The sequence below is a fragment of the Urocitellus parryii genome, unplaced genomic scaffold (assembly GCF_045843805.1).
Source record: "Urocitellus parryii isolate mUroPar1 unplaced genomic scaffold, mUroPar1.hap1 Scaffold_37, whole genome shotgun sequence".
In the NCBI taxonomy this organism is placed as follows: domain Eukaryota; kingdom Metazoa; phylum Chordata; class Mammalia; order Rodentia; family Sciuridae; genus Urocitellus; species Urocitellus parryii.
Window position 1 is genome coordinate 3,103,070 of NW_027553327.1, and position 144,179 is coordinate 3,247,248.

The 144,179-nt window shown below is 38.0% G+C and overlaps 4 non-coding genes and 2 pseudogenes across 4 annotated transcripts; 5 read left to right on the forward strand and 1 right to left on the reverse strand.

Annotated features, from left to right (window-relative positions):
- The first annotated feature begins 39,900 nt into the window (after window positions 1-39,900).
- LOC144252213 (U6atac minor spliceosomal RNA) lies at window positions 39,901-40,025 on the forward strand. The gene has a single exon (XR_013342928.1). It is a non-coding gene; the product is annotated as a U6atac minor spliceosomal RNA (small nuclear RNA).
- A 6,442-nt stretch (window positions 40,026-46,467) lies between these two features.
- LOC144252222 (U6 spliceosomal RNA) lies at window positions 46,468-46,574 on the reverse strand. The gene has a single exon (XR_013342935.1). It is a non-coding gene; the product is annotated as a U6 spliceosomal RNA (small nuclear RNA).
- A 3,828-nt stretch (window positions 46,575-50,402) lies between these two features.
- Window positions 50,403-51,843, forward strand: LOC144252116 (zinc finger protein 385B pseudogene; annotated as a pseudogene).
- Window positions 51,844-73,621: 21,778 nt separating this feature from the next.
- On the forward strand, window positions 73,622-73,693 carry Trnaa-agc (transfer RNA alanine (anticodon AGC)). The gene has a single exon. It is a non-coding gene; the product is annotated as a tRNA-Ala (tRNA).
- A 4,276-nt stretch (window positions 73,694-77,969) lies between these two features.
- Window positions 77,970-79,196, forward strand: LOC144252125 (stearoyl-CoA desaturase pseudogene; annotated as a pseudogene).
- A 46,677-nt stretch (window positions 79,197-125,873) lies between these two features.
- On the forward strand, window positions 125,874-125,978 carry LOC144252211 (U6 spliceosomal RNA). The gene has a single exon (XR_013342927.1). It is a non-coding gene; the product is annotated as a U6 spliceosomal RNA (small nuclear RNA).
- The last annotated feature ends 18,201 nt before the right edge of the window (window positions 125,979-144,179 follow it).

Genomic DNA, 144,179 nt, shown 5'->3' on the forward strand with positions numbered 1-144,179 from the left:
CACTGTATGGTTTATAACAGTTTCTTAAAGAAAGTGTCATTACTCCTTGGGAGTGAAAATTTTATGACTAGATTTAATTGGTTTAAGATATTTAGCCATGGGCTGGGGTGGTGGCTCAGCAGCACAGCACTTGCCTAGAACTATCTTCCAGAGAGATGTACATTAGTCAGTGCCCTTGCCTAGAAGGTGGGAAGCCCTGGGTTTGATCCTCAGCACAATCAATCAATCAATCAATGTATTGTGTCCAACTACAACTAAAAAATAAATATTAAAAAAAACACACACATTCAACTTAAAAAAAAAGAAAAAAAATATTTAGCCACTCTGGTGGGAGACACCTGTAATTCTAGCTGCTTGGGCGGCTAAGGCAGGAGAATGGCAATTTCAAGGTCAGCCTGAGTAACTTAATGAGACTCTGTCTTGAAATTTTTTTTTTTTAATGTCTGGGATGTAGCTCCATGGGAGAGTGCTTTACTACCACGTATGAGACCTGGGTTCAATCTTCAGTGCTGTATGGAGGAAAAAAGAGAAAGAAAAAGGAATATTTTAGGGCAAAAGAGGTCTCACAGAACACTTTAGATTGCATCGAGGACTCTCGAAATACAGCAAAATTACCTTCATGCTTTATTCCTTTCCCTCTGGGGAACTCTTTAAAAATGCTAAAAGCTAAAATATGTATGAACCTACAGCAAGAAACTGGAGGATGGAAGCCATCAGAGGATGATAGATAATAACATGTCTCTGTAATTCAGAGAACAGATGCAGCTGTGATTGATGCCACAGAGAGAGGAAGCTGCCCCAGGAACTGGCACAATAGGGACTGGGATAGAAACCTGACACAGCTGCCCAGCAGCTCCCTCCGAAACTTCCTTGGCACTCTTGGGAGGCAAAAATGAGGGAGTGTGGGAAAAAGCTGAAAGCCATAAGGAATAGAGGGAAAGTCAAATGGTTCTCATTGCTAGAAATGTTCAGCCCCTGCTGGCTGACGAACAGTTGGGCGAGACAGAAGAGAGGGAAACCTTGAAAATCTGGTGAAGCTTGCACAAAAAGAGCTCTGTCATTCCAACCAGATCAAAATCTTCAGAGATCCAGCCCAATAATTCAGACTAACTGCAAAGCATCAGTGGCAGGGGCCGGGAGGAATCTTCCAGATAGATGTAGATTAGTCAGTGCACAACAGTGCTCATGTACACTTTGAGCAAGAGCAGCCTAAACACCTTGTAAGTGTAGCCCATCATCCAAGAAGAGAAAATGTTAGAGAAGATGGTTGGAGTGCTTAGGAGTCTAATTCATATTTTGTGAAACTCAAACCTTAGGTGGCAGATAATTTTACTCTCAGACAAAAGGCTGTAACCATGTAGAACCTGCCTATTGAGTGAATGTTCTCAGCTCAAAGGACCTGTGAATCCAACAAACAAATATGGGCACACCAGCACACCTACCAGGTACAAGTTCTCAGCAGCTTGTGGAGATAAAGAATCAAGTGAGGTTTGATTTCAGTGTGCTTCAGTAGAGGAGGGATGATACCATTGCCCCTATGTAATGCAAGGCCACATGGGACCACAATGCCTTAAGAGAGGAAGGAGGTGACAGTTCATAAGGGAGATGAAACATTTTCAGCTGGGTTAAGGTATTGAAGTGCTAGGGTTGCCAGATAAAGCACAGGACACAAGTTAGATTTTAATTTCAAAGCAAACACGGTATTTCTTTGTGTGCAAGTATATACCTGACAACCACAGGGACTTAGTTTTGAAGGTAGGTGAGATAGGAATTGTCATGGAGATTAGAACCAAGAATGGGAAATAAGGTGGTTCTGTTTTGTTTTGTTTTGTTTGTTTGGTGGGAGGTTGAACTCAGGATCTCACACATACTTGGCAGTATTCTATCACTGAGCTACATCCCCAGCCATTTAAAAGCTTAGTTTATATCTGTTGAAATGTGAAAACACATAGGTAGTCTCAATTCTGATGTAGCTTTCCAACTAAAGGGGGACAGAAAAACACAATAAGAAACTTATAAAGAAGCATAAAGGTAGCAGAGAATCACTGTGTATGCAAAACCTATTCACTTCTGCCAAACCACTGGCAGTCGCAGTGGCCATAGGATTGAAGTCAACAGCAGCGATAACAGAGGAAGGGGGAAACTCAACAATGATCTTGGAGACAAGAAAGAAGGTAGAGCCTCTGGTCCCTAGACGTCCAGAATAGTCAAATCCCTGATCACTTCCCCCCTTCAGACCACAGCTCCTCAAAAGATAATCACCACAGCCTAGCACCCTGAAGATCAGCTCCTCCAAAGTCATTGCCCAACCTAGCAGATGCACTGCAGAGGTGACCAAGAGACCAAGTGCAAGGACAGCATGCATTCTGAGCAGAAAGGGATTATGAATTAGAACAAAAATCAGGAAAACATGCCTTTGTATACCACCTGCAGAAGTCAGGCAGTGTTGGGACTTTCTTAAAATCAAGGGATGCTCCAAATTCTGGTGATGCCCTCCTCCCAATATCAGAAGAAGCCTACACAAAAGCATCACCTACAAACTCACTCAGTTAGGGTCCCTGTCAATCTGTCTCCCATATAATGTATTGTCCATCAAGAAAGATACATGTGTCCATAGATATGAATTGATGGGTTGATTTAAGGTAGGAGACTACTAGAAAAGGTGTACCTGACAGACTTGCACTAAGCAATTACTGTGTCACTAAGACCCTTTATCACTTAACTAATATAGCAAGTGAATTCCTGGTGCTTTTTGAATGTACAGGTCACCAAACTGCTACAAAAGAGAAAGGAAAATAACAAGTGTAGCTAGAATTCCATTTCTGATGTGGCGGTGACTGCGTGCCTCTGGCTTTTTGGTTTTCTATTTCCTAGTGACATGCAAGACATTATTTTTTTGTTATTATTGTCTGTCACTGTCTTTCAGGTGCTTGTGACACTTCACCAACATTGCTAGAAAGAAAGAAAAAGAGATAAAGGAAGGAAGGGAATGAGGGAAAGGAATAGAGGGAAAAATGGAGGGAAGGAGAGGAAAGGGTACAGAAAAAAAGGAAAGGAAAAGGGGGAATAAAACCTAAGAAATAATTTAACCAATATCAGCTGTTACAGTGAAAAATGGAGGAATGGAAAAATTAATTTAGAAAAAATACAGAACCCTTGCACTATGAGATTTGCTGAGTCCCTTATTCATTTTTTTTCCATGAAAATAATGATTTTTTGGAACAACTTACATGTTCTCTGCCCCCATGAGGGCTATGAACTCAAATAACAAATTGTTCAACAAATAATTCCTAAGTGTCTCCTCTGTGCCAGACCCAGGGCAAGCCATGGAGAAGACAGAGGTAAATAAAATGCCAACCTTGCTCCTCTGGAGCTTCCCAGCTAGAACAGGCATTCCCATTCAGAATCTGCATTCTCCTTGAGGATGAAGCCAGGGCTATGGGTTTTCCTTTCAGGACATACACGTGACAAATTCAAAATGGATTTGATATGATTCATGAAATCTCCAACTCAGAACTTCTTTCTAATCAGACGTTTGAAAGACAATTAGGTATAGTTAAAATGTCACTTGTCCTAATTAACTAAAGGTTACCAACCAATGAGCTGGCAGGATATAACAATTTTTCCTGACAGAAATGTAACCTCCATTTCTTCAGGCCTCATGAACTTATAGGCATAGATGATACCACTCATGCAGAAATAATTCACCCTTCATTGGCTCCCATTCTCACCTACTACAAAGGTCAAACCATCCTTCTACTTCTATCTTGGAATGCCCAAAGGCATCTCAGAATCAGAAGACAATCCAAGAAGCACACTTCTTGCCACATGGTTCTCCTCCATGCTCCCTCCACTTGACATCCACTAATCAAACTTGACTTTTATATCACTGGTACCACCCCTATCTTGTGATATGCATAGCTTCCCAAAGATGCCAATCCTTGAGGTCCAGAATAGCTCTGACAGCCCCCAGCGGGATTGTCTCTCACTTAAATCACACACTATGTGCGTCCCAGGTCTCATAGAGTCCTCAGGGAGACAAGTTTTTCAGTTCCTGACTGCAGCTAGGCATTTCTGAACCCAAAGACCAACATAGCTCAAGTTCAAACTGGAGTCCTTGATGAAAACCCTGCTGAATTCTGGACTCCTGTAAAAAAGCCAGTAAACATAAATGTAGTTCATTTATTCTTTAAAAAATGCAGAACACCTATTTACATATTGGATAGTGGGAATATATTGATAATTTTTTTAAAAGACACACTCCTTATGCTTATGAAACTGATAAGCCCAACAGACAAATATATAGTTACTGAGACAGTGTGATGAAAAACAAAAACAAACAAAAAAACCCCACACTGATGGAGAGATCTTCATAAGCACACCTAGACACAAAAAACAGCCAACAGTCTCCAGTTGTGGAGTTTATGACAATGTTCTATTGTCCCTTTATGTGTTTACTAGTGCAAAGGCCATGAGTTGAGATAAAACATGGTACAGGTAATTCTTATAACTCAACAGTCCTACGGACGGCAGCACACTGTACTTTTTCCTTTTAATGATAAGTCACAGACTACTGCCAGGTCATTAAAGAAGACTGGAAACTGCATTTAAGCTACTTAACTTGAAGGATTTTGCTGCCATGAGTATGTGAGCTCTGAAGTGTTAAGTGTTTCCATTTTGATGCTGTCTGCAAATTTGATAATGCTCATAATTGCATTATCTAGGTTAGAGATTTTTTAAAAAAGTATTAATCCAGTGTTATCAACTGACAATGTTAACCCAAGTGGATAGATATTCAGTCAATTCTATCATAAAATCATTCCTTATTGATGTTAATGTCATGTGAAATGAAATAAAATGCACTAAAATCTAAATACATTTTTTCTGTATTGCCTTTTCCATTGGCACTCTGCCCAAAGGAAACGAAAGTCTCTGGACATGAATAGCTCTTCACAGAATAACTGGATGACCATGCTGTATTCTCAGGTATTCCCTGTATTTTCCAACTAAAGTTTTTATTCCTTTATGACCCCACATCAGAGACACTTTTCCTGGGGACTTTTCTGTGTCACACTCACCATGAATTGAATTATTAGAGGCTGTTCACATTTAACATTACTGTGGTTTGGGTTTCATTTTCCTGAGATTTTATGTAAACAAACTTTTGAAAGTATTCCCCATGAGGTCTTGGATTCAATCCCCAGCACAAAAAAAAAAAAAAAAAAGAAAGAAAGAAAGAAAAGGAAAGGAAAGAAACACATCCCAATTACTTCAATTAAAATTTCAAAGAATATTTTCCAATGGATTATGTGGGCCACAACATGTATAACCTAATAACATCCTATCTTTGTCATTGTGCAACCTATATTAATTTAATAGCCTGTCCTATAATGTGCCGGGCAAATGGAAAATCAATTCATGTGTTCTTTAGATGCTAATTATTAATGCATTTATTAGACTAAGTTATATCAATTCAGATTTTCACTGGATGCTCTCACTGATCTGGAAAACCTGAGTTTTAAGAATTCATTGATTTCTTGCTATTTTTCCAGATATTTGATATCATCCAACAACTTCTTGTCTAAATAAATATTACTTTAAGCAATTCCCAAGTAGGCTACAAGATATTACCAAGCATTTCAGTATTGTGATATGTAAGTATCGCATACATAATGTAATACATAACTAAGGAAACTGACTGTGTTAGGAAAATAATAAATATAATTGGTACTTTATTAAATTACATATTGTCACAGTGGGTACTGTATTCTGTCCTCCAAAGGCAAAAGCAGCCAAATCTCAGAAATAAGAATCTAAACACACACAGGTACCTACACAACCCTGCATTTAAAAGAGCCAGATATCAGTCAGGCATGGTGGTGCACACCTATAATCTCAGCAGCGTGGGAGGCTGAGGCAGGAAGATTGCAGGTTTAAAGCCAGCCTCAGCAAAAGCAAGGTGCTCAGCAACTCAGTGAGACCCTGTCTTTAAATAAAATACAAAATAGGGCTGGGGATGTGGCTCAGTGATAGAGTGCCCCTGAGGTCAATCCCTGGTACCCAAAAAAGAAAAAAAACAAAGAGCTAGATATCTACGTTTAGGAGAGGAAATTCTACAGCAGCAGAATTAGAACTTCCCAGTGCAGCTCAACTCCCTGTTCTAGTCCATGTTCACTACAAGAAAATGGATTTACAAATCCCAGGAGGAACTGGCTCTGAAAATTCTTGTATCTCCTTCACAAGAATTTTCAAAGCACATAGAATAGACAGTGATCTTTTTCATGCTAACTTCCTTGTATACCTAGCAAATTAGTATGAATCCTTAACATTTCAGCTCAATTTCCAACTCTTTGGCAATATTTTCAGTGTCCTTGCACAGCAAAAAAAATGACATTTTACAAACATTTTACTTGAGTTCCTATTGTACTCATATATACTTCCCTAAGTACACTTTAGTGACTGTATTGGATTGTTTATAAATCACCCTCCCCACTGTTTTGTGAGCCCATTAGGAGTATGAATTGCATTCATGTCTTATCAACTTCAATCTCCAATGTCTAGCACAATACCTGGCATGGAACAGACAGGCATTCAATAAGTATTTGTTAAATTTTTAAAATAATTAAATTAAATTAAAATTGATGATAGACTCATTTCTCATCTCTGCCAGAGAAATTGGATAAAATTGATCCAATACTTTCACACTTGACTTCATTAAGTCAGTCTGTACTTCCATTTTATAGTTCTCAATTATTTTTGAATACTTTACTTGACATTACTTTGACCTAATCATGTATATTTTTATGGAAGTGATTACCTCTCATCTGTATGGATGAATAAAGTGAAATGAAGGAAGGAGGAACGTATCCTCATTGGGCAAAAAGAGTGCAAACTGCGGCTCCAAATCATGGTTCGAACACTGCTGCCTGAATATTCATAGGCAGATCATTTCCGCTCACTGAACTTCAGTTTTCTGATTTGTGAGTTAAGGATAAAATGCCTCCCCCTGCATACGGTTATGGGAGTCGGCTGTTATACACAAAGCCTTAACAGGGCACATGGTACACAGAGGGTACCATAAAACATAGCACTGTAAAGTATTAATAAGTCAAAGTACTTTCTAAGCTAAAGCACTATATAAATGTTAGTTACAGCATTATGCTCTCTTGACATTTCATAGCTAGATTTATTATAATACATAGAAAAGGACCTAGGAGGCCGGGTGTGGTTTGCACACCTGTAATCCAGCAGCTCAGGAGGCTTGAGGCAGGAGGATTTTGAGTTCAAAATCAGCCTCAGCAACTTAGTGAGGCCCTAAACAACTCAGTGAGATCCTGTCTCTAAGTAAAATACAAAAAAGGGCTAGGGAAGTGCCTCCGTGGTTAAGTGCCCCTGAGTTCAATCCCTGGTACAAAAAGAAAAAAGAAAAGCACCTAGTAGAAAGCCACAGTGAAGCCCAATGCTAGCCATAGTAACTTAAAAAAAGGAAAAACAGGGCTGGGGCTATAGCTCAGCGCCTGCCTCACACATGTGAGGCACTGGGTTCGATCCTCAGCACCACATAGAAAAAAATAAATAAAGATATTGGGCCCATATTCAACTAAAAAATTTTAAAAAAAGAAAAACAGAAAAGAAGTACAATGTGCTTATTCTTTATGGATGAAAAAAAAAAAGCTTCCCTTTTCCAGCCAAGTGAGTCCTGTTATGACTTCTGTTCATTTTTATATCCATAGATGTCCTAAGGAATTGCCTGATTCTTTGTATTTGTACAACAACCATCACTTGCAAGGGTATGACTTCAGTTATGACCACCATACATCTTCTCTGGGCCTGCTCTTTCCACTCCCCATCCCCCATTCTCTCTGAGGTTCCTATAACAAAATACCATAAACTGTATATCTTAGAATCAACAAAATTTATCTGAAAGTTCTTGAGGATATAAAGTCAAAGATCAATGCACCAACAGATTTGTTGACCAGTGAGGACACATCTTCTCATATATGGTACCTTCACTGTGTCTTGCATGGTGAAAGGCACTAGCTACTTCTCTAGGTTCTCTGTTACAAGGATATTAATTCCATTCATAAGGCCTCATAATTTAATCACCATCACAAAGGCCCATCTTTTAATTTTTTTCTCATTGAGGATTAGGTCTCAACATGGAATTGGGGGATGGACAGAAAACATTCAAACCATGGCAACCTCCAAAGGGAGAGACAGAGACAAAAAACAACTGAAATGGGAAGTTGGATCAGTACACCTTGCTACATAAATAGCCAAACCCATCTCTAGCCAAATGGCCAGAAAAGGATCAGGCATCCTGATGGAAGTGAGACCAGAAACTGGAAATGCATTCCAGAAAAGTGTTATTTTTAAATTTTTCATCTCTGCTTGCCTCATTGATTCATTTGTTTTTAATTTTCTAAGAACTATTTTTCCTGTTTCTCAATTCAGTCTATAACTCACACATTTCCAATGATCCTCCATTTTTACATGGTCTTCCATTCTAGCCACACATAGAAGTTAATTGAATTGGTCATGAATTCTGTTCTCTTCAATTCTGGTAGGGAGAGGATGAGAGAGCATAACATGTGGTAGTGTGTCACTATGACAAAATACTTAAAGGAGAAATAGTTTATTTGGGGCTCACAGTTTCATGGTTTAGTCCATGGTCAGTTGACTACATAGATTTGGGCCCAAGATGAGATAGAATATCATGGTGGAAGGGCATGGCAAAGCAAAGCTGCTCAGCTGATGATGGGCAGGAAGTAGTAAGAAAGAGAGACCTCAAGGAGTCAGGAACCAGATAGAGTCCAAGGCCACACCCCCAGTGTTCTACTTCCTCCAGTCATACCCCATCTGCTGACAGTTATCACCTAGTAATCCATTCAAACTATTAATACATCAAATGAATTAATCCAGTGATGGGATCACAGTTCTCATAATTGGTTCACCTCTGAACATTCTTGCATTGTTTAACACATGAGCTTTGGGTGGAGGGATGGAAGATACCTAATAGCTAAACCATAACAGGAGGTTAATCCAATCCCTGTGGATGAATAGGCAATTCTTGGGCATAAAGATGATTACACAGGTAATCAGGTGTGCCTACAAGTATCCAGATTTGCACAAATTAATGTATTTGAGAGTCCAAAGCATACAGTAATACACGAATTAATTAAATCAAGTCTTGCAGATTTTAATAATTCTAACTACCATTGCTTCCCCCTGACCAAAGGCTGTTCAGGTTTTAAATAGTCAGTAAAGTTGCAAGATAGACATCATTTGTCTTTATTCTACTTAGAATTCCCTCTGTCTGCTGTTACATTGCCTTGCTAACTATACGTCTAATCTTTGGAGAAAGACTGTTTAATAGAATTAGGCCTGCATCTGAGTTCTGATTCCATGACCTTGGGCAAGTCTCTTTACTCCTCAAACTTCTAGATTCACATTTGTAATATGAGGAAGTCATGTCTACTCTCCCTGCTCTCAGGATTAAAAGGATATTGTCCACAAATAAATGCTATAAACATTTTGAAAACTATAAAGCATTTTTTGAATTGTAATAATCACTGTGGTTAAGGGCTCTGACCCTGAGAACCATCCAAACTGAGATTAGATCCTGCCCTACCTCTTATTAGGATGTCATTTGAGCAAGTTACTTCACCCCTTTGCATTTCAATTTCTTATCAATAAATTTAACATAAAATACTAAGTGATAGGTTATTATGAAGATTTAATTTGATAATGTAAATAAAGTACTCTATATAATACCTAACATTCAAATATTCTTAATATAAAATATCGATATCTATTGAGGTTACAGATTAAAACTTTGGGTTCTATGCAAATCTAACTTAAACATTCAGTTTAGATTTGTAATCCATTCAAACTATTAATACATCAAATGAATTAATCCAGTGATGGGAATCACAGTTCTCAGTTCCCTCTTTCTTTTTTTGAAAGGCAATTGTGGGTTTTCTTTTTTCAAGTAGGACACAATTCACTTTAATTTAAATATACACTAATACCAAATCAGGGCTGAAGATGTTCTTTAGTTGAGTGTTACTCTGGTACATTGGAATTTTTAATTTTTATTTTTTTATTGAAGCATTTAAATTATATATTGTAGTGGGATTCATGACACCATATCAGTCTCCCAAATAATGCAGTGTGTAACTTTTCAAAGTGTTGGGAGGGGGCAATACTCGGGATTTAACTCAAGGGCACTCTACTACTTAGCTACACTCTCAGCCTTTTTGCTTTTTATTTTGAAACAGGATCTCACTAAGTTGCTAAGGCTGGCCTTGAACTTGTGATCCTCCTGCCTCAGTCTCCCAAGTCACTGGGATTACAGGTATACACTGCCTCGCCTGTCTCTCAGTTACCTCTTTTACTAGAAAATGATTGTGGTATTTGCTCTGACTCTAAAGAAGACTGTTTCCTCATATCCACATGTGCTTATTAAGTTTTATGAATTTAATATTTTAATCCTAACATATATTACTTTCCCTTTTTAAAAAAATATTATTCTGACTGTGTAGTTCTATCAACAATCTTGAATTTTAAAATATATATTGTGAGAATTTAACACTCCAGCCTTATATTTCCCCACATCCCTGGCAGGCTTGCCTTTTCATTAACTGAAACATACACTCTTAAATCCATATTCTGTGCCTTTCAAAGAGACAGATAGATAATATCATTTTAACTTAATATATTTACATAACTCAATTTAATGTTAATGTGATGTTTAGGAGCATCAGGTAACATATAAATCTAAATAACAATATGTTTAACTTGTAGTGTACCTAGCCTAGGGGCAGATCTTGCTGGACAACCTTCACACCTGGTAGGAAAGACCCAGTATTAAAGCAAATATTTGAAGCAGAAGAAAGTCTTGAAGTCATAGCTTCAAGTCTCACCATGAAGGTGGTTCCCTCGCTTAAAGCTTGCTCTGCCTGGAGGAGCTGGGAAACCTAGGAGACTAGACCTGGCAGGGTGTGCTTCCCCACCCAATGCGTCTTAGCCAGGAAATCAAGAGAATGGAAAATGGACATGAAGGGCAGGAATCCCAGAAAGTTTTCTTCCAGATCTAAATTACACCCATCGTGTACAGTCTATCTCAGGAAGCAAAGGAGAACAGCTTTGCTAAGGAAGAGAGCTCTTCGTGGCCTTTGCATCAAACGTAGGGATCTGTGCAGAGCGACACCTAGTGGTCTCCAGAATTCTTTAGAAGCAAGAGTGGCTAAGAAGGTGAGTGTGTTTGAGCATTTGTAAAGGAGTCCTTTTTCTTCCTACTTATTCATAAGCTGTGAGCAAGCTGAGTTGTTAACTGGTTTTGATTCCAATACAGCATCACTCTGGCTGCATATACACTCATTGTTAAATCACAGAGAGAATTAATATTTAATACTTGAGCAGCCGGTACAAGTCACTGAGTGGAAAGAAACAGTGATTCTTATAGTTGAGAGAAATTGTTTTTTTTTTTTTTCCAAATCTAGAATATTAAAGCCACAGTGTGAAACAAAAGCACTGTATCCAACCCAATAGATTTCAAAGAACCAATAGCTTTTGTAGATGGATTCTTCCAGATTCATGTCAGAATTCAATTCCAAGAATCCTCACTGGGCCTTTTACCCTTCCTTGCAGTGGACCTATCTAGTTACTCATCTCTACTCCTGGTACAGGGGAAGTTGGAGGCTAAGACATTTATAATGTACTGAGGAAATTATAGCTTACCCTCTGGATCTGTTGTGGTCCAAGAACCATTTACAACTCATTTGTGATGCTTCAGGATATTTGTACTTCCTCTTGCAATATATTGTGTTCTAAAGTGGGCTCTGTAAGTTAGAATTTAGCTTCCTAAGACCTGAGTAGACAAGGACTTCTTAAGTAACATGAAAAATAAAAATGGTGAGGCTACCCCTCTAGAATCTATCAAATTTAAACCTTCTTATAAATATCATTTTGATGCTCACAGAATTAGAATATGATAAATATGACTGAGATTGATTACCAAAACAGGTAGTGAGAGTAGAACCTGGAAAATAATAACTAGAGGAAAAATTTGATTGAAGAATTTCAAATAGCTCCCATTCTAGTAGAAATCTGGGAGAACTGGATTTCCCAATTGGAAAAACTGAAGTTTAACTGGCCCAACATTTGCAGGACCTAGGCTATTTTTCACCTAGGACCTGGGATCTCTTCATTATATTCTGTAGCTGATTTTAAAACTTCAGGCCATAGTAGGCAAAAATCATATTTCCTATCACAGAATTGAATGGTATATCCTGATAATTTGCAAATGTGCTTTTCTTTGCCATCTCTACAGGCAAGACTCTCATCTTGTACTTAGAATACAGTTCTGCTGACCCATTAGCTTAGTAGTTGTTCAATCTCAAATGTTAGTTTCCTTCTTGATATACATCACATCTGTTCAACCAAAAGAACAAGCAAACTTTAGGCCTACTTCTCTCTCGACTTGCTAAAGTTTTGTGGGTTTTGTCAAATTGAAGTAAAATCTGTTAAAATTACAACATACAATTTTGCCCTGTATAAAACTTTCAGTTCTATAATCAGTCAGTTATAACCTACATTGCATTAGCTCAATAAATATTTCCTTTTGGTGGGAGGAAGGTACTGGGGATTGAACCCAGGTGTGCTTTACCACCAAATTTGATCTTCATCCCAGTTTTGTTTTGTTTTGACACAGGTTCTCCCTAAGTTGCTAAGGTTGGCTTTGAACTTGTGATCCTTCTGACGCAACCTCCTGAGCCAATGGGATTACAGACATGTGTCACCATGCCCAGCAGATTTCCCATTTTTAAAATGAATATAAAACCTATCTCTTGCCATATGATTAAGGATATGGCTATTAGTATGTTAGTAAAATGTTTTAAAAGTTATCTTAAAAATCTTTTTTTAAGAAATAATTTCAAATAAGGTAAAATAAGGACATGTAAGACCTTCCCTTTAATCAATATATAGTGCTTGGTTTGGGGGCTTGAGGTTTTGTTTTTTCTCTTTTTAATGACCTGAATACATGTTTCCCCATCCTCAGAAACCAAAATAAAATAATAAAGATAAGCATCTTCTCATGTAGCTTTTTCAGTCTGTTGTCATGCATTTTGTGATTGTTTCAGGTAATAACATTGTTAACAGACTGTCAGCCTTACTTCTTACACCAAAAATAACAGTCAAACAGGTAGTAGCCTAGGGTATCATTTCTGAAAGATATCCTCAGCACAAACATTCACAGGATAAAGGTTAAAAACCAATAAAACAAAGTAAGAGATTCAAGTACTTAGGTGAACATTTTATAATTCTTAGCTTGTCCAAGGTAATATATTGTATTTGTGTTTTACCAATATGTCCTATATGGGCATTGGAGGATACCTGTTATAAAATATCTCTAGCCTAATAATATAATGGCAATGATTAAGTATCAAAATTTTAGTGTTTAGATTATCATTGTTCAGTAGACAGGAATGAATCTGAAACTACTTCTAGTGGAGAGTTTAGGCCCAGCCTAGGGGTGCCACCTGTCTTCACCTTTTCATGCAGGGCTCCAGGGAAGTTATCAGGGAGGAATGGTGTTTTATTCTGAGTATGTGTCCTTCTCAGTTTCTTTGCTTTTTTGAGACAGGAGAAGCCCTATCCCCAGCTCTGCTCAGTGGAAGAATGCTCACCATCCTTCACTAACAATATGCACAAAAGATTCTACCTGGTGCTATTCCCATCAGAGATGAGTACTTTTATCTCAAAGTCACTCAATATTTTTCAAAAGTTGAATTCAGGTTCATAATACTTACAGAAAATCTTTGGTAGGTCTTCTAGGTTTTTGGCCACATCTTGAATCAAAAAGGTAAGTTAAGAAAAGTGAAACGATAAACACAGAAAATTACTGCCCAAGAAAAGGCATTAGTTAAAAATATAAATCAAAATTTAAAAAATTAGATATTCCTAGAATTGTTTTCCTAGAAAAGTTTGATGTATCTGTACTTTTTTGAGATAAAACCATGGAAGATAAATATATGTATTATCAGAATATATGAATATATGAATATATGAATATAAATTTTCATGAGAGTGTGTATGAGTGTGCCTGTGTATTTGTGTGTGGAGAAATATATCTATTCTTCCATTTACAGGTAAAAAGTTTAAAAAAATCTTGGTGTGTCTGGAAGATGTCAGACCCTAGAAGACATGTATTCTTGTTTCCATTGACATAAATTCACTTCTTTAGGAATATTATACTCAAGGTCCCAAGACAACATGGAAAACATGCAAGTTCAAACAGCCTTCTAGGTTTCTGGACCATTGAGGTAATACTTTCCTCCATTATCCCTTGATGGTGCAGTACAATTTTCCACATAACATAAAGGGGATATAATTCTGTCTTCCACTCCACCCACCTCCCTGATCCTCTGCTCCAACATGTCTAACTCAAACAGAAAGTTGCCTGGTGCTTCTCAGGCAGCTTGTATACCAATTGCCTAACTGTCTCTCAGGTGTTTGTTGGGGAGACACCAAAGGCAGAACAGATTGTTTAGAAGAGCCTTTGTGGTGGGGCAAAAGCACCTGCACATGATCTCTGTGCATATGTGTCTAGGGACACCCACTGCCTGATGTTTTCTCCCTTAAGAATTCCCAAATCACAGGTCCCCAAAACGTGAAACAAAACCTGACAGAACTGAATATAAGACAGATAATTCTACAAGAATATTTCGAAACTTCAATACTTCACTTCCAATAAGGGAAAGAACAACATAACAGAAGATCGACATGCAAATAGAGGACACAAATAACATTATATATCAACCATATTTTAAACTGACAGTGATAGCAATGCCATCCCATAGTAGCAGCAAACATTTTCTTCTGAAGTGCACATAGGACAGTCCAGGGCAGACTATGTGAAGGGATATAAAATAAAACTTACAATTAAAAAAAATAAAAGAAAATACAAAGTATATTCTCTGAAGACAATGAAATGAAATTAGGTAAGTCAAAACAAGAATAAATATGTGTAATAATAAATAAATAAGTCCCAAATATGTGGAATGACCAATGTGTCACAGAAAAAAATGGAAGAAGAAACCTTTCAATCAACCTTACAGAAGCAAACAAAAGAAAATTATAAGAAAATATGAAAAACTATTACATGCCAACAAAGTAGATAAAAATCTAATTAAAATCTTATCTAGATAAAATGGACAAATTCCTAGAAAGATATAACCTACCAAAGTTGAATCAAGAAGTAAAATATCTGAACAATGTATACCAAAGTAAAGAGATTATATCAGTGATAAGAAATATTTTTTTTAATCTTCCCAAGATGAGGTGGCTTCACTGGTGAACTCTATCAAGTATGTAAAGAAGAATGAATAACCAGGAGTGGTGGCACACACTTGTAATCCTAGCTACTCATCAGGCTGAAACAGGTAAATCACAAGTTGAAGGACAGTCTAGGCAACTGAATTTCCCCTAAATAAAAGGAGGACAGTAAAACACAACATCCTTAAATGTTCCTTTCTGTTTCCCAAAACCTAGCCACGCTAAGGGATGAGATCAAGCCCGGGTTGGAAACTCCAGATACATTTTATCTTGAAGGCCACCGGCTTTCTCTTATGTACTCTAGAAACTAGGGCAAGTTAGTGTTTTCTGTCTAAAACTACTTTCTTGCATATATGCCAGGACCATTGCTCCTGGGAATGCTGGTCATTCAAGCAAAGTAAGCAAACATGCTGATGATGTCACTGCTTCTGCAGCCTAACATAAAAAAAAAAACTATCTCAAAGTGAGGACAGGCACAGAACTGAGGGCATTTTGGAAATGATGCATGTCACTCATCTAACCAGCCACTACTGGACAGAACACTGTGAGGGCCTGAGGTTCTCTCTGACTATCAAAATTGAAATCTTCTTGGAGCAGTCCTGATCTCTTTTAAGCTTTTCTCAATAAACCATACATCTCCCATGCTGTCTTCAGGCACTTTCTTTGGTCTGTTGGCTACCTAACCCATTTCCCTGGCACAACTAGGCTATGGACTGCATAGAAAATTAGTAAGACTCTATCTCAAAATAAAATAAAAGTGCTGGGGATTTAGCTCACTGGTAGAGTAATTGCCTAGCATGTGTGAGGCACTGGGTTCAATCCCCAGTACTCCAAAATAAGAAGAAGGAGGAGAATGAGGAGGAGGAAAAGGAAGAGAAGGATGAGGAGTGGGTGGGGGGAGGAGGACCAATTCCTCACAAAACTTTCAACAATTTAGCAGAGAATATTTCTTAATTTATTCTCTGAGGCCAGTATTACCTTGATTCCAAAATAGACAAAGACATTACAAGAAAGGAAAACTTTGGATTACCCCTTATAGAAACAAATACAAAATTCTTCAATAAAATGTTAGCAAGGGCTGGGATTATGGCTCAGAGATAGAGTGCTCACCTACCATGGGTTCAATCCTCAGCACAACATAAAACTAAAATAAAGATATTGCATCCACCTATAACATATATATATATATATATATATATATATATATATATATATAAAACATATAAAATGCTAGCAAACCAAATACAGAGATATATATTTTTAAAAACAAAACAAACAACAACAACAACAAAAAAAAAACACCATGACCCAGTGAGATTTGTCCCAGGAATGTAAGATTGGTTCAATATATAAAAACCAATTATGTAATATGCCATAGTAACAGAATATATAATAAAAACAACACAATCACTAGACACAGAAAAAGAATTTGACAAAATCCACCACAATTTTATAAACAAAAATACTCAACAAATTAGGAATTCAGGGAACTTCTTCAACCAGATAAACAGCATCTATGGAAAACCCACAGCTAACATTGTACTTAATAGAAGAGGGTGGCTTAAATTTTCTTAATTAAGACAAATATGTCCATTCTATGTACTTTTATTGAACATCCTACTGGTTAGGGAAATCAGAAAAGAAAAGGAAATAATAATCATCCATAGTAAAATTCAAAACCTAGCCAAGCTAAGGGATGCCATGATTTTATATATAGAAAATCCTAAGAAATTCACTAAAAATAGATCCTATTAAAACTAATAAACAAATTCAGCAAAACTGAAGAATGTCAGATCAACATACAATGTCAATTGTATTTTTATATACTACTTTTAATGGATGATCTGAAAATAAAATTTCAAAAATCCCATTTTAATAGTACCAAAAGGAATAAAATATCTAGGGATAGTTTTTTTTAAAAAAAATAAATTTAAAAATATATTCTGAAAATTATAAAATATCATTGAAATAAATGAAGATTCAAATAAGTAGAAAGACATCCCATGAGTTGAAATGTTAATATTTTTAAGACAAAATTGATCTCTAAATTGATCTACAGATTAATGGAATCCCTATCAAGATTCCAGCTGATTGATAATATATATTGCAGAAATTGACAATCTCATATGAAGTATAGATGGAAATGTAAGAGACTCAGAATAACCAAAAGAATATGAAAAAGAACATTGTTGGATAGCTTAAATTTCCTGACTTCAAAGCTTATTGTGAAGCTACAGAAATCAAAAGTGAGATGCTGTTGTAAGAATAGACATAAAGAAATTATAAATCATAAACAAATCCAGAGTCCAGAAATAAACCCTACATTTATGGCCAGTTTATTTTGAGATATCAACTGAAAATAGGGAAATCCATAGAGATGGAAAAATGGATTAGAGTTATCCGGGATTAGAAAGAGAGAGGTTTCTCTTTGAGTGATTAAAATATTGTGGAATGTATAGTGGTAATAATTGTACAACTTTGTGAATATACTAATACTACTGAATTGCACACATTTTTTAAAAGGATGAATGGGTGGATATTCTGAATCATTCTCATATTTCTGGGCACTTATCAAAGTTTACCCTATTATATAATTATTTCTAAACATATATGTTCTCACCATACAGGTTGCATGAAGATTGAGGATATGAATTACATATCACTCGCCATTGTGTCAAGCAAAATATTTGTACCTTGAACCCTGTTGAATTAATTGGTATCCCCAACATTTCGGGTTTTCCATCACCTTGTGTTTGTCTAAAAGCCTTGAGATGACTTGAGTAGACTCCAGAAACCACAGATCCAGCATCGCCCACACAACTTCTTTGAGATTTGCAGCAGTTACTTGCCAAATAATTAGAACCAAGAGCTTGTTTATGTCAATGCTGATTTTAATCCATTCCTTGTCTGAAGAGTTACTTTGCTGGAGTGTTTTTTCATCAGGAGTTCAGTCATCCAATTTTCTCTAGTGGTCCTCTTCCAGTCTCCCAGGTCCCTCCTGACCAACAATCCAGTCTCTATACTTTCCTATCCTTCTTCCTCCTCCATCTCTCCTGTCCTTCTAACATCCCCTCAATTTGGAACTCTGTATCCAACAGTGAATATTTAACCTTTTTTTATTGTACTGGTCTAGTGCCAGGCTGACGGTTACCTCTATCTTCTGCTTCAGTACTCATTCATCCAGTCAGTCCGTCAGTCAGTCAGTCAGTCAATAAATTCATAGCAAGTAACTAGAATGTAACTCATGCTGTTCAAGTTGCCCTGTTGCCTTGATTACCTTTTATGTTTATTCATGATGTGGAAATTGAGTGTTTATTTTCTTATACAACCAAATGGATTTATGTCACATAGATAATAATGTTAGAGGAATTTGGTGTTTGTAATGTTCTAATACCTAGTGATAAACCAGCAGACTCACTGATTAATAATTTCCATATTTGAAGGATCTCAAAAAATGAATCAACTCTTTTCATCTACTATAGGCATCAGTATTTTAATCAATTCCAATTTCAAATCCATCTTGCAATTTAAGCAAATTGCCATCTGTTGCCTGGGTTGTACTGGTTATGGCTTCAGTGTTACTGTAACCTTCACAGCTTAAGTAAAAAAAAAGAAAAATGAATAAGAAAAAATGTTGAGCATTAACATCTCGTTTGTATATGCATTCATACTGTATAATTACTGGCAGCTCTCCAGAAAATGTGGCCTAGTTTCTAGAAACCTCTTCAGTCTGTGATATTAAAAGATGCACAACAATTTAATAAACTCAATAATTTGATCATCTGCACCTATGTTTTTTTTTTCCTTTTTAATAGTGCAACAAAACCCTTCAGTCCCATTTGAAGAAGGTCCCAGGAAAAACTGGTGAACTTCACAATGAGGCTGAGATCATTGGTCCCAGGGATCCCTGGATGTTCCTGGATGGCAGCCTGAGCAATGAAGGATAGGGTGGGCAGAAACCCCAGGTCTGGCCTGACAGATCCTGTTTCAGAGACAGTTTCTGAGCACAGTGCTTGCACAGGCCTGCCCCTTTCTCTCACTTCTCATATTTTGTAGGTGCTGCCTGCAGAGAAAAGGAACAAAACAAAACAATTTAAATCAAGTCTTGTTTGGTCTTCATGGACAGCTGCCCACCTTCCTAAGCTGCCTCTCAGACTGTGTGTTTGATCTGTCAGAACTGGCCTTTCTCCACAGATTCAGACCTCTCTCTAGTAACTGACTGCCTACACCTGAAGTTTCAAATGTTTTTAAATCTTGTAGACAACTCAGGTTATTGTAGGGCTGGAAGCACCCTCAGAACCTCATTACTTTAAATTTAGTCCATGGACCTGCAGTATCAGTGTCTCAGAAACTTGCAGAAATGCCAATTGTTAGATGCTGTTCCAGACCTTGACCAAATAATCATCTTGGGGGCTGTATTTTTCAAAGCCTCCAGGTGATTCTGATACTAAGTAAAGTTTGAGAAACCCTGGCATGTCTGTTATCTGGTGCCACTCTCCATACCCTGACCTTGGCCTAAAGCCTTTCCCCACCCCCCTCCCACATCCTGTGTCTTAGATTTCTGTTCAATGGTTTCTTATCCCTTCCGCTTTGTTTTTCCTAGATTAGGTTCCGGATTCCAACCTTTACTGACTGCTCTACACTGAAGTCCATATTGGTACCTCATTCCTGCATTTACCCTCTCTTCTTTTTCAGTCTCTTACCTGCTGCCTATAAAAGCCAACTTTAAGCTTCATTATCAACCTACTTCCTGCCCACAGCTCCTGACCTGATTGCAGAGGGTGAAATCTACACATGAAAGCCACCAGGGCATAGTGCCACTAACACAGGTCTCCTAAGTGCTCTCTGTCATCTGTCTTTCCCCTTGCTGTCCCACTTCCACATGGCTCCCACTTGCTTCCCTAAAGAACAAAATTGATATCGCCCTCTGCCTAAAATTTCCTGCGGATTTTTAGTTTTCTGCAGGATCGAATCCAAACTCCTCAGCATAACATCCAAAGCCCTCCACAGGCTGTAGCTACTTTCATTGTTATTGCTCCCCTCACCCCAGCATCACCCCTCTGTCAATTCACTTTTCAGGCTCATCTAGCCATTCACTTGTCAGACCTCAGTCCCTTTGTGCTTGCTATTTCCTCTGGCTAGATTGCTCCTCTCCTTACTTTTTCCCTGGGAAAATGTCTACTACTCAAGACTCAATTGAACTGCCATCTCCTTGGTAAGACCCTTGCCACCTCCTCCAGGCTCAATTATATGCACTGTCCTCTGGACACCTCAATCACAACTCTAAATTCATTACTTGTGATATTGTGTTTGAATTCACAGTTCACACATTGTCTTCTCACACTGGAAGCTGTTCTTGGCCAGAGGTAGTGTCTGGTCTTAATTGAGATACCCAGAGCCCAGCACAGTGAGGGACACATTGTAGAAACTCAATAAATACCATCAAATGAATATTCAGATTTTAAGAACTATGCCTCAAGGAATATTGTTGTAGGTCAAGTCACTTTATCACTGTAATAGGAAGCTTTATAAAAGTGCATGAAGTAAACCCCTTTATAAATCAGAGAGCCATTTTGCAAACAAAAGAACTACTCTGTAATATAAAATAATCAATTCCAATTTCTCTGTAACAGTATTTTCACATCTATGATTATCCTAATATGGAAGCATGCTTATTATTTTTCTAAGAGTGTCTGCAATCTCCAGTATCTTTCTAACTCAGGAAGTTTCTTGTTTCTTTTGAGTACTTCAGAGTTTGTTGTATTCCAAGTTGTGATAGGATAGGGTTTCTTAGAAAAAGACAAAAGAATGGTGTGCAGGTTGTGAATTCATGATTATATAATTTTTTAAAATTTAAAATACCTTATAAGGCTTAATTTTTAATATATGTAATAAATTTTATAGGTCTATGAAGAGAGAAACATAACAATTAAAAAATTGTTACTTAAAATATGAATATGATATTTTCACATCCAATTTCACTTGAGCCACCTAGCAAGCTTAAGGTTTTTATTTGAGAGAAAAAAATAGTCATTTGACTAGTTTTGCCCTCTGGGACTATGCAGTGTACAAACTGTACCATCATTTTTTTTTTCTTTTTTTAAGAGAGAAGAGAGAGAAAGAATTTTTTTAATATTTATTTTTCAGTTTTTGGTGGACACAACGTCTTTATTTTATTTTTTTGTGGTGCTGAGGATTGAACCCAGTGCCCTGCTCATGCCAGGCAAGCATGTTACCGCTTGAGCTACATCCCCAGCCCTGTACCACCATTCTTGATGGCCTTGATGCAAGGGATCTATATTTTAATATAGACAATTCTCTCCTAGCACTCAACTGGGCCTCTCCTAGACCAGTAATTGAACTGAGCCTTGCTTTAAACCAGTTAAATAGACTCTGTGGGTGGACACACATATCAGCTTTCCCAAATCTATGGGTCATTTTCTGTGGGCATAATGATTGTAGGAAGATGATGCTCCTCAGTTGGCAGAACACACAGACCATATGCTTCCTACACTGTACTGGCCAGTCCCTGAAACAAAGACTCATCTTATGTCCTGCACCATTATTTAATGCGCTGGATTTTTTCCTGTTGCTAAAAAGAATTGTTTATAGCCATTTTATCCTTGAACCTAATTATGTTTAACATAGAAACACAAAGTATTTTTGACATTTCTGTTGTTGTTGTTGTTGTTTTTGAGTACCAGGAATTGAACTCTGGGGCACTCAGCCATTAGGCCACATCCCTAGTCCTATTTTATATTTTATTAGAGACAGTGTCTCACTGAGTTGCTTAGCACCTCTCTTTTGCTAAGGCTGGCTTTGAACTCACAATCCTCCTGCCTCAGCCTCCCCAACCACTGGGATTACAGTATTTTTGAAGTTTTAATATGGCATTTTTCAGGAATGCAAGTATCCAATAAGTAGAAGACTACTCTTTTTTAAAATTCAGAATTATACAATGAGTTCTTGAAAGTAGGTCTTTTCCATTTTAGAAATGTGTGTGTATCACTTGAAGCAATGCTACTTAAGTCACCCTCATAACACACCTGCATTAATCTGTATTTGTAGCTGTTAAATTCATAGGAGATACTATGCATAGGTGCAAGCATATATCTACTGTATGCTACTTCTATGTCTAATGTAATTGTATCTAAGCACTTAAATATTGAAATACATAAAATTTTATAAGTGTTTTCTTTTAATTATCCTTGTATTTTAGTTAGAGAATTATATTAATTTTTAAAAATGTATTTATGTAGGTTAACTATGAAATATATCTAAAGAAAATAAAGAAAGCCGTACAAAATATTTTTTCTTAATGAACTTCGGTCATCCAGTGATCTATTTTTCCATCACAATTTCTTCATTCATTGGTTCCTATGCTTAACCTCATCATCACCAGTAACTATAGCTCCTCTATAATCTCAGTTTCAGGCATACTCTTCTCTGCTCATGTCTCTCTATTCTGACAGTTCACTGCTCTGAGTTTTCCTTTGCATCAGCAATTCATTAAGACTTCCAACACATTGACTTTGCCCCTTCCTCACTAAGTCTGGCTCCCCTGTATTCTTCATCATCCCTCTTCTTCTACCACCACCCCAATGTCCTCCTGTCTCCTAGGCTTGTTCTCAGCCTAGTGCTTGGTATTAGCTGTTCCCCCTGCCAGAAATACTCTGACCTCATACTCAATGGCTCACTTCTGCTCATTCCTATTTCAGCTTAAAGATTACCTATTCAAAAAAATGCTCTCTCCTGACCCCTTCTAACATAGCCATTCAGTCTATCTGGGATGACCCTAACACTCTTCATTTTAATTCCATGTAAAGTATTTAGTACCAATAAGATTGTTTTCTTTGCTGATTTATGCTCCAATCATTTCAGTATAAGCTCTATAAAAGCAGAGGCCTTGTCTGCCTTGTTCATTGAGAAACTCTACCTGACACCAGACTGGTTACACAATGGCTATCTGAAAAGGTAGAATGGAAATGTTATATGTATAAACAGTGGAGTTTTATTCAGCCTTTATGAATGAAATTGTGTCATTTGCAGAAAAATGGATGGAACTTGAAAACATTATGTTAAGTGACACAAGCCAAACTCAGAAAGCAAATGTTCCTGTGTTTTCTATCATATGTGGAAAGAGGAAAAGAAAATGAGGAGATCTCATGAAAATAGAAGAATTGAGGGAGATCAGTATAGGAGCATACTAGAGGAAAGGAGGAAGGAGAATGATATTGACTGAAATATATTGAGAAATACTGGGGAATTATATTGGCCAAATTATGTTGTTATGTTGTCTGCATGTATGAGTATATAACATTGAATCTCACCATTATGTGTAATTCTAAAGCACCAATAAAAATATGGAACAAAGGGGTAGTGAGGCTGGAGTTGTAGCTCAATTGTAGGCAAGCACTCTATGCTTGCCTAGCATGTGTGAGGCACTGGGTTTGATTCTCAGCACCACATATAAATAAATAACAATAAAGACCCATCAACTCATCTCTCTCTCTCTCTCTCTCTCTCTCTCTCTCTCTCTCTCTCTCTCTCTCCTCTCTCTCTCTCATCTATATAGACAGACAGACAGAGAGAGAGAGATAAAAGGGTTGGTGTGGCTGGGGTTGTAGCTTAGTGATGGAGCACTCACTTAGCATGTGTAATACACTGTTTAGTTCTCAGCATCACATATAAACAAATAAATAAAATAAAGGCCCATCAAAAACTAAAAAAAGTATTTAAAAAAAAGGGGCTAGCAGGGTGTCATTCATTGGTGGATACTTGCCCAGCATATGAAAGACCTTGGGTTCAATTCCCAGTACTGAAAAAACAAAGAAAAAAATAAAACAATAATCACAACAACACAAAGCTGGATACCAAATTAAATATGCAACATTAGTTCATTTTCTCATTTTTGTTTATATGAATATATATCCCATTAAAAATCTAAAGAATATTTTTTATTGTTGCTGATCTATGGCTTCTGATTCTTCCATGATGAATATGTATTATCTATGTATTGAAAAAGCCATAAAATCATTATTTTAAAAACAAATGCTGAATATTATTTATCTTGGAATAAAACCATGTAGTCACTTTCTAAAATATTCATTATTCCCAAATAGATTTTATATGATATTTGGGATCTTAACGGAGTTATAAAATTAACCAACTTTTCAAAGCATTTGCAGATTCATGCACACGGACAAATCTGTCACATTTTTTTGGTCTTTATTCCAACCCCCACTTATCACTTCAGGCCAATTTGTATCATTTCCCTGGCCTTCTCAACATTTGTGACATTTTCAATTCCATCTGCAGATTTAATTTATGTGCTGTGTATTCACATTTCCAAAGCACTAATAACTGGAGATATAAACTGGATGTAGTGATCCCTGCTGCTCCACCTTGATACCTCCCACAACTGGACAGCTCCTTCTGCTTTACATAGTTTTCAAGCCAGGCTGATTGAAACTGATTTTGCAAGTAAAATTCACTCAGACATTGCATCAAATGATTTATGAAATCCATGCAGCCGTGTGGTGTCCCATTAATCACAGACACTACAATAATTTATTTGTGTGCAGCAGTCCTTATAAATCAAATAAAATGAATTCCACAAGCACATATTCAGCTTTTGCAATAAGGTACATGGTATTATTCAGGGCACCATCCACATAATGCAATGTTAGCAGACTTGCAGATTCCTGAGCTTGGTCAAGCAACTAAAAATATGCTTTCATTTACTAATGCATGCCAAAGCTAAAGGGATTACTGCCTGTTCATACACTGAGTGAGTGAATTTCTTTAGGGGTCAGGTCTCAAATTTTTTAATGAAAACTGATGTAAATAAACAGAACAAATGAGGTACAAAAATAAGATCAGTATGAAGATTTTGTTAACAAACAGTCCAGAATTATACCTTCAAATATTGAGCACTTGAATGTCTTCACCATTTGGAGAGCTTCTTTCCATCATATTATAAAACAATTTTGTAAATTCTCATTTGAGACTGATCCACGTTTCACACAAAGAAAGCTTGTCTTCCTACATGGCAAGTCCACTTCATTTGTGAATATGTTTCATGTCTTAAAAACAGTTCAAAATTATTGCAGTCTGTGCCAATGTAAATCATATGTGTGTGAACATTTTTTCCAGAATTTTATTTATATATGATATTTTTTGTATAGTGATAGGATATAAAGTTAAGTATAAATATAAATAAAATGAGATTCTACCATGATTATTATCATATCATTCCTTTTTAAAAAAATCAACAATGCATCATGAATATCTTTACAGATACAATAAAAATTTGTGGTATCTGAGCTGGGAGTCAGGGCACACACCTATAATCCCAGTGGCTCAGGAGGCTGAAGAAGGAGGATCCTGAGTCCAAAGCCAGCCTCAGTAAAGGTGAGGCATGAAGCAACTCAGTGAGATTCTGTATCTAATTAAAATACAAACAACAAACAAAAAATAGGGCTAAGGATGTGGCTCAGTGGTCAAGTGCCCCTGAGTTCAATCTCCAGAACCATCCGCCCCACAAAATTATGATATCTGGATCAGGAATACATCCTGCTAAAACTTCATATATGTTGCCAAACTTCTTTCCAGAAAAAAAGGAACTGTGTTGTAGTACTATCAATAATTCATGAAAGTCCTTGTTGCCTCCAGCCTTGCCAGTCCTGGATATTGCCAGTCATTAAGGTTTTTGTGAATCTAATAGATGAAAATTGTTTTCTCACTATAATTTGCATGTCTTTGACTATATTTGCTTAAACTATTTTTGTATGTTTATTTGTCATTTTTATTTCTTATTTGGGGAATTAATTGATTTTGTATATTTCCATGAGGGACAATATTCATCAATTTTTTTGATTGAAGGAACTATTTTTATACTAAGCTAATGGTGTTTTAAAATCAAAACCAGGCTAGGAATCTAACAAGTCTAATTTTCTAGTATATTTATAATTGGATCAAAGGGCAGTACCAAAAATATTTTGGGGAAATGACAATATTCTTAGGAAATGGGTATATATATATTGTCTCAAGGTAACAGCATTATTACTTTGAAAAACAACACTATCTATAATTTTCTATTTGTTTAAATAAAACATTATAATTCTTTATGTTTGATGGAAAGCTTGTGCTCTGAAATCAGATACCCTATCTCCAAATTCTGACTCTCCGATTGATAACCTATAACCTGATCTAAGACAAGTTGCTTAACTGATTTGTGCCTAGTTTTCCTCATCTATAAAACCAAGATAATGGTCCCTGTTATGTAGAATTGTTTGGGGATTAAACAAGAGAATGTACATAAAGTCTGGGAACAATATACATAATCAACAAATAATAGTTACCATTAATTTCATTAACTGTAATAATATCTGGATTCATGGCCTGCTGAAACCTAAACCACCAATTTTATTTTTACACACACACACACACACACACACACACACACACACACACACACATATATATATATATATATATATATATATATATATATATAGTAGATGGACACAATACCTTTACTTATTTATCTTTTTTTCATATAATGCTGACAATCGAACTCAAAGCCTCATGCATGCTAGGTGAGTGATCTACCACTGAGCCACAACCCTAGCCCCAAGTTTTACTTCCTGAAAGCATTTTTAATGTGTGTTTCACTGCATCATTGGCAAATAAACTGCTCTGATGATATGCTTAGAGTCTCAAACTTTATTTTAGTAACTAAAAAAAAATAAAGCTTAGAATGAGAAACAAGGAACTCTCCCTTTAATCCTTTGATGGCTTCAGAATGTAACAATGTCAGAATAAAGATGTAAAATCTTCACACAGATCTGGACACTGACATGTACAGTTTCTGCCTCATCTAAGCAGGATTTAGCCTAGTAGTAAGATCAGGATGAGCTGGATGTTGGGGAGTTAAGAAAGACCTGTAAGCCCAGTTAGCCAGTAAGACTTGGGCGTACTCCTAGTTCTAAACAGGTAAATGGCCACCACCCTGATCAGCAACTAGGGACGCGGAAACACAGTGAAACCTAGCAGAGACATTTTGATGTGGAATATGATAAGCATTCCAGACTCCACGACCAACAAGCTGCTCCTGGATGGAAAGCAACATAGTGTCAACATGAAGTCACCAGAACCTTGACCTGATCTTGACTCAGGCACATTGCCTATGGCCCTTTGGAATAATTAAATCATTTCTCTGAGCCAGTTTCTCTTCTGTAAAAAAATATGTCTCATCATAACTTATGATGAGATTACTGAGGATTAAAAGAGATATCAAAAACATTTAACATATACTCAGGCTCATGTGTTCAATTAATGATTTCTAGAAAGCAGAGGAGACACTATGTTTAAGAACTAAACTGCATGGGTGCTGATGAAGCATTACAGATGGCTGACCAAAGAGGACAATTAAAAGTGACCCCCCACCCCCCAATGAACAGGAAAGTTGGACCAACCAATAAGAAGAGATGCAGCCCTGAACACCCTATTGGTACATATTGCTTCTTAAAGAAGAGAAAGGAGTTTCTCATATTGAATAAAGATCCCAGAGTTGGGAGTTTGGAGCAAATATTCAATAGAGCTCCATCTAGCAAGCCACATACACTCTGAAATCAGACAGAGGGAAAGAACTCAAAACTGCCTGGCACTGGTGTAGCCTTCTGGCCCTGGGTGCTCCTAGGCTAGCAGCGGTGGCCACTGTGCTGGCGGGCGCTCTGAACGCGGCGATTCTCCCATTTCTCTGGGTGCGCCCGGAACCAAGGCAAGCAGAGAAGCAGCGCCGAGCAGTAGCGCGTCAGGCTGCTGGAGGAAGAGGAGAAGGAGGGAAAAGATGAGGAGGAGGCGTGCAAGGGAGGAAGGGCCTGGCCGCCCAGGTGGGAGGAGGAGGAGGAGGGGGAGGGGGCCAGCCAGGCCAAGAGGGGTGTGGGGGCAGTCAATTAGGGGAGCGCTGCTGGGGGGGCGAGGTCTGGGGGATGAGGTAGGATGGGGGATAGGGCAGCCGGAGCAGCTGAGGCTCCAGCCATAAACAAGCACCTGGAGGAGCCCTGCAGGAGTGAGGTGAGCTGGGCGCACAGAGTAGACCCGTGGACCTTCTGCAGCGCCACCGCGCCCACTCCGCGGCTCAGGCTGCGCAGCCGCTGCTGGCGGGCCAACTAGGAAGAGAAGACCGAGGAGGCGCCGCCAGCCCCGCCTGGAGCTCAGCGCGGCCACCGCAGCGGCCAGAAGTTTGGGTTGAACCAGAGCTGCCGGGAGGACACTTCCCCCCCCCATAAGATAAGAAAGAAATTTCAAGAAAGGCAGATGAGGCCAGGAGTGGTGGCTAATGCCTGTGATCCCAGTGACTCTGAAGGCTGATTTAGGAGGATCACAAGTTCAAAGCCAGCCTCAGAAATTAAGTGAGGCCCTACACATCTTAGTAAGACCCTGTCTCAAAATGAAAACAAAACAAAAAGGAGGCTGGGGATGTGGTTCCGTGGTTAAGCACCCCTGGGTTCAATCCCCAGTACCAAAAAAAAAAAAAAATGCAGATTATAACATCTAAAGAAACAGTACATAAATGAGGAAAGAAAAGGGTCCGGAAGAGATTATTAGAGACCTTCTTCAGAGGATTTTCTTGGGTTGGTAAAAGCCAGATTGTAGAAGATCAGGGGGGTGAATGAGAAAGTAAATGAAGTGGAAACATCTAGGCTGGGAAAGGAAGGAGCAAGACAGAGGAGGCATGTGGGTAGATAAAAGGGTCTAAGAGACTTTGGGAGCTTTAGATAAGAAAGAATTGAACATTTTTCTTATATTGAGGAGAATAGTCTAACTAGACATCCCTGTCTAGTTATATACTAGACTATTCAACCTCCCAGTTGAAGACATATGAGATATGATTGAAATCCTTGAAGAATCCCTGGGAAGTCAACTAGGCTGGGAACAGTGGGATCACATGAAGAAAGATGAATCAACTTGGGAAAGAAACTGGGCATTAGATAAAGTGGAAACATTAAGGGAAGAGGTAAAGGTACTTTATTTGTGATTGAGCTTTCTCTGACTTTGAAATTTGAGGCAGACTCATTGGGCAGACTACCTGTGAAAGCTGAAAGTTTGTAATCCTTGCTGAGTTGAATAGAGGAGGGACTCCCCAAAAATCCCTGTTGTCTGTGGCACACAACTCTCAGGTACTGAGCTTATATTTGGTTTAAGGGCACTAAACTCTATCAATATTGTTTAATTCAAGTATTTTTTAACTGTGGGAGAATAATTCAACTTAAACATTTAAGACATCTGTTGCTTAAATACCTGTTGGAATGAAATGTGACCATTTCCCAAGATTGTTAATATTCTTATTTGTTACACAGCCCTCTATGTTAATATTAATTGCAAAATACTTTGTTTTCATATGTATGTTTTCTCAGCTTTTAATAATATACGTTTATCCTTTAAAATTAAAATTAATTCAACTTATTTGATTCAATTCATAATAGCTGATTGGTGTTGAGGTGCTGAGTGTAAGGCCAGGAGGTTTATGATTTAAAAAATGATCATACATTTAGAAAATTTGAAACTGATTTTGTTTTCATTAGGACCAAATGAAATTGCTGATAGCTCATCATTTTTCCCCTCCAAAAATGTTAACTTCACATAGTTTAACCTAGAATATGTGTTATCTTTATTAGGAAATAAATACCTAATATTTTCCAAGTAAAAAATAACTATCCATCAGTTTAGAGAAGTTAATACACAAAATTCTAGTAAGGCATAGAATTATATACTAAGAAAGACATTTGGCATTATTTAGGCATTTACTTGTAATTCCGTTTGAAGGAATTTCTTAAAGGTATTTATTGTGATATTTTATATGCCATTTTCAATTTTCTGCTGAAAATTTCACCAAAATTATTTTTTATCTAAGATGAAGATCAAATGGAAAAATAGTCCTGTCCAGTATTAGGAGAAGGACTTTACAGTTGTGGCCTCATTCCTGGAAAATCTCTTATGTTTGCAACTATGGAACTATTGATGTTCATTTTAGTTCAGCATATGCCACATCTGAGTACCAAGATGTCAGACTCTCCAAGTCACATAGCCACTAAAACCCGGCTGTCAGAAGAAAGTGCTCCTCTGGTGTCAGCCACAGTCACTATTCCCTCTGATTTACAGTCCCTTTGTTCACCTGCTGGTACAGTATTGATCAGTATTTCAAAATGCATTATAAGCAGTAATGAAAGTGATCTTGCCTTGAATTTTAAACACTTATAATTTATTTTTCTCTTAAATCTCAAGTGTGAAATGAGAGGTCAGTCTTTTAAAAAGATTTATGTACTTTTAAGATCCTATAAAGATTAAAGATTCAAAAAATGAAAGACCTAAGCTGACTTTTCAGATATGTTTCAAACAAGACAGAACTGCAGACTGGGAAGATAGTAAGGTAGAATTACAAAGCTCATTATTTTCTAATCTGGTTTACATTCATGAGCAACATTGAAAAGCTAAAGAATTTCAGAGGAGAGTGATAGCCATCTCTAAGGAGTATCTAAAGAAATCATGACTAGTAAATATAATAGATATTGAAAAACTGTTGTATGGAAGCAAACTTTCCTTGTTTTGCTGGAAAGTAAAAATAATTATTAGTAAACATACTGGTAAATTTCAGTATAACCAAGGGACAATTTTTTGATTCTTACAGTTACCCTACATGTGTAAAAAGAATGACTTTCTCTCCTTGGAGTTTTGTAGGAAGCTACCTATAAGAATAGTGAAGGGATTCTTTTGTTAAGTGTGTGGTTGATTTTTTTTTTTAGTTGTAGTTGGACACAATATCTTTATTTTATTTATTTTTATGTGGCGCTGAGGGTGAAACCCAGCACCTCGAACATGCTCAACCACTGAACCACAACCCCAGGCCCCCCCACCCCCACCACCATGGTTGAATTTTTATCCACAAATTCTGGGATTCTATAATTTCTTCTTTGCTTACCTCAGTAGTCTTCTCATTTTCCTGGCTTGATTAGGCTGCCTTTAGTACACTGAAGTTTAATTATATATTTTAGAATTACTAATAAGATTCACCAGGTAACTTAGATGCTTCTCAATGTATATGGTAGTTTTCTCTTTCTGTTTTTCTATCTTCTTTTTCATTTTAATTATGAAGGGCATGGACTACTAAATAGGTGAAATATTAGCAGTAACAAAATGGCTGGGTTGGAAAAAGAAAATATCAGTTCTCTCTTCTCTAAAATAAATGGCAATTTCTTATGTTCTTTTTCAAACATTGAATTATAGTAAAAGTAATGTAGCAAATTTTATATAAAAACAAAGAAAATAAATAATATGAAACCATAGTCAGCCAGGCATGGTGGCATGCACTCTAGTCCCAGCTATTCCAAAGGCTGAGGCAGAAGGATCACTTTAGCCTAGGAATGTGGGGCCAGCCAGAGAAACAAAGTGAGACCCTGTCTAAAGGAAGAGGGGAAAAAAAGACAAACATAATTAATTGTAAAAAAAATAAGGAATGGAAACTTCTACAGTGGCATTGAGTAGTTATGAGGTAATCTGATTTGTTTTTATTTTAGGATGTATGACAATCCTGCCTACAATTCTGTTCTTAATTGCAAGAATATTAAAAGACACAGCAATAAAGTCTGCAGACAATCAGGTTCCTCTACCAGTCAGTGCAGCTCTTCAAGGGATTAAAAGTATCGTGACGCTTTCAATGGCCAAAACTGACAGCTCTAATTCATAGCACTCTTGCATGTATCCTGGAATATTCACGACCAGGTAACCTGTCAGAGTTTTTTAAAACCTTTGATCTGTTCAGATATCTATCTGTTCCCTAATTAATTAATTATTTAAGTATTCTAATCAGAAAATTGCTGTATAACATTGAATTAACTCAGAGAGGTGCATTAGTCACATTTTTTGGATTTGAAGTTTCAATAACTCTGTCTGAATCATTGACTTTATATATCTTTGTCTTAGAACTTTCATATATACTGGAAAGTTTAAAAAAAAGATATGATATATACCCAGAATTGACATGTGTTAGTATAATTGATATAAAATTGGAAAGAAGTTCAAGTATCTGTCACTATTGCAGTGTACCCTAAATGGAACCATAAACTTGGTATTGATATATTTTATTCCAGAAATTTCCCTATTATAAATTATATTTTCTATGTTAATATGTATCAATTATTCTAACAAATATACTTAGTTTATATATATGTATATATTCATTATATAGAAAGTAAGATAAGTAACCATGAATGATATATATTTTTGTACTATTTAATTTACATAAGTAATGTTATAATATCCCATTCTACTTTTTTTCCCTCTGTAATTAATTTTTGGTTCTATTAATGTAGATAAATAAAACCTTCATTCATTCTTAACTCCTATGTAGCTTTACATCACATTTATTTGTTCAATTATTCATTCCTGTCAATGGATATTTTTGCTGTTTTTAGTTTCTCCCAAATAAAAACGTTGCTTTAGCAAACATGGATTGATTTTGCATGTGTGCTGTGAGAAATTTTCTAGGGTATATATCTATAAGTGGAATTGATGGCATATATTAACTTCCATTTTATCAGACATCGCCAAATTGTTCTCCAAAGTAGCCAAGTGAATTATCACTCACATCAGCAGCATAAGATGATCTTTGTTTCCCCATATCCTGACCAATACTTGGTATTATTTGGTTTCCAAATTTTGTTATATGATGGCTAATATGTCCTATCATGTTGCTTTAATTGTTACTTCTCATTTTCCTAATGAATATAAGTATTTTTCATGTTTGTGTTTCATTTGGAGGGAAATCCTTAGTCATGTTTTTGTCCATTTTCTTCTGTGTTTGGCTTTTTCTCTCAAGTTTTTTCTTTTTTGGCTATAAAGAAAATGTAGAAGAACTAAAAAAAAGAATAATAAGGAAAGATTTGTCCTGTTGCCTAATACAAAAATTCCACATAATTTAAAAATGTTTAGTAGCCCAGGAATCAGTGGATGGGACAGTAGAACAGAAGAGATTTCTATAGAAGACACATGTATTTTAAGCAAATAAACAATAAATATCATTTATTTATGATTCTTCAAATGGGTGTACCAATTAACTGTTTGAGAAATAAATTCTCATTATCCCTTCATCTTATATCATGATTTAAAATAAACATGAGATAAATTTAAATGGTAATATCAAATGTTTAAAATAAGAAAACAAAGAAAATACAGATGAGCTTTTTTTGGCAGAATGGCAAAAGACTAACTATAAGTCAGTGAGAGATACTGCAGAGGAAATATACATATACATAGACTGATATATTGGCCTATGTAGACATCAAAGCATCTTACATTGAAAAGTATCTGAAAAACTAATAATAATATCTATGCCACTGTTTATTCTATTAACAAATAAAGAGGTCTTATAAGAGAATTAATAACCAATAGAAGAAAGAACAAAGGAAAGAAGGCACATTAGGTAAAAGTGGTGGTGCACGCCTGTAATCCCAATGACTAGAGAGGCTAACACAGGATTGCCAGTTTGAGACCAGCTTCAGTGACTTAGTGAGGCCCCGAACAGCTTAGTGAGACCCTGTCTCAGATTTTAAAATAAAAAGGACTGGGGATGTGGCTCAGTGATAAAGTAGGTTAAATTCCCGATACCAATTAAAAAAAGTAAAAAGAAAGAAAATGCATACTTGGGGCTATATGTTGCTCAGTGGTAGAACAATTGATTAGCATGCATGAGGCACTAAATTTAATCCATAGTACCACACACAGAGAATGCATACTCTTTGGCCTTGTTAATTAAAAAATTAAATTCAAAATTATTTATCATCAATACATTTATTTTACAATAATAAAATGTGTTATAAATATATTTGTCAGTGGGAAAAATTATTCATGATGATATATTAGTTTGAATTATATGTCCATTTTATCTGTTATATATCATATTTTTAAGAAAACATATATATAATTAACTTAGACCAGAAGAAATTAAGTCAAAACCTAGAAATTAAACCTAAACTGTCACTGGATGGTAGAATTACAAGTTTTATTTTCTTATTTTATTTTCCATATGCTTTTTATATTTTGAATAATGTACAGATATTTAGAATGTGATTTTTTTAAAAAAAATCATGTATAAGGGAAAAACTTTAGTTATATTAATGTAACTGAAATTATTTTAGCTTTATAAAGTGTTAATATTTTGCATCTTAACATAGATTTTAACAAACTTAAAAAGATTAAATGCCTCATATATGAATGTATGTGCAGATTGATAGATAAATAGAAATATCAGGAAGAAGAAATGCTTAAGAATTTGTTATAAGTAGTTTAGTTTTAATTTTGTTGAGCATATCTAGAATATATATATACACAAACACACACACACACACACATATATATATATATATATATATATATATATATATATATATATATATATATAATGTAGTTGGACACAATACCCTTATTTTATTTTATTTTTAAGTGGTGCTGAGGATCAAATCCAGTGCCTCGCATGTGCTAGACACTCTATCACTAAGCCCCAGCCCTAGCCCTACAATATCTTTATTTTTTATTTTATTTTTTCTATGTTGTGCTGAAGATTGAACCCAGTGCCTCACACATGTGAGGCAGGCACTCTACCACTGAGCTGCAGCACGAACCCTAAATTGTCAATTAAAAAAAAATTTTTTTAGTTGTAGAGGGATACAATGCCTTTATTTATTTATTTTTTTAAGTTTAATTTTATACGGTGCTGAGGGTCAAACCCAGTGCCTCACATGTGCTAGGCAAATACTGTACCACTGAACCACAACCCCAGACCTAAATTGTCAACATTAACAGAAAGTGTTTGCTATTTTATCAAGCTGGTTCATTATATGAAGTGAATTTGAAGGTCTGATAATACAATTAACTTGCCTAAGATATTCTGTCCAGAGCTGAACTCACAGGAGGTATACTTATGAATGAAGGATCAAAGCCATGGGAATATTGATATAGTATAAGGCTAGCAATTCCCTTAATCCTTTTTTTAAAGATAGAGAGAGAAAGGAGAGAGAGACAGAGAGAGAGAGAGAGAGAGAGAGAGAGAGAGAGAGAGAGAGAGAGAGAATTTTTTAATATTTATTTTTTGTTTTCGGCAGACACAGCACCTTGGTTTTATGTGGTGCTGAGGATGGAACCCGGGCCGTAAGCATGCCAGGCGAGTGCGCTACAGTTTGAGCCATATCCCCAGCCCCCTTATTTCTTGCTTAAGAAAAAAATATATAATGAAGAATTTCCATTTGGAAACGCTACTTCTTTACTCTAAGAGCTGAGATATTTTATTTTGAAATATGTGTATGCGTATTTATGTGGACATACATACACATGTACATAAATCCCATCAAGAATGCTGCAAAACTTTTTTTTCACTTTTAATCCTTTGATTTTTGAAATAAATTTCAAACTGAATTTTTTTTTAGAGAGAGAGAGAGAGAGAGAATTTTAATATATATTTTTTAAATTTTAGGTGGACCCAACATCTTTGTTTGTATGTGGTGCTGAGGATCGAACCCGGGCTGCACACATGCCAGGCGAGTGTGCTACTGCTTGGGCCACATCCCCAGCCAGTCAAACTTAATTTCAAGTGTAGAAAACACCAATATACCCTCCTCCTAGATTCACCAGTTAACATTTTGCCTCAAGGATTTATTATTATCCACATAACCCTTATACCTTTATTTTTTTAAAAAAAAATTTAGTTATACACTGATACAATATCTTTATTTTGTTTATTTATTTTTATGCAGTGCTAAGGATAAAACTCAGTGACTTACATGTGGGAGGCCAGTATTCTGCCACTAAGCAACAACCTCAGCTTCTGTACCTTTATTATTAATTTTGCTGAACCATTTGAAAATATGTTGAAGTCATCATGACTCTTTAAATACTTCACAGATTTCCTAAGAACAAGAACATTCCTTACATGATAATAGAAGAATTATAAAATTTAGGCAATTTAACATTGATAAAATGCTGTTATTATTCATATGCATATTTTAAATGTCCTAATCATGACTTTTATAAAACTTTTTCTTTTCCTTAGTTGTCATATTTCTTTAGTTTTCTTTAATCTGGGATAGTTCCTCAGGCTTAATCTTTTGTGACATTAATGTTTTTTTGTTTGTTTGTTTTTAAGTTGTAGTTGGACACAATACCTTCGTTTTTTATTTATTTATCCACTTGTTTTTTATGTAGTGCTGAGGTTTTTTATGTAGTGCTGAGGTAGGCGAGCACTCTACTGCTGAGCCACAATCCCAGCCCCATGACATTAATATTTTTGAAGAGTGCAGGCCATCTACTTTTGTAGAATGTTTCAGAATTTTGAGTTATCTATTTTTTTCTTTACTTTTATGCATTTTTGGAAAAATACTATATAAATATTGTTATGTCTTCTCAGAGCATTATATAAGAAAGCATATAATGTTGCTTTGTCTCATTATTGGGAATCTTAACTTTAATGACTTCGTTAAGATCGTGTATCTGCCTTGTTTCTCCACTATACAGTTGTCATTTCTCCCTTTTACAACTAACAAGGAATCAATGGGGAGATATTTTGAAACTACCTTAATTGTTTGCTGTCTATATAACTTGCACACAGTGGTTTTAGTATCCATTTTGCCTGAATTATTTATAATTACATGTTTCAAAATGGTAACATTTTAATTTATTTTCTTGATAAACTTTGATTAATGTTAGGAGCAGGAGAGAGTTGTTGAAGATTAAATTTCCAAAAGTTTTGGAAATGGCACTTTTTTTCCATTTTTCATTTTCAGAAGATTCTGTGTCCACACCTGATGAAGTTAGCATGCTGACAGCAATTGCACTCTTCCTGTGGTCTGCTGTAGTGAAATAATAGGAGTTCAGTCATTACAGAATGGCTGCATGAACACATTTAAAAATGCATTAAATTCATGTGACCCATGGGTAAGTTACACCTAAGCAAACATTCCACTTTATCAGGAGAATATCTGGTTGATTCACTAAAATGTGTTATATATAAGGAAAACCTAAATATTTACAGTAAGAGTTTTAAATGGAAAAACTAGAAAATATCACTGGGTTTAACTATAAAAGAAACACATTTGTATGTTTACTTAAATATGCAGAAATTCTCTAATATCTTTGATTAGTTCTTGGCCATATTAGGAGAGATTTTCAGGGTTTCCAATATTTATTTAAATGATACTCACTACATTAATGGATAAATTTATTATTACATGTTTTAATAAGCCTATTCAAAACTTGTTTTTTTAGAAAACATGTTTTATTATTTTACAGTGGTGAAGTCTTAAGTTATGATTATCAAATCTTCTGTGTATCAGGAAAAATAAAACAACTTAGGAACATTCCTGGCTCCCTAGCTCCCTGAATCAGGGTCTTCAGAGTTGTGACTCAGGAATCTGTATTTTTAAAATGCTCCCCAGGTATTTCTGATGTCAGTGAAGTTTGGCAATTTGTATTCTACAAATTGCTGAAACAATTTTATTCCACTATTTTCCCCCAATACTTACAACTTTTCTTCCTTTCCTTCTTCCTTTTTTAAAAAATAATTATTCATATGAAGTTTTTTCTAATCTAAAAGCCAGTGAGACTTTATTTTCTATGGCTACAAAACTTAAATTGGTATAAAGAATTATTTTGAGAGATTCCGATTTTTTTGAGAGGTTTATTCAGTTAGCTTATTGAAAGAAAGTTCCATTACTCTCTTTCATTTCTCTTATATGGAAAATAACATTTATATTTTCATTGTGCTGTATTACATACATATTAAGATGTAATGTGATTGTAGAGCAGATAAGAACTATCATGTGTTAATTGATTGAATGATCTCCTTACATAGGTTCAAGCCAAATGTTACCAGCTTCTCCTCTCAGTCTTCCAGCATTCCAACCATGCCCTTTCAACTCCCTACATCCATTCATTAGCCCCCATAGTGGTTGAAAAGCTAAAAGCTGTTGAAAGAAACAGACCAGCCAGTAACAATGAACTTTTGGATGTTCAAGAGGGAATTAAAGTTCTTGAAACATTGGTTGCTCTTGGTGAAAAACAGAACAGTAAGTATTTTTAATAAAAAGCCATTACTCCAAAATGAAGATCTGTATTAGACATAAATCTTATTTGATATTGGACATAGGCATTTTCAACAGTAAGTTTACTAAGGAGCAATTACTGTCTGAAAGCATAATATATTTGCTTATGTTAGTAACATAATGCATTGAATTGATTATTATTATTTTTTTTTATTGGTCATTCATAACATTACATAGTTCTTAATACATCATATAACACGGTAGATTCACGTGGATTATGAACTCCCGCTTTTACCCCGTATACAAATTGCTGTATCACATCAGTTTCCCTTCCATTGATTGACATATTGCCTTTCTAGTGTCTGATGTATTCTGCTGTCTGTCCTATTCTCTACTATCCCCCCTCTGAATTGATTATTTTTATGAGCAGAAATTCTAAATGAATTACTGATGACATTTCAACATACTGAGTTTTAAATTTTCTGGGAATATATCCTTTAAGACTGAGGAAAAAGACATATGTCCATTAGATTTTTAAAAAATTTTTTTAGATGTAGTTGGACACAATATCTTTATTTTATTTGTTTATTTTTATGTGGTGCTGAGGATCGAACCTAGTGCTTCGTACTTGCTAGGCAAGCGCTCTACCAGTTTCAGTTGAGTTGACTCAACTGAAAATTATTTTAACTATTAAAGGCAGTAAGATCAGTGCTGGGATTACACAATGAATTAGATTTAGAACTCATCTTTATGAAGTTCACAGTAGTAAAATAAAAATACACATAAAATTATATTGATTTTTCTAACATGCCATACTGTCAGTGATAAATTTTCTACCAAAATAACCTATATATTAATTTATTACTAATTTCAACTAAATTTATCAATTTCTCTAAAACAGTTGTCTCTAACTTTCTCAATTTTGACACTCCTTCCATGCATATATTAGTAATTGCCTCTTTTTCTTTCTCCCCATAATCTGTGAATCATTAATCATCAGATCAAATGAATTTGTCTTTTACATTCATCTGTTCATTTTTCTCTTCTGCTATCATAGTTCTAGACTATAGATTTTTAGAAGGGAGTTATTGCAATGGACTTCCTTTCTTTTCATTTTTTCTTTCTTCTCCTTTTCTTTCCCTCTTTTCCTCTGTTCAGGGCTTTGTGGACCTTGTACATGCTAAAGCTTTTGCTTTTTCACTGAGTATCAACTCCAGTCCTGCAATAGATTTTCAAAAACCTCTACTACCTTTCCAGTTTCCTGTGAAAAATTTTTAAGAGAAAGAGTATTTGCAAATGAGATAATTAAGAAAAAGTTGAGGGCTGGGGTTGCGGCTCAGTGATAGAGCACTTGCCTAGTGCATGTGAGGCTTCAATTCTCAGCACCACATAAAAATAAATAAATACATAAATAAAGATATTGTGTCCATCTACAACCAAAAATTTTTTAAAAAGCAATTGAGTGATAGTGTTGAATGACAGGATAAAAGGTTATAACTCCCTTGACAAGGATGGAAGAGACATTGGGCCAGACAGTAGGCATTAGATTAAGACATTGCCACTTTCTTCTATGACATCTAACCATTATTTTTTCAGAAAAATAGAAGGGACTTTGGAAGAGTAGAAGTGTGCTTTGCAGGTAGGGGGACACATTGGGGAGGAAGGAGGCAAGGGGAAGGGGAAGAACTGGGGAATGTAGTTAACCAAATTATTCTAGGGACATTTATGAATATATCACAGTGCGTTCCAATTTATATGTAACTATAATGCATCAAGTGAAAAATAAGACCATAGAAGGAAGACCAATAGAAAAGAGGAAGGGAACCAGAGAGAAAGCAAACGAAAGGGAAGAGGTAAGGAGTATTAGGATTGAAATGGAGAAAACTATGTTACTTCTTTTATGAATATGTCAGAATGAACTCTCCTTTTATGTATAACTATAATGCACTGAAAAACAAACTTTAAAAAATCAAGGATAAAACAAATTCAAGAATTGAAAATTCATGCAGTGGCTCCGGAGGCTGAGACAGGAGAATTGCAAATTCAAAGAAGCCTGAGCAACTTAGTGAGACTATGCTTCAAAATAAAAAATATAAAAAGGGCTGGGGATATGCTCAGTGGTTAAGTGCCCTTGGGTTCAATCTGTAGTACCAAAAGAAAGGAAAAAGAAAATTTACCCTTTTGGAATCATATCACTCAATATAAAGGTAAGTCTAAAAATGTTGCTGTCAAATTAATATATTTATTCATTTATTTGATGGTACCCTCCTAATGAATGTTCTATTCATTAATAAGATTCATTTGCCTGTGTGTGTGTGTGTGTGTGTGTGTGTGTATGTATTTGTGTGGTACTGACATTGAACAGGGCCTTAAGCACACTAGACAAGCATTCTACCACTGAGCTACACCTGCACTGTGTTTAGCCTTAGATTCTAATTTTTTAAAAAGCCAGCTACTTATTCTACCTTTTAAAAGCCTTGGTATAATAAAAAACATTTGTAATCTGAATAAAGCTGTCCAAGGCTATAAAATGACTTCACATATTATAAAATTCCTCTATTTAAAGTGTACAATTCAGTTGTTTTATTATAATCACAGGATAGTACAACTCTCACTATAGTCAATTTTGAACATTTTAATTACTCCCAAAAGAAACTCCATATTTTTTACCTGTCATCTCACAATTTTCCATTTCCCATCAGCCTTAGGCAACTGCTAATCTACTTTCTGTCTCTATAAATTTTCTACAGTGGTATTTCATATAAATGAAATCATATAATATGTGGTCTTTTGTGACTGTTTTTTTATCTGTGCAAAATATTTCAAGGCTCATCCATGTTGTAGTGTGAATCAGTAATCCATTCCTTTTTATGGCTGAATAATATTCCATTGTATATATGCCACATTTTATCATCAACTGATATATTTTATGAGTTGAAGGACATTTGGTTACTTTCACTTTTTGCCTGTTATGAATATGATGTTCTGAATAATTATGTACCAGTTATTGTGTGTGTGTGTGTGTATGTGTGTGTATATATATTTGTATACTTATATATACATATTTTTTTTGTTGTTTTGGGTACTGGAGATTGAATCCAGTGGTGCTTAACTACTTAGCCATATCCCCAGCCTTTTATATGTTTTATTTTGAAGCAGCATCTCACTAAGTCCTCAGGGCCTCACTAAATTGCTGAGGTTGGTCTTGAAATTTCTATCCTCCTGCCTCAGCCTCCTGAGTCACTAGGATTACAGGTGCACACCACCATGCCCAGCTGGATACATGTTTTAATCTTTTGAGTATATCCCTAGGAGTGGAAGTGCTGACTCAAATAGTAACTTTATATTTAACTTTTTAAGGCACTGCAAGACTGTCTTCTAGTCTCATTTTTTTGCACACATGCATGTATACACATATCTCCTTTTCAGTCATCTATTTATATATTTATTTCTGCCTTGGCTATTTTTTGCTGTTCTTGGTATCTCTCAAACTTTTTCCATCATTACCCTTTTCAGGGTAGACTGCATCATATCTTAGTAATGTCTCTCTTCCCCTCCTCCCTGCCTCTCTCCTTTTCTTTCTCTCTCTCTCTGTTAGTACATCTTTATTCTTTCTCTAAATATTTTTAAGCCATTGATAACTTAAATTCTAATTATCTACAATCAACTATCAAAGGAAATTCTTTTTGATGCTTTGTATTTATTAATATTTCCCCAGCCCATGAGATTTTTACAACCCCAAAAATCATATCTATTTAGATTATAAACATCCAGTGTCATATAGCTAAAAGAAGAAGCAGCATTATAGCCAGTGAATTCTGAAGCATGATCTAAGTAGTTTAAATAGCATAAGCAATAAAGTATCTTCTGTTTGCTTTCCAAGTTCTCATTAATCAATATTATAAGTTTGGCTTCTCAATTTATCTAGAGAAAAATAAGCTCTGAAGTCAGGTGTTCCTGTTCTGAATAGATTCTACTAGTCACAGGGATAAAATACAGGACCACATCTACAAAATGAGTGGAAAATTTACTAGGTATTTTTTTTTTTTTTTAGAGAGAGAGAGAGAGAGAGAGAGAGAGAGAGAGAATTTTTAATATTTATTTTTTAGTTCTCGGCGGACACAACATCTTTGTTGGTATGTGGTGCTGAGGATCGAACCCGGGCCGCACGTATGCCAGGTGAGCGCGCTACCGCTTGAGCCACATCCCCAGCCCCATAGGTATTTTTTCTTTGATCTTTTATGTATCTAAAAAGTACATCTGTCTTCATAGTTATCTGCTTATTTTTATCAAGAGTGAATCTTTGAATAATCCTTTAATATTGGCAAATAATAATAATATTAAGTTTGATAAATAGTCTTTACATGTGTGTAAAATTTTTGTTACAGTATGACAGCATAAAACATCAAATATTTCATGCAGGCACAGAAATTATAAAGTATTCCAGATCATGGGGCTTGGGATGTGACTTAGTGGTAGAGAGCTTTCCTAGCACATGTGAGGCACTGGGTTTGATCCTCAGCCACATAAAATAAATAAATAAATGAAGTTGCAAAAGAAATATTGCAGATCATTAACTATCAATAAAAGCTGCCATTTCTTGGCTGGGGCTATTGCTCAGTGGTAGAGCACTTGCCTAGCAAGCATGAGGCCCTGAGTTCAATCCTAAGCACTACATAAAAATAAATAAGATAAAAGCTTCCATTTCTGTTGAATGCCAGACTTGTGTTAGACACTTTATATTCATTATGTCTTCCGTTCAAACAATACTGAATGATGGATATAATTAGCCAATTTCCAAAACATTTAATTTATGAAATAACTATTTAATTATATGCATTACTATTCCTCACATTTGGGGGGGGGTGGGTATCAGGGATTGAAGTCAGGGATGTTTAACCACTGAACCGCACCCCCACCTCTTTAAATAATTATTTTAATTTTTTTTTTATTTTGAGACAGTGTGTCACTAAATTTCTGAGGCTGACCTTGAACTTGCAGTCCTCCTGCCTCAGCCTCCAGAGTCAGTGGGATTACCAAACTATGCCACCATAACCAGCTACACATTTTCTTCATTCTTAATTGGAATTTTTATGTTTGTGTAAGAAATGACTAAAGTATAGCTATAAATAAATTTCTTTCCTTAATACTTTCCATCAGATGGGTTATTTTAAAAACCTGATTTAGTCATTATAAGTTCATCTCTAGTTCTTTCTTATACAGCTCACAGAATTTTACTTAAGTAAGAATTTTATATATCAATCATAACTATCCCAGGTTTTTATAAAATTTATCCTAAGCAAGCATGTGATAATCATGTCTACCAGTGACAAGTTACAACTACTCTTTCTTTCCCATTTACTCTATTCTTTTCCCAAAGAGGAATTTGTTTACACCCTTTGTCTGATATCCACAATTCTCTGTCTCTGTCATTGGAACTCATGGCTTTCTACCTCAGTATGTTCTCATACCTATAATGTCTTTTTCCCTACCCCACTACTGTCAATTCTAGTCAAAGAATCCATAAAATTTAAGTGGACTTCTTCGAGTATTCTAACTTCCATTATTGATACTTTCTTCCTTTCTTTTTCCTTTGTTTTTGACTATTTTCTTTACCTCTTTCTTCATTTCAAATTATTTCAAGTTAGAGAGAAAAATGGCTTTTGTTTTGTTTGTGAAAAAAAGGGCTTTAATCTTTTTGTTGGTTGGTTGGTTGGTTGGTTGGTACTGGGGATTGAATCCAGGGGTTTTTACCACTGAGCTGTATTGTCAGCCCTTTTTATTTTTAATTTTGAGTCAGGGTCTTGTTAAGTTGCTGAGTATTTTTGCTGAGGTTGCTGAGGCAACCTTGAACTGGGGATCTACTTGCTTCAGCCTCTGGAGTTGCTGGGATTACAGAATAGTGCTACTATGCCCAGCAAGGGCTTTAATCTTGTCCAATGAGCATATAAAGAGACTCAGAGGAAAAAGGAAAGTCAATTTTATATCTTGTTATGAATTAATTTATTTCAATCATTAAGTTTACATTCAGCAAAATTTTGGAAAAATTCCCAGAACCCACCAACCAGAACAAATGTTAATATTTGACTTTATTTATTTCCATAGTTGCAATCATCCTACGTAGTGGATGTTGTATCTTGCTTTCCTCTATTTATTTTATAAGCATTTCCCCCATACTACTACTCTGAAAATATAAGAGGGATTTAGCAATGACATTTTGATGGCTGGCTACTTAATGTTGGATGTGCCATTATCAATATCCTGTACATGTACACTTTGTTTCCAGTTTTTACATTTCAATAAGTAATGTTGCATTTGACTTTTAAAAAGTCAAACTTTGTGTATTATTTTTTTAGGATAGATTTCCTAAAAGGGTTATAAAAATATGACCGTTTTCTAGTCCTACCAGGGACAAAAAAAAAAAAAAAACAGACTTGAATTTTGATAGATTGTTGAATCTTTAGAATGTAATTTTTTTTGAATAAACAGATTTGAAAATGATGAAACTGGGTCACTCTTTTCCAAACTCCAAGAAAATAATATAAAGGAGACCTTTTACATTGCCATATATTTTGATATAACGCAGTGTTATATTTTTTTAATGGCATTTTAGTTGAGCAGCAAGTAGAAAAGTTAATGAGTTTGGCCTGTTTTTAGTGAATACTAAATTTTTGATAGTACTGTTTTAAATACTGTGAACCCCAGTGTGTATACATAGGAGGTGGAGAAGGGTAGAGAATGTCAAGGACAATGACAAACTGATGTTCATTTAAGCCAAGTGATTTAGAGGAACTCAGGTTTTAAAAGAACCATGTGATCATTAATTTTTAGGTAGGAGGTCCAGGATAGCCCACCTGCATAAACAGGTCAGTATGTCACTGTAATTTGGAAAACACTTAAAAATGAGTTTCCTGGGGCTGGGGTTGTGGCTCAGAGGTAGAGAGCTTGCCTGGCATATGTGAGGCTCTGGGTTCCATCCTCAGCACCACATAAAGTAAAATGAAGACATTGTGTCCACCTATAACTAAAAAATAAATATTAAAAAAGTTTCCTAAACTGTAAAATAAAAATGGAGCTGGGTGTGGTGGCTCACACCTGTAATCCCAGTGGATCTGGAAGCTGAGGCAGGAGGATTGTGAGTTCAAAGTCAACTCAGCAACTTAGTGAGACTCTAAGTAACTCAGTAAGACACTATCTCAAAATAAAAAGTGCTGGCCTAGTGGTTAAGAGCCTCTAGGTTCAATCCCTAGTAAGCCACCCGCTCCTCAAATGGATTGCCTTATGACAGTGCTTTTATTCACACTGGACACATGAATAAGGAGAACTTGTATTCCGCTTTATCAAAAAATTTTGTGATATGATTCTCCAAGGCTGTCTTTTATTCATTCATTGGACAAATCATGTATGACAGATGTTGGGAATATAGTGGTCAAACAAAAAATCTATCATAATAGCCTTACATTCTGGCAGGAGATGGAATAAAACAATCACAGATGGTAGTAAAAAGGAAGGAATGGTATGAAATATGGCATGCAAGAGGACAAAATGTTCTTTTTAAAGGTTATCAGGAGCCCTTAAGATTTACTTTTTTGTTGTCATCTTTTTTTTTTTATAGCAGACATTGAAACCTGGGTTGCTTTACCACTGAGCCACATCCTCAGCCATTTTTTATATTTTATTTAGATACAGGGTCTTGCTCAGTTATTTAGTACCTTGCTAAGTTGAAATTGCTGACTTTGAACTCGTGATCCTACTGCCTCAGCCTCCTGAGCTGCTGGGATTACATGTATGTGCCACCATACCCAGCCACATTTACATCTTAAATAACCTGTTAGTTGTCTCAGAAACTCCTCAAACTTGGTTAATTTAAGATTGAACTCTTCATCTCCTTACCTAAAACCTGCTTCTGTGACCATGATCTCCCACTCAACAGCTAAATTCTCATTTTGCTTAAGACATAAGCATATCATCACTTACAATTCCGGCCTTCTCACTCACTGTGCTTAATATATCACCAGATCTCAATAAATTTTTTAAAAACATGGAATGCTTCACAAATTCACATGTCATTCTTGCACTTGGGCTATGCTAATCTTCTCTGTGTGACTCCAATTTTAGTGTATATGCCGCCGAAGTGGGCACAAGTCTCAATATCTTACCAAATCCTTCCATGTGTCTTTATTATTACTGTTACTACCCTACTCCAGTTCCCCATGCTCATTTGCAGTAAAGATGATTCTTGACTTAACAATGTTTCATCTTAAACTTTTTTGACTTTATGATGGTACAAGCAAGAGTGCTACACATTCAGTAAGCACCATACTTCAAATTTTGCATTTTAGTCTTTTCCCAGGTGAGGAATAGCCATAGGATAGTCTCTCTCCATGTTGGGTAGTGGCTGTGAACTGCTGCTCCTGGTCAGCTTCAGTTGAGCCTCGTGCTACTAAGAGGAAACACAACCATGTCTCTACAGTGTACCCTGTTGCTAAGCTAGGATGTTCCGTGGGTTAGGTATATTCATATATTTCTGACTTATGATGTTTTCAATTTAAGATGATTTTATCAGGATAAAACTCCCATCATAGGTGAAGAAGTAAAAATATAGCTGTGGATGGTAGGCTCAGCCTGGGTAGGAATCCAGCTATGTCACAACTTGTATAACACTGGTAAGTCACTTGTTTTTTTTTTTTGCCTCAGTTTCTGTTTCTGCAAAATAAGAACAATAATACTGTTTATCTCATAGAGTAGCTCTGGATTTGCTGTTTTCTACACACAAAATCAAATGACATATATTAAAATTTGACACCTTACTAAAAACCCTTCAGCTGGTTACCTTAGATAAAGACCAACTCCTCAACACAATTCTCAAGGTCCTACATAACCTGGCCCCTGCCTTCTGGTATCTATGGCCATGTGGTAGTATCCTTAGATGTCCAATAAAGATCGAATTTACCTTATGGGGACATTGTAAAGTTTGAATTAAAACACATGAAATGCTCTTCTTAGTATATGTTCAATAAATATTAACTATAAAATAATTGTTATTACTTTTTGGGTCAGCAATATTGGGTTTCTTTCATCATACTTTTCTTCCTCTGAGTATTTGAACTCTGCTTTAAAACTCCATTCTGCCCTCTTCCTTTTTAAAAAAAAATAAGGAAGAATTAATTTTTAATTAATATTGCAGCATTAATTTGGTTATTGCCAAATACTAAGAACCATTTTATTTAAATTGTCTTCTTTTCCCTAGTAAATTTATATGTATTGGCTAAATTTGAATGCAGTCAGCTTATTGGTCATATTAAACATTATGAGTTCATGGGAAAGTCTGGATTAGCTGGTTCAAACCAGTCCTACTCTCCTACTCTTGTTATTTTATTTCCTGCTGCTGAGGGGAAATCTGGAAAAGGAGATAACATAGATAATGGTAGAATTTTCCATTTTAGAGAACAAGAACAAGTACTATAATTAACAGATATTGAACAATAATAGTACCCTATGGAGAGCCTGCAGAATAGAGTTGTAGTACATTCAAAATATATTAAATGCTGTTTTAAAAAAATCTAAGAAAAGCATGTGTCTTCAAAAACTTAAACAGACATTAACTTCATTTTTCTTTGTTTTCTGGCACAAAGTCCAGATATTTTTCCCCTGTCAGGTTTGTAAAAAAAATAATGTGCAAAAGTATATCACCTTTTAATTCTTTTGAGAAGCAGTCTAACAGGAGTTTGGGGAGGTGGTGCTGTTCTGAATAATTTACACCTAAACGAAGATTGAGTGTCTTCTGCTGAGAAAGTGGCTATACCTAGAAGCCAGTGTATTTCAGTTGCATTCTTGGCAGGAATAGCCAGTGTTCAAAAATGTTCTTACACGCACACACACACACACACACACACACACACACACAGAGTTATTTTTAGAGAATGAAGGTTATATAATTGTTTGAAATTCAGTTCTTAGCTTAGAAATGGGGAGACTTTAGTTATTTAAAAAAACAATATTTGTTGAGTAGAATTTTCATTCACTGGAAATTTTAAAAGGGAAAAGGGGTAGAGAAACAAGAGATGGAGTTGAAGGGGAGAAAACCAGAATGTGGTTTTGTATGTGGTTTTGAATATGTCAAAACCCAGTCTTTGCTTAGAAAAATAGAATTTGATCACCATTAATATTCCAAGAGAAGTCTTGCTACAGTTTCAGAACTGTGTAATCAATTTGGTCTCTCCTGTGTTATTTAAATTTATTAAAGTAATCCTGATTTGGGATTTGAAGTATTTATTTGTCAGATTATCAATTATGATAAAATTAGTTTTAATTTAAAATTAAATTTAATTTTCATAAACTTATTAAACATAATTAATAAAATAATTTTAAAATTAGGCAGCTCCTTAACCTCAACCATACTCATCCAAGAGAAAATAATAATAGTAATAATAACAACAACTAACAGAGGCTATTTTCCCATCATATCACAAGCCTATGATGTAGATTTAGTTCTTGGACTCAAAGAGAGTTTCAAATGATAAATTTCCTTCATTTCTAACTTATTATTGGCTGTTTTCCCAACCAAGCCATTAGCAGACTTCAGATCTAGGCAGTAGGTTTGGCTGGAGTCTAAGGGAAGTCAGACGCAGATGCAGGTAAGCAGTCAGGAGAAGGGAGAGAGATTGCCAAGAAGCCAGATGGTAGCAGAGGAGCCTAAGCAATGGGTTATCACTTGTTCTTCCCCAAAATTCTCTTCACCCTTGGGGCGACCTCTCTCTTAGCTCCAGCTGTTCCCCTTTTTTTCTTGCTCAGAAATTTGAAAGAACTGTCAAGTTCAATTTGAAGTTTTTCTTTGGGTAAATTCTCAAATACTCAAATAACTGGTCATTTAAAATCACTTGAGGAAATGAGCCCTCTCCCCGCCCACGAGGGTTTCAGGTCCAAGCAAGGCTACGATGCCTCGGCTCTCCGGGCCTTCCCGGCTCAGCCAAAAACGCCCAGGCTGCTCCGGGTGGTCAGCGAGCAGAGAGCTGGTCAAAGAGAAAAAACAAATAGTTGGTCTGCTCATCTCCAAGAAGAGAGTTTCACTCTGGTTTACCTAATACATGAAACATCCGCCCTCTGCGCGGCTTGGCATCCGGGTTTGGGGACCTCTGTCATCGCCAAGCATTTCTTCAAGGACCTGAGCCCCGAAGCTGCGCCCCGGGTGGGACCCCTGGTCCGCCGGCGCCTGCTGTCCCTAGCTGTGCGCGTGCGCCTGGCAAGGTCGGATTTAAGGCAGCGCTGCTGCGGGAGGCTCTGCAGTGTCAACCATCCCCGAACAGTCCCGCCTCATCGCTTTAGTGTGTGTGCCTTGCAAGTTTCTCCTTGGTCAACCGTCACCACCATTGGCGCGCGGGAGTGGCGTTGGAGCGTCTAAACCCTGGGATCCTCGGCCAGACGAGGGAGCCCGGCGGGCGGCTGGTGCGGGCAGGGCGCGCCCTGTGGGCTCGGGGCACACGCAGCTCACCTGGGCGAGGCCGGGCGCGCAGGCGCTCAGCGCCGGGGCCGCGGCCGGGCGTCTGAGCCCCACGCCCGAAAGAGTTGGACAGTTCCGGGGCCGCGCTGCACCCAGCTGTCGCCGTCGCCACCGCCGCCGCTGTCGCCACCGCCGCCGCTGTCGCGGTAGCCACCGTCCAGGGCTGCAGCAGATCGCAGGAGAGCGTCTGCTCAGAGCTTCAGTGCAGCCCTGGCGAGACCGCTGCAACCGCAGGAGCGCGAGCAACAGCTTCCAGGCTGGAGGAGCCACTGCCCTAGGCGCCTGCGGCCGGCGCGCCGAGATGGTCTACGTTTCAAGTTCATCGAAGATTAAATTGATGTTTATGGGCTGATCTGGAAACCTAAAAGCAATTTGTTTTTCTAAATCTATAAGAAAATATGCACAATTTCCCATCAACCGACTTAAAAAAGGGGTTTTAGAACACAACCCAATGTATGAAGTACCATCTTGAAGATGGAATTATGAATATGGCAGCTTTTCTACGGGGCTTTGAAGAAAGGGGGATTAAGACCGACAGGCCTGAGGACCAGTTAAGTAAAGAGAAAAAGAAAATTCTGTTCTCCTTCTGTGAGGTGTGCAACATCCAGCTGTACTCTGCAGCCCAGGCCCAGGTCCATTACAACGGCAAATCCCATCGCAAGCGAGTGAAGCAGCTGAGCGATGGGCAGCCCCCGCTTCCAGCCCAGAGCTCCGGGACACTGCTGGCCAGCCCCAGCCCCAACACCAGCACAGGCAGTACATGCCATACTACTACCCTTCCTGCTCTTATGCGCACTACTACTCTGATGATGCAGCCTTCACTGGATATCAAACCATTTATGTCTTTTCCAGTGGAAGGTAGTTCGGCTGTTGGGCTCTTTCCAAATTTTAACACAATGGATCCTGTGCAAAAGGCAGTCATTAACCACACATTTGGAGTATCCATTCCCCCAAAGAAGAAACAAGTTATTTCTTGTAATGTCTGTCAGCTTTAACTCAGATAGCCAGGCCGAGGCCCACTACAAAGGAAGTAAACATGCCAAGAAGGTCAAAGCACTAGAGGCAACGAAAAATAAACCCAAAATGGTTTCTTCCAAGGACAGCACAAAGGCTAATCCCAGCTGCTCCATCACTCCAATCACAGGCAACAGCTCTGACAAATCAGAAGATAAAGGAAAGCTGAAAGCCAATAGTTCCAGTCAGCCATCATGCTCTGAAAGTGGCTCATTTCTCCTCAAATCTGGCACAACTGCCCTGCCACCTGGGACAGCCACTTCGCCCTCCAAAAGCACAAATGGAGCACCAGGGTCTGTTGCTGAATCCGAAGAAGAGAAAGCCAAAAAATTGCTTTATTGTTCACTATGCAAAGTGGCTGTGAACTCCCTGTCACAGCTAGAGGCACACAACACAGGATCTAAACACAAGACCATGGTTGAGGCTCGTAATGGAGCTGGTCCAATTAAGTCCTATCCTAGACCTAGATCAAGATTAAAGATGCAGAATGGCAATAAGGGGTCAGGACTACAGAACAAGACATTTCATTGTGAAATCTGTGATGTTCATGTTAACTCAGAAATTCAACTCAAACAGCACATTTCTAGCCGGAGGCATAAAGACCTAGTTGCAGGGAAGCCACTGAAGCTGAAATACAGCCCTTACAACAAACTCCAGTGGAGCCCAAGCATTTTAACAGCAAAACTTGCATTCCAGAAAGATATGATGAAACCTTTGGCCCCAGCCTTCCTGTCCTCATCCCTGGCAGCAGCAGCGGCTGTGTCCTCTGCACTGTCACTGCCACCCCAGCGATCTGCCTCGCTCTTCCAGGCTCCAGCCATCCCTCCAGCTCTCCTGAGGCCAGGGCATGGGCCCATCTGTGCCACTCCAGCCTCCATCCTGTTTGCCCCATACTGACATATGCAAGTCCCAAGACCAACCAGGCCAGTAGGAAAGTCGAGAAGCCAAGCCAAAAGGATTTCAGTAACTTGAGCATTTTGTGTTACAGTAAGTATCCCACCTACCCACAAAATGCAGCCTACCACCTGAAACCCCAGCTTCAGTGAAAAACAAATCACTAGATTCAAGAGTGCTTTTATGGACCGATCAAATCATTTTGGAATGTGAGCAGCACAGGTTCCCTCTTCCCTCCCCAACTCGACGCCATTTAATTGGTGTATCTGAGAAATCTGGGTGCTTGAAAATGTACAGTCAGAAAGTAAAGAAAAAGAAAACCAGTCTCTGTTTTCCCATGGGTATAATCTGGCTTAGAACAATATGGAATATTTTCCTGACAGACTTGAAAACTAGGATCTTCCTCAGATGTCTGTAAATAGCTCTGGAATCCAACCGGGCATATTCTAGTGTGGAAGAAAAATAGAACACAAGTGCTTACTTGTGAATACCATCTTACCAAAGGATCACATTTTCTTTTTGGTGTACTCTCATCGACAGGGATTGTGTACTGTTTTAGACCCAAGTACTGTTGTATCCTGTGTAGTACTAGATTGTATCTCTTGTCTGAATTCAACATCTTTAGTTGCTGTGTAAATGTTAGGAAGCAAAATAGCTTTGAATTTCTTGTTAAGAGAACAAAAGATAATGTATTTTCTTTATTTCATATTTTATTTGGAGATATTTAAACAAAATAGAAAGCCATATAACATAGCTATAATTACTACCTGTTTGCTATTTTTGTCTAACTTATTTTGTAGCTTCCTCACTGGTTTGAGTTGCTAAGCAAATATACACAAACACAAAAAGAGCTTCCTAAATTGCACATTTTGGCACCTCCTGTGCATTCTGCAAGAAGACAATGAATCCATGTATTTCTACATAATTATCTTCATTTTTAACTTGTTTTCATTTGTAATGATGCTACATAATTTTGTGGCTCCCTAATGCAATAATGTACAGAAGATATAAAATTTATAATTGAACAATTTGTCTTTCTGTTCACTGAATATGTTGCAGGTCATGCTCCCATGCCCCCCTTTCAAAGTTGGTATCAACAAGACTAGAATATTTGTGATATCAGGGGCAAGAAGTATCATAAAACAATAAAATAGTGAACTCTTTTAGAGTATCTATATCTGCAATCTGTAAATGGTAAAATGTCTGTGTATTTTTTAAATGTACCTTTTCAATAAAAGCATCAAAAATTAAAAAAATGAATAAAATAAAATCACTTGAAAAAAAGATAACCACTCATTTTAATGAAACACACACATACACACACACACACATAAAAGCAGACGTATTGTCATTTTATAGAACTATAATGCTCATCCCACAACACATACACATATATAAAAAAGTAGAAAATATTCCTATTATCAAAATAAACTTTTAGTATTTTACATTTTTCACTTTAATCTGGTTTTAACTCTGTGTTCTTAGGGAACACTATTTTTATATTATTTAGACTTCATTATAAAGGAAAAGACTAGGAAATCTACCACACTATGAGGTCTTAAATGTTAGTCTTAGGCATTAATTTTGTTTTGTTTATAAGATTATTTTAACTCTACTAAATTAAAATTCTGAATAGGGGAAGAGGGATGAGAAAGTAAAAAGAACAATAACCGAACCCCTCATATTTATCAGGGCCTGTTTTTTGTTTTTAATTTTTAGACAAATTGCTTAGGCAATTTTGAGACAAATTTGTTAAACTCTCCAGGCTGACCTCAAACTTTGTAATCCTCCTGCCTCAGCCTCAGAAGTAGCTGGGATTACAGGAATGTGCCACCTTGCCCAGCTCAAAGCCTGCTTTTTATATGTATCATTTTAGTCAATATTCTGAATTGTATTAAAATATAGCCATTATTAGTATTTACCATATGCTAGGCACTATGCAAAGGGATTTACATTTCACCTCTCATATAATCTCACTGTTACTTTGTAGTGTAACTGATATTACCATATTAAAAACAAAATAATCAAGTATGAAAAAAATCTCATTTGCTCAAGGTTTCCAAATCTGGAAAATTAAGTAGAGAGTAAAATAAAGTTTAACTTTGACTAATTACAAATGCTATGTCATTTTTGGCATTAACTTTTAAAGGATATTTCCCTGGAATTCAAGAGACATTTTTGCTGTTATAACTGAGAATGTACATTGAGAGGAAGCTTCTGGGATGCCTATAATGTTGTATGTCATGATTTGAATAGTGGTTATATGGATATGTTGAATTTGTCAAAGTTCATTGGCTTTTTCTATATATATGTTATATTCAATAAAATACTTTTAGTAATTCATAATTAATATAGAAAATGTGAAAAACAGAAAAGCACAAAGTGGGGCAGGGGAAACACCAGTAAGTTCACTACTAAAAATGAATAATTTTAGAAGTTGATTCATTTAGGAGGAAATTTGGGAATGCATGTATCTTATTATCTTAAAGCAATTTGAGGCAAAAGAAATACAAGGGAAGTTCTCCTATTTACAAATATTTTTTGTTACTAAAAAGAAATATAACCATATATGAAAAATTTTTGAACAAGTGAAAATTGCTCCATAATCCCATTTCTACTATAACCACTTTTAATATTTTGGTAAATTGAATGATATTCTCATGACATAAATCATCAACATTATCTTGAGTATAAATAAATTCTTGAAAAGGAAAAAAAAAGGTAATAAAGTTAAACCACGAATCAAAACAGTGCTTTTTGTATATATATGGTAGTCCAGGTTATCTCAATTTAATTACGTTTCATAGTCTGTTATGAATTGAGTTGAAAGATGAATCAGCACACGTCTACATTAGAGAAAAACAGCTAATATTCAAACCTGTAAGATTACTTAAACCTCTCAGATAAAAAAAAAAGTGGTTATTGAATAATTGTCTCCTTGGTACTCTGGTAGATCAAAGGAGAAGAGTCAACCTGTTAATTAACAAAAAATCCCTGAATTAGCAGGCAGGAAATCTATGTGCTACTTTTGGCTTCGGCACTCAGAATCTCATTGTGGACAAGAATCAATTTCTTTGGACTTTTGTTATTTGAGTTGTAAATGAAAAAACTGGGTTGTATCTCAAAGGACACTTAGCATCCAACATAATTTATGACACAGGGAATACACCAGGCCTTGATCAACTTCTTATTGTACTAAAGGATGAATTCACAAAACAGAAACATTCAATAACAGAGAAGCTAGAGCTTGCCATCTTTATTTGCAACTAGACCAGATACAATGTGTTTCCTGTTCTTTGCACAAGTATCCATGGGAAGAGGGGGAGGCCAGAGAGGAGAAGGAGAGGATGTCCTTCCCTTACATATCACTCATCACCCTATATTTTTACGTCCCCCCCCCCCGCCGTGGACATTAGTTCTGATATCCCAAAAGATCATCCTATGTAACAGAGGATTACAAGTAACTTTTTAGGTTGAAGAAATCAGTGCCCAATAATTTCATTTTCAATTCTAAGTGTTTTTCCTTCCTTTGTCCCTTCGTTGTAGTGAGTTTTTTTTAGTAATATAATAATATCAAGGTATTCAGAAAAGAAAAACATTTACAAAACGTTCATTTAAAAGGAATGGACTTGGGTGTGCCTTTAGTAGATTGATAGTGTTGCTAGTATGCAAGTAAAATGTGGAAGAAACTGGGAACCTGACAAGTGAGAAAGGAGAGGTCCCTAGATACCCAAGGGAGATCTGGTCTGCAGCAGAAAGGGACTTTGTTCTTTCACATAGTGTAGTTTTTTTTTTTTATTAATTGTTTTAATTAGCTATGTATGACAGTAGGGTGCATTTTGACATATTGAACACATATGGAGGATAACTTCTCATTCCTTTGGCTGTATATGGTGCTGAGTCACACCAGTAGTGTAATCATACGTTTATATAGGGTAATAATAATGTCAGTGTAGTTTCAAGGCATTGTGTGTGTGTGTGTGTGTGTATAAAATCTCAATCTCTGATGATAGGAACTCTGAACTGTGTCATCTATCTTACAGCTCCAGGGCGCGGGATATAACTGACAAATCAAAATATCTGCTCTAATGAATTGAGCAAAAATCTCGGGGAGTGGGGGATGATAGGAAAAATGAGACCGAAAAAACATAGCATCTGTTACTTGATATCTGAAACATTTACAGGATTCACTGCAGGATTACTACAAAGGGAAATGTACTTCAGATGAAAGAGTTTTTCTGGAGACCTCAACAAACTAGAAATGGGAACAAGCCCCAGGAAGCCGCTGTGTTGTCTCAGGGAAGAGATGATCAGAGTTTCCTGTAAATGAAAACTCATCAGGCAACAGGTTTGAGCCCCTCGGGTAAAAAGGCAAGCGCCACGGCGACCCTGAGTGGGCGAGTAGAAGGTCTTGGAGGAGAGGACGGAGTGCGGCCGGTGGGAGGACCAACGTCCTGCAGGTGGACAGTACAGCTTGCTTTGAGCTTTTTTATTTTTAAAAACAAAATGATCAGGAAGCTCTAAACGATGTACAACTCGGGCTGATATGTTAGCGTGATACTTCCCTGTGTGAGTGTGCGTACAACTGGGAGCGCCGACCATGAACTTCCGCAGCTTCTGCCCCCGGGCGGGCGCGGGGCACAGCTCCGCCTAGCCCATAGGTGAAGGAAATCCGCGCTGGGCGCTTCCAAGGGCCCTAGATGGACATCCGCGGGCGCCGGGCACAGCGCCGCCTAGCCCAGACCTAGAAGAAACCCGCTCCGGGCGCTTCCAAGGCCCCTCGGTGGAGATGGGGCAGAGCAGGACCGCGGCCACGCCCAGCCCAGGCGCAGCCTGCAGGCCTCCCGCGCCCCGCCCCGCGACTACATTTCCCAGCAGGCGCTGGGCTGCGGCGCAGCCGCAGTTGACCCACTTTCGGCCAGTCACGGGCTAGGCTGGCCCTGCGCCCAAGCGACTGCTCCCTGCTGACTGGGGTGTGGGTCGGGAGCTGCGGAGGGAGTGGGAGGTGCTGCTGGCTGCCTCCGTTGCCTCAGCTGCTGGGCGCCTGGGCAGCTCCCTGGGTTTCTGCGGCCGCCATGGCCAAGCAAGGCAGGTCCTTGCGTCTTCTTCAGTAACAACCACCCAGGCGGGCGCCGGCGGTGCTAAGGGGTTCCGGCCTCTGGCGGAGGCTGCTGCAGCCGGCGACGAGTCCCTCCCACAGTCCTCTCGCGTCCCTTCCCCCTTGGCTCGCGCCCATCCCACCCAGAACCTCATCCCCTTCTTCCCTTCACCTTTGCCTTTCGCTAACCCCACTTCTTCCACCCGGGTTCTCACTCCAGCTCTGGATGTGTTGTTGACCCTCCCCGCGCCTTTTCCTCTGCTGCTTCCCACTCTTAACTCCCAGTCTCATTTCCACTCTCCTGCCATGCTACATCTTAGGGCGTCCCTTTTACTTTACTAATTGGGCTGACAGTAGTTTTGAGAGACACTGAGCAAAACATGCTGTCCTACCGTGTCCCATCCTAGGTCTGGACACGTTATCTGCCAAAGGTATTGATAGTTGATTTCTCTTTCTGCAAGGAAAGTGATCCAAGAAGACAGCCCAAGTTGTGTCCCTGGGGCCTTGGCTTTCAGTGAGAGACTGATGTTGGGCAATAGTGTTAGAAATATCAACTCCCTTTTTTTGTATGTGAATGTCTTTTTTTCTGGCTTTTTCTTCTCTTTTCACCGCTCCTGTGTTTCGTTTAGTTTCATGGATTTTGAATGAAGGACCTAGGTAATTGTGGTCCAGTCTTGGTTTGCAGATGGTTCCAGTTCTCAGAATCTAAAACTTGCCAAGAGTTAATTTTATGTTCCATGTTTTGTGAGATTGGCATGTATTTTTAAAGGAGCTAAAGAGGCTTCAGTATTAATTACTTGCCTTACATAATCTGCCAGATAAAATATATCCAGAGGTGAGCTATCGTGGGCTCTGAGAAGAATGAAAGTGAGTTGATACTTTACAGGCCATTCTGAGTTGGTAAGCTGGTTTTCAGTGCTGGTTCTTAAAAGTTATAAAGCACACACTTAATTTCAGAAGGAACTTAAAGAACTGTTATTGGTTGTGCCTGTTTAAGGGGCTAATCCTATATGCTTAGGAAATTTGAGTACAGTTTTTGTTTGTAAAGTACTTGAAGTTAAAATGCTATCCAGTTTACCCCCCCACCTCTTTTTGTAACATGTATTTTCTTTGGCAGAGAGAGAAGATAAAATCTGTTAAGTAGAATCATGTGCTAAAACAGACTGCTTTTGTGGAGAAGTGGTTCTGGAAAGACCAACAAGGCAAGATTATAGTAGACAGGGTTATCAATAAGGACTGTGCTTGCTGCTAGCTCTGTGACCTTGAGGAAATCCTTTAACCTCTCTGGGCTTCACTTTCATCATTTATATTCATGACATGTTTACTGAATACCCACCATGTGTGTCTAGGTTATGGGATTAACAAAAATGACAGAGCTTCTGCCCTTGTGGAGTTTATGTTTTAGTCTGAAGGCAAATAATCAGCAAGTGCAGCTGTGTAAGAATAATGGTTTACAGTGGTAACAGCTGTGGGGAAAAACAAGTCAGGGTAGAGGAATAAAGTGTGATGGGGCAGCTGTTGTAGATGGGATCATTAGGGAAGATCTCTCATGGAGATGATGGATGAACAGGTTGAATGAATGTGAAAGTTGTCCATGGTGTCTATGATTTCTTCTAAGTCTGTATTTCTACAGTTGTATGTTTATATTCTTTGGTGACTTTCATTTCTACTGTTATGGTGCTCTAATATAGTCTATTTGAAATTTGTAAGTTTTCTTAGAATGAGTCTGATCATGTCTATATAGTACCCAACAAGTTTGAATGCTTATACATTTTTACCTTTATTAGTAATGCATTGTGTAAATGAGCTTGTGGATTTCAGGCTTCAAGAAAGAGTTAAAGGCAGGGCTTAACATTAATGTGTGCATTTGCAGGATATGATTTTTTATATAGCTGCTTATATTTTAATTTCTGATTTAGGAATTGTAAAATAAGTCATGCTAATTTGGTCAAAAACAAACAAGAACTCAATACTATAAGTAGGAGTTTGGGAATTTCTAATCCATCCTGTCCTGTTCACCCTCTCCCTCAGGTTTAAACTTTTTGATTTTCCTGTGTTGTCAATCTTTACTTTTTGACACAGACACACACATGAACACTTTAAACTTAAGGTAGGTTTCTCATTCATGCTCATCATATTAAGAACAATACATTTTTACAGTGTCTTGATTCGTGCTAAAATTAAGTTCCCATAGAGAAACTTAAAAACTGTCATATTTTCTGAACCTAAGTATTAAAGGGGAAGAGGGTTTGCAGTATTCTGTGATCTTTGTCTCCCTTATTAGTGAAATTGGAAATTTAAAAAAAAAACAACATTTTTTTTTGCATCAGATCATCATTAAATTCAAACATTTCACTTCCTTTTTCTTCTTCACCATTAGAAATATTCCTAGTAAAACAATAGGAAATAAAATAGTTAAATGAATTTTGATGAAATATGGATCATTTTAAAATTTCTTCTCATGTTATTAACACCAACAAAGATTTAAGATTCTGTCTCTTTCAAGTTGACAAGGCAGAGTTTTCAAAGGCAATCCAAGGTCCCAACTACCTGGCCTGCCTCTGCCACATTCTGATTTTGAGAGTAAGGAAACAGCTATATTGTACCAAAAACTTTTGTCATTTATTTACCCAGGCACATTTTAATAGACTGTCTATTAACTTTTGGCAATGTTCTCCCACTCTAAGAGAATAGGCTATTTGTGGGAGAAAAAAGAATAATCAAGGTATTACTGAGCTTTACATGTGTGAAAGGAATTGGAGAAGGAATACTAATAGGATTTGAGAATATTTTCTGTATGTGAGACATTGTGCTAAAAACCCCAAAGAAACATGTAGTCTAGTTAGTATAATAGAAAATAAACAATATGTAGAAGAATCAGAGTTTCTAATTTGCTAGGAAGGTTAATATTCTTAGAATAGCATAAGAGGGAAGAATTGAAAGTGAAGGAAATGAGAGCTGGAGGAAAATGCTTTGAGTTAAAGAGAACCCAAAGGTCAGTATTTGAAATTTTCTAACTATTAGGAAAGCAAATATATGAAATACAAAAATTAGTGGCCCTAGCTGGGAGCAGTGGCACAGTGCTCACCACCCCAGCAGATTGGGAGGTTGAGGCAGGAGGATCACAGGTTCAAAAACAGCCTCAGCAACTTGGATCCAGTCTCAAAATAAAATGTAAAAAGGAGTCTGGTGATGTGGCCCAGTGATTAAGTGCCCCTGGGTTTAATTCCTGGTCCTTCCCCATAACCCATGCCCTTGATTTTTGGGGATTACTAGGGTTTGAACCCAGAGGTGATTTACCACTGAGCTGCATCCTCAGCATCCCTCCTTTTTTTGTTGTTAATTTTTAAATTGAAACAGGGTTTCTTTAAATTGCTGAGGCTGACCTCGAACTTATGATTCTCCTGCCTCAGCCTCCCAAGTCACTGGAATTATAAGTGTGCACCACTCACTGTTCCTGGCTTGGCCCTAGATTTTGATGATTATATGTGGTAGAATTGGAAGAGGCTTGGATATTTACCAGAAAGTGCTAGAATTGTATGTAGTTGGTTATAAGATTGTGCAGGGCATGTGGTGTGGAGGTTGTATGCTGGAGTATTCATGAATCTGGGTTTTGTCAGTAATAATTTATATTTTCATTCAGCATATATTTCTTAAGTACCTACCTCATGCTGTATCCCATTTGAGGTACCAGAAAACATACAACAATGAAGAGAATGAAGAGATCTTGCTCTAATCAAGTTTAAATTGGGAGCAGACAGTGATAAATACATACATAACAGATTGGAAGGTGATAAATGCCCTGTTGGGATAAGGGGGATGTGTAATACTTGAGAGGGGAAGAAAGCTTTTACTGATAAGATGCCATTTGAGTTAAAACCTGAAAATGTAATAACCTAAATTGAAGCTGTGTAAGCAGGGGAAGCAGCCAGGAGAAGGGGGAATGCTTGGAATGTTTGGGGAATAACAAAGAGGCAGATGTGGCAAGAGTAGAGAAAGCTGATGGAAAAAATAATGTCATAGAAGTACTGAGTCTTGCCTATTATACCTCAGCAAGATGGGCAGCCATTGTAATGTTTTAATCAGAGAGCAGAGGTAATGGCTGTCTTTAAAAAGATCCCTTTGCCAAAATGAGAATAGATGTGGAAGGGTAGAAGAAGCAGGAAGACTAGTTAGGAGGCTGAGTTAATTCAGGCTATAAATGAGTGAGGGTGGCAGGGATATATGAATGTATTTTTTGTTATGTCATCAAAGTATAATGGATTCTGAACAGCTTTGAAGATAGAACCAGCAAGATGTACTAGGCGTTGGATGTAAAATTTGAGAAAAAGGGGAGTCAAAAATGATTGAAACATCTTTTGATGAAGTGGCTTCATAAAACTGTGGAGAAGACTTTCTAAGCATTTAAGTGGAAAAAAGTAAGCACTTAAAATGATGTTTATTTTTGTTATTATGATAATATATAAAATATTGTGAAAGGCACAGTGGTATAGATCTTTGTTTAATTCCATGCTCTACAATTTACTGTTGTATATCATGCCTTTAATACATATTTGCCCAAATGACCTTCCAGAGCCTTGATTTCTTGTGTGTAAAGTGAGGATAATTAATTGCCTTGTGAGACTTAAATGAGTTATTTTAAAGTATCTGGTACAGGTGTGGTACATAACACAAATAAGTGCTGAATAAATAAATAGCAGCAAATGCACTGTGTTAAGTTTTACTCTATTTCTTTTATCCCCAGAGAAAAGTATGATCTTCAGTCATGAATTCTTTCAAAGCTAGAGTATGTATGTGCCATCCTGGGTCCATGCAGTCTAGTATTCTGGTTCTGACCCTTGCACTAAGGACATTTTAATAGGAATGATGATCTTGAGTATCTGCTTCAAAATAGTTATATACTTTGAAAGTAACTGCTCTCTTTGATAACCCCCAGGCATCTGCTATCTTGGAATTCATATGAGCTCTTCTGAATATAATTATATAAAGTTTGCATTATACCTTGGGTAACATTGTACACACTTACTACTCTATGCAACTAATCCTCAATTTCAATTGGTCCTTTAACTTACTCCTTTATTTTTGGAAAGGGTAAACCCCATGATGGTATGGTATAATTTTGTGAGCAGGTTCATTTTTCATTCTATTCATAGCCTTGATAATTTCACAAGCTTTAATTACGAGGTTTTACTCTTTTAAAACATATCTTGTTATTTGTTATTTAAGTTTTAACATTTCTCAAACCTTGCTGAAGTCTTAGAATAATGTGTGGAACTTTAAAAGTTACCTATTCCCTGGGCTTCACCCCAGACCAATCAATAATATTTATCAGAATTTTTGGAAATGTGGTCCCTGGCATTACTGGGTTTTGTTGTTGTTGTTTGTTTGTTCATGTTTTAAAGCTCCCTTATAGTTATAATATGCAAGGTTTAGAACAAGTGCTTTAGTTATTGCTTTTTGTTTTTACATATACAAAACACACAGTATATATTTTAAAAAGTTTGGCAGTTTCAACACTTGTGTTAGTTTTCCATATATGGATAGCTTTATAGAATTTGGGATATGATTTCTTTTTTATTTCCATTGTTCTTTCTGATGATAGCTAGCATTTTATTTTTAGGCAGTAGAATATTATAATTTGAATCACCTCCCACTGACTGAAGTATATAATGACAATGTAATCTTTGAGCTGGAACTAACTTTGAAAATAACCCTTACTTTAGGTATAGGTAAAGTGAGGCCAGAGAGAGAGATTAAATGATCAAGAATGAAATAGTTTTCTATAAGCTCTGTCACTTAAGTTTCCAGATGTCTTTTTTTCTTTTTGGTATTGGGGATTGAACCTACGGGCGCTTAACCACTGAGCAACATCCCTAGCCCCACCACCCCCTTTTTAATGTTTTATTTAGAGACAGGGCCTCACTGAGTTGCTTATGACCTTGCTAAGTTGCTGAGGCTGGTTTTGACTCCAGATCCTCCTGCTTCAGCCTCCAGAGCTGTTGAAATTACAGGTGTGTACCATAATGCCCAGATCCAACTACTCTTTTAAAATGTCTTTTCAGATACTACTTCTTTTTTTTTTTTTTTTTTAAGAATTTCTTCTTTAGTTGTAGATGGACACAACCTTTATTTTGTTTATTTTTTAATGTGGTGCTGAGTATTGAACCCAGTGCCTCATGCATGCTAGGTGAACGCTCTACCACTGAGACAACCCCAGTCCCACTATCTTTCTTTTTATTGTTGATTTTATTTTATTTATATTTTGGTTCTGGGGTTCAAACTCAAGCCATTAGACATGCTAAACACACACTTACCACTAAGGCACACCCTAGCCCTAATATCTCCTTCATTCCTAAAACTTTCAGAAGTAATCAGAGCCACACTAGCGCTACTTTTTATTATTATGATTTTTATTTGTTCTCCTTAGTTGTATGTGACAGAATGCATTTTACTTATTTTATTTAATATATCAGACACAAATATTTTATTGTGTTTTGCCACTTTCTTATTTTATATTTCATATTTTCTTTGTCTTTAGTGTTTTGTAGTTTTATTGATTTGTCAGAGTATGGATTCCTTTTTATTTTGTTTGGGACTTTATTAGGTTTCTTAAATCTTTAGGTTGGCATTTCTTTAATTTTGCCTAAGTCTCATAATTTCTTTAAATATGTCACCCATTGCACTTTCTTCTCTTTTTGAAAAAAGCTTTAATTATATGTATAATGTAGGTCCTCTCCTTTCTCTAGTCAATATTTTCCATCTTTTTATCTCTGAATTTCTTTCTTTCCTATTTTTTTGAGCCTGGATTTCACTGAGTTGCTAAAGATGGCCTCAAACTTGCAATCTTCTCCTCATTTCCCAAGTAGCTGGGATTACTTGTGTGTGCCACCATGCATATCATCTCTGTTTTATTCTGGGTAATTTATTCTCATTTATCTTATAGTTCATTTTCTCATGTCTTAATTCTAATCCTTTAATCCTTTTAAGTTTTGGTTTTGTTGACATTCACCTTGGTTCTTTTTTCAATCAAATCTGCTGGGTATTTTTTCTCCCCCTCCAAATAACATTCTGTTTGTAGTAGATATTTTCAGAATGATCTTTTATTCTTTAAACTTAGTAGTTATTTCATAATTACTGTCTCTGTAGTTCTTACACTTGAGATATTAGAGGAGCCTTTGAATGGACTCTTGTTTTCTAGTTCTTGCTCATGATGACTTGACTTATTCTTTTATATTCCTGGTTTATTTTTGTGTTCTACTCACTGTCCTTTAGAAAGTATAAGACTAATATGAGCTCTGAGATAGAGGTGTCTTCTTCAGGAGGGTTTTGTTTTTGCTTCTTGTGGATGTCTGGAGGCATTATCAAAATTCAAAGCTACTTTAAAGTGAATTAATTGCTAAGATTTTTTTGAACATCCAGCTGATATAAATTATGATTATAAATACATCTGAGTGTCACTACACTTATGCCATTTTTGCTTTGAGTTTGTTCTTTAGTGTCTTAGCTTAGTGTGAACCGTGTTACCTCTCAGACTCTTCTATTTTGGATTGTCTGGGTCTTTGATTTTTTTCCCTTGGGTCTTACATGGCTGTCCAAACTAAAGTTCAAGTTTTTTCTGATTGTTCAATACCCAAAAGGGGAAAAAATGGCTTTTATTCCATGTACTTACCTGGATTCCCAAGTCTTGTCAAATTTTGACCATGACATTCTTTGTTATCTTGTCAGCTTTGTGTTTCTTTTAAGAAGATTGTAAAAATATTTTGTACAGAATTTATAGCTGTTTTCAATAGGAGAGTTGCTGTAGGGCACCATTACTGGAAACTGAATTTTTTATGTTACTTTCCAAATCTAACAAATAAGAATGACTCTAGTAATTATCTTAGGAACAATACTACTGATGGCAAACAGTTCTTTTTTTCCCAATGGATTTAAATTCCAAGTAGACTTGTAGACTTTGCTTTTGCCACTTAAAAATGTGTCATCATCCCATTGTTTCCTAGATTCCAATAATTCTCATGACAACTCAATAATCATTTTTTATCATTGTTTTCCTGTATATAATGTGTCTTTTTCCCTCCCTCTGGATGAATTTTGAGCAGTATATCATTATGTCGGTAAATGTGTTTTTCTTTTATATGTATTCTGATAATTTTTGTTTTGTCATTTATTCACTAAAAGTTGGAATATTTTGACCAATACTTCTTTAAGTGATTTTTTTATACCTCTTTTTCTCTCTCTTTTTTCTTTAAGACTCCAGTTATATATATGCTACACCATTTGATGCTATCCTACAGGTCACTGAAATTTGTTCATTCCCCCCTCCCCCATTTTCTGTGCTTCTGAAACTCTTTCAATAATTTTACTGACATACCTTGAAGTATATTCACTTGTGTCCAATCTGTGTTGATACTAGTCAATAAATTTGTAATTTCAAATGTACTTTTCAGATCTAGAATTCCCATGTAATTCTTTCAATTTCACATTTTCACCTTGTCTACCATTATATTTACATGCTTATTTAACATATTTATCAGAATATATTTTTACAGTCCTTGTCTGCTAACTCCAAGATCTGATTGTCTCTCACCCCTTTCATATTGTTGTTATTGACTGCCTCCCCAACCCCCACCTGTTACCCTACTCCTGTCTCTGAATGACATTTCCCTATGTTATTCATTTGTATAGCATTGTTAAAAATTGTATTTTGAACATTATGGATAATACATTTTAGAAACTCTTGATTCTGTTATCTTCCTGTGAAAATATCGCTTGTGTTTTTTCAAACAATTAAGTTATTGATGGATCAAATATCTCTTGAAAAGGTTTTGTTATGTTTTATTTTTAAGTTTTGTCAGGGTCATCTATATAGGTTTTGCTAACAATCTTATGGTGGTTTTCTTCTTTCTTTTTTAAAAAAAATATTTTTAGTTGTAGATGGACACAATACCTTTATTTATTTATATGTGGTGCTAAGGATCAAACCCAATGCCTCATATGTGCTAGGCAAGCACTCTACCACTGAGCCACAACCACAGCCCTATGGTGGTTTTCTTAATCCTGGAAAGTGTTTTTTATTCTAAGTCATACCCTTTCTGTAGACTCAGTGAAAAACCTGAGATATTTGCCAAGCCTATCTAATTCAGCAGGACATGGGATTCAAATTCTGTCTCACCAACAGTGGATATCTGCAGAAATCTCTCCTTGACTTTTTAAGTCTTCCTGTTGATGTTTTTTTCCCCTGAGGATTCTCAGAATCTCATTCCATACAATCAAGTTTGAACATGTGCCAAAAATTTGAAGGGACTCTATAGATTTGGGGTTTCCCCTACTATGACTCTCTTAATCAAACATAGGTTCTATGCTATCACCCAAACTCTTTCTTTGAAAATTCTTTGCCTTGGATAGAGCATATGGAAGACTAGCCTTTCCAGAAGTTGAGTGCCATTGCTCTTTTTCATGTGCCAGAAGAGGAGGATTTTGAGATGGCCTAATAATATTGTCAGGTAATAATCATCTTGATAACATACATGAAGTTTTGTCCCCTGGTTTGGACATGGAAAGTGAGGTTCTTTATAGAGGTTCATTGCTTTTCTTATTGCCTATGAGCCTTCAACAGCCACAGGTTCACCCAAGAAAACAACTGAGAAGTGCCCTAGGGTATGGGATGGAGGGAAACTCCTAGTGCTTTACTGTCCAGGACTTGAATTCTAGCTACTTGAAGTAATTTTCCAGGTAGAAGAGGAATGTACATGGAAAGGAGAGGTATTTGGGTAGATATGTTGATTTACCCTAACTCTTGATGTTTGGGGCTATCATTTTACTTAGGCTTCTTCTTCCTTTTCTTTTTCTTTTAGTTGTAGATGAACACAATGCCTTTATTTTATGTGGTGCTGAGGATCGAACCCAGTGCCTCACCCATGATAGGCAAATATGCTCTACCACTCAGCCCAAACCTCAGTTCTTACTTATTATGTTCTTCTAAATATAGAGGCCACACTCTGTCTCTGAATATCACCTGTTGCCCAATACCATTAACTTTTCAGAAGGTATCCTAATACTGCCACTATGAATGAAAGAGTAGGAACCCTACCAGACTTAAATATTTTTTAAAAATGGTATTAAACAAAATTCATGGAATTAATTTCAGTTTCATAATAAGGTAAGGACACTGACCATTCAGTGAGGCTCAGCCACCCACTTCCTAAAAATGAATTCTGTTTGAGCTGCTTAGATTTAGTATGTGGTAACAGAGCCCTTTGATACCTACATCTATTAATCATACCTTCAGTCACAAGAATCACATGATTGAAATTTATTGTATGTGTGCAAAGGGCGTTTTGCTCAGTGAAATTCAAAAGCAAGTACTTCCTATGAAACAGTTATTTACTGAGATCCTTGAGCTATTAGTGTCAAGGTGAAATAGAGTGGTCACCAGTATATCTAGTGAATTTTTGATAAGTAAATTAAGCTATTTCCAGGCAGTAAAATTTGTGTCCCTTTTAAAGGTAGATTTGATTTGCCATTCTTGAGGTTTATCCAAGAATAGGATGATGATTAGTAACTGAAGGTTTTCAACACATGTGCTCAAATAAAAATCTTCCAATTGCTATTATTTTGTGAGCCACTAACAGGATAATTCAACATAGTATATTTCTTTCTATCTCTAATCATTTATTTATTCAACATTTACCAAGTTCTGCCTGTATTACAATCCAGGCCCTGAGGATAGACAGGGACTCAAGGAATTCACAGGTACTCAGAAATCCTTAGAGCAAGTGGCACATGCCTAATAGAATTGTCTTCAAGGTCTTGTGGAAACTCAAAGAGGAGATGACGAGTAGATAAAGAAGGATGAGCCAGAGTGTTCCGGGCTGAATTTTGGAAGAAGGACATTCTGTGAGAGGGGATGCACCTGTAGGACACAGGCAAAACAGATGCTCCCCATGACTGCGCCAAGGGCACAGCAGGATGGGGTGGGAGAAGTCTGGGTAGTGAAGAGAAGCACCTTAGGACTGCTATGACACACCCAGAAGTTTGGATGTCCTGCAAACAGTGGGAAGCACTAGAAGATCTTAAGTGGGATTTAAGCAGCATAATGCTTACAGATTCCTCTGGGAAGAGTGGGGAGAAAGCACTAAAGGAAATAATACTAAAACAAGGAACAAATCAGGAATTTGTACAGTTTACCACAGAAGAAATGATGGTAGGATTATCTATCCATTGAAAAGAAATAAAGAACTGGTCCATGCTACAACAGGGATAAACCTCAAAAATGTTATGCTAAATGAAATTCACAAGGGTCACATATTGTATGATTCCATTTGTATGAAACTTACAGAATTAGTAAATCTATAGAGTTGATTGTAACCAGAAGGAACAGAAAAAGTGGAATGGCAAAAGTTGTGGGGTTTCTTTCTGGAGTGATAAACATGTTGATTCGGGGGGGGGGGTAGATACACAACTCTGTGAACATAGTAAAAGCCATTGAGTTGCACACTTAAAAGAAGTAGATTTTATAATATGTGAATTATACCTCAATAAGGAGTATTTTTTTAAGAAAAAGGAGAATGATGAAGCCAGATCAAGAGATGCACCAATGCTGATTACAACCTGGCCATTTGTGTGGATGGGCCTACCACAAATCAGGACAGGGAGTCAGAAGGATTACAAGCTTCTTTCTGCATGTTTGGTTTGAGACGTCTACAAAGTTGTATTAGTCGCCTCAGACTGCCATAACAAAAGGTCATCAATTAGGTGACTTAAACTACAATATTTTTTTCTTATGATTCTGGAGACTCTAAAGTTTAATGTCAAGGTACCTGCAGATTTGGTTCCTGGGGAGGGTCTTCTTCATGGCTTATAGATGGTTGCCTTCTCTCTGTTCTCACATGGTAAACACAGAGATTTCTGGTCTTTCTTCCTCTATATAAGGACACTAATCCCATCATGAAGACCCCACCCTTGTAACCTCATCTTAACCTATTTGCCTCCCAAAGGCCCATCTTTGCATGCCTAGTCTCCACTGGGGACTAGGATTTCAACATATTGATTGTGGGGTAACAAAAATATTCAGTCCTTAACAGCAGTATCACGATGATATAAATAATAGCTAAGGGAACTTATAAGAGGGTCTAGAGATAAGAATTTGAAAGAGTTCATCATATACTTAGTATTAAAACTATGAATGTGAATAAAACAAACTGAGGAGGAAGAGGGAGGAGAAGCAACAGTTGGGGCTAGACCACTAGGAAGGCCAGAGCCTCAGGAGCAGACAGAAGAGCCACCTGAGGAGGGTGAAGGAAGCTGCTGGCAGGAAGCAGAGATCAATAGAGAGCATAAACCCACCCAGTCTATCCAGGTCACGGGACTGATTTGAAGTCACTGAGAATACAATTTTGCTAAATCAGGGAATTTGGTGTTCAAGTGGGCCAATCCTGGACTGTGCACAATGACAGGACCCTCTAGCTGGACACTGAGCCCTGGTTTGGGGGCTTTCAAGCAATGCAGAGGACTCTGGCTCACCTGCCCCATGGCTGGCAACTTCATTTTACCCCAAGTGCCATTTCATTTTGCTAATGAAGTGTTTATGTTCAGCTTTCATCAGAATTAGGATTCATTTAGTTCAAGTGCTTTGTAATTAATATCTTATGTTAATTAAACATTTTATACATTAATATATCCCACAAATGTGCTGGGGATTGAATTCAGGGCCTTGTACATTCCAGGCAAGCACTCTACCCACTGAGCTATATCCCCATCCCATTATTTGTATTCTTGATTACTGGCATTCTATTTGGAGTGAGATGAACTCTCAGTGTAGTTTTGATGTACATTTCCCTGATTGCTAAAGAGATTGAACTTTTTTTATATATTTGTTGGCCATTTGCCTTTCTTCTTTTGAGAAATATTTACTTAGGTCATTTGTCCATTTATTGATTGGGGTTTTTTTGGTGTTAATTTTTTGTGTTCATTAATATTCTGGCTATTAATCCTTTGTCAGAAGAGTAGCTAGCAAGGATAATAGGTTTCAGATCTAAAGATATAGAGGTTATTATGTTAAGTATCTATCAATTCTTATTTTTTTAATGTTTTTTATCAACAAGAAGAAATGTAAATTCAGAAAGAAGGTACAGGGAAAAAAGGACACAATGACAAACCTGGACCTAATAAAATATGCTTGTGTATTAAATCTAAGAATCTTTTTGAATAAGAATTATAACACTTTAGTTTGTATTGCAAAAGGGTAATATTAAAATTATTAACAAAAACTATGGGACATGAGGTCAGAGTTAAAGAGGCCCAGGATTCTCATCAGGTTAAGAGGAGCGTACAAGTAAAAAATAACTTAAATTTTTTATAGCTGCGCACGAAAGGACAACACTAAAAGTTCAGAAGCATAATATGTAAATTCTGAAAATAACAGAGAGGGAGGAGGGAACATAGAACAGGTGGTTATTCTATCAGAAGATAGAAAACTAAATAACCAATGTGATACTGCAATCTGTACATGTGGAAAAATAAGAATTCATACCCCATTTGAATAAAATGTATGATAGGTCAAGATCATTGTAATGTTTTGAGCAACTAATAAATTTTTTTAAAAAAAATCAATAAATAAAGTTAGGAATAGTACATAAAAACAAGTAATGAACTTAAATAAAACCAGCAATGTTCGTAATCCTAATAAATATAAATAAATTAATAAAATGGAGAGATTTGTGAGTTAGAATTTTTTTTAAAAATTCAGTTGAATGTTATTTCAAGATTCACAATAAACATAAGGACAAAGAAAAGGCTGACTATTAAGGCCCTGTGTGTTAGACTGGATTACTATTGGTCCCAATTTTTCATTCCCCTCCGATTCACACTCTTGCCATAGCCTCTTCCAGACTAGTGTAGATTCTTGCTTCTTGGCGTTGGACTTAATCATGGGACTTCCTTTGGCTAGAAATGACAGTGTGCCAGTTCTGAGCATCCCCACGTGTTTTCCATTGTCCTCTTGCTGCTTTGCCTTTGCCATGAGCACTTCTCTTATAAAGTTGCTGTCCCAGTAGCACCAACACCAGAATACACCCTTGTAGAAGAGAGATTCCCCTGCCAACCCACAGGACCACAGCAAGAAGCAGAGCTGTCTGGCCCAGCCCAGCTTAGATCAGCAGAGCCCAGCTGATCAGTGTTCTGTGAATCAATCTTTTATTTTAGTCTCCATGTGCTTATTTGGCATAATAGGGAGATATAAGGCCTATAGTCTCCTGCCTACCATTTTGAACCCTGGTTTTGTACAAGGTGCTTTTGTATTTTCATACCCTGCCAGCTCAGCAGCCCTCGGGAATGCTACAATCTGCAGGATGGCCTCCAGTTCTCCATATCCTCATTTAGGTCTTAATCCCTTTTATGCTATTTAAATCACAGTGACTTCTCTGCATTTATTTTTTGTCAGATTGGCCTAGAATTTTGTGGGTGCTGTCCAATACTTGATACAGTGTTTTCTGGCTCATTGGTTGCAGGGAAGTACTTGGGAGTAGTGATCTTTTCAACTTTTAAAAAATAACATAAGGAAGAAATCCACCATTTCCTTTCCTCTGCTGAGTTTACCTTTAGCTCCTAATATGAGTGGCTCCTATTTATTATTTAATCAAAATTGTACCTCTTTTTCTTTTTTCTGGCATGCTAGAGATTAAACCCAGGATGCTTTATCACTGAGGTTCATCCCCAGCCCTTTTTATTTTTCATTCTGAGACACGGTCTCACTAAGTTGCTGAGGCTGGCCCCAAACTTGCCATCTTTTTGCCTGAGCCGCCTCAGTCAGTGGGATTACAGGCATGCACCACTGTGCCTGGTGCCTCTGATGTATTCTTAACAACATCTTCCTTGTAGTTTTGAGAGCTTTTTTGGGATACCTATCCTCCACCTATTTATAAGTTGTCTATGGTCCCCATTTGGCTCCTTCAATTTTTGGAAAGCTATGTTTTTCCTGTAATAACCTCTTTGCTTCTGATAGATAATAGTGATGTAACAAGAAGGCTGTGCTATGGCTTCCAGAGAAAGTCACAAAAGTTAGATGGGCTTCTCTCAGGCATGAGATATAGCGCCATTGGTTGTGAGCTCAATGTTAATTGATAATTTGGTACATTCAGCAATAGGAGAGGAGATTTGCTGATTGGTATGTGAGTGTGCTTCAGAAAGTGCTTAAGTAACATCTACCATGTGTGGCGAAGCTGTGGAAAAGATGGAAAAGAAACTCAGGAATTCATGAGGTGACAACTGACTAAAAAGCAAATCACCAAACAAAGCCTAATGGACAGCACTGTTATGAGACTGAAAGCCAAAGACATTTACACATTATCCAAGGTCAAGAAAAGTATTAAACCCTTCTCACCTAATGTTGTATTATTAAAAAAATAGATATCATTAATTTTTAAGAAATATTAACTTTCAGTATCTTCAAAGACAAACACATGTAAAATAGGTAATGTGTTGATCTGTTGATGATACTACTATGACCAGAGGTACACAGGAACGGATCCCTGTGTTTCTTTTAGGTAACACGTCAGTGTCCCCTACCAGCCAGTGCTTGTGGTGGCTGAAAAACATGACCACAAGGAATAACAAGACTTTCGGGGTGTAATGATGCATGCCTGTAATCTCAGCCACTCAGAAGGCTGAAGCAGGAGGATCGCAAGTTCAAAGCCAGCCTCAATGGCAAAAAGCGCCCATGGATGCCATCCCCAGTACCACGAAACAAAACAAAAACAAAGTAACAAGATGGTATAGAACACAGGAAAGAGTGAGCAGTTCATTTTGGCATTTTGACTAGAATATATATAGGATATCTTGGAAAAGAAGAAGAGGGGAGAGAGAGAAAAAGAGGAGTATCACCATAAGTTAGAACCAAGTCATGGAGGCTTTGAAAGCCAAAATATGAAGCCAAACAATGGGAGTACATGAGTCTGGGTTTTGTTACTATAAAGAAATTGTTTGAGGACTGGGGTTGTGGCTCAGCCGTAGAGCGTTTGCCTAGCATGTGTAAGACCTTGGGTTCGATCTTCATCACCACATAAAAATAATTAAGTAGAATTAAGGTACTGTGTCCAACTATAACTAAAAAAATAAATATTAAAAAAGAAAGGTTTGAGCCTCCATCCATCACTGGATTGCTTTGTAAGAGTGTAAGTGTGTGACTACCTCCTCAGATAAGGACATTTGATGCTCAGCTAAGAGGTCCAAAATTCCCCATTTCCTGATTGCTTTGCTGTTTTTACTTGTTTCCATTTAATCCTCACCATGGGACTTAGTTTTCATCTGGTGGGGAGTTGCCCCAAGGCCTTACCTTGGTTGAACTTATTTTAAATTTCCTGTCTTCCCTGAAAGTGGCTTTCTATCTCCCCACCCCAGCTTTACATCACCTGCCATTTTGATTAGCACAGCTTATGGAAATAACTCAGATCACCTTGAGATACCTAAGAAGATTAGAAAAGAGGGAAGAAGGAAGGGTGGGAAAAGAAGCAGAGAATGTCTCCTTTCTCTTAGATCCTGGTGACTGGTTCCCTGGTGACTGCATTGTCTATCCCCAAGAACTCAGTAGGGATCTACTGTCAGGCACCTTTGCTGCCCAAAGCAACTTCTCATTGATCTACTTCTGGGGATCTTGGAAAAGATGCTTTGAAAGTCTCCTCCCTGGTTGGGAGTGTAGCTCAGTGGTAAAGCTCTTGCCTAGCATGCAGGAGGCCCTGAGTTCAATCCCCAGTACCATCAAATTTTTTAAAAAAAGGTCTCCATGCCCACACTTGAGGACTTAGTAACATATAGCCCAAAATAGCGTCATAATATGCAAGTCCTCTTTCAAAAATTGTTAAGAATCCCAAATGGTGGTAGCAAAGCAGTAAACCAACCCCCATCTGACTACATGGATTGCACACTCATACAGTGGGTCACAGTTCTGAAAAAACCTCTCTCCATCCCCTGTTGTAAGGGTCCGGCGAAACGTTGGAGTAAGAGACCACAAGAGACTGTCTTATGCAATAGCAGAAGGGTAGGTTTATTTGGAGACCAGCATGCTGGGGCCCGAGCTCTCTATAGCAAAGAGAGAGAGAGAGAGCCCTGAGAACAGCTTGAGTAGAGCTTATATACTTTCCCTGGAGAGGGCAGCGAGAGAAGTTACATTTTGTAGTTTGGCAGTTGGGGACAGCTCATTCTGGGAACAAGATTAGCAGACAGTCCACAGTTAGGGACAGCACATTCTGGGAACAAGATTAGCAAACAGTTCTTAAGATTTCAACAGTGTTTTGTTAAACATATAGAGAAACGGGGTGACAAGTACCTATTTTATTAACCTTTCCCCTGTGAAGGATCCTGGTCTCTGTCTTCCCATCACTCTGCCCACAGTGGAACATTTTATGAACACAGTTTAAGGCTTTGAAGCAGCTTCTCTTTGTATATAAAAGAATTAAGTATTATTTTTACCTTTCTTGACAGTAATAACTTTTGAGCTAATTTTTTAATTTTTTTTTTGTTCTACCTCTTCAATGACAACCCTGCTAACCAGTTTAACCTCAAAACTCACATGAATTCTCGAGACCTGAAGACAGCTATTGAGAAAATTACCCAGAGAGGAGGGCTTTCTAATGTAGGTGTGTGACCCCACTTCAGATAATTCTATCTTGTTGCCATGGTTCTCTTTCTATGTGGTTGTCTTCTAACATTCTATATTAAAGTAGGAAAAAAAAGAATCCATCAAGAAATGACTCATGTAACATCTGTGTCTTTTCTAAAGTATTATAATGAGTTCAGGTGGCAAGAATTGTCAAAATATGTGTGTCATCTAGTTCCAGCTTGCTTGGTTCCTCGGGATGCCAACATTCTTCAGGACAAGCAGGACTGCTGTTGTGACTATTTCCTGGTTGGACTCCAAGTTGCCAAGATTGAACATTAAATCTCACCACCAATTCCATCAGAAAGCAGTTCAGTGCTCCTTGGGAGTCTTGTTCCAATCAGCTACTGTTGCAACAATGACTTTGCAAACAGAGTCTTGTCCTCTATTTCAAGATGAATCTTTTGTGATGTTTGAGCCTTTGGAGGAGGTAACAGATGTTCAAGATGTAATCCTCACTGGAGCATTTTATCATTTCACCCAGAGGTGACGGGGCATTAGGAAACATCAGTTTCACATTTTCACACTAACCGTGCTCAGGCTGTCAAAGAACCCATACCAATGTGTAATTAATGTATAAATGTTAGCCTTATTTGGGGGGACACAAGGGGGGATGATTATATGCTTCTCAGGGAACCTGTTCATACCATCAAAGTCCAAAGGACTGGAGATGTGGGCCACATTTGCTTGGCATGGAGAATCTATGTGCAGTGTGTAGAACTATCTTATCCTTGAGGGAGTTACAATAAATCCGATTAATTATTTTCCTCCCCCAACCCTGAGAGAACATTTTGTAGCCATCAAACATAAGAATCAAGTAAATGCAGAGCCTGTCACTTTTGAACAATGTTAAATAAACACTAAGCTGCTGTTCTCCATGCCCCAAATTCCAAAGCATCTTCATTACAAACATGATAAAGTTGATTTCTGACTTGTTCTCCACTTAAGCCTTCCATGAGCAAAATTTTACTGGAGAAAAACTTCAGAAGACAACTAACTTCCCTGAGGAGATCAGAAAGGTGTTTCAACCTAATCAGTATACCATTTTCAGTGTAGCACAGGTTTGAATTCTGCCTCTGATTCAGGGTTTGGGTTCAGAGGACAGAACACAACCAGCTGGTTCAGGTATAAAGTGATTTATTTCAGAGCATTAAACATTATGAGAATTATAGAAAGGACTGAAGAAGCAGAATTTGGGAGCTTCTTTTGGAAACAGGGCTTCCAAAGGAGCTGCTACCTCTTCCAAGATCTAGAAACAACTTTCTGAATTCTGCCACCATAACCTCTTCAGGAAACTGCTTCAGCAGGAAGACTACAATTAGGCAGCTTCTTCTACAGCTGCCACTCCAGAACCAAGTCCTCCCTGACCCATTCTTACCCACAAAAGGGCTAATCTGCACCCTCTCTCCTAACACCATTAAAGCTAGCAACCAACACAAACATGTCTGTCAATGGTGCTCCAAGATAAGTCAAATACTCTACAGATTCTCATCAGCATAAACTGCTGAAAGAAAAGTACAGCCCCTGCCTGCTGTCATCTTCTAAATCTCATGTAAATACATCAATTTGTGAAAGTAAAAGAAAGCTGAAAATCTAGATGCAAGAGAGTATGGACATTGTAGTTTTCAGACATCCAGCATCTGGTTTCAAGACCCACTACAAGCCCCGCACAATGGTGTATGCCTGTAATCCATCAGGTCTGGAGGCTGAGGCAGGAGGATTGCAAGTTCAAAGCCAGCCTCAGCAATTTAGCAAAGCCCTAAGCAATTCAGTGAGAACCTGTCTCTGAATAAAATATTTTTTAAAAAATGGCTCACGATATGACTCATTGGTTAAGTGCCCCTGAGTTCAATCCCTAGTACCAGAAGAAGAAGAAGAAGAAGAAGAAGAAGAAGAAGAGGAGGAGGAGGAGGAGGAGGAGGAGGAGGAGGAGGAGGAGGAGAGGGAGGGAGGCAGGCAGGGAGGGAGGGAGGGAAGGAAGGAAGGAAGGAAGGAAGGAAGGAAGCAACAACAACAATAAAAATCCACTGCAAGGTGGGTGGAATGTGCATCAAGCACTGGTTCACTGTGGGCTCAACTAGACTCAAGATTAGGTGGGGTCAAAGTGAACTTTTGGCTCCCTTATGGTGCCTAATATTGAGCCAGAAAGGACTACTGGAAGTTTTGGGACTTGATGGAAATTATCCCTTGGCCATGGAAGCAGTTTTCAGCAGCCAATGTTTTCCCTTAGCAACCAGGTTCAGTGCAGACAGTTCACAGGGGTTCACTAAGACACTTCTCCAGGACTTTAGATGTAACCATTTGATACTTTCATTTGACAGGTAAATATTATACTGCCCAAACCAGAGAAGCATTGAGTGTAATAATATTTACTTAAAGAAGGTGGTTGTTAGCTGTTATTAGGGATTCATTTGAGAATCTCCAAAAATAATATGTATGGCCTTGCTACCCAGATAGTACTCATACACAAGATCCTGTGTATAATTTCAGAGGATGCATGGGTATACATACACATCTCTCTCACACACACATACACACACACACTGGTTCCACACAACCCAGAAAGGGAGCCTTGTTATCCCAATTTGCCCAAGGGAACTTGGGATTTTAGCACTGATACTGGGAAATTGCTGGGAAAGTAGGATAGTTTGTCATCTAGTTGACTCTGAAAATGTCCTGAGACCCTGCACATGGGAGAAAGGCATCTCAAGGTTTCACAAAGCCTCATGATTGTTGCACTCAGCTGAAGCAGATCATTGGCCTGGAAGTCTAGACCCAGAGACCATTAGGGACGACCCAGGGCCACACAGCCAGTGGTTGGCACAGACAGGGCTAGAACACAGTCTCTCAGTTCCTGGTATAGCTCTTCCCTGGACAGCCAAACTTGGGCCCCTGGCTTGGAACTGGCGGAAAGACCACTGACCACAGAATACAGCCCTGCAGGCCCAGCAGTCCCAGGATTTAGGAAGCCCAGAGAAGGCTACTGTCACCCCAGTTCAACTCCCCTGATCCTGTGCTCTAGGACACAATTTGAGGCAGCTTAGAGATTTAGAGTGAGTCTGACCCAAGCAAATAAGAGTCCCTTTATTTCTATGAGAGTCTTTCCCTGCTACTTGCTGGTCTCTATAACTTTTTTCAAGGCAATTAGAAATTAAAGGCTTAAAATGAAACTAAGGGAGTGATGTGACAGCTGCATTGTGAATGTGCCCCAGTGCCACTAAACTGTACACTCACAAATGCCACTGAATTGTACACTTAAAACTAAAGTGGGAGTTCTGAGTGCACGTACTAGATCGCGGCTCATAAGCCGGGTTAGTCCATCGTCTGGCCTCTGCAGATCGAATTCCGCTCGGCAGTCTCGGCCCTGGGAACGTATCCCAGCATCACCGAGGCAAGATGCCGGCCCACATGCTTCAGCTCTCCAACTCCTACACCACCACCACCACCATCAGAGCGCCTCCCAAGGGGAGCCCGCAGAATGAAGGAGAGAAGTTGGAAAACCCCCCTCTCTACTCCGAAGAAGACATCCACCCTGAAATGAAAGATGACATATATGACCCCAGCTACCAGGATGCAGAGGGCCCCAGGCCCAAGTTTGAGTTTGTCTGGAGAAACATCATCCTCATGTGTCTGCTGCACCTGGGAGCCCTGTATGGGATCATACTGGTTCCCACCTGCAAGTTCTACACTTGGCTCTGGGCCTATGTGTACTATTTAATCAGTGGCCTGGGCATCACAGCAGGAGCTCATCGCCTGTGGAGCCACCGAACTTACAAAGCGTGGCTGCCCCTCTGGCTCTTCCTGATCTTTGCCAACACCATGGCGTTCCAGAATGATGTTTATGAATGGGCCCCAGATCACCGCGCCCACCACAAGTTCTCAGAAACAGATGCCGACCCTCACAACTCCCGCAGCGGCTTCTTCTTCTCTCACGTGGGTTGGCTGCTTGTGCGCAAACACCCAGCTGTCAAAGAGAAGGGGGCGACGCTGAACCTATCTGACCTAAAAGCTGAGAAGCTGGTGATGTTCCAGAGGAGGTACTACAAGCCCGCTGTCCTGTTGATATGCTTCATCCTGCCCACACTGGTGCCCTGGTTCTATTGGGGTGAAACTTTTCTAAACAGCTTGTGTGTTGCCACTTTCCTGCGATATGCTGTAGTGCTCAATGCCACCTGGGCAGCTGGTGAACAGTGCTGCCCACCTGTATGGATACCGCCCCTATGACAAGAACATTAACTCCCGGGAGAATATTCTGGTTTCCCTGGGAGTTGTGGGTGAGGGTTTCCACAACTACCACCACACCTTCCCCTATGACTACTCTGCCAGTGAGTACCGCTGGCACATCAACTTTACCATGTTCTTCATCGACTGCATGGCTGCCCTTGGCCTGGCTTATGACAGGAAGAAAGTATCCAAGACTGCCGTACTGGCCAGGATTAAGAGAACTGGAGATGGAAGCCACAAGAGTGCCTGAGTTTGGGGTTGTCCAGGTTCCTTTCCTAAAGCCATCTGGGCAGAGGTTTAATGTTCTGTTTATTAACTACTGAGTAATGCTTCCCAGATGCTAAAGACGATGACCTTAACCCATTCTAGTACAGTATTCTTGTAAATGCGCAAGGATTGAAAGGCAACAAGTCCCCTCTTTGAAGCTAGGCTGATTTTTTTTTCTCTTCTATTCCCATTGTCCTTTGCCTTGCTTGGTTCCTATCACCTTCCTTTCTCTAATCCCTCATTGCCTCCCAGGCAAGCATCTGATCAGCCATAAGTTGGTGTCCATTGTAAAAACCCAAAGGTCTTTTCTAGAGCCTAAAAGTAAAGATCTTTGCCACAGTTAACTCTCTTTTCTTGATCTCTCCTGAGCTTCCAGATTGATGGCTCTAGCTAGATATGCAACAAAATCTTCTCAAAAGTGCCCATTAACTGTCATCCTACGCTTTGCCAGATGGAAGGTGAAAATAACTTTGTCACAGAGTTTGCAAAGCAGGTTATTCATCAGGGGAGAGTGAGCATGCAGGGTATGATTTGTAAGTAAGGATGTGGTTGAGGTGGGAAAGCTTTTTGTAGTCAGACCCAGCTGCCTACTTAGCAGAGACCTAGAGTCTCTCTACTCAGTATGCGTCCTTTCTTTCCTGATTGGTAGAGTAGCCATGAAGGTTGGCAATTAAATTACCACAGCACATCTCAATGTCTCAATATAGTTTAGACTGAGGATAAATGGGAAGCATTTCATCCTTAGAAAACGTGGTCTCTGCTGGGGAAGGACGTTTCCCCCTCTATAACAAGGACATTTTCTTATTTCATACACAAACAAGTTGTCAGGTTAACCATGTCCAGAAGTGATGGATACAGCAACAGTTAATAGAATTTTGAGGATTCTGTGAGCTTCTCATTCAACTTCTTTCATCTTTCTGCTGTGCTATCTTCAGGATTTTGGTCACTGTCCTTGTAATGATAGGATGGCTGTGGCATTTCCAAACATCCAACAATGGAAAGATTTTAGCAGGTGAACTTGGGTCAAATTATAGACATAATTTGTATTGCAGCATGAAAATATTCACTGGGAGTATTTCATTCTGAAAAAGAAATACTAAAGTAGCTTGAAGGACAAGAGGAACCTATTGGTTTACCCATTCCTCCCACTGCTGGGCAGGAGATGGACATTTTGAGGGGCAGGGTCTGTAGGCAGCTCCTGAAAGATTACTTTCCAAAGGAAGAACTCTGACAGCACATTGTCAGAGGGTTCAGAAGCTGCTGAGTGATTTGTTGGGTGTTCTGGTGAACTAAGTTAGAGAGTAGGTTCATTCATTACAGTTTTTCCTTACATAGAATAAAACCTAGGTTTCCTCCCCCATTATTGTGCCCCTTCATGCATTCCTTTTTCTGTGACCATCCAGACAACACTGGCAGGGCTGCCTGTGGCAGGGTTTGGGTATAGCGATCTTTTAACCATCTTGTTTCCTGGCTCTACTCCATCTGTCATTTTTACTGGTTCTCTTATACTTTGAAGACACAGCCTCCTATGTGTCTTCAGGGCAGTGAGGACTTCCTATCCAGGCAACACCCTATTCTGCAGACACATTCCTCATGGGAACTGAACTGAAGTGGCCTCCAGATCCTCTTCACTTCCACCCTATGTGCCTCTGCCACACTGATAACTTAAGAAAACCCTCTCAAAACTTTCCTGGCTCACACAGGCTCCCTTTCCAAAAAGCTAAGCCAAATGCCCAAGTTGTGCCAGTGAGCTGACCATGGAGGAAAGCAGGGTTTGTTGATAATCTCCTTCCTAGGACAGAAGAGAGCATGCTCAGTGTGATTCTTGCAGGAAGAGGAGGTCACCTGGTTCTCACTTTGAAAGGAGGCCCTGACCAGGAGCCAGAGTCTGCTGCAAAGCTTTGGCTTAAATGTGAGATCTGAGATGGCATGAATTTTGCTGAAAAGAGTGTGTGTTTAGCAAACTTAACTGACATCCCCTACCACACAGCCAGGCAAACAATAGGATAGAAGTCTGTGGGGGGAAAAACAGAATGTCAATAGTTTAAAGACTATGGGCCTTTCCTGCCCTATACCTCCGTCATCGATGTGGAAGCCTGGCTTTGCTCTTACCAGGATTAACAGTGTACAATGCCAAATGCTTTGTCCATTGTTGAGGCCTGATGTTGGGAGGAAGCAGGAACTTTCTTCCTGTGTCAATTGAGTTGAGGCTAAAGGGACCAGCCTGCACTAAGGCAGCCTTGCTTTGAACTGTTCATTAAAGCAGAAAAGAATCTTATGGAAGATCACTATAGATCATATCTGCTGACCTGTGTGCCTACCCACAAATATGTCTCTTGGGTTGTTTTTTTTCTCTGCAGGTCATCAGGTAGATATAACCCTCAATTTTTTCTCATTCTCTTTTAATTCTGTCCCACGAATCTGATCTGTTCCATGTCCCTACACAAGTGAGGATGGAGACCTTGGACTGAGGGTGCAGGATATGTGTGTGGGGGGGTAGTGGTAGATTGACTCAGTAAAGATTCTAAAGCTCAATGACACATTAAAAGAAACTCTGATCAAGAGTGAATTTGTAATGGTTAATGCTGACAATTTATTCAGGTGCCTTACCTCTTTTCTAATCCATGTTACACGTGAGCCTCCCTTGCTCCCTCTTGAGTCCCTTAACACCTGAGAGCCTGCAGCAGTGCAGATGTAAAAACTGGCCCACTTGGAGGATTATCAATACATCGATTTAAAGGATTCCCTTCTGGGCTTCATTTTGTAAACTTCTTAGAGCTGTTTTTATTAATCACGTTTGATGGAGGGTAGAAATAATTTGAACATTTTATTTATACCTTTATTAATTAAAAGGTTACAGTGTTTAAAATGGAAGTTTTAACAGTCTGCAATATCCCAAGTGTGTTCTCTGTAAATGTAACAGAAGTGGGTTGATGTGAAAAGAAGGCAAGGTAGCTATGCTATACTGGTTGTGAAGGTCAGGGCCTCCTACCAGTATGCCACTGACCATGTGACTCCTAAAGCAGACTTATGGTGACAATAAAGAATCCACTCCTAAGATAAGGACATTAATCCATGAGGGTAGAACACTCCTGACCTAATCACCTCTTGAAATGGTTCCACCTCAATGCTGTTGCTTTGGAGATGAAGTGTCCATCCTATGAATTCAGACCACAGCACTGGACAAGTCATAATGTGCCTCAGTATTCCTTCTCTTAAAATGGGGTAATAAAACTGACCTACCTCAATGGACAGGTTTGAGGCATGAGTAATGCTTCTACTAAAGCATTTTGGCATTAGCAGAGGAATTTTCAAAACCTGCATGTTTTTATTATAGCAGTATCCACCATGGACTTGACATGTACCATGTACTGGATGATGTTAGACTACATCCTCCTCTTGAGAGATTGAATGAATGCAGTTGATAAATGTTGGATAATTAGCCAGACAAAATTTTGAGAATGTATACTCATTGCTATGAAAATATATGCAGGATACCTTTTCCCTTCCTTGGGTAAGATTTTTCCTTATGTGAAATAGTAATTATTTGTAACCTAAGAATTTTTTTTGGAATAATTTTCATTAATATCAATTTTGAAGCTAGTTGTTTTGATCTGAGGTTGTGTTTGTTCTAATAAAATTGATGTGAATCTGGAAAAAAAAACTAAAGTGGTACAAAAAATAGAACAGTCAAACTGCGAGGGAATGAGTGTGTTTTTCTGGACCTTTTTGTGCTGCTGTGATCTGTTTCTGAATTTACCACTGGCATAATCCCTTAAAGCATGAGTCTTTTTCTTCTAGGCTGGGCCATCTTCTTTGTGACCAAGACCGTCTTTTCCAAAGCCAATGGAAACAGAGGTGGTGCTCCTAATGTGGCTGTAGTGATGGTGGATGGTTGGCCTACAGACAAAGTGGAGGAGGCTTCAAGGCTTGCAAGAGAACCAGGAATCAACATTTTCTTCATCACTGTAGAAGCTGCTGTGTAAAATGAGAAGCACTATGTGATAGAGCCTAACTTTGCCAACAAGGTTTTTAATTGCCAGAGACTCACCCACAGTGAAGCTCCCCTGTACTCTGAAAAGCTGAAATTCCAGGAAGATTGTTTTCTTGGGCTTTCAAAAGTGTATGAATCTCACATCTAGGTAGCGGTGTCTCCAATGAAGGAACTTCAAATTACTCTCTCAAAGAAAAGTCTCACACCCACCCAAGGCCAGCAGCTTGGGAACAGAAGGCAGGAGCAGTGTTCCAAAGGTCTCATGTGGAGGCTCTTCCTTGTTCCTCCCACAGCATGAGGGACCTTGACCAGGCAGTCCAGGAAAGCTTCATATATACACATGAGCATGCACATGTATGTACACACACACACACACACACACATGTACTTTCACACAAACATGCTACAAATTAATCAATCTGATAAACAAGAGAAGGGAGGTGTTGCGACATTTCAGGCAGGTCATGTTTCCAATGCTACTTCTGGGTTCTTCTGAGATGTCTGGCTAGACCTGAGGCAGGACAGATTGGATAGTTGGCCTCCAGTTCCAGTCTACTAAACCACCTTTGGTGTTTTCCAGTGGCTGTCCACGTAAACCTTCCTTCAAATGCAAAGCTTCAACTGAAGGACAGAGAAAGAGAGAAGAAAGGATGGAGGGAGGGAGGAACAGAGCCAGCAAGCTTGGACAGCTTGTCTTTCATTTTATTATTTTTTTCGTACTGGGGTTTGATTCTAGGGGTGCTCTACCAGTGAGCTACATCCTCAGGTCTATTTATTTATTTATTTATTTATTTATTTATTTATTTATTTATTTATATTTGAGACAGAATCTTGCTAAGTTGCAGAAGCTGGCCTTGAACTTGGAATCCCTGCCTCTGTCTCCTGAGTTGCTGGGATCTCAGGCCTGTGCCATCACGCCTGGCAAAATCTTGTCCGTGATGCTCCTCCAACTTTATTATTATATGTTTTTGGAGCTAATAAGGCCAGACTTCCTGCAGCATAGCAGGCTGCTGACTTATTCTTGCTCCATGAAATCCTCTTCATTGGCTTCCTGGCCCTATGCAGCTGTTATTTCACTTGCTCTTTTCTTTTCTTCCATTATATACCCTGAACATGGACCTTTTCAGGACTTAGATCCTGTTCATCCATCTTCTCTCACAATCTTCTCTTCCTCCAGTCTTCCCAAGGCCACAGCTTCAGTTCTCATCTCCTGAGCTGTACAGTCTTCTCTGTCCAGATGAAAGACTCTCTCCCAGTACCTCCATACTATAGATTGAGCCCTAGGGTGCTCTACCACTGAGCTATATATCCCAGCCCTTTTTATTTTTAGACAGTCTCTTACTGTTGCTCCTGCCTCAGACTCCAAAGTCATTGTGATTGTAGGCATGTGCCATCACACCTGGTGACCTTTCCCTTTTTGGAAGCCCTGTCAGAACCTGAAGTCCTACATGCAGCAAGCCAAGTTCATCATCATCTTTCCCACCTAAAATGTCTCCTTCTCGGGACTTTGCATGAACAGCCCCATCCATCCCAGAATTCCACATCAGCTCCCAAACTGCATCCCTTTTCTCTTTGTTCTTTCTCTTGCCCAGTGACATCTCCCCACTTCAAGTCAGTATTTAACATCTTCCCTGCCTTTCTCCTGGGTCTCCTGTGTAGAGATTTAACAGTGAAGCCCTACTCATGCTTATAAAGAGTTCTTCCAACTTTGGGGCTCTTGCTCCAAACCCTTCACTGTTTCTCTTTGTTCTTGAGGCCTTCAAAAGCATGGTCCCAACCCTGCTTCTGGCCCTGCTGCTGTGACACCACAAAGGCCCTGTGCTCAGGCCAATGGCCACCTGTCCCTGGCCACCACTCTCTGCTGCTGGAATCTCACACAGGCTGTCTGATAGGGATACTGCCTCTCCATCCAGAAGATCAGCTTCCTACCAGCACTCAACCTCTTGTGCTGCCTCATCCATAGAAAGTTTTGTAACCTGCTTTATTTAGGTTTTTACAAATCAAAGAAAACATGTATTTTTCCTGGAATGTTTAAGCCATTACTAGTTTCAAAATAATTTTTTAATTATACAGATTCATCCGTAGTCATGAGGTCAGACATGTTCTGTGACCCGAAAAGGAAGGGACGGGAAGAAATGTTCCACCTAGGGCTGGGGATGTAGCTCAAGCAGTAGTGCGCTTGCCTGGCATGTGTGCGGCCCGGGTTCGATCCTCAGCACCACATACCAACAAAGATGTTGTGTCCGCCGAGAACTAGAAAATAAATATTAAAAATTCTCTCTCTCTCTCACTCTCTCACTCTAAAAAAAAAAATGTTCAAATGTTCCACCTTAGGAACACTAGCCCTGTCACTTCCAGGAACACACCAGCAAGTTTGCTCAATGTTTATTTGTAGCTGACTTGAATTTTTTCTGGAACAAGCTTAGGCACAAGTAAATAAATATTTGTTTGCCTATTGGCAAGGTTGTCTGGAAGGCAGAGCTTGGGTTTTGAAGGCAGACAGCTAGGCAATCTAGTTTGGGGAACTCAGGCATGTCCCCTTGTAGTGGCCCTCAGTTTGTTCTCTAACAATGGGGGGGGGCATTGTTCCCCTTGTAGGGTGAGGTGAGGATTGAATGAGAGAATCTCTCCAAGAGCACCTAGTACAACCCTGACCCATGTGACTACTCAGCAACTCTGGGGCCCCTTCCCAGTGGGTGCAGCCTGCTCTGGAAACATTCCTCAGTCACTTCTTGGGTGTGCTCTGTTTTTCCCAGGATAAAAAAAAAAGCTTTCTTTAATTTTCTCATGCATTGGTGCCCACCAATGCCAGTCATGGCTGGCTGCCAGTACAAATGAATTGAGCTGAAGAGGCATAAATCTGAAGCAGAAATCAGTGACTTACATCTCCCTGTGAGTTTGCCTAGCACAAGGGCTTCCCACTGAGGCATTGTTATCTGTGGAGACAGGAGTGATTTCAGAGATTACTGGAGAGGTCTTTGTCTCAGCAAGTGCCTACATAGGGGAACAGAAAGGGAAAGAGCCATCAACAAGGACTAGCACAGTAAACAGGAGTCTGTTTGCTTCTTCACCCACCTGGAGGCCCAAGGTAAGGGTGCCAGGTTGGGGGACTTGACTGCTGACCTGGTGAGTGTCCCTCCCCTCTGTCCTCCAGCCTATGTGCAGAACCAATGGTTCAATGTGCAGAGTTGGTTGGGCTTCTCCAAGACCATGCAGCCCCTGGTGAAGCGGGTCTGTGACACCGACCGCCTGGCCTGCAGCAAGACCTGCTTAAATTCAGCCGACATTGGCTTTGTCATTGACGGCTCCAGCAGTGTTGGGACAGGCAACTTCCGCACAGTCCTGCAGTTTGTGGCCAACATCAGCAAGGAGTTTGAGATTTCAGACACAGACACACATATCAGGCCGTGCAGTACCCTACGAGCAGCGGCTGGAGTTTGGGTTTGAAAAGTACAGCACCAAGCCTGACATCCTCAACGCCATCAAGAGGGTGGGGTACTGGAGTGGTGGCACCAGCACTGGCGCCTCCATCCACTATGCCCTGGAGAAGCTCTTCAAGAAGTCCAAGCCCAACAAGAGGAAGCTGATGATCCTCATCACCGAAGGCAGCAGGACCTACGATGACGTGCGGATACCAGCCATGGCCACCCATCAGAGGGTAGGGGGAATCTGGCTCAGCCAGCTGCTGAGGCTCCTCTCTAGGGCAGGGAGAGGCTGTCCTTGGAGGGCAAGGAAGGCTCTGCTTTTCTGTGCATTGGTTTTGTCTGTGACTCTCAAAAATGTTCAAAGCCATTAGAGGAGCAAATATTGCAGGTGTCTGAGTAGCAAAGAGGGAAGGATGAAGGGCAGCCAGAGACTCCCCCAGTGTCTTTGAAAACAGGGAGCCTTTCCTTGACCTCCTACATCCTGAGGCTTTTCCCACCAGGGCTTGAGACACTAAAAGGGAATTCTATTTTTCACTTTCTATGAAAGAAAAACAAATCCCTAGCTGTGATGAAGACACCAATTTGTCCTTAATACCTTTTAAAGACTAATAGTGTTCTTTAAGGAAGTTGTACTATGTTTGTAAATTAGATATTGAGGGTTTGGGGGGAAAACCCTAAGAAATTTTGATTCAGAATATTTAAAAGTGATATTTCCATATAAAAATTTCTAAGTTGTCGAGAGAAGGCTCAAAAACACACAAAAAATGAGGGCTGAGGATGTAGCTCAAGTGATAGTGTACTCGCATGGGGCACTGGGTTCGATCCTCAGCACTACATAAAAAAAATGAAATAAAGATATTGTGTCCACCTAAAATTAAGAAATAATTATTTAAAAGAACACAAAAAATGAACAAAGTACTTAAGTGTTTAGAAAATAAATCACATTTATGAATTAATAAATATATATTTTCTCAAAAGTGCCATAAAATAGCATGAAAATATAATAGCCTGAAGAAACCCAAAATGATAATAATAATAGTAATATTAAATGGGCTGGGGTTGTAACTCAGTGGTAGAGCACTTGCCTAACAAGTGTGAGGCATTGGGTTTGATCCTTAGCACCACATAAAAATAAATAAATAAAAGGTATTGTAGCCATCTACAACTAAGAAAAAGAAAAATAGTAGCAATAACAATGATAAAACTGAATAAAGTAGTCAGAGGAACTGGAGATCTCTAAGTGCTAGGGTACAAAACTCACACAATGCAGTGGAGAATTATTTTTCCCTTTTCTGTGCATACTTTTAATATGGGTTATTTTTTCAGGATTTTTTGTATTCTTGAGAGCTGCTTTAAATCCTTCCTAAGACAATTCTTAATGAACAGGTGGTGCTAACTTCCAGAAACCAAAGTATCTAGACAATGCATTCAGGCAAAGTCTTCTCAGGGACTTGCCTTTTGCAGAGTCTGTGGGGCACCTTCACAATGGTGAGATGGTGATGTTCTTTGTGCCAGTTGTCACAAATTCCCTTGGTATCACATCAGCAGAGTTTGTTCAAGGGTCATAAGCTACCCGCTCCAAATCCCAGAGTCAGTGGCTCATGGGCCAGCTCTTGGCTCATCAGCCCAGAGCTTTTTCTAGCACATCTGTCCAAGGTCATGTTCAGTCCCGCCCTCACTTATTTCTCTAGGAACCTTCTTTGGGCCTCACCCAGGAAGTGAGGGAATGAGAAGACTGTTGGAAATGGGAGTTCTCAGGGGATCATATTCTGAGAAGCTTTAAAGAACTGGGACCAATAGATACAAATTACATGGAGGCGGGTTCCTGCTCAGCCAAACACTGTGATTCATCTAAAAATGCAATGAGCATTGTGTTCCCAGGATAATACAAGCCCAGAGTTAACAACCATCTGTCAGAATTGACAGTAGAAGGTTCTGTGCAAGGGTGGTCTCAAGGATCTGAAAAGTTGCATACTGTTCTCTAGTCTTTATAGGGGGATATTCTTTCTTTCTTTCTTTGAGCAGAAACATGGGCTTGCTCAGTCTAAGCTCAGTTCCCATGGCCACTTAACCAGCATTTTAAAACCCAAGGCTAACTTCTCCTAATTGAGATGATATTCAGAGAAAAGAAGCTGGAGAGGTGAGAAAAGGGACTGGCAGTTAATATGCAGCATGATGGATAACTGAAAGCATATTAGACCAGAGCTATGTGAAGCACTGATAGCTCCTAATAAGCAGGACTGTACACCTAGAAGATGAGATGGGCCACTGGCAGAAAGGGGGCTGCAGGGCAGGTGCCTGGGCAGGAAGACCACCTCAGGTTCTGCCCTCTGTTTCCTGGCCATCCTGTGCATCCACCCTGGTTAACCTGAAGGTGGTATAGGAATAGGAGTTTGTAGAGTAAGGTCAAGTACCTGATATCCAACTGCCCCCAACCAAATCAAGAACTATCACAGCAGGCAGTCTCTCCATTTTCCCCACTGAAGATTGTTACCTCCTCTCTGAAGTGGATGCTCAAAAGTATTTCTTGAATGAATGGATGAATGAATGGCCATACCTGGTCTTAATTCTAGAACCTAGAGTTCCATGGGAGTTTTTTTCTTTTGCTTGACATATTTCTGATTTGGGATTGGTTGTGCTGACAGGGCAGCAAAACAGCAAAGATTCATCAACAACACTTTTTCTTAGGGGCATTTGTTTCATCTGATCTTTGTCCCCATAGGAGTGATCACCTGATCAATAAGGGTTGCATGGGCTGCACAGGACAAGCTGGAGGTCATTGCCACTCACCCTGCCAGAGACCACTCCTTCTTTGTGGATGAGTTTGACAACCTGTACAAATCCAACCCCAGGATCATCCAGAACATTTGTACAGAGTTCAATGCAAAGCACCAGAACTGAATTCAGAGCAGCAAAGCATAGCAAATGCTGCCTTACTGACTGGCTCTTTGGACCATCCCTGTGCTTTCTGGGGAACCCACAGGGTGGGCGAGTCTTGGGGAAGACTTGGGCAAACAAGATGCATTTCTATTCTTTCTATTGCTGTTCTCATATGTCAAAATTTGGCACTGGAAATATGATCATCGACTTATAGATTGAATCAAAATGATAAGTCATTTTTAGGGTGCTGAGAATTTACATTTTGACAGTTGTTTTCAAAATCCATGTTCAGAAGAGAGTGCAGCACTTATAATAGGCTTAAATGGAGCTTTTGTGAGAATTTTTTATTTTTATTTCTCATTAAACTCTGTAACCCTCAACAAGTTTCATTTTGTCATGACAGTGTAGGAGTTGCTTAATTAAATGTTTAAAAGGATCACATGCACTCTTTCTCACTGTGTCACGTGTCATGAGGTGGGAGTTCTGTGATGTGGGCCACTCTCCACTCTTTCAGCCCAAGGTAACAACATACCCACTGGTATGGAGAACGTGGTAGGGTCCCTGTTGTTTCTATTGTCTGAATCACTGAATGCCTGCATCACGCTGCTTTTGGAACACTGGCCCTTAAGGAACAGGTAGATCTTGCTTGAAAGTGGTGCTACCCAAATCCTGATTCTCAGGTTCCATCTTAATACCAGTGAAATCTGAGTCTCTAGGAAGAACTGGAATCCAAAACAAGTATTGGCATGTTTTAAGAGCTCCCCAGTGATGCTTAGAGGTTGCTAGGATTGAGAACCCCTGCACTACCTCAGAGGGATCAGTGTTACAGTCATTTCCTACAAGTTTCCATGCCTCTTGTCCTAAGGGATCCATCTAGTTTAGCATTTGTCCTGGATTTTTCAATGATAGCTAGGTTTCTTATTTATTTAATTAATTATTTATTTGTACCAGGGATTAAACCCAGTGGCACTCAACCATTGAGCAATATCCCCAGCCCTATTTTGTATTTTATTTACAGACAGAGTCACTGAATTGCTTAGTGCCTCAATTTTGCTGAGGCTGGCTTTGAACTCAAGATCCTCCTGCCTCAGCCTCTGGAGCTGCTGGTTATTATAGGCATGTGCCACCACAGAAGGCTGAGAGCTAGATGTTATTATTGATGTTTTTGCATTACAATAAGCTGGGAGAAATCTGGTTCAACTTTCCTTTTTACTTCCATGTTCTGCTAAGAACATATCTGTCAAGATGTGAGATACATGTATAATGGGGAGACATTCAAAAGAATCCTAAAAAGGGCTCACTCAGTGTCTGGGTATATGTGATGTCTAAAACTCCACTAGACTTGATTTTTCTCAGGAATTAGGGCCTTTGGAAAAAAAAAAAACAACAATCTTTTTTGTTGATTGTTTTTTGCTAAGGTTCAATGTTTGCTTGGGGTATTGGAGACTGAACCCAGGGATCTTTTACCAATAAGTCACATCCCTAGCCCTTTTTATTTTTAAATCACTTAGTTTTCAAAGTTTAAATCACTTAGCTTAAATCACTTAGTTGCCAAAGCTGTCCTGGAACTTGGTGATCCTCCTTCCTTTTGGCCTGTGATCAGAATCAGAAGGCTAATTATACATTTAATAACTTTGTATACATCAGAGCAATCATCATGAGGCATTTATACACAATGGAATATTACTCATCACTAAAAAATAACAAAATCATGGCATTTGCAGGAAAATGGATGGCATTAGAGCAGATTATGCTAAGCAAAGTTAGACAATCCCTGAAAAACAAATGCTGAATGTCTTCTCTGATTTAAGGGAGGTGACTCAAAACAGTGTAGGGAGGAAGAGCATGAGAAGAAGATTACCATGAAACAAGGAAAAGAGGTGGGAGGGAATGGGAGGGAGAAGGGGAATTTCACGGAAGATGGAAGGATACCCTCATGGTTACACAAAATACATATACGAAGGTGTGAGGGGGAAGGGAAGAAAAAAGAGAGAAATAAGTGTCACAGTAGAATGGGTAGAGAGAGGTGATGGGAGGGGAGGAGCGGGGAGGGGGTGGATAGGAAGGGCAGTAGAATACAACTGACACTAGGATTGCTGTATGTATACACATGGATGTATAACCAATGTGCTCCTGCAGTTTGTACACTTGGAAAAATGAGAATTCATACCCTATTTGAATCAAATGTATGATATGTCGAGATCATTGTATTGTCTTGAGCAACTAATAAAAAATGTTATTTTTTAAAACCCTGAGTTTCTTTTGTTAAATATTTTTTTAGTTGTAGTTAGACACATTATCTTTATTTTATTTATTTATCTTTATGTGGTGCTGAGGACCAAACCCAGTGCTTGCACATGCTAGGCAAGCACTCTACCAGTGGGCCACAACCCCAGCCCACAAAGTTTCTTCGTAAAGACTGTCTTCCTCGTCACCACCAAAGAAAGCCAAACTGTTAATAACAATATTGGAAGAAGGGAAAGTGTAAAGACTAAGAAAATGATAGCTCTTAACCTGAAAAGGAACAGATTATCAAATTTGGTAATAACTTGTAGCTATGAATGTGAACAAGTCCACCAAATGTTTGAGATTAAAAAAAAAAACAATCATTGAACTGATTCGCCAAATACTCCAACCTGATCAAAAATAATTCATAAAGTAAAATAAAACATTCACTAAAGTTGAAAAGAATATTAACATGTAGAATAGTAGTATATACAAGAAACATAAGACTCAATAGAAATACATTCAGGGCAAGTAAAGATTTGTACAAAAATCTTACAATGTTAAAATCTGAGGATTTGAAATGGTCTCAGAAAGCATGCCATGCAAATGGCAAATCTTCTATACTGTATGATGTTTATGGCTCCAAAGGGGTTCTAAACACATTTTAAACCAATAAAATTCTTTTGATATGTACATTCATCCTTAAAGTAGCATTCTTCAGGGGGCCTACTTTTCTATATTTAAAGCATTCATTCTCTATGTATAAAGTGTAAACCTATAAATCTCAGGTGGCATATAAAGTCCAGCCTGTTGAGAGCCACAGCCCAGTCAGAATGACTCCTGGCATTTGCCAGAGGGAATGGTTGAAAGGTGATGCCAGCGAACCATTGAGATGATGATTTGAGTTAAGCTGTATATAATTGCTGTGAGGCTGGATTGATTGAATTGCATATTTGACCTTTACTGTCGGGCAATGGGGCAGCTCTTGCTGCCTCGGGCGCCTGCTACTTTGGAGTTCCTGTGAGTTCTTGGGGGGGGGGATTGGACAGAGCCCGGTAGAGGGAGTGTGTTCCTGTGTGGTGTGTGCAGTGCCGGTGAGAGTTGGGAAATTAAGAGTGGCTGTTTGAATCTACAAGGCTTTGTGACGGCTCAGTTATTTGTGCCCAGCCAGACTTTGGCACCAGCCTCTTCCAAGCAGATAAGGATATCCACAATCTGTCCCAGACTACTCTTCCTAGCTTCACCTTTCATAATCCCTGCTCACACACTCTGGGCTTCAACTGAAGCAATGAATCTTCAGATAGAACTGAACTTTTCCAGGTCCATGCCTTGCTGTTTGCCTTTCCCTTTTCCTGCTAACCTCCCCAAACACTTTTTCTTTTCATATTCTACCAATATTCAAATTTGAACCCACTTAGCTCATAGAAATCTCTCTGAAACTCAAGCACATTTATTATCATTTATACAAAATGACATATAAGAGGAAAGGAGGGGTAAGACAAGATAATACAAATGGAAGAAAGGATTTACAGTAGAAGGGGTAGAGAGAGAAAAGGGGAGGGGAGGGGAGGGGAGGGGGGATACTAGAGAATAGGACAGACAGCAGAATACATCAGACACTAGAAAGGCAATATGTCAATCAATGGAAGGGTAACTGATGTGATTCAGCAATCTGTATACGGGGTAAAATTGGGAGTTCATAACCCACTTGAATCAAACTGTGAAATATGATGTATTAAGAACTATGTAATGTTTTGAATGACCAACAATTAAAAAAAAAACAAATCTCTACATGTAAATATTATTTTATGGAACTTTTTGTGTTTAGTCAAAACGGAAGAAAATAAGCACTTCAAAGTATTTACCATGTATTAGGCACTCTGTTAAACACTTTATATAATTAATCTCATTAAGCCAGGATTATTATGTAATTATTTTCTTGCTTTCATTTAATTTTTCAAGTATTTATGGTTCATCTCATCTCCAACCAGATTATAAATTCCCTATGGGCATAAATCTTCATTTATACTGTAAGAGTAAAAGAAATTGAAATTGAAGATAAAGTGTAAAAGACCAGATATTGTAAACTTTATAAGCTGCAAAGCCTGAGTTAAAATGTAATGGACCAGGTATTGTTAAGTTCCTATGCTACACTACAAAACCTGGAATTCCTGTAGCTAAGACAATTCCCGGGACTGCCCAGTAGATATTTCCCCTGACCACTTAGTAGATAAATAACCTGGACCCTGTGCAGTTTGGCAAGTAGGCATACAGGGCCCAAACCAACAAATTTGAATGTACCCCCCTTCTTAGGACTGACCTATCACTCCTGCCCTACCTGTTCCCACCAATGAATGTACTAATCATGTTTGAGAATTGTTATTTGATTTTCCCACGCCTCATGATGATGGCTCTGATGTATGCAAAGTTATTAAATGTATAATTAGCCTTCTGATTCTGATCACAGGCTTTTTTCTTTCTTTTTGTAATACATTACCTATCACATTTTAAAGCAAATTTTGTAAAAGAATGTCTTAACATTCAGGAAGATCCTGAGTTCAAAGCTAGCCTCAGCAACAGTGAGGCACTAAGCAACTCAGTGAGACCCTGTCTCTAAATAAAAATTCAAAATAAGGCTAGGGATGTGGCTCAGTGGCCCAGTGGCCCTGCGTTCAATCCCTGGTATTCACCATACCTGCCCCCCCACCCCAAAAAAGAATGTCTTAAAATTCTCCTTCTGAAATAATCTATGTTGCTGTATACAAGGCTTAGAATATGACTTATGATGGCAGAATTTTCCAGGCCAACATACTAAAATTCTCAGATCAAGACAGTTGGACTGGGCTGGGGTTTTATCTATGTGGTAGAGTGCTTGCCTAGCATGTATGAGGCACTGATTTTGAAAATCAGCCCCACATTAAAAAAAAGACATTAGGACTCAGAAAAAGTTGGAGAAGATAAAAATAAAAAAACAAAAAACAAATTAGTGTGTGTGTGTGTGTGTGTGTGTGTGTGTGTAAGAGAGAGAGAGAGAGAGAGAGAGAAAGAGAGAGAGAGAGAGAGAGATAGAGAGAGAGAGAGAGAGAGAAACTTACAGACTGACCAGAGAGAGAGAGAGAGAGAAATGGTTATGAAATATTCATTCTTGACAGTAACAAGAGGAATAAAATCAGCATTCTTTAAAACAATCTCATTACCAATAAATAGTTCTCAAAGAAAAGTAAGAAGAAAAAAAATGGAAATAACAGGTCAACGAAAAGCAAAGAGGCTGTGATCATGTACCTGAATGCCATGAGCAAGGCCATGAGTATTTCACCAAACCTGAAGTTATTTTGAATTGTGAAGATTAATTTTTCTCTCAAAAGAACATATCTAGTATAATCAAAAGTTTAAGAAATTAAGGAAAGCTGATTGTAAGAATCTCGGAATTGGGCTGGGGATGTGGCTTAAGCAATAACATGCTCGCCTGGCATGCACGGGACACTGGGTTTGATATTCAGTATCACATAAAAATAAAATAAAGAGGTTGTGTCCACCGAAAAACTGAAAAAGAAATATTAAAAAATTCACTCTCTCTTTCTCTCTCTCTCTTTAATAAAAAAAAGAATCCCGGAATCATGTGCAACTGAGCTGCTCTCTCAGCCCCAAGAAACCTTTTGAGAGGCAGTGCACGTATAGCCAGTTCAACCTAGTTTAAATCCTTGCCATGTACTGAATGGATAAGAAGCCTTGAGCTCACCTGTTATTTGCTATTTGTATTTATTTTCATAAAGTGGCCTATAATCTTTTTCCCAGTGCTGTCAAACTTAAAAGTTATTAAAACTACTACATTGATACTGTTTTTAATATTTTAGAACATACAATTACTTGATTTTTTAATTATTGTCCATCCTGTCACTGTTTTATGGATTCTGATTGAAACTTTTTATGATTTTTCATGTAATCATCCTTTATCTCTTATCTTTTCATAAAGTACTTCTGATAGGTTTGAAGAGAAGATTTCAGGGAATGAACCCACAACCTTAACATGCTAGGCAAGTACTCTACTACTGAGCCACATACCCAGGCCTCTCTCTTTCTTATCAATTTCACTAAACTAGATAAATGTCTGCCAACTCAAATATAATTCCAGATATCTTTGCCTATCTATTAGATGTAAACTGTATTTGTTTTTGCAAGAAACATTTGAATAAAGATTTAATTTCCTAAAATAAAACCAATACTATAAATTTTATTATTTTAAATATGTGAGTTTACTTTTTTAAAATACAAATAACACATTCTACTGTAATTTTTTTCCAAAGCCACTTTTGCCATTTTCTCAGACCAAATACCTAACATAAATCATACTGAAAATATATTAACAAGAGGCAATGATAACATCTATCTTCTGCACTTTCACAAAGCACTTTCATATAACTATATTATGATTATGAATCTTCACAATAGTGATACAAATTAGAAATCAAATTCCAAAAAAGTCAACTCAACATCTAGTCACTTTAAAGATTATTTTGCCATTTAATAATGGTAAATTCTTTAACCTTGTTACACATTTCATTTCCTTATTAGTAAAAATGAAATAATGCTCCCAAACTCACAATGTTAATGCAAAGATTAAACTAATTACTATAATGTATACAAAAGGATCTCGTACAGTTTGTTTGTTATTCAAAACATCTGTTTATATTCTACCTATGAGTTTGGGTCATAATCATGAAAACACAATCTGGAATGACATAATCCTAAATGCTGAGATCCCGAAAGACCCAAACTCCAAAAATATAATTCTGGAAAAAAAACAGTTTAAAATTTTCTTAAAAGGGCAATTACATTTTCATAATGGGATTCAAGAAACACAAAATATATCAGAGTACTTCATTTTACAAATTATAATAGCCAATAATATATATTTGAGTGTGCTTACAAAAAATTTTCCATATGTATTTAATACAATTCAATCAAAGGAGATACAATTAAACTGGAAGACATGAGGTTTTGGGTTACTGCACAGGTATATATTATCACAAGAATAGTTCATCAGGATTTTCCATATTCCTTTGGCCCAATCCAAAACCAAATTTTTATCAGTGCATATTAATTATACAAAATAAAAAAGTTTCATTGTGGTATATTCACACATGTATATTCATATATTCTCACAAACTGTCCCTTCAATCCTTCCCTCCCATGATGACCTTTTTCTTAATAGTCTCCCTTCTACTTAATCTTTTTTTCCCTCTAGATCACGCATGACAGTACATGTGATATTTGTCTGAGTCTAGCTTATTTCTTATACCATGTTTTTCTCCAGTTCTATTCATTTGCCTACAGATCACGATTTCATTTTTCTCTATAGTTGAATAATACTCCATGGTATATGTAGTCTCCATTTTATTTATTCATTCACCCATTAACAGGCACCTTGGCTAATAGCACATAACAGTTAATGTGATATGTGCTGTAATAAACATAGGCATGCAGGTATCCTTCAGGTATACACCCAGGAGTAGTACAGTTAGATCATATGATATTTCTATTTTTAGGTTTTGAGGAACCTCCCCACTGATTACCACAGTGGCTGTACTAGTTTACACTCCCATTAACAGTGTATAAGGGTTCCTGACTTCTAACAGGTCCGAATCAGCATTTATTTTTTTTTGTGTGTGTGTTTGTCCTGGGGATTGAACACAGGGGCACTTTACCATTGAGCTACATCCCCTATCCTTTTTATTTATTTTGAGACAAGGACTCAGTAAGTTGCTGAGGCTGGCCTCAAATTTGTGATCCTTCTGCCTCAGCCTCTCAAGTCACTGAGATTACAGGCAAATGCCACAGTGTCCATCTATTTTTTAAATATTCTTGATGCTAGCCATTCTGACTGGGGTAAGATGGAATCTTTTTTTTAGTTGTAGATAGACACAATATATTTATTTATTTGTTTATTTTTATGTATTTTTTAAAAGTCCTTTGGGATAACTCACAGAACTTGATAGATTTATGACAAAACTGTTACAAAAATATGAAATCCAAAGAATCCTAGGAAGTAGGAAGTAAAAAATAAAAGGAAAATTAACAGTGATGAAAGCAAATACATATTAGATTTTAAAACATGCCAGAACAGCCCCTTCCCAAAAACTTACCAAAAACAAACATTAATTAAAAAAAAAACCACAACATGAAGAGAGAATATTAAAAAAAGACAAATGTCAAGTGATAAATACCTATTTTTGGAAGGTAGAAAACAGATTCAGAAAAAGTCATTAAACTGGGCTTAGAGGCTCAGTTTATCAGAAAGGCTAAAATAGAGTTGCAAGTTTAAGCGTTGTGAGACATGTCTCAAAATATTTATGTGGTATTGAGAACCGAACCCAGTGCCTCACACACTCTAGGCAAGTATGCTACCAATTGAGCCCCATCCCCAGCCCCAGAAAAAAATTTAAATAGTCACTAACTCAGCAGCTCAGAAATCCAAGGGACTTCCTAAAAGAAGCTAGTATATTTTCTCCAAAGTGCCTTAAAAGCTTAGAAGTTAGAAATATAAAATGCATAGATGAATCATGTATTTACAAGACTTAAAACTTTTATATGAAAGTACGCAAAGTAGTCTGATCTCCAAGGAACCTACCTATCTACTTATTGCAATTAAAGGACTATGAATTCTTCCTCTACAAGACATCAGACTTTGGTCTCTGAAGAAACTGAAAGGAACAGGCTCCAACTTAACAGAGTCAGGTATAGTATAGGACAAGAATGAGGCACCTCACCAAGAAATAAATAAATAAAAGGTTTTTGAGGGTGAGGCCTATCACCTACTATCCACATAGGTTCCAATAATACCTATTATCTAAACTCCTTCTCCCAAGGAAAGGAATTAGAAAATAATTTTTCTGGAAAAGTGAATAAATCCAAAGAGGGTACACTTAAATAATATCAAGGGCTCTCCCCACAGAAAAGGTGATTCACCTCAATCACACTGTCCAAGAGTGAAGGCTTCAACATCCTTTAGGGAAGAGTCCATGGCAATACACCAAAACTACAACTAGAGAGCTTTGGGTAACATTCTTAGTGTCATGCTTTTAAAAAACTGTTCACTTACTGAACCCCTTAGACACTTGAGAAAAAGTTCCATCCCATAAAAGAGACAAAAACAAAGATGACAAAACCCACAACAGAAAATACAGACACAGAACAAAACTTCAAAAGATCTCTGATATCCTTAAAGGAAAAATAGCTAACATGACTGAGTGCTTTCTATGTACCAGGGACTTTTCTAAGTGATGTACTGGTATTATTGCTCTTAATTTTCATACAGCTCTTAAAAAAGTCTATTGTTATCTTCATTGCTGAAATTAGAGATAATATCACATACACAAAGCAAAAGGATGTTAAGAAATGTTTAAAGATCAAAACACTGAAATTGAAATGATGACAAGCAAAACAGGAGGAAAAAACAAATCAAGATAAAATGAAGGATTCTCCTGAAAAATAGAACAAAAGCCAAAGAAAATGGAAAACAGATGACAAATATTAAAATAAATAAATTTTAAGGCTCATATCCAATTATAATCATTCCAGAAGGGGAGACCAGGGAAAATCAAAGAGGAGAATATTAAAGTAATAATGTTTAAAAGAATTCATAGAACTGAAGGACAGCCAGGATGGCAATTATCAAGAATACAAGTAATAACAAATATTGGCAGGGATGTGGGGAGAAAGGTATACTAATATATTGCTGGTGGGACTGCAATATTATTAATTCCAGAAAACTTGGAATAGAACCACCATTTGACCCAGTAATCCCACTCCTTGGCATATACCCAAAGAACTTAAAACCATCATGCTATAGTGATGGTTATAGCAGCTCAATTCACAATAGCTATGCTCTGGAACTTACCTAAGTGCCTTTAACAGTTGAATGGATAAAGAAATTGTGGTATAAATATGCAATTATTCAACCATAAAGAAGTATAAAATTATGGCATTTGTCAGTGAGTGAATGGAACTGAAGACTATCATGTTAAGTGAAATGAGCCAATCCCTAAAAACCAAAGACTGAATGTTCTCTGCTCTGGGGTGCTAACACACAATAGGGGTGGGGGAAACAACAGAACTCACTGGATTAGGCAAAGTGGAATGAAAGGAAGGGAGGGGGAAGAGAATAAAATGAATTGGACATACTCTATACAACCATAAGAATGGAAAGTTATATTTCATATATGTATACTAAGTTAAAATACATTTTATTTTCATAGATAACTAAAAAGAAAATATTTTTTAAAAAAAGAACTGAAAGAAACCAATATACCACTATATAACACAATAAGTGAAAAATTTTAAATATATATTATCGTGAAACGTAAGATCAGAGATAAAAAGCTTCTAAAAGAGGAAAAATAAGACAAATATAAAGTCAAGAATCAGAATAATACTGAAACTGCCAAAAAAATCAAGCAATGTATTCAGATTATATCCAACCTAAAATTCCATTAACTAATCATTTTCATATAGATTTCCAAATCTTATGTCCCCAAATATCTTTTCTCAAGAGACTAACAATATTACTAAAATGAAGGGATGGGGCTGGTTCAGAGGCAGAGCACTTGCCTTACACACGGGAGTCAGCACCACAGAAAAAATAAATAAACAAAATAAAGATATTTTGTCCATGTATAACAAAAATAATTAATTTTTTTTAAATTAAGGGATAATCCCAAAAAGAAAACATGGGATGCAGGAAACAGGAGTTCTAAGAACGGAGAAGGGCAAAAGGAAGTTCTAAGACAATGGCTGGGCAGATACATATCTATGAGTTTATATCTATGAGGGTTCTCTATTTGAGGTCCCAGGAGGAGATGAGCCCGAAGCCCAGAGCTTGGGAGGCGCTGAGCCAGGACTGGAATCTGAGTGTGCTGGGTCCTGAGGGCTGCAGCCCTGGCCTCCGGAAGGCAGCCCAGGCTCTGGGCCTAAGTAGGACGGTGTCAGGCTGGGGCAGGGCAGGGCCGAGCGGGGAAGCATGGGGCCAGCCTGCCAGGAGGGAGAGCGGGGTGTGCGCGTGTCTTTTGGGGGCGTGCGTGTGCCTGCGCACCTCTCTCTCTCTCTCTCTCTCTCTCTCTCTCTCTCTCTCTCTCTCTCTCTCGCTGCTGTTCTGCTTCCTCAGCAAGCCTCTCCCTCCCCCTCCACTGGGGTTTTCTTTCTTCTTGTCCTTATTTCTTATTGTCGTCTTCATTTTTTAATGAGACTTAATTAGCGTCGAGTTCGTCCTCTGGCTCCCTCCCTGCCCCTTCCCTCCCCCTCCCCGCCCCTGTCTTCCCCCTCCCCGCCCCTCCCCGCCCCTGCCCTCCCTCTCCCTCCATCCCTCCCTCCTGCCCTCCCCCCTGCCCTCCCTTCTCTCCGTCCCTCCTCTCCCTCCTCCCCAAGGTCCAGGCCAAGCGATCTGACCAATGCACGTGAGAACAAAGCATCAGGCTAACGGGGGCCTGCGCAGGAAGCCGGAGCTGAGCTGAGATGATGGGTCTGCAATAGCGAAGCAGGATGATGCTTCCTCAGCCTGGGGCCGAGCCGGTGCAGGCTCAGGCGGGTGGGAAGACAGGCGGGCACCGGACGTGGCTTGTCCAGGGTGGTGAGGGCCAGGCTTCAGTGAGGGCCAGGCTTCCGTACCCAAGTCAGTCCTCTTCTGTTCTTCTCTGGAGCCTCTCACCTTGCCTTTCAGTCCTCAGTGAGGACAATCGGAGGGTCAGCCAGGATCACACACACCACGACAGGAACCCACAGGTTAAGGGCAAAGCTGAGGCCAGAATCCCAGAAGTCAGGCTCCCTGGCTTCCCTTCTCCCGGCTTGGCCATGCTGTGTCCAGGCCGAGTTGGTGGGAGGAATGGCATGGTAGACATACAGAACAGGGCCTGGGATCCCTAGAGGGTCAGGCAGAGCCCTCCAGGGTGACCAGAGAAGGGGCATCTGGGACTGTTCTGGCATGTGGAGCAAGACAGAACATGGACACGATGCCTATCAGAGGAATGGGTCAGAGTCCCTTGGATATCCTCTGCCTTGGCTTCCTGCAGCTTATCCAGAGCTCAACACCAGACTTAGGGGGAAGGGGAACAGGCAGGAGGAGGACCTAGGATGGGCAGGAATCCCCCTCCACAGACAGTCCTCCCAGCCTGCCTCCCTGACCCCACCGACAAGCCCTCACCCTGATGCCAATCATGGCCTGGGGCCTGGCTGAGAGAATATCCGTGAACCTTTACTCCTTGTCCTTCTGAGACCCAGGTGTGAGCATGTGTCAACTTAGCTTCTCTCGTCCACCCAATCCATTGCCTTCTCCTCAAGAGCCATGCTCAGAGGCTCTTAGTTTTGTAGGGGTGTCAGAGAAACTGAGAGAAACCACGTCTGTGTGGTGACACTTGGAGTCCAAGAAGTCATGGGAGCTGAGGAGATGTCAGGGCTTGGCATCAGGGAAGGCCTCCCAGAGGAGGTGATATTTGAACTAGGCGTGAAGGATCAGTTGGGTGTAGATGACAGAGGATAGAAATGGGTTCCCTTCAGCCCTGAGAAAGCTGGAATGCGTTTTGCTGTTCTAGTGATTCTTTACAACTTTGGGATCCTGGGGCCAGAAGGAGGCACTTGCCAGACCAGGCACATGGGCGAGGCTGCTCTTGAACACAGACCCCGGTTCTCTACCACCTTGGGCATTGACGGGACCTAAGACAGGGCCATCAGCCCTTTTTCACCTGACTTCCCTATCCCTTTATCCATCATGGGCCCTAGCCACCTGATGTGACCTAAAGTTCCACACTGCACAGACCTCCCAAGTCTTCCTTGGTTTTTGTTTGTACTAGAGATTGAACCCAGGGGCACTTAAACCCTGAGCCACACCCCAGGGCCCTTTTTGTATTTTATTGAGAGACAGAGTTTCACTGAGTTGCTTAGGGCCTTGCTAAATGCTGAGGTTAGTTTTGAACTCATAATCCTCCTGCCTCAGCCTCTGGAGCTGATAGTACCATAGGCATGCGTCACCGTGCCTGGCCCCATGTCTTCCTTTGTGAACCTTATCTCTGCCCACTGCTCCAATCTGTTCCCAACCCTGGACCTCACTAACTACAGGAATTCCAGAGATGGAGGGCCCATTCCGTCTTCACATTTGCTTCAAATGCAGCTTGAAGATCACCTTCCTTTGGTGACTTTTCACCTCCTGAGCTGTTCCAGGACTTACTATAACCTTCTTGGAATTTTCTTTTTGTAGGGACTCCAAGTGGGATCCAGTCCCATTTTTCTGAGCATGCCTCCCTAGGCTCATCCAGAGCCACTGTGGAGAGCATCCAGGTTGTAAACTGCACAAAGTTCCTGGCCAAGGACGAGTGGGGGCCAGAATCCCACCTGCCTTCTGCTTACCAACACTGTGGGGCCCTGGCTCTTCTTCCCACTCCCATCCCCACCACAAGGTCCTGGAAGAGGAAGGGGACTGGAGATGATGAACTCTGTGACCCTGTCCCAGCTGAGAGCCTGGGTTTGTGAGCTGTGACACAGATCTGGTGAGCGGAGCCAGCTCGGGACAGAGGCTGTTCTGGGTATGCGAAGGGACTGTGTGTGAGGATTAGTGAGAGGAAATGAAAATTGGGGATGGCCCTCAGGGGAATTGACTACAGATGATGTCAGAGAAGAGGTGGCCTCCTGGAGAACAAGGGACCCGGATGGCTGCAGAATGGCGTGGTGGGAGGGGGGCAGTAGGTGTGGGAAGGAGGGGCTCTCTCTACTGTCCCCAGCAGTGAGGCAAGCAGCTACCTTTAGGCCCCACTCAGACCACCTGGCTCTTTGCCCCTAACCGCCTCCTAGCTCTCCTGGCACCTGGGGACCTGGGGAGGTGTATTCCTGTGGAGGCCCTCAGGTAGGGAAGGCTGGGAGGAGGGCAACCTCAGGATGGCTCTCACCTTCTGGCAGCACACTTCGCAGCTTGCACAGGGCTGGCTTCTCCCCGCAGGGTCATCCTTTAAAGTGATATTGAGAGTTCCCAAGAGATGGGAACATTCCTGGGTTCCATTCTCTCCAGACTAGTAGATTGGAAATTAGGTGGATTGCTACTCCCACCATCTTGGGAGCCAACAGAGAAATGTCACCCCAGCCTCTCCTCACCTAGCTCTGATGTTACTTCCCCATCCATTTGGCTTCCAGATCTTTAGTCCAGGAGACTGCAGAGTGCACTTGGCTGGCTGCCTCTGTGGGGAGTCCCACATTCTGGAAGTCCTTCTTGATGTCTGACATGAAGCCTTCTTGCTGAAACCAGCTCATTTTTTTTCTCCTCATTCTGTCTACAGAAGTGTCAGAGGGAGTCTTCTCATTTAAGATCACGCTGTGAATGGAACTGAGAAGACTGGGAAGCATAAGCTGGACTAGGAAGCCCAAAGAAACTCAAGAGTCGGACTGGGGTAGAGAACTTGCCTAGCATGTGTGACGCAGTGAGTTCAATCTTCAGGACCACATAACAATAAATAAAATAAAGGGATCATGTCCATCTACAACTAAAAATAAAAGTTTAAAAAAAATGAAGAGCAGAGTCTGCTAGTGTGGGAGCCTCTCCTTAGCTTAGTGACTTTGAACAATGCTACGCCTATGGTCCTCGGCATTCGCTCCTGGTTCAGCATGCTGTCCCTCAACAGTCTCTCCTGCTACCATTCATCCTGCCTGTTAGTCAATTATTCAGCCCAGGGCTGTGTGCTCCTCCCAATGCTTGGCACTACTGGGGGTAGGGGGCACTGTCAAGGAGGGGACCATGCAGCCAAGCTGTACCCTTCAGGGACTCCCAGCCTCGCGGTCCTTGCTGGCCTCACCTCTCCCTCCACCCAGGCTGGGGTGGGGGTGAGAGGTCTTCCAGTCCAGCTGAATTGGGTCATTAAAATCACTCCTCTACCCCTGACAGATGACCTCCCAGGTCCGTTCCTGTCCTATGTTTCCGTGATCCCAGCTGGGGGTAACCATGTAACCCTTGTGATGCTTGGCTGGTGGTGTGGGCTGTAGAGTGGGAAGGGGTGGGGTGGACGAGGCCTGAGGAAGGCCCCTCTCAGCACACACCAGCACACACTGTCCCCTTTGTCCCGTCCCTCCACTTCTGCACCAGGCCCTGCCAGGGTGCTGGCCTGGGAACTCAAGTGCCAGAGGAAGGAAGGACAGGACTCTCAGTGGTTGTGGGTCCAGGCCAGCTCTGGCCATGTGTGGGCTGGACCAGGCCTTTGGATCAGGCTCAGGCAGAGGGTGTCCCCAAGGCTTTGAAGAACAGAGATAGGAGGAGGTGGGGGCTTTGGAAGTGAAAGAGAGAGCAAGACCCCTGGCCAGTAAATGAGCCATCCAGGGGCCTGGCATCTTGGACCATGTGTCGCCACCCATGCAGTGCGGGTGCCAGGTGGCTTCCTCCTGGTGGAACATTCCACCAGTTCTCCAAGGGCATGATATTAGGCAAGGTTTGGATTCTTTTCAGGATGGTTATGGAGCTATCCATGTGCCGATAACGATGGTCAGAGGTGAGGTGGGCCCCAGAGATGGCCATAAACAGGCACCTCGGCCACTTAGAACCTTCTGAGTGTCTCCTTTGGCTCCCATCATGCCTACATCAAGAACAAATGATTAGCCATCACTGAAAATTCAGGAGTTTTCTACATAAAATTCCAGATTTATAACTTCGAACAAAATCTCTGACAATCTAGTAATCCTGGGCTCACACTCACAAGGCCATAGGCAGCTGGAGTGGAGTGGTGCTGTCCCATGAGCCAGGGCACATACTCTCGGCTTCTCCATGGCTTTCACCTGCCTGAGTTTGCTCTTCCTGGGGTGAAGGGGGAGATCAACACCCACAGAGAAAGGAGCGCCCTCACTGGATATTACCCCAGGGTGAGGGACAACATTCCCCCTTCACCTTCCTCCCCAGAGCTTGGCCAGAGGCTCCAAGGCCCCTCTGCCACCACCGTCCCCCTCTTCTCTTGAGGCCTGTTAGAGTCTGTAAACAAGTCTGGATGGCGCCTGGCAAAATGCCAGAGGGAGTGGTTTGAGAAGTAACGCCAGTGAGCCATTAAGTGTGGAGATTCCTTATTGGTTGACTGCTGTATCTAGTTTATGTTAATTAAGATAAGCTGTGTGGAATGTATAAATACCCCTCCTGTCCTACAATAAACTGCTTCCACTCCTGCTGTATCAATCTACACAAGTTGTTCATCACCCCCTGCCCCCCCCCTTAGTTTGCTGCAGCGGGACTGCAGCAGAGGCCTGGCAGCCTCTGTGGCCAGGCTTGGTCTGGCTGCCCTCCTGCCCCAGCCCAGGCCCAGGCCCCCTTTGGGTGGGAGCAGAGGTGCTGTGGGGCCTCCACAGCCTGGCCTCAGCACCCACAGCTTGGAACATGAATGTCATGAAGTGCAGGGGCCACCGCCGCCAGGCCTGGTGTGCGTGACCACTGAGCTGAGGCTTCCTTCTGCAAACAGTCCTGACTGGCCACGCTGGGCGGCCCTGTGTCTGTGAGCCCAAGGGGGCACTGCAGCCACCCATCCTGGCCACCCAGGCCTCTCTTGCTGCCTCTGACTTCCTGGGACCCTTCTTTCCTGTGACCACCCCAGTCCTGTTTCTCTCTCTTCTCTCTGCTGCTCCTCCTCTCTCTCTCAGCCAGGCTTGCTTTCTGCCTCTTTCTGTCTTGGTTTGGCCGTCCTCTCTGGCATGGGCCCTGGTTCTTCTCAGGGCCCTGCCTGCTTGCTGGGTCTGTCTGCTGCAGCGCCATTTGCTGACCCACAGGGGTGCCTGCCTGGTGTCTGTCTCTTGCTCTCCATCTCTGAGCTGCATAGTGTCTCCCCAGCTCTGCTGTCACTCTGGTCTCCTGCACTGTGTGCCTCTGGGTCACCCATCTCTCCCTTACTCCAGCTCTCTGGCCTCCCTCAGTCTGTGCTCCTGAGGCCCCCACAAGGAGGGCTACTGGGAGGTTGGCTGTGCTGGATCAACATGGCCCCAGCAGCAGGGTAGCAGGAATTCTGCTGATGGAGCTTTCTTCTGGGGCTGAGGAGGGGCAGTGTGAACCAGTGGCCAGGGGCCCTGAGGAGAGGGCAGTGTCCTTTCCATGCCTGTGTCCCTTGCCCCAGCCAGCTCAGGGCATGTGCCCAGCTAAAGAAAAGGAATACCTCCAAGGGGCTGCTCCCACCAATGCTTCCTCACCACTGATGCCCCCCAGAATAGACACAGTGCACACACTCCCGCCAGCACTTTCGGTCCAGCACCAACAGGATGGAATTCAGGGGTGTACTGCTCCTGGCCTGGCCTGCCTTGGCCTCGATGGCAGGGGCTCTGGGGACAGAAAACCACACAGGGGCCCCTGAAGCAGACCATGGGCTACAAAGAGCTCATGGCAGCTGACCCTCCTCCCCCAGATGACACCTGCTCTTCACCACTCTTGTAGATTGAAAGGCTCTGCTCCTGAGGAGGAAAAGTGTGTGACTTCCCCTCTTACCTATCTCTGAGGCCTGATCCTACTGTGGGTCAGCAGGTGCCTCAGCAAAACTGAAATCCTTCCTGCTGAGGTTCAGGTGAACAGGGTGTGTGTGTGTGTGTGTGATGAGGGTGAGTCCATGTGCCTAGACAGAGTGGAAAAGCAATGGTCAATGTGTGGCTGTGTGGCAGGGACCCAGGGAACTCAGAGGAGAGATGATGGGTCCTGTGGCAGGGGGACGGAAGGGACAAGGCCTAGAATGGCAGGAACACCTGTGGACGCAGATGCAGAGAGAGGAAGAGGATGGAGAAGAAGATGCCAAATGACATCAGGCCAGGAAGTTTCCTGAAGAAGAATCAGGAATATTTGCAGGGGGAGTCTTTTACACCCCAAAACACTGTAGGAGTTCTGTGGGGTGGGAGGGAGTCTTCAGAGACTCACAGTGGAACCTACTGTTTGCATGACCAGTGTGTCTCAGTTTGCCTGAGACTGTCCAGATTGGAGAACTAAAACTCCATTTCCCAAGAAACCCCTCAGGTCTCAGGGACCTAGGATGAGGGAGTCGCCCAGCTCCCTGCACCCCCTGCCCACCAGGCAGTGTGCACCCTTGGACAGCTCGTGTCCACCTCCACACAGCCGTGGGCCACGGACCACAGTGTGCAAGCTCCGTTTTACAGAAGAGACCATGTGAACACCTGGCTCTATCGTCATGTGGAGAGTGGTCGGTGTGCAGTCAAGGTCTGTTGTCTGTCTGCCTTGGACTTTTTATCGTAGTCTTGAATACCTTCAGGGACAAACTTAGGAACCTCCCTCCTCCCCCACACACATCCCAATCTCAGCAGTTTCCCATTCCTGACATGAGGCCCTGTCATCTGGACCCACTGCCCAAGTTCCCCTGGGCTGCAGCTGGGAAGGGGGTTGGGCTGGGACAAAGGGGGCCTGGGTCCCCTTCAGCCTGAGGCCTACAGGGCTTCACTGTGGACTCCACCTCTTGATTTTTTGGCTTCTCCCCCAGCTGGGGGCAGGACCAGCTGCTGGGGAAGGGGTGAGGGTGGGAGGCGGAAACTGGTAGGAGTGCTGAGGGGGGTGTCTCCAGGGTCTTGCTGGTTCCTGGGCTCCAGGTGGTGAGTCTGGGGAGGGCTGGCCAACCTCTGAGAGCAGGCCTGGGGCTGGCCCCTGGGGTCCCATGCTGTGGGTCAGTGCCTCCGGTGTGCTGGGGTGTGAGGAAGGGGCTACAGAGCAAACAAACAGAGCCTGTGAGCACAGGAAGCCATCACAGAGCACCCGACCTGGGCTGCTGAGGAGCCTGGAGTGGGAGGCAGGCTGAGGCCAGCCTAGGTGGCCAGCAGAGCACGGGGACTAGGCTCTATGCTGTTGAGAGTCTGGGGAGGCCATAGCAGGTGTCCCCTGCCTGGGGACAAATCCCTTCCCCTTTGAAGCAACTCCAAGTAAGGGACAACCTTGGTGAACTTGGGATACTGGTTTCCTGTATCCCTAGGCCTTGGTCCTAGGACTACCATGGCATTCATGAGCTTTGGGGATTATCTGTTCTGCCCTCTGAGTCTTAGTGTGGCCAACTGTATAATGAGGTGATTGGAATAAACAATCCTGAACAGTTCTTCCAGAGTTCATAATCCATAATACCATAACGTTGCTGAGAGCTAAGGATTGTTTTTTGGCTATGGAAGATTTCTTGAGTGTTAGTTGGATGTATTCTCTGGCTTGACTCGCAGCATCAAGAGAGGGAATTATTTATCTATTTATTGACTTATGTATTTATTGGCAGTGGGGGCTTAATCCAGGGATGCTCCACCACTGAGCTACATCCCCATCCCTTTTTATTTTTTTATTTTGAGATAGGGTCTCACTGTAGGGCCTTGATAAATTGATGAGACTGGCCTCAAACTTGCGAATCTCCTGTCTCAGCCTCCTGAGATGCTGGGATTATAGGCATGTGACTCTACCTGCCTATAGGTATAGGACACAGGCTCTGTCCTTAAATAATAATGTTATCTTACAAAATACTATATATTAGGCCAGGCCCAGTGGTGCATACCTGTAATCCCAGCTGCTCAGAAGACTGAGGCAGAAGGATCCCAAGTTCAAGACTGGTCTGGGCAAGGCGGTGAGACTGTGGTGGTACAGTGCTTGTCTAGCATGTATAAGGCCCTTGGTTCCATCCACAGAATGGAAAAAAAAGCCAATAGCTACACAGTAACTATTTACATGGGCTAGAATTTTCACTGAAGTGGTCTCATTGGGGAATTTTCTCCCAAATCCTGTAAAATGGGCATAATTATTATTGCTATTCTAGAGACAAAGAAACTGTCTCTAACGGGTGTTGAGTGACTTGCCTAGGTGTGCTGGTTGAGGAAGTGGAAACCACAATTGTACCTACCTCAACCAGACTCCAAAGGCAGCACTGTGAATCATGACTCTAAATGGCTTCTCTGGCTGATGAGGAACCAGTAAGCATCCACATTCACTCTGGTGGACTTTCCCACTCAATTGCTTTGTTCAGCTTTACAATAGGCCTGTGCAGCTGCCAAGATGATCCCCACTTTCCAGATACGGACACTGAGGAGCAGCAAGTGAAAAGCACAGCTGCCCTCTCCCTATGTCTCCTGTGCATCGGGGTAGTGCTATATTCCCTCCACCCCACCTTGCCCACAAGGCTCAAACAGAAAGCCAGCAGCACTCCTAAAGTACCTGGGAAGTGCTTTGTCTTGTCACCTACCCCCTAGGCTACAGGTGTCCCAGAGCATTTCATGCTTCACTCTGGACTGAGGGTCTGCAGTCTACCGTTTTCTTCCTACCACAGGGGTTTATTAAGCACCTACTATATTCCAAGCATTGTGGTGGTGTTTCCGTGAGTTACTCCCTTAAGTTCCACAGTCACTCTGTGATGTCATTCAGACCTTCATTTTGTGGATGAGAGACCTGAGGCTCAGGAGCTTCTGTGGATCCCCTAAGTCTTCTGGCCTCCTTCTTTCCCAGGCCCTAGGGCAGGAGCTGAAGGGCCCTTGGGGCCTGTTCTTATAGCTCTGTCCCCTTCAGAGGACTCATTCCAGGAAGTGACTGGCCACAGTCAGATCTTCCTTTCAGCTCCTGGAAGTGAGTCCGAAGTAAGCGGTCTCACTGTGACCTCTGTCCCCGTCTCTATCACCTGCAGCTCCCATTCCCCACTTGCCTGGAGCTGGGCTCAGGTCTCGGGTGAAGGGCTCTTTGGGACACTGATCTTCAAGTGCTCATGTACCACCAGGGCCTCATCTCATAGGTACTGTTCTAAGCTCTTGACCCAAATTACCTGATTTCCTATTCTGTGTAATGCAGTGAAGCAGATACTGTTATTATCGTGATTCCCATTTTCCAGTTAAGGAAGTTGAGAGGCAGCCAGGTTCTCTGGATTGCCAGAGGCCACACAGCCAGCAAGTACTAGAAGCAGGATTCACACAGCGAGGGAATCTGCTGCACACAGGCCCTGGGCCTCGTCCAGTAACATTTGTGCTCATAGTTAAAGGTCCTTAAGAGCCATCCTCAAGGAGTGTGCCCTTGACTGGAGGCAAGAGGAAGTAATCGAGGGGCTTACCTAGGAGGGACATAGTCTACTTTGCTTGTGACATCAATCCATCTTGCTACAGGGAGCAGGGGGCCTTGGAGGAACCAATGAGAAGCAGGAATGCTGGTGGAAAGACTGGGGCCACTGCAGTCTCTGGGAGGAAGCCTGGTTCAAGGCAGTGACAGTGTCGGTGGACATACAGGGCAGAGATGGAGACATTGTGGCCATGAAGCAAGGTCTCTGTGTTCCTCACACTGCCCTAGAGGAAAGGAGCATCCACCCTCAAGAAGAGAGACCCTCTGCTCAATTATGTGCCTAGAGGGACATGCTTTTCCAGTTGGCACTAGGCACCTTGTGGGCCAGCTTGGGGCTTTGACTGGACAGCTGACTGAGACAGAGGACAGTCGCCTAGGAGGGCCTAGGGAAGGGAGGGTCCCAATGTGGACCTCCTCTCTCCTGCTCCCCACTGTTTCCTGGTGCTCCCACAAAAGTGAGGCCCCAGGGATGTGACAATGTCCCCATGTGACAATAGGGCACATTGCAACAGACCTAAAGGTGTGGGGAAAGAGAAGTCTAGAAGGTTGGACAAGACACTCTCCCCCAGTGGCTATGGCTGGGTATTGGTAGAGTGGAGGAATAGAAGTGGATTTTGGCCTTATGCCCTGAGGCGTTCTGTGGATGTTCTTACAAAGAATGTGTCTCATTGAAAGAAAAATAGAAATGATTTGAAAAGGAATGAACCCCTCCCTTTGGTGGGGAGTGTGGATCTCAGTTAAGAGTTCAGACAGCACTTGGCAAATTGAGGGGCTGGGATAATGGATGAGTGACATTTCCACCCCCTCTCATGAAAAAGGCCAAGGCCATGTCCTCAGGCTGACTATCCCCCCAGCTCAGCTCCCTAACTGACCTGAACCCTGGGAGATGACCAAACTCAGCTTCCCTGGGCTCCTCAATTTACCCTGATCCCATCAGCCTCCTGGAACCAAGCAGAGTGTGTACAGAAGGGATCTCAAGGTGTAGGCCTTTGCTGAGGCCCTGGGCATCAGTGACAAGTTGAATGGTATAATAAGTTAATTAAAGCTATCCCTTATGTATGTGATACTAGGGCAGAGGAAGAGTTTTGACCAGGAAATCACATGGGACACCTTGACCCCTGACCCCCAGACTCCTTGAAGAAACATAGGCCAGTTGCTCCCTGTGCCTGCCTCAGTTTCCCCATCTAAGGAGGTTGGAAGACATGGTCTCTTTAGGCTGTGCCAGCACTAACGTTCCAGGAGTCTCTGATTAAAATTGTCCCCTGGGTATTAATCTTTTTGCCAAGTTTTAATTAATGGGTGATGGAGTCAGAGCAGGTACCAGCTGCCACTCCCCTGCTGGGAGGCAGGGGAGACCCACAGGATGTTTGACCTGATAATCACTGCTATGTGGCCTTTATCCCCATACCCCCACCTCTCCACCTCAGACCTCTCCTCAAAGCTCAATGTTTTTTTCTACTATGCTATACCACCTAGGGTTTGAGGGAGTGTGTGTGTGTGTGTGTGTGTGTGTGTGTGTGTGTGTGTGTGCGCGCACTTGGTTTGTGGAAAAGGGTATAAACTTCATCTCAACTCAAGCTACTAACTAGTTCTATGATTTTTTTTGTAACTTAACCTCCCTGAGCTTTGTTTTCCTCTCCCATCAAATGGGAAGAGCATTTGGCCTCAAGCGAATAAAATAAAATAAAAGGCTTACATAATAAACTCATTAACTATCGCACAGAAGAAGTCCTCCATGAGGGTGTTTCAATAGTTGGTTTATTCAGAATCCAGGAGGCCAGTTCCCTCCATCCTTCTGTTCTTGACTTCTGTGCTCAAGCCTGTCTCCTCATAGTCATAAGGTGGCTAATCCGCTCCTGGGATGGCACTCTCATTCAATAAGACCCCAAGAGAGGAAGAAGTCATGGCTTTGCTTTGGGTCACTTTTTCAGAACAAAGTGACCTTGCCAGTACATTCCAGCAGCTTTCTGTTAATGCCTCTCACTGTACAGAATCGTCACAGGCCAAACTGAAGCCAACCACATGGCAAAGAAGTTACAATTATTGTGGCTGATTGAGATCAGTACTCTCAATCCTGGCTACCCATTAGAACTTCCTGGTGTGCTTTTAAAAACAATACCAGTGCTCAGACTGCTCTCCTGGCTGAAAAACATCTGTAAACTTTTAAGATGGCACACAAAAATGAGTTTATCTGGTATCATTCCCCATCCCACATGGTGGAATTCTATTTCGACTTGCTTAAATAAATAGATTTTATTCTTCAATATTTGTGAGACAAGCACCCAGATGCAATTGGCAAAGTGAGAAATTTTGTTTCATCTCAAAACTCCACTTTCAACATTATCAATGACTATTTTCCCATATTTCATTTCATTTTTCTTCAAGAACTAGAGAGCATTTTTTTATTTTTTATTTTTTAATTTTATATCATGTGCGTTTGTTACAAATAAAAAAATCATCTATTTTTAAAAATACTTATTTGTTTGCATTAACACTCTTCAGCAAAGAGGAGGAACTGGCATTCAAATATGGTTAGCCAATCATGACCATGTTAATTGTACAGACTTTTCTTTCTTATTCTTCAGTGCTGAGGATTGAACCCAAGGACTTGTGCATTCTAAATACACCTCAGCATTGAGCAACATGCCCAGTCCCCAAAGATACTTTTCTAAGGAAACAGTTCTTACATATTATGAACTTGGCACTGAGCTAGGTGCCATAAAGAATAAACATAAATAGGACAGAATCGAATCCCTTTAAAAGGTGAAGTCAGCAAGGAGGAGGGGGAAGGAAGAGAGTAATGAAGGAGAACACCGGAATTCTCTTCATGTGTCCATTTAGTTTTGCTGTCCTTTATGGAGTCATTTCATGCTTCTTGTCTTGACAAGTCTTAGAAATCAACTAGAAAATACATATTTTATAAATGAATTTGATTACTAAACAAAGTTAAATTCCAGTATCAGCAACTTAATGAGGCCCTAAGAAATTCAAAGGGACCCTGTTTCCAAACAAAAATATTTAAAAAGGGCTGGGGATGTGATTCAGTGGCTGAACACCCCTGGGTAGAATTTCTGGTACCAAACAGAAAACCAAACACAAAACAAAAAATCCTCATGTGCAACAAGCTCTAAAAGTACAATCTCTCTTGTGCATGGAAACAACATAAGAAGTTGGGGTTCTCTCCAGATAATTATCCCAGTCTTCACCACACAATGTGGGGACATGCTGGACTCATGGCACATGGATGCCCACAAAGGGCTTTAGAGACAAGCTGAAAACACCATACAACTATGGAACAAAATGCCCAGGGTTTTAACTGCTAATCTATGCTTCTCTAGACTAGTAAGGGGAAGGGGTGGAGGTTGATCTGCCACAGAGACCCTCTGAGGAGTCCTGTGAAGATGGCCTTAGGCCTGAGCCTACACAACTCTATTTTAAAAACTCTAGTTTCAATCCTGCAATCTCTCCAGGCACATACACAGAGCACTCCAGTATGACCTCAAATGAGTTACTTCCCCTCAACCTGATAAACATAGTGAAGCCCCTGGCAGGCTGTCTTAGCCTGATAAGAGAGAAAGGCAAAAAGATCAGGATGGCGACCACCAGACCAGATGTTTCTGACCACAGGGTAAATGATAAGGAGAAATCTGGTGGTAGCTGAAGAAGATTGCAAGGGGAGGTCAAAAAGCCCACAATTTTACGTGAATAATAGAGCTAATGCACAGGGATTCAGCCAGCCAAAACAAGGATGCACTTGAGCTGGAGAGCCTGATGAGGACCTGACATCCCATCATTTGTCTTCATTTCCTGATCCTCTGCATAATCCTCACCACTCTCCAACTCTGTGCCCTTGTCTGGACCCTAGTGAGAGCTGCAACTTCTCCCTATCATCCTCTCCTCAAGCATTCATCTGCTCCACACCAGGAAAGCTCTGCCTTGGTTTTTGTCCTGATCACCCTGGTCTGAGTGAGTGTGCATATGCTGGACATAAAGCCTAAGGCTTGAGACTTTTGAAATTAGCATGCAGAGGGAATATCTGTAATTAGCCTGTCATTATTATGTGTGCTTTGCAGTGCTTAGAATTAATTTATAATAGTTATCTGTGAATGGATAATGTCTATTGCAGTACCTAGCATTAAGAATTGTTGTTTTCTTGGGCTGGGGATGTGGCTCAAGCGGTAGTGCGCTCGCCTGGCATGCATGCCGCCCAGGTTTGATCCTCAGCACCACATACAAACAAAGATGTTTTGTCTGCCTAATTAATTTATAATTGTTAGCTATGAATGGATTATGTCTATTGCAGTACCTAGCATTAAGAATTGTTGTTTTCTTGATTAAGAACCTATAGAGTGAAATTATGTTGAGTAATTGAATGAATAAAGCATTGAAAGTTGCAGAAGTGCATGGAAATTCTGTATTTTTCTCCTGTACTGCATATATCACAATTGTTGCCCCCTCACAACAAGTCCCTAGCCACAATTTTCATTTTCCGCCATTGCCACTCTTGCCAGCTTCAAACAACCTACTTATCCAGTCTCAAGATAACAAGGCACTCTTATCATTTTCTTGCTTTCAGGGTTCTCAGAGTTCTCTCTGTGATTTGTTTTCAACTTCTTCTTAGCACAGAAACTTGGGCTCCTGATCCATGTCAGAAAGCCTACAAAATGATTAAAAGAATGGCACCTAAGAGACTAATTGGATAAGTCTCAGGCACTGACTCCAACCTAAAGCGAGTGGGCCCAGAATCAAGTCCAAAAGGCAGGATGTTCCATTTTCATTGTTATAAGACTAAGGATCAGGGCTGGGGAATATGGACTTATATAAGAGAAATTAAAATACTTCTTAAAAGATATCTGCTGTTTTCCAGATATTCACTGTACCACATCTGATTAAAACCTGACATTTTCCCTCCAGTATGTATATTGTTGTATATAACTGTATAAGAAGTCCCTCTAAAACTTACTAGTTCACATTTGGATTGAACTGCATTCATCTGCAATATTTTTGCTGCATATGTTTAGCTGTTAAGATTACTGAACTTCAGAGGGTGATCTTGCTGCCCCAAAAAAAGCACCCTGAATCTTCCTCATATGATATCTCAGAATCTAATAAATTAATGTGAGCTTGTTCCCATTGAGGAAACAGTGTTCTAAAAGCAAAAGCAAAAACATTAAAAAATATTTCCTGACTAGGTACCTGACTAGTACTCTTTCATAGCCACAACTTTATATAAGCCATAAAAAAGTAGAAGAGCCCTGACCCAAATTTTGTAGAATGTATTCTGCATTTGGCTAGAGTAGGAGTAAAATCGCATTACCAAATTTCTGTACACAGATAAGGCTAAAGGACTACTGATATTATGTCACTAATTCTGCCTTTTGTAATAGATGAGGTTTATACAGCTGTTCAGTGTCAAAAAATATTTTCAAAATCCCACAAGTACTGTGTGTATGGGTGTGTGTGTGTGTGTGTGTGTGTGTGTGTGTGTGTGTGTTTGTGTGTGTGAGTGTGTGTGTGTTTATATGAGTGTAGTACTGGTGGTTAAAATGAGAGAATTATTATTCCTGAGCTATATCCTCAATTTTTTCTTTTCTTTTTTAATTTTGAGACAGGATCTTACAAAGATGTTTTGTTGTGTGCCCACAATTTTTAAGTACATATCAAGATCAAATATGCCTGACCCAAAGGCAAAACTTACCTTCTTTAGAAGCCATGATTAATTATTATTTTTAAGTAGTGACATTTTTACGTAGTGACATTTATTCAAAAACGTGAGGGGGGTTATGCACCTATGTGGCTCATGTCAGCAATCTCGATAATTTGGGAGACTTAAGCAGAAGAATCACAATTTCAAGTTCAGCCTAAATAATATAAGAGGGCCCTAAGAACTAAGCAAGACTTTGTGTGAAAACTAAAAATAAAATACAATTTAAAAAGCCTGGTGATACAGGGGTTTAGGAGAACTACCCTGGGTTATGTATTCATTCCTCACCCTTTAAAAAAAAAGAATAAAAAAAGAAAAACAAAATTTTTACATCTGATGAACTTTTTATTCAATGGGGATAATATGTTTGAGAAAAAATTTTAAGCTTATAGCAAGGATTCAAAATAAACTTGGGAAATTGCTGAAAATTGAATTGAAAAATCAAGAACAATCAATATTTTTTAAATTTCTTATCAGGAGAAATTTGAAGATAGGCATGTTTAATTTCAGTTATGATGAAAATGCAGGATGCTATGGAAACTGCAAGAAAAGAACTGTATCTGTATCACAAAAGTTTTGTAAATGAAGAATATGAAACACTACATAAAAAAAAAGTGAGGGCGAGACAACATTAAGGCCATATGTGTAATTTGAAATAAATAATATACTAAATCTGCACTATATGAATTTTATCTGGGTGAATGTCTACAAAACAACACAATGCTCCTTGCATAAAGCAGAATATTTGTGATAGTCTCAAATTAATAATGATTTCACATCTGTGGCTGTTGTGCAGGGGCTCATATCAAAAAACAAGGTTTTGGGCTCAAGCAGTTGAAAGAAGATGTGAGGAACTTTTGAGATGGTAGGCATGCTACTTTTGAAGGCAGCAATAGCCCAGAACCATCCTCTAGCTTCTATCCCTCAGGCCCCAAATTGTTAAATAGAACTTTTTTTTTTATGCAGGTCAGACAAAGAAGGCACATCAACAACATTTTATTGATGTAAGAGCATGCTCACAAACAAATATTTTTGACCTTGAGTATATAGATTGAATATGAGTGTTTATAACCTTGGCTAGTCACTAAAAATACAGCCCTGTGGAAGCCTGGCCAGGTACTAACATACTTGGTCTTTTTTTGTCCTTAAATGCCTCATGGCATTGAGCATTTTACAACTTCTACTATAAGGAGCAATGCTAACCTCTCCATTCTTAAGGTGCAACACAGAATGCTGTTTATCTCTAATTCTTACAGAAAAAAATAATAGTCTTTCTCTCTTGCCACCTGGGTAAATTATTTTTTAAGTCCACCAGTTCTGCTTAACGGGTATAATGGAGTAAACTTGGATGCCTGGGCTGGCCATGCCAGTTGTTCACTGGAGCCATTGGCTGCTGTTGTTTCATTTTATGCATCATCCATTGACTGGACTTGAAGGCCTTTATCCTTATTCTTCTCCCCAGACTCAATCATCACAATGGGGAAGGTTGATGGGTATTTTCAAATTACAGAGATCTTTCTCTACTGGATATACTTTGGATTCCTATACTTCTTGATTATCTTGCAATTTCTCATTCTGGTAGTCTTTCATACACTTGCATCGGTTTTTGCTGTCAGATCTATAGAAACTATTTATCCAATGGCCAGAGCAGCTTCACATGACTGATTTGACTACTTCTACAAATCATATATGCCACTGCTGCCACTTTTTTCATGGGCCAGGGGCTGGGACCTGGGCTTCAGTAATTAATTTATAGTTCAACTTCCAAGGTTCATGTTTGCACACAGTGCAGTCAGAATCCTTATTTCTGTTTACAAGGAACTAATCTCATTATGTCACAGCTCAGCTTTTCTGTTCCATAAAGCCTTTGATTAATGAGATGTTTAATGTATCAGAAACATTTTAACTGTTAACATATGCATTAAAGTACTTATATTAGGTATTTAGATATTTGTTTAAACATATTTTATTACAAACAACTGGCTTATTTTAAAATTATGTAATTTTTGACATAAAAATTTTCATAAATGCCATATACTTTTACATGTCTTCATTTGTTTTATAAGTCACCTTACTATGCATATCTTTGAAATCATGATGATGTTCCTGCCATGTATTGCACAGCTCTAATGAACAAATGCTGTTAGGTCTAGAGCATTCAATCATTCAAGAAAAAGAATTAAAATATATTTAATATTAATTTTATAATAATGCAACAGATCTTATTATAAAATGCAGCTTTCAGAAAATTAACAGTTTAAAATTCACAATTTAAAATTCAAGAAAGCCAACTCCCTCAAGATATGAAGAAAACTAGTACCAAGGCCAATTTGAAAAAGGTTTGCAGAGGGAGCAATGACATATATAAGAATTATTATAGATGTAAATATCGGTGTGCAAAAAAAAATTGATGCACTCTCTGGTCTTAGTCTCAGATGCAAGACAAATAGTAATACTTCATTGTTTTGAGAGCACTGTAATAAGGTATACCCATTTTGTCTCTCCTGTGAATCTATAGTCTGCCAACTTTAGATGTAGCTACTTTGCCAAGCAGAAAAGAAAGCACAACTGCAACACCAAACATAAAAGATGAAATATACCACTGAGATTAGTCAGATAAGGCACCTAAAGAGAACACTGCAGACTGAGGTATGCATTTGATGAAGGAAGACCATCTAAGCCTAAGAGAGATGCTGTTGCTGCATCCAGTTCATCTTGAAAATTTCAACAATTAGGGGCTGCAGTTGTGGTTCAGTGGCAGAGCATTTGCCTAGCATGTGTGAGGCACTGGGTTCCATCCTCAGTACCATATATAAATAAATAAATAAAGGTGCATCAACAACTAAAAAATATTTTTTAAAACTTTCAACAACTAGGCATGCACTAAATGTTCCTTTTTTAAAAAAATGTTGTTATTAAAGCAAAGTTCAATCCTTGGAACCAAAAACAAACACACAAACAAAAAATCTTGTACTATCTTTGATTTTACTCATCTACCTATATTCCATTGTTCCAAAGAACAAATTAATTGAAAAAGAAGGTATAAAATATATTATTTTAATAAAAAGCAAAGCCCACTCACTCTGGAAGGTGGTGAAAGAATTCAAAGTAAAGGGAATATTACCTAAACATTTGAGCATTTATTCTATATTGGAAATATTAAGTTAATAGCTCAGTTCATGAAGATTTTTTTTTCCAGTTTTTAATTATAGTTTTTTTGTTATCTGACTTGAGGAGTTCCTTTTTAATTTCTAATATGAAATCACATAAACATGTACTCTTTTTAGTTATATATTTAGATATATGTTGTATATGAACTAATTACAAAAATAATATGAAAAATACTTGCTTTATCATTACAGCTTGAATGGCTTCAAGGACAACAGTATATCTAAATAATATATTTAATTGGTCCCCTTGCATAAATCCATCAAAACTTATCAATCAAATGCTTTTATGTTTGTGAAATAAAATTATCATGCAGAGAAGCCTTTGAAATAACTTTAAGAAGTCCTTCAAAATTAGTGATATGAGACAGGAGCCATGTTTATCATTCTTTTCTCATAATTTTTCCACTAATTCAGAGAAAAAATAGCTAGGCTCTAAATACATCAAAATATAATGCGTAGGTTTTAAGGATTAAGCTTAAATGAGCATTGAAAAGGTTTTTGTATTAGGCTTTTTAAAAGGGTCATAGTCGATTTGATTTAACTATTTGATCTTGAAATTTATGTTATTTGTGTGAATCAGTTAATTTCAAATCCGTAACACAGTTGAAATTGAAGTGACATTATATGGAATGCACTTTTTGTGTATGTTGGTAGTGATATCTCTTAGAAGGCTATTTTGCAAATGTGAAAAGAAGCTGAGCATTCATTTAATTTATAGTCACATCTTCATTATTCAGAGTTGACTATGAGGTTATCAATTATCTAGGTCTCTTTCTAATTCATCTTCTGCCTATTATTGTCAGTTGTTTGGAAAGTTTGTTTGTCTATGCTCCCTCATGGAGACTATGCTCGACTTCATTCATCATCAATCTCTTCCTCATTGTCTTTTCTATTTCTCACCTCTCAGTTTTTTAAATTATTAAAGAAAATTTCTTTGGCTTTGAGATGCAAGAATATTTAAATAGTCTTAAGACCAGCATCATGACCCTCACCAACTTCATCATGGAAAAGCAATAAAGACAACAAATAAATGTTTGGGGGATTTTGTTGTTGTTTGTTTATTGTTTTTGCTTTTGGTCTTAGTCTAATGTACCTTTTCAAGTTTTCCCTTTATAAAGAGTCATGTAATAAGTAATAAGACTTTTAAAAGTTGTTTAGGAACATGTCGGATTACTTTTTAAATTTTATCCTCTTATTTCCTTAAAATTGTTTTGTAAATGTACTCTTCCTTTTATTTATTAGTCTACTATGATTTTATGTTATTATAGAGAAATCACACTTCTCATTTTTATAAAATCCCCTCAAATTCTCTGCAGTCACATGACTTCAATACCAAAATCAAGTTTAGACAATTTGAAATCCTTTATCATTTTAGAACCTAAATCCTCTTATCACATTGAGCACATTTTAGAAAAGTGTTTTGGTCACTGAACACCTTCGGGCCAATTCAAACTCATTATCTTGTATCCCAAAGATATTATTCTCTTTTATTTGATAACCACATACATTATTAAACAAGTCACCAAGGAGAGACATTAAGGACAGTCAATGTAGTAGTGAATGATTGGGCCAGGAAGATGGCAGCTGATTCAAAAGGAGATAAAATTCTAATAGGTCCAGAGAACTTCTCCCTTCTCGAACCTGTTGCCAAGGTTGCCAAGCCTTCAGGGGATTGTTCCTCCTGGCAAGCAGTTTTAATACCCCCTGGGCTTTTTCCTTCAGGACTGTGCACCCCTAACATATAAGACAGCTTCATTCTTGGCCTTGGATCACCCCACCTTTTGGTCACTGGTTACATAGACACAAAAAGAGGTGGAGGATGCATGAGAACAAAAGAAATCTAAAATCTATATAAAGGGCACTCCTTCAGGCACCAACTTGGAACCACTGTTCTGCAGAGGAAACTCTGTCCCTCTCTCCATTCTGTCCTTTAAATAAAATGTTTTGTTCTTGCTTTAGTGTTTCTCCCATCTTCAATCTTCAACACCTGGGTAGGGAACAGAACTTGGAAACTGATTCTCACCAATGGAATCATCCCCTCATCAATCACTGATCTAAAATCCTTTCTTATTTAAATGAGTATGGAATTTAGAAGATTGACATCTAAAATTATAAACATGAGTTAACACCGTGTCACTTAATGTCAAGACTCCGTGAGATTACCCAATTGGTGAGTTAGGTAGAGAACAGAAAAACATACAAAGGAGAGGAGAGGGAAGATGAGATGGAGGATTTAACAGGGGAAAAAAAAGTAGACTGTTGCCTGTGAAAATCTGAGTAGTTTCTTGAATATGGAATAGGGAGGCAGAAAATATTTAGACATCTCTGTAAAGCAAATGTGCTGCAAAGGTGAAGAAAAAAATAGACAACAGTGTAATCACTGAAATAATTGTGGTGTGTAAATCTCTTTTTCCCCCAAATAATAACACAGCTGATAATTTAAATTTTCAGTAAATTTGTTTTATGAAATTTTGCCTATCATAACTTTGTTAAACTCTGTTGTTAGCTCTGTCAGGTCCTTGCTTAGCGTCTGGATGGCCATCTTAAGTGACAGCCATCATTTTAAGAAAAAATTTTGCTTTCCTGCCCAAAGGCGTTTCTGAGAAAGGTTCACCACTCCCTCATACCAACCTCGTCCTTAACTGCCTGCATTAATACCTGCCAGGCTCTAATCCCTGAGCCTGCCCCATAAAATCCAGAACCCCAAGCCTGTTTTGCCTCCCTCCATCTATAGAGAGACTTGCCTTTATTTGTCAGCTTTGTTTATCTCTGGCTAGTCTCCATCTTTCATTTCTCACTTGCCCATCTCCTGGTTCCTCCTTTTCCTTTCAAGCTGTGTTGCAGAGAAAGTGAGTACTGTGAAGCCAAACAGCAGCTGTGTTTCATTAACAGTTCTAGTAATCATACTAGTAAGATTTCAGGTGTGTGGCTAAGAGTAGCATTACAAGGGATACTAGAAGGGAAAGGGGAACACTCTCAAGAAAAAAAAAAGTGTGTTTTCACAGACAGAAGAGTACAGTGTGCCTTTTCTCTTGTCCAGTTTTATTGGTGGGGTTCCAGGGAAGTTTCCAGAAAGTCACACCCAGGTCCACATCTTGACTTTTTTTTTTGTACTTGGGATTGAACTCAGGGGCACTTGACCACTGAGCCAGATTCCCAGCCCTATTTTGTATTTTGTTTAGAGACAGGGTCTCACTGAGTTGCTTAGCATCTTACTTTTGCTGAGGCTGGCTGTGAACTCCTGATCCTCCTGTCTCAATCTTCTCAGCTGCTGGGATTAGAAGGTGTGTGCCATTGCACCAGTCACATTTTGACTTTTGACTGATGGCAGAATTACATCAGACTTCCTTGCCGCCACTGTGCATGGCAGAGATCCAAGGCAACTCTGGGTCACTTTTGCCCATGCTGACCCATTGTAATTATCCTATCTCTCCAAGTTTTGGAATCTGGTCTGTGGAAGGATCACAAAAATCTCACTGTTCAGGGTAACTTGTATTCTTTTTACTGGAATTGAGGAGTCCTTTAGGTTCACAGGCGGAGGTCAGCACAGTAGTCTGAATTTATAGAATTATCACCTTAACATCATGAATCTATGAATCATAACTGTTTGCTACCTATCAGTTGCAATATGTGTCCTTAATTTTGTTCTATTATTATGTATAAGCTTATGCATTCTTCAAATAGTGTGATATTCCATTTTGATCCTTAGATCTTTTTGTCTTTTTTTCTTTAAATATTTTAAGACTTCTACTAACATAAGCATTAATGAAGAATCAATGAAGTTAAAATGAAGTAATATTTATACCTTTACTTTTTTGTATATATTTAATGTTTTTATCAAAAAGTCTTTTATTCTAAATTTTCTGTGTCAAGTTTGGCTTCCTTCTTATTAAAGTGGCTTCCTGCTTTTTTAATATTTATTTTATTTTTTAGTTGTAGTTGGACACATTACCTTTATTTATTTTTATGTGGTGCTGAGGATCGAACACAGGGCCTCACAAGTGCTATCGAGGGCACTACTGCTGAGCCACAACCCCAGCCCCAAGGTGACTTCCTTCTTATTAAGGTGTATTTTATACCAGAGAATAGCAAGGAAAAACAAAAAACAAACAAACAAAAAAAACCTTTCAATCTGAAGAAACTCTAAAGAGAAATAACATTGGGAAATATAACTAGGGACAGAGAGAACCCTATGTTTTTAACTGAGGGTATAAAGACTATTTTGTTCAATTATTCACATTTTAGTGATATATCTAATAAATAGATCTATTTGCAAATTTTAAGACTTGATTTGGAAACAGCAGAAAATTCTAACACTAGCAAACAACCCTTCCAACATTTATTTATTTATTTTTCTTTCCTATTCATTCTTCTCTGGCTTTCTATAGAATAATTAGTTCTATTACAGAAGACATTGTCCTGTTCTATAATGTAGTTATCAGGGAAACATGATATATGATGCTTTATTATTTCATTATAAGAGTCCATGTTTTGTTTTGTTTTGTTTTTGTTTTACAAAAACCCTTTTCAATGAGGTAAAAAATAGTCTTCCAAGAATTTTTGAAATGCTTCAATAAGCATTTCATCCTAATAAGTGTGGTCCTCAAAATTTCACACAAATAGCATCATATTACTGCCAGACTAATTCGGTCAATCTTGTCCACTCTTCAAGTACCTATGTTAAAATTGGAGACTTAATTTGCTTTCCTTTGTGGAATCACTAGAAAATATATATTTTAATGATCTGAGAATGCCAAAACTAACAGAGGCACTCAATTCTTAACCAGAAAAACAATATCTTTGCCCTCAAAAACAGTATTTTGGTGTCCTCCACTCTTATTTAGTAATGAGGTCTCTGAATTGAAAAAAAAAAATTGAGTGAATTTTCCCTTCTTTAGCATTCTGCCCTTTTGTACTATAGTGCTGCAAAAGCCTTTATAAGGCCACCATTGTCATCATTATCTTTGGTGAAAATCCTCTGTTTTTCCACTTCCAGGTCCTTTAGCCTGAGGCAAGAGTGCTTGCATTCATTCATCTCATTTTATAGGGGGTGCTCACCTGTACTTTTCATTTCCTGCCACTTTAGCAATATGCAGGTACCAGCTAAAAATCCCAGAGAAAACTGTTGCTGTATTTTCATAAGTGTTCATTCCTCCAATCATTTGAATACTTTGAGACATCTCACTAGAAATGTTTACAATTAAAGTGGCAATTTTGAGGAACTTTTGGCAAACAAATTTGTTCACTTGAAAGGTGCCTTCGGACCAAAATGGTAGAAGCCCTCATGAGAAAAGTGCATAGGTAGATCCATCTAAAAGATGGATTACTCAGGGGAGAGATTTTTTAATTTAAATAAGATATAATAACTTTCTTCTTTGTGAGGAGTGAGTGTGTGTGTGTGTGTGTGTGTGTGTGTGTGTATGTGTGTGAAGCTTTTAAAATAGGCATTCTGTAACTAATCATTCCCTTTTTCTTGCAGAGGAAAAGTAATTAGCTTCTACAGTGACAATTTAATAGACAATTTAATATATTCTAATGCTTTCTTCCTCTAATTTTCCTTCCTCTGTGCATGTATTTATATGCACATATGTTTCTGTTCTTTTTTTTCCCTTCCTCTTGATATACTTAATAGTAATTGAACAAGTTGTTTGTCACTAGTGATGCAATCTAAGCATATATGTATTTAAAGTAAAATTTGGAGTGTTTAAAAGAATTAAAACATTTGTAACTTTTATTGTGGAAGTTCAAGGCACTGGTTGATTTATAAAAACAAAAACCATCAGCAGAAGATACAAATGAGAAATAGTTGTATTCAGTAGTTACAAGGTGAGAAAAAGAAGTATGATTCTAAATAAGAAGAGTACTTCTAAACATGGTATAAAGACTCACTCTTGATTCAACTTTAAAAAAAATTCCTATGTTGATTTTTTAAATAAAATAAATTCTCATTGCTTACACAAGTAAGACTTCAAATAGAAAAAAAGAGGTTCTGTTTAACTTACAATAATATATGGTATTTAAAAATGGAATATATAATTTAAATATTACAAATAACAAAGGCTTAATCTGTCAGTACAAATTGCAATTTCTAGATTTTTTAATTCATTTTAACACATTAGAAAAATATTAAATTCAATAATTTTTTTTGTAACAAAATACTTTTAAAGTAAGAAAAAGTTGTAAAAAGTTATAAACTTTAGCAACTCAACTTTGTTACTTGCCTTTTCCTGTATGTTATACAATGTGTGAATGCATTGTGATGTTGCCAAGTTTGTGTATCTTTCTTGTCACTTTAAAATTTGTAAAGCTGTTTTGCAATATATGCTCACAAACAAAGAATTGAGGTTAATGCTCATTTCAGCAAAACATAAGCTAAATTTGATATCATACAGAAAAAATTAACATCACTCCTGCATAGAGAAGACAAGCAAATTCATGATGTTGTCCACATTTTTTAGAGAGAAGAAGAAAAAAGATCTCATCAAAATGGAAGAGAAACTCCAGAGGGGAGGACAAGTGTGGTATTGAGGAATGAAATTGACCAAATAATTTTATGTGCATGTATGCATATGTCATAATGAATATCACTAATATGCATAATTAGTATACATTGGTGAAAATTGTTAAGTATTAGGGAGTTTATTTCTTATCTTCTAGTTTTTCTAACTGTCTCTCATGGATAAAAATAGAATTGATTACTTCAGATAAAGATGTAATTAGTTAAAAGTATTTTAGATGGCTCTTACTATAACATAAAAAATGTATGAATGCATAAGATAATGGATATGGTTTGTCTATTTCTTAAGAAAATAATTGAAGTTCATTTATATAAAAATTAACATATTTTTTTTTAAAAAAAATTGTTTGTAGAGTCCTGTATCTATTAAAGCTATAATTATGATTTACGAATAATATACATTTAAATAATAAAATATTGACATTTAACTAATTGTATTCCATATGAATATATTTACTAACAAGTTATTTTTTCTAATTTTTACTATAAAATATTTCTAGATAATATTAAAAAGTATAATTCATATTTGCTTCCATGTAATATTATAATTAATAAGAAAACAAAATTATACTTTTTAATGTATTTTTTTATTTATATGTGACAGCAGAAGGCATTACAATTCTTATTATACAGAGAGAGCACAATTTTTCATATCTCTGGTTGTATACATAATATATTCACACTAATTTGTGTCTTCATACATGTACTTTGGATAGTAATGATCACATTTCACCATCATTAATAACCCCATGCCCTCTCTCTTCCCCTCCAACTCCTCTGCCCTATCTAGAGTTCATCTATTCCTCCCATGCTCCTGCTCCCTATCCCACTATGAATCAGCCTCCTTATGTCAAAGAAAACATTCTTCAGCATTTGTTTTTTTGGGGTTGGCTAACTTCACTTAGCATTATCTTCTCTAACTCCATCCACTTCCCTGCAAATGCCATGATTTTATTCTTAATACTCTTTAAATATTCTTAAAAAAGGAAGTTCCCAATAATGTGAGTTCAAAGGTTCTGATTTCCTAATCACTGTTTGTCCTACACAATGTTTTTTTAATTTTACTTGTCCTACATATAAGCTCAAATAAGAAGTATTCCTTAAGAGACCTTTTATGTTTGGTGGTCTCTTTAGGTTTGCTAACATAATCACCCTATAGCAAGATTTGCTTCTTTATCTCTTAAAAGGAAGGATAATAAAAATAATTAATTTGTCAAAAACAAAACAAAGCAAAAGAACAGACTATGAAAAAAATGTTGTCATTTTTTTAAATGATAAATAAGATATATTAATTATGAATACATGTTTCAATGATTGTAAAACTTTCAGGTTACAAGAGATATTCAAGTATATGACCTTATATAATAATATAAACAGATACAATAACTGCCTACAAATTAATCTTTATTTATAGATAATAATATTTATTTTAGAAACAATAAGTGACAATTTTTCACATTGTTACATCAAAAGTCCTAAATGTTAGTCAACAATGTTTGTTACCAAAGATGTAGTCAAGGAGTCTTGATTTCAGGAATCCTAACAAACCAGTTTTGGGCTATTCACCCCTAATATCAAAAGGAACAACTCAGTGAGACCCTATATCTAAATAAAATACAAAATAGGGCTGGGGATTTGGCTTAGTGGTCAAGTGCCCCTGAGCTCAATCCTCAGGACCCACCCCACCCCCCAAAAAATGATAAGTCAGAAAAAAAATAGTCAATACATCTATGTCAGGAAGTCAAAGGGCCTGTGTCCTCAATCCTATCTTTGGTGGTATTAACATGAACTCCTAGATTATATGGGGAAGGGGGATGGAAGTATGCATAGTCAAGCCATCTTTGTCATAGTATGGTCTAGATGATCATTATCCCAGGATTGGCCATGGTGAGCCTTGTTAGGAGTGGTGAGAATTTTCTGTTCCCTGGGTGGTAGTTTCAACTCATCACTCTCTCTCTCTCTCTCTCTCTCTCTCTCTCTCTATATATATATATATATATATATATATATATATATATATATCAGACCTGTAGTTCATGTAATCGCAGACAATTGCAGGCGAGAATGACTCAGAGAAAAGCAAGATGGTGTGAGATTGTTCAGGTTAGGACAATGACTGAAGGCTTTTAAGCACTGCTCTGTAGTCTAAAATAGAATTTTTTTTTTTATTGGTTGTTCAAAACATTACAAAGCTCATGACATATCAGCTTTCATGCATTTGACTCAAGTGGGTTATGAACTCCCATTTTTACCCCAAATACAAATTGCAGAATCACATGGGTTACACATTCACATTTTTCCATAATGGCATATTAGTGACTGTTGTATTCTGTTACCTTTCCTATCCCCTACTATCCCCCCTCCCCTCCCCTCCCATCTTCCCTCTCTACCTCATCTGCTGTTGTTCAATTCTCTCCCTTTTTTCCCCCCTAATATTTAAAAAAATATTATAAAGTTAATATATGTATGCAAATCATTTAGCATATCACAGACTTTATACCAGGTCTTCATAAATGGCAGCACTATTGTTGCTACCAATACTTAAAAAAATAAATAATCATTGTCTGCTTATATTAGACGAAGAAAAAGAACAGGAGAATAAAACCCCAGAAAGGAAAACAATTGAGTCCTTGGTTCCTAACTCAGAATGATCACAATGGAACAATGAACCTTTTGAGTGTACATTATACCCCCCAAGTAAGGCAACAGTGTGGTCAGTAAATTGAAACCAAAAATAGAAGATTACTTTAGAAGTCTTAAATTATTATTTTCATTAGTAATATCACAGTGTCACTGATTTCAAGTCCTTTTTTCTTTAGTAATATTTGTGTCATCTCCAGATCTCTTTTGCATGAATTTTTGAGAGAGTGAACTGAAGATTTATGGTGGAGGTTTCAATGCCAATCCTCTAGAAACCCAACCAGGACTTTCCCTTCCATAATAAGGCTCTGACATTAGAGCAGGAACAATAACTGCTTTTTTTCTTGTCATTGTTGTTGTTTTTCTCATTTTTTTTTTACTGTAGGTGGATGAGTCTAATAATGTGTGGTCTTATCCCTTGACACCAAGTTTTATAGTGTTTAGTAAAGCGATTCCACATTTTTGAGAAAATTCTTAGATTCAGAGAATGCATTCATTTTTAAAAGGCTCAGGGAATCTTACACAAGAAACTCCAAACCACTGAAAGGCCAATCTTGCCTTGAGGGCACAGACCCATTAGTACTTGTTCAGGGTCCTGTTCTCTTCCCAAGAGATCAGGCTTTGAAAATAAGAAATCATTGGCCATTAATTCTTTGCATTTTTAAGAAAAGTCACTTTTGAACTTTATTCTTAACCTTGTCCACTTGAGAATCAGATTTCTTAAGTGAATTGGCCTTTGCTTTTATTGCCAGAATCTTTATAGAACTTTATGCTAGTTCAAGTTTGGAGAGGTTGGTTCTGTACTTAATAGAGTTACCTCTCAACTTCTGAAGGTAAATGAGGGTTAAATTTTCCTAAGGCAATCAATTTCTAAAGGATATCTTTTCATACTATGATTGTTCAAAATTATCTAGGAAACTGTTTCCACATATTAGAGATTTATATATAAAGGACTGAATTATTTCAAAAAAGTTAGTTGAATATAGTTTTTGCAAATTAACTATTTAAATAAATGCTTGTATCATATTAAACAGTAAGGCTTTGGCTATTCATTTTATATATATATATATATATATATATATATATATATATATATATATATATATATATATATAAATGTATATTAAGTTTTATTAGGTTTTATATTGGTTTACTTATTTCATGATTATAATTAATTATACAAATGCAAACTATTCTTTCATTGGGAGTTGGATTTTTTCCTCCTATGTTTGATTATAGAGTGATCTTAGAAACTTGTGAAACTAATAGAATTTAGCAGAAGTGACATTGGAACTAGGTAATGTTTTACAGCTTCTGTTGGAACTGGGATGTGTATTCTTAAAAATCTTGTACTAGAATGCACATGACAGTGTATTGCAGTTGGAATACTACTTAATTACTACAATTGAGAAACACAGACCATGTGGAGAAGTATGGGAGGAGGAGATGACATGGAAAGATAGATCAACTAAGAAATACCAAAGCACTAGACCTGTGAGATTAAAAAAAAAAAACTATCTTTTAAGTGAATTATTCTAGTTTAGCTATAGCAGTTGATGTCATTTGGATCAGATAAATTACCTAGTAGAAACCATCCTTAATTTCTGAGCCACAAGATTATGAGCAAAATAAAGAAGTTATATTAAACCTCTAAATTTTAGGATAGTTTTGAAGCCAAACCCTTGTTCCAGAGTTGCAGCCAAGCAGACCAGAATGCAGGCATTGAGTGCAAGCCACAGCTGTGGGAAGACCACAATGCTGGCATGAGCCTGAGGGACAGTGAGTCACTGCAGAAGCAAGCCAGAGCATGCTAACCTATAGCACTGCTTCAGTCTTGTTCTGGCCCAGCCTCATGTGGAGGTCTACTCTACACATCACATCATAGCTGCGCTCAAGCACCGAACTTCCATAATCCACTGTCCTCAACCTCCTGGTTCCCAATGAGCAGCAGGAAAACGGAAATGGAGGCAGACCTGAATGGAGATTGCAGGAAAGTTCCTCAATGGCTAACCAATTTGTGATGCTTTCCAAGATCTGATTTGTAAAAATTTTAACCAATAATATTGATACTTCCCAAAGCCTGTTCTACATAAGTTGGGACCAATAACATTGATCCAAGAGCTATAAAAATCTCTAGACTAGTACACTAAACTGCAATTACTTTTAGGTCTCCTCTAATCTTGTAAGAGCTCTGTCTCTTTTTTCCTCCTCTAGAATAAATCCTACTCTTTTACACTCACTCACTTACTCTTGTCTGTGGATTTCATTTGTTAAATTTGTAAGACAAAAATCCATAAAGTAATTGGCAGTAAGCTGCTGGGGTCTAGAGTGATACTAGAGGGATGGCTTGCCATTAAGAGCACAAACATGCCATTCATGAAGAATGGTGAAGAAGAACCCTGCTTTACCAGCTGTGATCCTCAGAGTTGACACTGGCAGACAGCCCCTGCCTTGATTTTATGCCAACACTAAAATGGGCTTTCTCAGCTGCAAAGGCCTGCAGTTTACACACACCCCAACGCCTAGCACTAGTGGACAAACTTGGGTTTCAATTTTAATTGAAAAATTTATAATTGGAAGATATTTTGATAGTTTTGGTAGTTGGTTTTAATCTGTTTTAATTTGTATTGCTTTGGATTGTATGTGAATCAGAAACTGGAAGTTGGAAAGACTTTTGATAATTATTTCAACAATAAATGGAAAATAATAATATTAGAACCTAGAGAAAAGGGAATTTTCAAAAATAGTAGAAAAAATTTTAGCAATCTTGTTACCTATGGTAATGTAGATAATAAAATGGCTAAATAATGGATATTTTTATTGCTTAGAAGATTTGTGGACAATATTAAAAAGTTTTACTCTTCTTTTTCTAGATACTTTTGATAAAATATTGAGAGATAATGAAAGAAGGATCTGTTTAGTTTTTAAACAGAATTTACAGGAACTATAAAGCACTCAAGACTTGCCAGTTTCAGAAATAAAACTAGTTTTCATCTTCAGTAGCTCTTAGTAAAGATTCTCAAGAAGTGCTTTCAGTGAGAGAATTAAAGCTGGTGTGGTATCAATAAAGCAGGCTTCAGAGTAAATATAATAATAGATTGTATGCAGAGACTTCAGAAAATTTTAAGAACATGTCTATTAACTGTCCCAAGAATCTTGCAATAGTATTCTCAGAATTCTTCTGCCATGAAATAGTTTCTCTGAGAACCCTTAATAACCTACCACATTAACCCTTTTAACTAGAAAAAAACTACACATAAGAAACTTGAAGATAATGTCACATAATACCTTGATTTTTGATCCAAGGTATTAGAGGACTTATCTTGCAAAGAAATGATGATTTTAAAATAATTTTTTTAGTTATAGTTGGACACAATACCTTTTTTTAAAATTTTATTTATTAATTTTATGTGGTGCTGAGAATTGAACCCAGTGCTTCGTACATGCTAGGTAAGTGTTCTACCACTGAGCCATAACCCCAGCCCAAGAAATAAATTTCATACATTGGAGTAAGTTGAAACCTCATATGCATAAAATATCTCATATGCATAAAACACAAAATTTTAAATATATTTTACCAGCTGAGGCTAACAAGACTAACATGAAATGCAAAGAGGATTTTGAGCCTTAAACTTCTTGAGGCAGAAATCAGGCTGACAAGCTTCCTTCATATGAACAGTACTCATTTCTAATGGAAAAGGAAGAACTGAACCAAAAGCTCAGAAGGTGGAATGAAGAGCAATGGGAAATTATTGCCAAAATCCTAAACCAGAAATTGCAGAGTAGACCAGTTTTGAGTAGCTCTGAAAGATAAAGTACCATGTGGAGAAAGAGAAAGAGGCTACAGGGAACAGAGAAACCAACCAAGTGAAAGAGAAAGTCATCTCAAAAGTGGATTATCTAGCACCAGTCATGCCACTTGAGGCCACATGAATTAGGAACAAACTGTCCAGCTGAGCCCTCTCTGAATGGCTGAACCACAGCATTGTAAGCTAAGTGAACTAGTTGTTTCAGCCCACTAAAACTTGGAAACATTTATTATACATTTGCAGACAAATATGCAATTGAAGCTTACCTTTCTTTACTACATTTAGTATAATTAGCTTTTATTGTCAGTTAATCTAGGCTTTTCCTCTTGAATTAGAAGTATTTAGGTTGGATAATAAGAGTTAGAATCCTTACCTACTTTAGGTCTTCACATTTATAATATAAATTATAACACATTCTCCAGTATGTAATTAAATAAATTGGCTCCTTGCTCTTCCAACTTTAAGAAGACATTCTTGACATATTTGTTGCTTATCATCTCTTATTGTCCTAAGGAAAGGTCCTTTCAAAGGCCATTTTCAAATAAATTAATCACTCATCCTAGAAATTCAGTGATATTATGTTCCAGACACTACTTCAAGTGTTTTGTACATTGAATATAATGTTATCCTCACCAGAAACTTGATTTTAATTATTATTTTTAAGAGTTAGATTTCTTGTGGTAGGAGGTTAACAATTAAAATGTTTATAGGAGCAATCTCTTGAGGCCAACATATTTGAAAGGAAGAAAAATTAAGCAGAAAAGAACAAAAGGGAGAGTACGTGTAATGCCTTTTCATCAATAGTGTTGATCTACCCCATGGAGAGCTCTGGAGCTGGAATAGTCCTTCAGAGTTGTTCCCAGTTGAGATGTGAGGACTTGGCATCATATTCCCTCTTTAGTTAGTGGAAACAGGCTGCTCTCTGGATGGACTATGATATTAAGCAAGTTGCCTATTTTCAATTGAAGCAACTGCTCCTGAGGGTTTATGCAGCTTATCATATTACATAATTATTAACTCCAGTTTTCTCATAAAAATGGTACATAATATTAATTAGTTTATAAACCATGAATACACACTTCGTTGTATATATAACATTCACACCCAAGCATTCACACTTCTAGTCTAGTCAATAAAATTGTTTCAGAAACAGTGAGACTGTATATTACACCTATTTATGTATTCCACATTAAGTTCATGAAGCCAGCCAACATAAATCTTCTAAGAAATGCTATTGAATTTATTTTTAAAAAGACGAAAAAATATCAAGGTATTCTTCAGAAACATAAACGCAAAAGGTTTTAACAACGTAATAAATCTAGCAATATATAAAAATGATAGAATGTTAAAATCAAGTTGAGTTTATTTCAAAATATGCAGGTGAAAAGAATAGTAGAATATCAGAGTATTATTTTATGATATTTTAGTATAGTATTTTCCAGTATGTTTCTACTTTTATTTTCAATGAAATTATAGTCTTTAAATTTGTGGTTTATTTATAATAAAATTACTATTTTTCAATTAATTCTCTTAATATTTTTAACTATATAATTCTAATTTACATGGAAATTTCAGAGAATTGTGCTAAAAGGAAAATATCCTCCATCTTTTTTTTTTAGGTCATATTTAAGTAGATAAAAGTTCATCCCTTAAATTTTCAGATTTTTTTAATCTTTATTTAGAGAAACTTTCTAAAAAAGATACATCTAAAACTTCTTGAATAAAATGAATCTTTTAATTTTTACTTTTAAAATTTTGCCATTTTGAGTTTGGCAAATTTTGGACCATTTGAATTGAATTCTATTTCAGTATAGAATGTAAATTCACCCAATAAAAATAGTACTTATATAAAATATTTGTCCAAACATGTATATTAAAAAACAATTATAGAATTTCAGAATTAAGTTTTTTTTTACTTTCTTTAATGTTCATTGATCAATTTGTTAATCTCTTAATTTCACTGTAATATATTTTAATATATTCTGTGAAACTCCACATCACATACAACCACAAGAATGGGTTCCTAATTAGAATAAGTTATATTCTATGTATGTATAATATGTCTAAATACATTCTACTGTCATGTATATCAGAAGAGAACAAACATAAATTTTCTGTAAATAGTATTTTTCATTTTGACATGAGGCACTTTTTATTGTGTTGAAATATACATTACAATGCTTTCTATTTTAACCATTTTACATGTAAAGTTCTGTAACATTAAGGATGATTCTATTATTGTGCAAACAATACCACAATCCATCTCTAGAACTTTGTAAAGTTTCCCAACCAAAACTCAGTACTCATGAAACAGCAATTATTTTTGCCTTCCTGTGGGGCTTTCACAGATTTTGACTTCTCTAAGTACCTCATATGAGTACTGTCATGAAGTTGGTCTTTTTGTGACTGACTCATTTGACTTACAAAGGTTCATCCATTTTGTAGTATTTGACAAACTTTATTTTCTATTAAACTTTACTTTTAATTTGTATATAAATATTAAACATGTGTTATAATGTGATATTTCAATGTATGTATACGTTGTGTGATATGTAACCAAGTTAAACATATCTTTCATATCATTTATCATTCAGTTATCATATAAACATTCAAAATCCGATTTTCAATCTTTTTGAAATATATGGTATATTATTTTTATCTATACTCACTTTACTATGCAGTCACACACAAGAGCTTCTTATTCCTATATAACTGTAACCCTGCCTTGCTCTGATAGGTACTAGTCTACTCTTAATTGCTACAAATTCTATCTTTTAAATTCTGGATTTATTTTCAACTTTAAAAATTCTCTAAACCTTCAAAAGCTGATCCATTTTATCACTAACCAAATTCTTTTATTAAAGAGTTTGAACTGATTGTGAAACAAATATGACCAAAAGAGAACCACTGATTCATGAAAGGTAGGAATTATAGCTTACTGAAAGCGATATATGAATTATGTTTCTCATAATTTGAAACCTTTCTAAAATTCAACAGATGTTAGGCAACAAAGAGTAAATATACACACTTTTATATGAAAGAAATTATTATTTAATATTTATTATTATTAAACACCAGCTTCATCACAAAAATTATGTAGTTCAGAGACTCTTGCCTATGCAAATTTTGACACTTATAAAGTCTATTTCAGTAACTAAAATATCACTGCTCATTTAGATGCAATTATAAATGATGTATTTACCCAACCAATTTAATCTGTATTTGGTTTCATAGGGTTGTTCATTTCAAAAACATTTTCTCCAATAATTCTGTGATTCACTAAAATTGATTATGTAGGTATTGATATTATTACTAATATTGCTATATCAATAAAATGAGTTATTTTTCCATATATAACTTTTTAACTGCACTTACAAAGCATTCAAGCATTTTAAAGATGAAAATGTGCAAAATGAATATAACAGTAAAACTTTTTATCTAAGTAAAATGCCATAATGTAGAGTGATATAGAAATGCATTTTCTACAACTGCATATATTGTTGCCATCTTTCAGATTTTCAAAATTAGTAAAAATTCATATTTTTTACCAAATTTGTTTAGAGATGTAATTAAGTTAATTTTTCAGTAAAACCACCTTGAATTTTTTGAGAATCACACACAAAAGAAAAATAACAAGTATAATTAAAGAGCAAAATAAATAGTTGAAAATTTGTAATGTGCATGGAATTTATTAAGCTGGTCTTGCAAAGGCATTTAGATTTTTCATTATTTGCTTTATGATACTACTACTCACTCCATGTACCATTTATATTCCATATATATCTCACTGATAATTTGACACATTTCCTACTAGTCATATTAACTTATAGCTTAGCAGTTTCCTGAATATCACGAGCTTAAGTAAATTGATTGGCATATCAAATAGCTTACAGGAGAATCATGGCTGAATAATTTTCCTACTATTACACAAGACTGGAATTAGTTACCCCTATCTTATCCTATTCTGTAGCACTGTGTTTTTATTAGCAACTGGCTTTAGTAAAAGAGTGATGATTCATCTTTGGCCATTTTTCAAATTTAATCACATGCTAAATTGATAACTCTATTACTGAATATATATCACATATACTATTAGATAATACTTTGCCAGGTGATGGGAAAACTAAAGTTTCTTAAACCAGTTCTAGTTTATTTTATACAATTCTTGATAGTACTAATTCATTTTTAAAATGAAATACTTTGGCACAATTCCTTCAGCAGTCAAATGCTCTTCCCGGACAACAGGCATAAATTTGTACTTTTCAAGGCAAATGGCACATCTGGGTCCGTTATTTGTAAGAAACATCATGAGTATTTAACTATATGTAAAGCTGTAACATTAAAGATAAATGCGATTTAATCTATTATGTACTGAGAAATTGAGTGAGGGGTGAACAAGGAATTAACTGATTTAGTTCAATGAGTGAACTATTTTCTAACATGGGGAGAACTCCAAATAAAATATAATATACTGAAAGTCGATTTTTTTTGGAATGAATGTTCTGGAAGATGAGAGAATATCTATGGAGGGTATTACTAATTTGGGTAGAAGTTTGAAATAGATGTCCTCTTGCCTCAGTCTGTCTATTACTGACAGCAATCACTTGTGCATCCCAATGTATCCCACTACAGTGAAATATAGCTTTCAATGGGTTCAGTAAGTTACTAAAATTTGCATTTTGCTAAAGGTAATGAAACAATAAAATGAATTTATTCTAGTTTCTACTGTTTATGGAATCACCTTATAGCATAGAAAATCATGGACATTAAAAAGAAAAACCAAGTGCAAAAAGTAGCACACTTAGAAATGCTAGCAGCTGAATCATTATGAAGTAGAGGATTGAAACTTTTTTAGTGCAGAGCACAATTCAAATTTCATAACTTCTTTTTCAGTGCCAATACGCAGTCATCATTATCTTTGTCAAAATTATTTATTTAGCACCCACAGGTACCTGCCACTCTACTAGGTGTTGAATGAAGAAAGTAAGATATACATATTCCATGCTCCTCTAGGCTCTCTGCCAGGGAGGCCTTTTGATTTTTGGATAGAGCTTATGAAATTTAAAGTTTTCTTATTTCCTTGATATGGACACAAGAGAAGATGTAATGTTTTGTTGTTTAAATATAGGTTTTATACACAGAATACTCCTGGAACTAAGAAAATCCTGATTTAAAAAATGCATAATTTGGTTAATTTAACAAATAACATTAAATATTAGAATTGATTTAAGTTATATAAGTAATATATTTTAATATATACTTATTATATTAATATATAAGTATATATGCTAAATATATATACTTATATATTTTATATATAGACTTTTCAAATCTATAACATAATTATTGTATAGGAATCACTTGTCCCTCTTCCAATTTTTTACTTTTTTCCTCCTAAACTATTTTCAGCATATGATCCTAGAAATCATTCTAATATAGTAATACTAAAGTTTTTCTTGAATAATCTTATGATTATGATCTCTTGAATAATTTTATATTGTAGATTAAGATTGTAACATTATTTTATAAGTTCATAAAAATGTCATTCATATATATAAAAGTAATTTTATATAAACATAAATGATATGATAGTGATTTATAATATGCAAATATATGAAATAATATATTAAATGAAAACTGAATTCTTAACTCATTTCAATGTTGTTATTCAAATTGTTATGCCATTTCAAGTCAAAGAATTGATATGGGAGGGACAGTCAGAGAATAAAAATTAGTAAATTTTGGACTCAAAATAAAACCTTTAAAAGCAGAATAGAAAAATAAAAGATATTATATCACTAAAATATTTCCTTGAATTCAAAGGGAAAAAACCCTATTACCTGCTAACTACAGTCTTTCTTAGATCTACTCTTTTCTATTATTCCTGTCACCCTACATTTAACCAGTCAGTCTGAGCTATGTCTCTTAATTGCCATAGCTATACTCTTGAAAATCAGATATATAACTATTCTCATTAAATCCTATTAGTTACAGGAGTCTAATTGTTATAAGTAGATATTTTCCTACTTTTTTACGTCTTTGGGAAGAACAAATGATTTCTGCTAAGTGTTTAAATATGAGCTCTCAAATAGACTGTAATGGGTATATTTCATCTGGACATTTGTTGTATTTAGCTCTAGAAGAATAAAATGTTACAATATCAAAGCATATTTTCATACATTAAAAACTTTGACATTATAAAGAAACTGTACCTAAGAACAAAATTGCTCAGAAATCTGATCATGTGAAGTGAAGTACAGTAATTTCAACACTTTTCTTCATATTCTGGTGGAAGAAATATACTTTACTTCTCCACTGACAACTGTGCCATTTGTACAACAAATGATGTCCTCTCCTATCATGCAAAGAAATGCACATTCTAAAACTCTACCTTTTCTTCCCTTTCTTTCATTTCTTCTTTCCCTTTATCACATGAATCTACTGAAAACAAAGCAAAATGAGAAAACAAACAACAAAAGCCCTGCCATCATAAAAGCATATTTTCTTCCTGTAACTTAGCTTCCCTTGAGGTAACTGTGCTCTCCACCTTCGTTTCACAATATTTGTAAAAGCGTGCTCTGAAACCAGTGTTGCCACCTCTCCTACTGCATCCCTCAGTTTTCCCTGTTTTCTGCAATCGGCTTGCTGTCCTTTCAGATTCACTGACAAAATATGTCCAAGTTGATGACTTCTTTTTATTTTTCAATTTCATTAACTGTTCATATTGCACATGTCTGTGTAAATATTTAATTTTCTATAAATTCTCTTCCATCTATTTTTCCATATCTTTATTTTTAAAATCTCTGTTAAAAGCTCTGTTAATGATGGTAAGGTGGAAGGTAGCAGGATCCATAATACCAATATCCTGGTATTGTTTGAAAAAAAATTGTTTAAAAAAAATGTAAACTGATGTGATACAGCAATTTGTATACGGGGTAAAAGCGGGAGTTCATAATCCACTTGAATCAAACCGTGTAATATGATGTATTAAGAACTATGTAATGTTATGAACGACCAATAAAAAAAAAAAGAAAAAAAATGTATGTGTGTGTGTGTGCGTGGGGGGTCTGTCTGTCTCTGTGTGTGTTATCATGTATTGAACCTAAGGATGCTGGGATTATACTGTACCTGGTTCAAATGCTATCTCTTGGCTATCTAAAATAAGAAAATGAAACAGGTTTCATTTAAATTTTCAGAGAGCTTAAAATTTGTATTATTTTATTTTTGTTTTCCTCCTTTCTAGATCTATAAGAAACATTTATTTATCTATTTTTGTCATGAGTTATTAATGGTAATTACCTTTTTAAATCTGTAAAAAATTTATTTACAGAGCTATTTCTTGGTTCACCTTGTTAAGTATTTTATGAAAATAAATGTTTGTTTTCTTTCCTGACATGGCTTTTCTTGCTATTGCCTGAATTCAGCCACACTTGGAACAATTCTCAGAGGTTATTTCAAGATTACTCTTAAATTTGCAATTGGTAGTAATATAGTGTGAAAATCAAAATATACTTTCACCTTTCTAGAAGAAATTTAAGAAAATACTCAAGGTTGTGGGCATTTTCTCAAATATATTCTTTCTACTGTTAGAAATACATACCTAGTTGATTAAAGATGTGTATATAGTCATACTTTTCTATAGTATTATTATAATGCCGTAGGTATGAAAGTAAATCAGTCATTAATATATTTATTTAAAATTTCTATATTTTCATACAAATGTAAAATTATCATAGGAAATTATAATGTTCGTCTCTCTCTACTTTCAGAATCATTGTTAATGTAACTTATGAATATCTTAATCCATAATGATGTTAATGTCAGTTGAAAACATTATATATCAGTCACTATCTTTGTTTGAATTCATAGGAAATATTTCATATCCAATTATTTCTGGCTTCCTCTTTCATAAAACTCTTACTTAATGTTTATCTAAGTCAATATTTCTACATCAATTGCTATATCCAGCTTGATGCTTCAACACAACATATTTTGGACATTCCATATCCTGTATTTACAGACATACCTGTTTTTATTCTATGGATGTATAAAGCTACTCAATGCAGGAGGACTTTCTATCTTTCTTATAATACATTATAGATGGATTTGTAAGGAATCATCTGTTAAAGAATGCAAGTTTTCTGTGAAACCATTCTCTTGGTGCTACAGAAATGTCTGCAGGCTTGTCAATGTGAGTTCCTGGGAGGGTTGAGAGCTCTGTTAATGATAGTAAGGTGGAAGGTAGCAGGATCCATAATACCAATATCCTGGTATTGTTTGAAAAAAAAATTCAACAAATGAATTATGTGTTGGCTAAATTAACAACTTAGTTTCTTATTTTGGTTCTCATTTCAAACTTTCCTTTCAGGAAACTTTCTGCCTTCCCTCCCAAGTACTTTTCCTTCAAAATAGTGTCTAGCTAGCACAAACCGTGTTTGATTGAGAGTTCCAACTACATGTATCCATATAGGAGAAAACAGAGTGAAACCTAAAAATGAAAACGGTTACTGCAAATGAACGGTTTAACCTAGAGGAACGAAATTTGGTGAGCCAAGTGGGATTGTTGTACTGATCATAACCTGCAAGTATCATCAAGATTGGGTGAAAAAATGTTTGCTGAGATTTCAGGAAACACATAGTTTTTTGGAAGCTTGGCAACCCCTTTCAATGAAAGTGATTCTCGTCAGTCTCTGCTTGGAGCTAATTCAATAGGAAACAAACCGTAGAGATAGAACTTGGAACTACTTTATTGTGAGAAGTTTCAAAAAGCTAGCACACAAAAATCTTCCATAAATACAAAATTATTTTAGTTCAGAATTATATTTAAGTCTCAAGATATGAGTTTAACTAAAATTTTTTTAATATGTAGAATTACATTGACTTAAGACTTCAAGTTTTGTAGAAGTGGAAGTTTACAAAGAGGAGCAGAGGATGATTTTTTAAACTACATAAATTATGAAATTTGACTACAACAAACATAAAAAATCAAAGACACCTATTTTTCAATAACTCCTGCTTCCATTTACATTCACCTTGCATCATAATTGCATATACATAAATTTATTTCAAAATTAGAATTACTTACACATATTTTTGGAATATTGAATTTTATTGTACAATTATCACATGAACAACATTTTAAGTTTATGTGTACAACATGCATTAGACATTATTTGAAGGAATATCCACAGATATGAGTCATTATTTATTTTAAAAATTAATCTTTGTTAGACATTCTTGGTTCTAGAAGGATAACATATATATCATTCATAAATGCCAAAGTTAGGTAATATTTGAAGTCTTTCAGGAATACTTGGTCAGAATTATCTGTTGGGTGTCAGATTTAATTCAAAAATTGTCTTTTGCTTTAAGGGAAAATAATGATATGCACATAAGAACTGAGTGCTTTGAAAATCTATACATGATACAGAGATGATGAATATAATCCCCAAATGTAATACAAATGTGTTTACAAGTTTGAGATACAGGTATCTAAGTTTGATAATGAAATATCTTAGGATATACTTCTATGTTTTCTAGTTCATATTCATTACACTAAGATGGCCTCCAATCATTTTAGCTTTCAGGTGTCTATTTGTGCAAATTAAATTTATTTCTAAGTTGCATTAGAAACCAACTAAGTACCAGTTGGTCTGGCAACGATGTGGGAAAAATCAATCCTTTAGAAATAATGGAAAAGACTATCTTGGAAGAAAAAGAATGTGTAATATCTATATTGCTACCAGGTGTTGCTCTAAAAGATGTTATTTATAGTGAAATATGATTGGGTCACTTCCAGTGATGAGAATTTAGTTTTCTTATTATCTTAGACACTATGGCTCATCTCCTGTTTCAAGTGTTGGCTGGATTTTCATGGTAATATCTTCATAATGATCAAAAGCAATGGCTCAGTTAATGGGGTTATCAGTACGACTGCAGATGCTGCCAAAATCTTTTGGCTTGAAATCAACAACTATAACTGTGTCCAATTTCTTTCCATATATATATCATAACATATAAGGGAAGAGAGTAATGCCATTAAGAGCTAGAATTATAAGGAATGTATAATATGATTATACAAGCAAAATTTTAATGTCTGATTATTACCAGGGAAGTAAATTACTTTTTCTTATTTACACATAGCCACCTGTTTCTTTCAAATGAATTAAGTATCAAAATACATGAGGGTATTTGATCTTAATCAGATAAAATAGCATTTGCTTAATTTTTATTAAACATTTGTCAGAGACAAATATTTTCTTATTGAGTTAACCAAAAGAAGTTACAATATTAATAGATTCTATTTTGTTACTCATTTTTAATAAAATGAGAATAAAAGTTAAGCTTCCCTAAGCTTTGTGAAGCATGGGAATTGGAATCAGAGTCACAAAGACTTTCTATGAAAAACATAGGAGGAAATAATTCCTGCATTCATGATTGATGTTTTAGGGACCAATCAAGAAAAAAATTCTTAAGCCCATAAACTATTAGAGCATAGAGCCTTCTCAGAAAATGTAGCAGATGTTTGTTCACTTTGGACAAATAGGAAAGCAAAGTCTTGGGGGAGATATTGATAATAAGTTAGTTATCTTAATTTTATCTTAGATCATTAGGTTTAATCAAGCTAGTTACAAGTAAGGATGCTTTCTTTTTGTGCTTCCTGCTGATCTACTGAATCCTTGTAATATTTTTTTATGCCACAGCTCAGTTGGATTCCTTGTCTGAAGCCATATTACTCGATGCAGGAAAGGGCTTTTGAGAAAATAGGATAATGTTATTCACATCGAAACTTTGAAATTTTTTTTCCAAGAGGGAATTATTGATTGTGTCAGCATCCTTCACATTGCATTGCAAAGATTCAATGTGGAACAATGATTTATTCTATAAAGGAACACAGGACATGATTGCCCTGCCTCCCACCCTATTAGTACTTTAACATTGGACTGCTTCACACAACCGCTTTGACATACAAATCATCCCCATTGGTTTCTAACCATATGAACTGTATTTGTATGCTGCTGTGTTATTATTTTATCCCATTACACTCACAAACCTTATTTAAGTACTGAAGTTTGTGACCAGGTCTCTTGATATAAGGTTAATTGGAAAATTAAGGAAGAAAAAAATCAGTACTTCTCAATGCTCTGGTTCAAAACTAGAACTTATTGTAGTGTATATGAGAGACTACTTTTTTGGTGTTATTGTAAAGTCAGCTGTAGAATTAAAAATAAGATCAAGAAAATCTGCATGCCAGACATAGACACTTTTAAGGGTTATCCTTTTCAAGACTTTTAAATGTATAGTGTGATGCATTCAGTAAAAGATCATAATAAAATTATATTTTACATTGAAAATTTTATTGTAACAGCTTTCATGAAAAGGAGAGAGTTAATTAAAAGCTATTTATACATATGAAATATACTGGTCAATGATGGCAGTAAAAATAAATTTTACTTTACCACAAAGTATCTTATATTTACATATTAGTTATATGTTAACATGATTTTAGAAATTTTAAAACCCCTTAATTTCCAGAATTTAATCATTGTTTTTCAAAGGCCTTCAAATATTTCCTCTTTTAACAACATAAAATTATTTTACATATATTTTTCAGTTTCATAGCAATTCACAATAACATAGTAAAATTAATTTTAGTACTATTTTATAAAATGATATTACCATATGAATGT